Genomic DNA, 144,179 nt, shown 5'->3' with positions numbered 1-144,179 from the left:
TGACAAATGAATAAAATCTTAAAAAAAAAAAAAAACCTGCAACCAGCCCTACAGTCCTGAGAGACGATTACCTCTGGGTATCTCCCATTTATGTACATCTTACCAGCAGAGGCACTTAGTGCCCTTTGTTCCACAATAGCTTTTCAAGAATGTTCAGCCTAGGAGGATAGAGATAGTGTCTCCCTCCAAAGCAAAGGGCAGTTATGCTCGCCATCCATTATAAAATATTTGCATTCCCTAAGCTCAAGGCTCCTCTCCTCTAAGGTGGCCTACTACACATGCTTGCAGTGACCTGGGCCCGTCCATGTTGCCCCCATAGGACCTGGAGGCAGGTGGAGCTGACACAGATATGTTGCTCACGCCACTTGCCGTGCGATGCGAAATGAAGTTCTTTGTCTCTGACTCAGGAGTCTCATGACTTCTGCCAGCATCCAGGAAACCATGACGGGCTGACCTGCTGACTTGCAAGTGGGGTTAAAAACTCAAGTCCTTCTCAGTTCTTGACAGTAATAAACTAACGTTAATTTCCTGATTTAGATGGTTGTACTGTAGTTTAATAGGATCATGTGCTCGTTTGCAGAAAATATACACTAAAGTCTTTAGGAGTGATGTGGCATCATGCGAGCGAGTTACTATTACAAAACGAAACAAAGGTTCTATACTGTACTTGTGACTTTTCTGTATGTTGGAAATTGTTTCCTTTTTTTTTTTAAGATTCCTCAGTGGGTTCAGATGCGATTAGCTTGATCTGCCCAATAAAAAGTTCCGAAGCAACTTCTTTTTTTTTAAAGATATTCATCATTTTTTAAAGCCATTCCAGGTTCACAGCAAAAATTGAGCAGAAGGTATAGATTTTCCATATAGCCTCTACCCCCCTCTCAATATCAACATCCTGCTCTAGAAGGGTGCATTTGTTATAATGGGTTAATATTCACTGACACATCATAATTGCCCAAAGCCCATAGTTTACATTAGGGTTCACTCTTGATGTTATATATTCTATGGGTTTGGACATGTGTAATGTATGATGACATGTATCCACCATTACAGTATCATACAAAATAGTTTCACTGCCCTAAAAATCCTTTGCACTCAGCCTATTCATTCCCCACCCCACTCCACCTCCCAACTCCTGGCAACCACGGATCCTTTTTCTGTCTCCATGGTTTTGCCTTTTGCAGGATGTCATATATTTGGAATCATACAGTAAGTGGACTTCTTAGATTGGCTTCTTTCACTTAGTAATATGCATTTGAGATTTCCTCATGTTTTTCTGTCACTTGATAGCTCATTTCTTTTTAGTGCTAAATAATATCCTGTTATCTGGATGTACCTCGGTTTAATTTTCTATTCACCTACTGAAGGACATCTTGGTTGCTTCCAAGTTTTGGCAATTATGAATAAAGCTGCTATAAACATTCATGTGCAATTTTTTGTGTGGACATGAGTTTTCAACTAAATTGGGTAAATATCAAAAAGCACAATTGCTGGATCATATGGTAAGAATATGTTTAGTTTTGAAAGAAACTGCCACACTGTCTTCCAAAGTGGCCATACCGTTTTGCATTCCCACCAGCAGTGGATGAGAGTTCCTGCTGCTCCACACCCTCGCCAACAGTTGACGTTGTCAGTGTTCTGGATTTTAGTTATCCTGATAGATGTGGATGAAATAGTGGTATCTCATTGTTGCTTTCACTGGCATTTCCCTCATGATGTATAATGTGGGGCATCTTTTCACATGCTTCTTTGCCACCTGTATATAGTCTTTGGTGAAGTGTCTGTTCAGGTTTTTTGCCCACTTTTAAATTGGGTTGCTCTTTCTTATTGCTGAGTTTTGAGAGTTCTTTGTATATTTTGGATAACAATCCTTTATCAGATATGTGTTGTTTTGGGGGGTTTTTTGGTTTTGTTTGTTTGTTTTGCAAATATGTTCTCCCAGTCTGTGGCATATATCCTCATTCTCTTGACCACTAACTTTTTATTTAATAGTTTTGGCGTCCATTGATGATCATTGCCTAGATTCACTATTTCATTAGAGATGCCAGGAATAATGCTTTTCTAAGTCAATTATTCCTTCTGAATTTATTAACTTTAATTCTTCTATAAAAAAGAATATTTCCGGGGTGCCTGGGTGGCTCAGCCATTAAGTGTCTGTCTTTGGCTCAGGTCATGATCCCACAGTCCTGGGATCGAGCCCCACATCGGGCTCCCTGGTCAACAGAAAGCCTGCTTCTCCCTCTCACACTGCCCTTGCTTGTGTTCCCTCTCTCACTGTCTCTCTCCGTCAAATAAATAAATAAAATCTTTAAAAAAAAAAAAAGAATATTTCCCCCTCAACTACTTGGTTTTCCTGAAATAAAGTTTATACAGGAAAAGTGGGGGGGAAATGTTTGGTTCTGTCCCTTTCTTTCCAAAGTACTGATTTGTTGCTTTGGGAGTGTCCAAGGAAATTTATTTTGATTGTTTGCTTCAGACGAGCACATAATTTTTACAATTTAATGTTTTCAATCCATTGCAGTCATTATTCATTTTAATGCTCACATTGCCCATCTCAGACCATTGTAAGCACCTTTACAATTAACCAAATGTCCCTTTGTTCGTCATGATTTTATTATTCTTTGATTGCTTCCTTGCTTCGGGCACAATGAGATATTGCAGGTTCATCCTGGACAATACTTGCCCAGATCTGAAATCAGCCACTTCTCCAAGGAGTTTGATTCCTTTTAGTAGAGAGCTAGTATTTAGAGGCTGAGATCTAAGAGCTGCAGGTGTTTGTTGCTACCATTTTGTCATTAATTCCAGCCTTTTTGGTGGGCAGAGCTAGGACATACGCATGAAATCAGGAGTTCATGCTGGTATTTACAAGGTTTACATAACTTAATTGATTTTTGATTCCTAACAATCTGACTACAATTATGTATTTATCTTATACTACACTGTACTATGCTTATGTTATAGACACACTGTAATGGTTTCAGGATAACAATACTCTAATAAAACACTAAGTCTTAGCAACACTAAGTCTACTGGATGCAGTTAAATATCTCTGTGTGGTTTTTATTTGTCCTTAGAATATATCTCACTGGCGATGTACAGTCAGAAGAGTGGCTTTTACAATTACTTGCTAGGGTGTCCAGCGACCTTGCAACCCAGGCTGGGGTTTTTTCCCAGATCCATGCCAAAACCTGGACAGCCCTGGTCACCCCAGGAGGGATGGCCATCCTACTTGAAGGAAGAAATTCTCTAGTCTGTGTGGTTAACTACCAACTTGAGAGTTAAATTCATTGGTTTCAGATTGCTTTCAACTTTTGAGGAATTCCTTTTTAAGCTTATTCTCTTCTGGAAAACACTGACATTGTTCCCAAGCCAAAAGCCATGCACGTGACGAGGCACAGAGAAGCCTAGCTTCCATCTCTGTCCCCTCCACTCTCTCCCTCTCTCCTTAGAGGTACCATTTTCATTAGTTTTCTTGTTTATTCTACCACTGTTTCTTTTTTGAAAATAAAAGCAATTACATACATGTAGTGATATCTCCCTTTCTTAGACAAAAAATAACATTCTATAAACACTGTTTTTCAAGGTTTCCCAGATTGGCACTTAATCGGGAAACACAAAACCACAGACCTAAACAATCACACCTATTACCCTCAGCATGACCCTAACCCTAAAATTCCAGAACTGGGGGGAAAAATATGACAAGCCAGGGACAGATGGTCTGAAGATGCCAGATTAATTAGGATAGAACGTTCCAAATTTTCTCTCCACACCACATCCCTAGCATTACCTATTCAACCCCGAATAGCTTTTTAAAATTATTGCTGAGCTCAAGCCCAGGACATGCAGAGATTCAGGTAAGGACGAATGTCGGATGGTGAGAGGAACCGCTCTCAGCTCCCAGCTGCTGAGGACAGGAAACGGTGCTGAGGGCAGCAGGAGGGGCCCTCCTGTCTGGTTCGGTGGCACAGGGCTGGTGTGCAAAGGGAAATGCGTGCAGGCTGCTCAACCTTCTGGAGCGACGGGGCACATGGAAGGAGTCGGGAGCATGTGGGAGCTACTTGCTTGGCCGTGTGCCATGACGCACAGGCACTCTTCGTACAGCGGTGTGTGCTTGGCGGCATCACAGGAGGAAGATCTGGGGGGCTGGGAAAGGAGTCACTTGTGAGATGCAGTGATTTCCTTGAGTGTAAGAAAGGAACAGTCTCCCGTTTTTATCTGTGAGGAGCCAAGCTCACCTCTTGGCATCTTGGTCCCTGTAGCCTGTACACTGAGCACAGGCCATCTGTGGTTTCCAGAGTATTCTAGGCGGGGCTGCCATGATTTGGAGGCCAAATCAGTGGCTATCTACCTGGTGTGACTGACGGACAGCCCTATCTGGGGCATACACACTCTCCTGGGCTCTTTTTGACAATAAAAGGAAGATATCCTCTCTTAAAGGTCATCCTTTAAATGCATTTTTGCCAGTAGGAGGAGATAGGAAAGCTCTAGCCAAATTCAGGAGAGAATTGAGGTTCGTGTGCGGGGGTAGAAGAACAAAGTGGTTGGAGCAGGGCCCCTGGAGACCGACCCCAAAGCTCCGAATCCTGCTCCACTGTCCTCTCTAGGGACCTTGGCATCTTCCCCCGTCCTTCCATGCCTCAGTTTCTCACCTGCAAAACAAAAAAAAACAAGGGTTCTTCCTAACTCATAAAGTTGTTATGCATCTGTAGTGGGTTGAAATGTGACCCGCAAAAGCCGTGTTCACCCAGAAGCTCAGAATGTAGCCTGATTTGGAATAAGAGTCTTTGCAGATGTAGTGAAGTTAAGGATCTGGAGGTGAGATCATCCTGGATTTAGGGTGGGCCTTAAATACAATGACTATCGTCCTTACAAGAGGAAGGGGAGGGAGATGTGAGAAAGGGAGAACAGCCCATGGAGACGGACTTAAGATCGGAGGGTTGCACCCCCAGGCCAAGGAACGTCAAGAACAGCCAGCAACGGCCTCAAGCGCACAGTCTCCCTCCAGAAGAAAACAACCCTGCTGACACCTTGGCTTTGGTATCCTGGCCTCCAGCTCTGGGAGAAAGTGAATTTCTATTGTTTTAAACCAAGTGGATGGTAATTTGTGACGACAGCCCTAGGAAACTAACACAGAGCCTTAAGAGCAACAAAACCTGTGCTTCCGTGCACATAGTAGCAAGTCAACAAATACTCACAGGGATTCTTGAACTCAGTTAGAGAAGGAGGAAGGGCTGAGAAGAGGGTGTGTCAGCCGGACCACGACGGCGGGCAGAAAGCAAGGACCAGGTAGGAAAGACACACTTGCCCAACTCTTCCGGTTTTCCTAAGATTACCCATTCATCATCTGCTGTCGCTCAGGGATGCGAAGGAGAACACAGTCCGACTCTTGGCTTCAAGAAGCGTCTTACTTAATGCACCAAAAGCACAGAGACAGAAGATCCCACTAGGTGAGGCTGTCAGTGAGGACTCTAGTGTGGACGTGCTGGGTAAGTCCAGGATGATGGGCTCATACGCAGCTGGGTTGGAGCTCCGCATCCCTGCCTTTCTGGCTGATGACGTTGGGTAAATTGCTCAACATCTATGTGTCTCGGTCTCCTCATGTGTAAAATAAGCCGCAGCATATCTGCTTCTTGGGTTCTTAAATGAGAAAACACATGTGAGGCCCCTAGTGGGGTGCTTGGTATGCGGAGATAATAAAACACACAGCTCCTTTGACTCCCCATATCCGCATTCTTACGGGAGACCCAAGAGAAGCTTCACGCTTAATGTGCCCCAAAGTGACCTCATTTAAGCCCTTCTCCCTGCCAAACGTGTACTTTTCCTTAATTTCCCCCCCCCCCCCCCCCCGCTCGGCCTTCTGGAAGTCACCTTAGACGCCTCCCTCTCCTTGGCGCTGGTGTCTAGATGAACACAAGATCCTGCCCATTTCAGCCTCCTGAGAGCTCTCAGCTCTACCGCTTTCCGGCCAGCTCTGCTGCCAGGGCCTTCGTTGGGGCAGGCAGCACTCCTCAGGATCCTTCCCGTGGTCTCCCTGCTCTACCCAAACCACCACGCCTCGGCCCCCGCCCCTAGTCCTTCCTGTACGCCACCACCAAAGCCATATTCTTCCGGTTTGATCTTGTTCTGCTCGTTTCAGTCTTCCAATAGCTCCTGATAACCTAGCCGGAGTAGAGGTGTTCACCAGCCCTCATGCTGAGAACACAGGAACCCGGGGCTCTTAAAAGCTGGTGTGTTAAATCCCAGACACTCACGTGCTCAGAGAGGTAGGAGATGAGGGACCGAAGGTAAAACAGGGCAGCCAGACTCAGATTCCCTGTCTTCCACCTGCGGGGCTGAGTCTTGAATTCGCAGTAGAAATGGTGCTGGAGGAAAGTTCAAGCAAGATTATCCTCTACTCTCTGAATTGAGGACTGAGAGCCGCAGAGTCAGGCTTCAATGAAATGAGCAGGGGAGATTTCCAAAGTTAGAAGGCTGCCGTGATCGCCCCAATTTTCCGAAGCCTTGGGTTTCGGGAGGACAGGCATTTATGAGCTGTCAGCTGCAACAGCTATACGTGTAGTGAGAGGTGAGAAAATATTTACTTTCTTGCCATTCTTCTACCTTCCCTGAGGGGGACACTCCAGCCACAATTCGTGAAGCTTTACAAACAGACCACACTGTTTTATGCCTCAGGGCCTTTGCATGTGATATTCCATACTTATTTTTTAAATGTGGGATTGTCTTTCCCCATGAGTGTGTAAGTTCCAATGAGAGCGAACCTTGAATAGTACCTGATGCATGGTAGGTGCTTCATAAGCACGCACTGAAAGAATGCTGCTGTTCCTTATGCTTCTCCCCCTTGTCTGCCTGGGGAACTCTTACTTATTCTTCAAGACTCAGCTTCCATTTTGCCTCTGACAAATTTCCCTGTTCCCGCCTCACCCCCGCCTCTCCTAACTCACTCTGTCTTGTGGACCCTCTGAGTTCCTTCAACATTTCTCTAGGATTGATCCTATCCTGCCGTTTATAACCGTGTCTTCATAAGCCTGTCTCGACTAGGAGACCACGAGTCAGCAACCAAGTCTTGCTGACTGAGGGCCCCAGTACCTAGCACGGGGACAGCCACCGAGCCCTGTTCACAGTGAATGTTTGGGACAAGAGAAAGCGGAGCCCCCAGCTCTGCCTGGAGGGTATGGGGAGGTGGGCTCAGAGAAGGACCCCCGGGGAGAGAGAAGGTGGGCAAGAGAGAGGTCAGAGAGGAGTCTTCCAGGGAAAATAAAAGGACGTTTGAAGAAAGAAAAAGACATTTCAAGGTCTACTGGAGAATCTTCGAGAAAAGTGCTGCTGATCATGGCTGGGCTGGCCAACCTGAGTCCAAGGAAAGGGGCTTGCTGGCATGATAGTACTGCGGAGGCAGCCCTCTGAGCTCTCCACCTGGAGCCAGCAGCTGTCCCCGGCAGGCCCCTCTTCAAAGCCTGGGTCAGGAGGGTGAACCGAGAACATGCAAATTGCTATTCCAGTGGCAGTTTTGCCTGCAAGCAATTTCTGAGACCACACAATAGAAGTTTTCAAATAGATGGTTTCGAGTATCCACAGTGTAATGAGATCAAGACGCCAAGACTGCCAGCATGTAGCACAACGGGAAAAATATCATTTATGGCAGGCTCATGCATCCTATTTGCATAAAACTTATAAACCCGAGAGCACACACTCCCTGTGCAGCGGAAATCAAAAGACCTCTCCCGGTTTTTGTTTTCTCAGGGTGGTGGCGGCCGATCAGGTGAGTGAGGCTGCGGACGACAGGTGCCCTAACGCCGGGAGGCTACTGATGCTGGCTTCCGCAACAGACGAACGCGTTCATTCAGACGTTTCTTCGCTTGCTCCGTTGTGGGAAATAAAGCCTTGCCACGTAAACTGTTTTACAAGCCTTAAACCCCTGCGTCCCCGCTGTCACACACACACACACACCCCGCCTGCATACCCCCCGGGCACACGACGTCCACACTCCACTATGCGCCGGGCGCCTCAGAGTTTGCGCCCAGCGACGCGAGCCCGCTGGCGGCTGCTGGTTTTCTAGAGCCCTCCTTCTCCCCGCCCTCTCCTGAAGCTCACAGAGGGGCAAGCCTGGGGTTCGTTCAGAGGGAAAACAGCCGTAACAAGGTCAGGTGGCATTTTTCATAGATAAATAGAGAGTTGAATTATACGAAGTTTGAAGTCCTTTCGGATATTTGAGAGTTCTCAACTTTCCGCCCGCCCCCTCCTTCCGCGCTTCCCCCCCTCACCACACGGCGTACAATTGAGCCACACAGGTGTCCCGTTTGTACGTAAGGGCCTTCTTGTGCCTTGGTGGGGGGGTGGGGGGCACCAGGTTTTCTGCTAGAGCCCTTCGAGCCTTGGTTTCCATTGGGGCAGCTGCTCCTGCATTCGTAGAGCCGAATAAATATAAAACCAATGGAGACCCTATTCTGGACACTTCGGCTAATGCCTTTTAGGAGTGTTTCTAGGGGCAACATGTCTTCAAAACCCCTTGGTTGGACAGACTGATAACGGTGAGGCCTAGAGCGACCCAGCAGTTGGTAGGGGCAACGTTTCTGGCCCTCGAAGGCGGTTCGGGCCCCAGAAAACTGCATGGCTCTGGCCGGGGGCTGGGGACCATGCCCGTGGACCCGGCCGTGCAGGAGGCCAGAGGGCCCGCAGAGGGCCGAGGAAGGGGTGTGAAGCTGGCCTTAGGGCAGCAGGCACGTGAGGACCTGAGCAGAGGGTCCTTCTGTGCCCCGGATGCAAACGTCCCTGCCCCCACCCCAGCAGCGTGGTGTAATAATCCCTCGGCTGGGAGGGACCCGAACAGGGGACGTAGATTCAATGGCCTGTTGGGGGCAGTGGCAGAATTGTGTGAGACCTCGCTCTTTGGTGCTGGGAAGAGGGCAGGGAGAGGAGGGGGCAGCACCGACAGCAGGGACCCACCGACAGCAGGGACCGGGCCGCAGCCCCTTGTTGACCTTGCCGCACAGGGACTCAGCCTCGCAGGAGCTGTCATCTTCTGCGAGACGAGTACATTTCAAGGATTAGCAACGGAATCAAATGGAGAGTATCGTACATTCCAAACCAAACAGCTCGCTGGGCCCAATTCTGCCGCCAGCTGGATGTGAGCACAAGGTCAGAGTGATCAAAGACGGTTCACCAGTGGAGGGACATGAGGGCCTCAGAGAATCCGTGAAAGGAAAACTCAAAAAACCTCCACAGGAAGGAGAGTCCGAATACTTGGGATAATGGGAAAGCTTGGCTTCTTCAGAAAATGTGTATGGTCAGGGTCCAGGGACACAAGTGGCCCCAGGATATATGTCCCTGTGGTGGAGACTGGAACGCCATGAGCCGCTCAGGAGAAACAAAACAAAACAAAAAATGAAAAACCTCTCTTCTTTAGGAATACATAAAGCTTAAAAGAAATTGCTTCCAGTGTGTACCAGAAGAGGGAAATGAGGTCAGAAGAAGGTGAGAATAAATAAAAATACTAAGCTATACGAAGAGCTAGCCCATCTGTTTCCGGCGGGCAAGAAAGCGAGCAATGCTGTCCGGAGGCTGGAAGCACACACCTGTTTAGCCACGACCCGCTGACAGACGATTCACGCCCCCAGCTCCCCTCCAAGTGTAGTTAAAACTTGTGTCCTTTAGGGGCGCCTGGGTGGCACAGCGGTTAAGCGTCTGCCTTCGGCTCAGGGCGTGATCCCGGCGTTATGGGATCGAGCCCCACATCAGGCTCCTCCGCTATGAGCCTGCTTCTTCCTCTCCCACTCCCCCTGCTTGTGTTCCCTCTCTCACTGGCTGTCTCTATCTCTGTCGAATAAATAAATAAAATCTTAAAAAAAAAAAAATCTTGTGTCCTTTAAATGCCGGCCTGACGATGTGGTCTTGTCACGGATGGGGAAGGGCCATCACCCACGAGGGAAGGTTGGGGAAATCAGTCTGTTTTGAGGGCCTCCTCCATGCGGGGCCCTGTGCGCGCTTCACGGGTGACACTTGCTGTTGTTACGACTCACAGCATCTCGATAAGCTAATGCTGATCATCTCCGTTTTACAAATGAGGAAACTGAGGCACAGAGGGGGAACATGACTTACCCAATGTCAGAGAGTTAATAATAAGCGGAAGAACTGTAATTTAAGCCGATTCAGTGTAATAGTAATAGCAGCTAACACTTCCACCCTACTCCCAGGGAGCTTTGTGTGACCTCTGCACTGTGACCTTCCATTATTAACTCCAGTCTGTCTTCAGAGGGGTATAGAGATTAAATGAGATGATTCATGTTAGCACTTAACACCCTGACCTGCCCAATATATGTGATTAATAGTTGTTGTTGGGATGCCTGGGTGGCTCAGTCGGTTAAGCATTTGCCTTTGGCTCAGGTCATGATCCCAGGATCGTGGGATCGAGCCCCGCATCGGGTTCCCTGCTCAGCGGGGAGCCTGCTTCTCCCTCTCCCTCTGCCTGCTGCTGCCTCTGCTTGTGTGCTCTCTCTCTCTCTCTGTCAAATAAATAAATAAAATCTTTTAAAAAATGGTTGTTAATAGAAGTAACTGGATCTGCATTCAGAGGGTTCTCAGTGACTATAAGGGGACAGACAGGAGGAAGACAGGGACAGATGGCAGCAGCCTGGGAAATGACAGGGAGTGAGTGAGGGGAGGCAGTAGGTGTAGACAACTTTATGGGAAAGTTTGACGTTGAAGTTTGTTTTTAAGATAGCTAACTAATCGTGACTTCTATGGACTGTATGGCACCCCCCCCCCAATTCAAATGTTGAAACCCTAACCCCCAATGTGTTGGTATTTGGAGGGGGCTTTGGGGAGAGAATCAGGTCATGGGGCTAGAGCCGTCGCGATGGGAGTAGTTTCCTTCTAAAAAGAGGCATGAGAAAGAGCCCTCTCTCTTTTCATCAGCCGAGGACACAGCAAGAGCCCAGCAGTCTACAAGCCAGGAGGAGGGATCTCAGCACACACTGAACGTGCTGGCACCTTGATCTTGGACTTCCCAGCTTCCAGAACCGTGAGAAACAATTGTCTGTTGTTTCAGCCATCCAGTCTGTGCTGTTTTCTTATAACAGTCTGAGCCGGCTAAGACAAGAACCATAAGTGGAAGAGGAGAAGCTGATGGTCCAAAGAGCAAGGGAGAGCTGGTCATTGAGGACCAGCCTCCGGCTCCTGGAGGAAGGCCATCAGGAGCCCAGGTGAGAAGTTCAGCCCTGGAAAGGGGGAGAGATGCTTTCCCCTCTGAAACAGGGGAAAGAAGAGACTGGGTAGAAGATAGCAGCATATTTTCATGTGGAAGGAAGAAAACTGGGGACCTCAAGGTTGACCTCATCCCAGCACAAGTGGAGAAACTGCTGTGGGTGATGGGGAGGAGAGAAGAAAAGGGGGCTGGGGAGGGAGGGAATTGGGAAACCTTGGGCACGGCTTCCATGGAGACCTCTGACCAGGACAACCACACACCCCAGAATTCCTGGCACAGCCCCAAGTTCAGGATCCTCTCCCATAATCCCCTTCATAAGCACACTCATGGACATAAATACTGCTCAGACCTTATGCCCACTTTGGGATTCAGAAATGTAGTCCCACCATCCAGGGCTGAATAAAAAGAGTGTTGAGCAGCCTAAAGCAGAGCTGAGATTAGATTGAGCAAATTCTCTCAGTAGACCTGGGTGACTCCCTAGCTCCACAGGACCGTCCAGAGAACCAGAACAAAGGAAAGCTTGGCAACAGGGACACAGTGGAAAACCAAAGGGTTGCAGGATTCTGTGGCAAAAATGGGAAGGCAGGGGTATGGATCCTGTCCTGATCCAAAGCAAAGAAAGCTTGACTCATACCCCATATTCCTCAAAATGTATTTCCTATGGTCAAATAAACTAAGAAGCACTGCACATTATATTCTCCACAGAGGATTTATATTATAAATCAGCATATTAAAGGCTCTGAGAAGTCCTGCAGTAAAGAAATAGCATCCAATAATTTCTTAAAATGCATTTTAATGTAACTGCTCCCTGGGAAAACCCTACAGATGGTTGAAAGGAGTATTTTAATAATCTACTAAGGATCGAGGTGGCATTGAGTCTATAAGGGACTGCTTAAGAAACAACAGATGGTCTCTGAAAGCCCTTTATGAAAAGGGGACCCAGTTAACTATAGGACTTTTGTTTTATGGAAGGCAACACGTAGGTTTGGGGCCAACATTTTCAGGACAATGAAGAAACTGGATGGGAACGAGGGAAGGACAAAGAGGACTTCCATGTGGGCCAAGAAAAAGTGATCTCAGAAAAGAGGTATATCTCATGAGCATATTCAAGATAGCTTGCTATGGTTAGAAGGATAAACCTTCAATTTCCCTCAAGAAAGCCTCAGCAAAGACTGAAAAGAATAAAATCACAAATTGGCTGCACGTAATTGAAATGTCTTGTGGAAAATGGTGAAGGGGCTGAATGCCACTAGGCGTGGAGTTGACATAGTATCAGCTTATGAAGATGGGGGAGGAACTATCTGTCCAGCTGGGTTATATCCATTCAGTCGAGTATTCCCAAATTTATTTGTCCAAACCATATTTTCTTTTCTTATAATACCTATTAACATCTCAGAACTAGTATTCCTCAGATCCAAATTTGGGACACCCTGGTCTTACTCATTCCCCTTTCACATAATCTGACTAAAGCAGGGAGCTTGAGAAAGTTCTAAATTTGACTTCTGACAGAAAGAAGCAAGGATGATATTCAAAATACCTAAGAAGTCCGGCATGCTTTCCAGTAAATGAGAGTGAATAACTGTTAACCCAGGGCATTCAAGCTGAATATCTGTCCCACGAAATCCTGCTTGCTTCTCAGACTACATTTAATTCTCGCATTGGAACTGAGACTCATCTCTTAACAGAACTAGAAGGGGCCTTTGATACCTTATTCTTCAATTCCTTCTTGCACAGAAGTGGGAATTTAGGGCTAGTCGGTGACACAGTCAGGGTGAAACCCCAACCCACTAATGGTAGGGGCACACCAGCAGTTGCTCTGTGAAATGCAGGGAATTAATCGCTGCTGGATATCCAAGACAAAAGTCACAAATACTGCCCTCTTCCTTCTTGTCCCTCTTCCCACCTACCCTCTATTTTTGGTCTACAGTTGTGCATAAATACTGCTCTTAGGATGAAGAAAGACCACAGCATTTGGGCCTTGCCTGAGTATGGAAGAAGGAACTCTGTGCACCTGCATTCGTTAGGATATGCTGCTGTCATAAAAAGACCCAGACAGGTTATGGGATAATAACGGAAGTTTATTTCTTTCTCACCTGACAGTCCAGAGTGGTCTAGTCCTGGGAAGTAGAGTGTGGCGCTGGGGACTCTTCAATTATTCAGGAACCTGGACTGATGGCAGTTCGGCCACCTTTAGCAAATACATACCTTCTAAGACTGCTCAGGGGATCTCCATCTCAGGGGGTTGGAGGAGGACACACGGAAACTTATGAACTACACTGGAAAGAGCACGCATCACTTTTCCTACGCTCCCATTGGCTAGAACTCAGTTACATGGTCACTAGAGAGGATGGGAAATGAAGTTCAGCTGTGAAATGAAAGAGAAGAAAGGCATTTTGGTGAACAGAATCTCTGACCCTCATCTTCCCACGAACTTACGAAGCATGGGGATTTATGATATCAGCTTTCCCATCTGTAAGTGTGTGAATAACAGAGAAAGAAGACAACTGGTTTCATTGGTGTCTTTTTGTTTTGTTTTATTTTTCATTTCCTAATGTTTCTGGTTGGCTGGTTTATATTTAGGATCAAAATTGGTAAAAGCTGATAGTAAATGTAGAGTTCTTTTTCAAATTCTTATAGGTTCCAATAGCCCCTCTTCCTTGACTTCCAGTTTATGAATGAAAGGTAAGTGCTGGAAACTAGAAAGCCTACCACTGTAACAGATAGAAGGTTGGGTTCAGACTCTTCCACGTCCTAGCTATGTGACCTTAGGCAGGTTAGTTAACCTCCTGGGGCCCCAGTGTCCCTTAACTGTAAATTAAAAAATGCACACATCAGCTCTATCAAGACATCTGGTCCCAGAAAGTAGAAGTGTCTCCTCCATCATTTCCCATACACATACATACTAGCATCCTTCCTGGAGGATTCGTTTCAGGAACTAATTGGCATTATTCACATAGATTGACCAACGCTCTGTTTCAGGATTGGTTGGGTGGTTTGGGGGGGAAGGGGAGGAAGGCCAACTCAAACACACCATCGAAGTGTGACACTTGAATAGGGCCATTTCAGAGAGTCATCTGTCTATCTTCGGAAGTTTGTAGAAGGACCAATTTTTCTATCAATTTAATACATATATTTTTTCCCATTTCCAAGCCCCTGGTAGTCTATCTGACTTTATACTCCTTTTGAGTTTGAGTCGGTTCTTAATTTAAGGTACAATGTAGGGCATAGATTTGGGGAACAAGATTATGCACAGAAAAATTAATGCAACTGGTGAAATAGCATGAACTAGAGCTATATTCTTATTTCCCAAGATACACCAAAGTTCAGGATAATTGGGGTTTTTTTACACTTGTAGGAGCAGTGATTATTATTATTTTTTTTTTTGCACTAAGGTTATAGCGCTGATTTAACAGGAATACAAATAAATACTTTAAATATCATTTTCACATCCTCAGACATCCCAGTGGGTATTGAGAGGGAGGGATATGGTAAGGGTACTATACGACTATAGTCTTTTCCTCCCAGTGGAGTCTAAGAATTGTGCTAATAGTGCAATTGGTCCTGAGTGAGCTGATACCCAAACTGTCTCAGTTTAATAAACGAACAAATCAAAGCCAAAAGACAGATATTCACAGCTTATCAAATATTACGCCTAGGAAAGCCATCACGTAGACCTCAGATTTTCTGACTTTCATGCCGTAGTTTCTGGCTCGTTTACTCATTCACACACTCATTCATTCACTTACTTTTTCGTTCGTCCGGCACATACGATCGACACAGCAGTCCCAGGGGCTGTGAGGGACACCAGAGAAACAGAACGCCATGCTTGGAGTCAAAGAGCATTCTCCAGTTGAAGGGACAGAACCAACACCCCAAAAGCAAAAAGCAAAACCAAGCCCGAAGGACTGGGGCGCCGGGTCAGAGGAATGCTCAAAGAGTTCAGAGGGTGTCCACCTCGGGTGTGAACGGGCCTGTCTCAGGGACATAGTGGGAACTGGTTTGACTAATGAACATTTCTTTTATAAAAGAAGCAGCCAAGAGAAGGGAGAGAAGGTTAGGAGAGAGACAGCAAACCTAGAAGGGTCTGCGGCCTACACACTTGGCTGGCATTCCGAATTCGTGTTAATTGCCTCGGACTAGACATGCGTGGTGCGAAAGCTGACGGCAAGACCAACAGTCCCGCACATTCTCCACCATCGAGAAGGCGGGCTTGCGGTTCCACCAGCGGCATCAGCTTCTGGGCCCGTAACCTGTGCCTTCGCCTAGGTTAGAAGGGCTAACCTCGCTCAGAAGGGCTCCAGGTTTGGTTTCATGCTCCTCTGTCCCCCGTCTTGAGACCCTGAATAATGTTAGCTTTGACTCCGTGTTTTCTGAGTGAAGTCCCGCGGGACGACGCGGCAGGTGCCTGAGCAGACGACGCGGCAGGTGCCTGAGCAGACAAGATCCGCGCCGTGCGAGCGTCTGCGGGGCTCCTTGCCGCCCCACTCCCGTGTAGCTTTAGGGGCACCCCGCGAGCGCAGAATCTGGAAGGACTCCAGTGTGTGGGAGCGCAACAAAGCTCAAAATGAGCGCGCAGGGAGTGTGTCATCTCTGCAACGAATCCGTAGTACAGGCCTGAGAGGCCGCACTTCCACTTGACACCGACCTGGCTCAGAACGCAGGAAGGACGTCAAGGCATTTAAGAAAACATGAAACTCCAAGGTGCCTTTATCATATTTTTTCTTATTTGCATATTTTTTACTTCCCTGTAGTTAGCCCACCACTGATGCTGAAGATGAAGACGTGGAAGGAAAGGGAAGGACAGGGCAGCCCGAGGTTCCTTTCCTTTTCTCTTCCGGTCCTTTCTTGCCCAGCAGCAAGCTGAAGGCACAGGATCTTGGTGGGCTACGTGCATACCAAAAAGTGAATTAAAACCAGTTGAATTGGTTGTGTGCGGTGTTTCCATTATTCTGATAAGAACAACATACATATGCATACACAAGCTACAAAATACAAATCGTAGGGTTTCAGTGGTTCTACATGCAAATGAAGTGCTGTTCTATTTGTATTTGAAACTGGCGTTGCACAATGTAAAGATAAATGGTAAAACTCATGCTAATAATTTACATTTTTAATTTTTCCTCTCTGAGGAAGGCATAATAGCAAATAAAAAACACTGTTAAGTTGAAAGAGATGCGGGAAGAAAGGAAAAAGCTTTATATTTTAGTACCACCAACAGCACGTTTTTCCTTCTTTTTGAACAAAGGGCCCTGCATTTTCATTTTGCTCTGGGTCCCACATAGTAGGCAATAGGCCTTCTCCACCAGCTGGAGTGAGATCGGAAAGGCGACAGTGGTGTGGACATCACCTTCCTTCAAGGGACTTCACTGCCACTGTTTGAGGCCAGTTGTGGCTCCCAATTTATGCTGCTTTTATCACAAGATGAAAATAATGGGAATCCTAAAGTCGAAATTAGGTGGGGTTCCCTACCTATCTCCAAGGCACTTCAGGGTTTGGGGTTTAATAGTATTTTTAAACGAATTTTAATTCTTCCTGAGGCAATACACTTGTAAAATATAATATTTCAAATAGTATATGATTTTTTTAATATATATAATTTGTGTACCATAATATTCACCTTTTTTTTTTTTCTTCAGGGAGTGGGGAGGGGCAGAGGGAGAGAGAAAGAGAGAGAGAAAGAGTCTTAAGCAGGATCCATGCCCAGCACGAAGCCCAGGCAGGGCTCGATCTCACAACCCTGAGATCATGACCTGAGCCAAAATCAAGAGTCAGATACTTCACTGACTGAGCCACCCAGGCGCCCCAATATTTACCTTTTCAAAGTGTACAATTCAATAGTTTTTAATTTCACAAGGTTGTACAGCCATTAACCATCTGATTCCAGAATATTTTCATCACCCCAAAGAGAAACCCTGTACCTATTGGCAGGCACTCCGCATTTCTTCCCCTCAAGCGCTAATCTTTCTGTCTCTGTGGACTTGCCTATTCTGGATGTCTCATATAAATGGAATCATACAATAAACGGCCTTTTGTGTCTGGCCTCTTGCTCTTAGCATCATGTATCAAGGTGTATATTTGATACAGCAGGATGCGCTTTATTCCTTTTTATGGCTGAATAATATTTCATTATATGGGGATGCCGCATTTTGTTTATCATTCAGTCGACCCTTGAACGACATGGGTTTGAACGGCCCAGATCCACTTATGCACAGATTGATTTCAACAAATACAGTATAGCACTATATGTATGACTTTCTTGATAACTCTTTTCTCTAGCTTGCTTTATTGTAAGAATACAGTCTAGAATACACGTAATATACAAAGTTGCGCTCATCAACTGTTTATGTTATCAGTAAGGCTTCTGGTCAACCGCAGGTTCTAAGTAGTTAAGCTTTGCAGAAGTCAAAACTTGTATGCGTATTTTCCACTGTGCGGGGAGTTGGGGGGTCTAATCCCTGCATTGTTCAAAGGTCAACTGTATAGGGGCGACTGGGTGGCTCAGTCGTTGGACATCTGCCTTGGCTCGGGTCATGATCACGGGGTCCTGGGATAGAGTCCTGCGTCAAGCACCCTGCTCAGCAGGAGGCCTGCTTCTCCCTCTCCTACTCCCCCTGCTTGTGTTCCCTCTCTCATTTTCTCTCTGTCAATTAAATAAATAAAATCTTTAAAAAGAAAAAGTCAACTATATAAAGTTTAAATGAAGAATAATCTCTTGCTCCATTCTTCCCTTCCCCCCCTCGTCTTCACCCCCTCAAAGAAGCCATTTTCTACTCTTTGGTTATTTCTCGTGGTATGTTCCTTCCTGTTTCCATATATCACCTTTATACAGCTATTCATTTATAATTTTGAGCTATTTATTATATTCCTACATTGAAGGTGATCATGTGTCACTTCGATAGCTCCAGACATACCTATTCTCCTTCCTCCTTTCTCTTACAACAATTACATGGACAATTTTTGGTGAAATCAATCAGTACTGGGTCAAAAATACCGTCATCACTTTGACTCTTCTGAACCAGGAGAATCAGCTCTGATCTTTCCATACAGGAGTACCCCAGGGCCCAGGCCTTGGACCACTTCTTTTCTCTGTTTATACTCACTCCCTAGACCATCCCTACGGCTTTAAAAATGACCCACATGTTTATGACTCCCAAACTTAGCTCGCCAGCCTCGTCTTCACTTGAATTCCAGGCTCCTGTCATCCACTGCTGACTTGACATTTCTATGTGGATGTCCTGCAGGCACCATATACTTAACTTGTCCAAAACAGAAGCCCCCTTCCCCTCCTCCGGAGCCACAGCCTTCCCCGTTTCAGGAAATGGCACTTCTGTCCTTCCAGTTGGTTAAGCCCCAAACCTTAGAATTATCCCTTGTCTCCTTTTTTTTTTTTTTGCCCTTTCATGCCCTATATCCAATCCACAGAAAATTTGGTCAACCCTACCATCAAAATATATCCCAAATCCAACCACTTCTCACCAGCTCTACTCCTACCATCCCAGGTACAGGATGCCATCACGTCTCACCTATACTATTACAGTAACCTCCTGACTGGCCTTCCTGCTGCCATCTTTCCCCCACAGAGGTCACTGTCCAAACAGCAGCTGGAATGGTCCTTTTATCACATTATTTCTCTGCTCAAATGTCCCTTGTGGTTCCATATCTCACTCAGATAAAAGGTACTGTGAGATCTGGCCCTGCTATGTCTTTGACCTCATCTCCATCGTCATTGGCTTCCTTACCGTACATGGAACCCTCAGGGCTTTGTACTTGCTGTTTCCTCTCGTGGAATGCTTTGCTCTCATATAGCAGCATGGCTTACTCCTTTACTTCTCTAATGTCTTTCCTGCTCAAATGCTGCCTTCTTGGAAGGGCTATTCCTGATTAGCCTGTATAAATCAGCACCCGCTCTACCCCTTATCCCTCTATATCCTTTATCTTGCTCTATTTTTTGGACAATATTATTGTCACCTAACACATTATACATTTGTGTATTGTCAGCTGTCTCCTCCCTGAACGCAAGGATTATCTATTGTATGTACTACTCTAACCCTGTTGTGCAGAATGTGCCTGAAATACAGTCAGCACCTGGTAAATACTTGATGGCTGAAAGAATTCATTTAAAATTGTCAATCAACGCATGTATTCCATCTACAAGTTGAATTGGAAGCAGAATTTCATATTCTGAATTAAAAATTCTATGGCGCTTCCCCTCAGAACTGCCTCCTGGTTGGCATGACCCTGTTTAGGCCTTGTCCTCTTCCACTGGACCGAAGCACCTCAAGGGACTTCTCAGGGCCTGGCACAGGGGAGACCCTGAATAAAAGGTTTGTGGGACCATCACATCTTAGGGATTTAAAGAACTGATGGGCGTAGCTGCTCACTAAGGTGACACGTTGCTCCTGCCTCAAGCACGTGTAGGAATGAACACAATATGTGAAGACAGAGCATTCTACAACCTCATCCGCCCATTTATTCACCCAAGCATTTGATCTCATGCACTGAGCACCTTCTCTGTGAAAGCTTCTCGTTCCTAAACACTTTCTATTCTTGTCTCTAAATTACCTGCCCTCCCCCACACCGATCTAAAATGTTATTTTTTGTTCTGACCTCAGTGGAGCTGGGGAACAGCTGGGCACCGGCATCTGTCTAATCACCCTTCATCCCTTGGCAACTATTAAGACATGCCAGGATGCTCTTTGCTGATGCCTCTCAGATTTAAAACGGGGACACTGGGTATTCAAAACAGAGGGCCTTGACATTTAGAATACCTGCCCCTTCTTTCTCAGGCTGAAAGAAATGCCTGGAAAGTTGACTTTCAGGGCCCGGCCCAGGCCAGCCATCCTCTGGAGGGCCGGCGTTCTGGTTTGGTGGATAGATTCCATGGACAATGGGCACATTTTCATGGGTCATCACACCCGGAGGACCCCACATTGTAGGGTCGTGTGATAAAAGAGGGGTGGGTGATATTTTATGTCTGGAACTTGAATTCTACTCAGCCAGTAGGGAGCAGTTTAAAACACGTGGGCAAAGAAAGGAGGCCAAGCTGGAAACCTAGGCCCCGCATCACACGGGAAGGCTGTGTCGGAAGGGGGGGGTGTCTTCGGAAACGTCTTTGGGCGTTGAATCCCTGGGCTCAAAGTCAGTGGGCTTGCGGTACATCCTTCCATACTCCTTGCTGTAGTTGGAATGAAAACGTGGCGTTGGAGTGTTTCCTGAAACTGGGTTGTGATATGTAAATAAACCTGTTTTATGACAAAGTCTCCTGGGGGCCTTTTACTGCCAGGCCTTGTTTTTAGGTCAGAGGTCAAGAAAGAAGGCGATTAGCCATCACTATTGTTTGGCAACAATTCTTCATTGTTTTTTGTTAGCCTCATTTTCATCTCCAAGAAGTAGAGAGCTTGCGGCAGAAAGGTACGTTTTACTTCAAGAAACAAGAGGCAAAAATTCATTCTTCAAACAAACAAACGAACAAACAAAACACTGAACCTAATGCTTTCATCCCAAGGGGGGAGTCTTGGAAGCTGCCAGCTCTCCTATTGTATTTAAAACGATTTCATTTGCACAAACGGGTATGCACACACACACACACTCGCTCACATACAATTTGATTTACAACCAGGTTTTTTGCTTTTATTTTTAATTTTTATTTATTTGTTTGTTTGTTTACTTATTTATTTTTGCCACCTGGTTCCCTGCTATTGTGTAGAAGGAAACTCCAGTCACCCATTTGCACATGGGACATTAGTAGGGGAAATGGGCTCATCTGTCCGGAATCGAGAACAGGGATTTCAGGATATAAAGCTGATTTGACCTGATTCCTATCGGGTGCATTTGCCTGTGAAGTGATCCATTCAGCTGTAATGAGGTGTGGCTACCGCCCGGGGCCAGCTTGTTGGGAGCCCGCCCTGAGTCTTCCGCTCTGGCAGGTGGGGGGTGGGGGCGGGGCAGGTTTCTGGTCTGGCTCCTGGGTTAGACCCGGGCTTTTGTTTTCTGCTGGGAGGTTGGCTCCGGCCTCCAGAACCTTGCTCCTGGCTAGTTCTCCTGCCAGGTGACTCTGTCCTTGGGAAGGTGTGGACTGTGAACACAGGGACAGCTCAGTTAGGACACACTGTTGGTAATATTTAAGTGATACTGCATTTCTTCAGATATGCACACAGGCTTTCACCAAAATCATTCTTTCAAACCCTTGACCTCAACCATAGAAGTCACTTCACTCTCCTTGGCTTTCAGGTATTTGCAGAATCCTGAGTTTATTAGCCTCACTTCCCAGCTTTTACCCTGCTCCCCTTCTTACCCCTCAGCCCCAGATCAGAGTGTTCTGCCCACCTGGTGCCCTCAGGTTCCGCTTGAGCCATATTTCCGCTTAGCCAGGGTGTGAGCAGGATTGGGAATCTTGTGGATTGAGTCCCTTAAAGCCCATGTACAGTCAGGCCACCCATTGATGCCCAGCTAAACAAGCCCTGTTTGTTTGTGATGGGGATAAGTTATCAAGGACAGACAGAAAAGGGCATTTCAGGGAGATGACTGCAAATTCCTTTTGTAATTCTACCATCAACTCCTTCTGTGACCTCGCGTTTCTAAGACTTATCACAAATACAGAGAACCTCAGATAACTTCCCAGGGCTATTTTGAGTAACACACATTAACTGGTTAAGTTACAAATGATTACAAATCATTTTGTAAACGCAAAGCTTTATATAGACTAAGTAATTCTTCTGCAGGACTTACCAAATGACTGGACTAAAAACAATGGAGAGAAGTCCCTTTTGTTCTGTAATAATATATAAAATGTATTCTAGATATAATAAGATCTATAATAAATACCTTATCATAGGATAAAAGCTGACAAATATTAAGTCTTTGTGTACCGGGTGCTGAGCTTAGATTGTCTCATTTCATTTCCCCCACATCCCTTGCTGCTCAATAGTTTCATCTCCCCCATTTTAGAGATGAGGACACTGAGGCACAAAGGAGTTAAATAACTTCCCAAGTCTTACAGCAGAAAAAGCCAGAACCAAGGTACGAACCCCGACAAATCATCCTCATGGTTCCTCTTGCCTACTCTGCCATGATGCCCACCTACTTCTGGAAGTTTCTCCAACCACTGCAGGAAAGTTTGGTAATTCTGTTTCATCAAAATCTTCAGTGCGTTGGATGAAATAATAATGAATAACGAACACTTGTTGAACAATTACTTTGGACCATTACACATACTCAACCATTTAATTCTCAGTCAACCCTATGAAGCTGGTACTTAACCTTATTCCCAGTTTCTGGACGAAACACGGAGAGGTTAAGACACTTGTCCATTGTCACGCAGTGAGCAAGTGGCAGAGGCTGGCTTTGGACCCTGCACAGTCTGATTCCAGAGTTCATGCTCTTTATCAATGGGTCGCCCAATGAATGACTGAAAGTATAGTGCAGCTTGTAGAATCCTGTTACTGACCCAAGGAGTAGACTTGACCACTAAACCAACTATGTGATCTTGGGCCTCAGTTTCTTGATCTGTAAAATGGATGAAGACCCTGCCAACTCTATAATTCTTTAAGGTCTTCAAAGTCTGTAGGACTTTAACACGTCTGCACTTCTTGGTAGGAGTCTGGGGTACGATCGTCGCGCGTTTAGGAACAAGTGAATAGCGGACGTTAAGGTTTTAGGAACTGGAAAAGAGACAGGAAGTCTCTACAAGCTTGGGTTTTACTCAGGAGCCCTGGGACACTTAAAGCCCGAGGTGCTGGTGAGCCTCGCAGGAGATAAAAGCACTTGGCAAGAGAGTGGTGTTGCCACTCCAGGGAAAGTGGGAGCTGGTGCGGGTATAGAGGTAGTGCGGAGGGCCCCGGAGGAGTCCTCTGTAGAGGGCGGTGGGAATATGGTTTTTAAAATAGTTATAAATTGGCATTGTGTTTTGTGAATTTGGAGATGATACTGGAAAAGGAAGAGGAGTTACAATTTGATCATTTTTCAACTACAAGTCTGATGGTAAGGGCAGCGTGTAAAGAAAGGGCCCCAGTGCCAGTGCTTGGAATAAAACAGATGTGGGTTTGTGTCCACCTCTGCCACTTTTTAGCAGATCCTGAGTAAGTGCCTTAATTTTCTCCTTGATAAAACAGGGATAATACTAACCCTGAGCGGAGACTCAGTAATTCTCCGTTCCCTTCCAGCAGACCACAATTGCTTCTCTTCCCAGCTTCACCCCAAACCTCAGAAAGTCAATACTCAATTAACTCTTAGCTGTGATGAAAAGCTCTGATCTTAAAGAGGGATGAAGACGTCGTATCTGCCCTGTTTTTCCTTTCAAGTAGCTTTAGGCTTCTCTAAGAGCTGGACCCTGATCGCAGATGAAGGGATGGGGACGCAGTGAAAAGCAGCAAACCATGCACCCCCAGATCAGAGGAGACCGACTAGTTCCCAAGGCTAAATAGAGCAGGCCTCCACTAGAAACATCATGATAGGAGAATCCCCTCCTCAGTCCCGTGTCCTCCCCTCCACCCTGGGTAGAGCCTGGTGTATGACACCTGACGGACCTTGCTGGAGAGAGGGCTAGACATACGATGTCCGCTACTGCACCCTGCACAGTGTGAGGACACGGGTGGGGCTCATTCCCTCCCCCTTCTCAGCACACGATGAGCAGGCATTCATGGGGTAAGGGTCCGGAGAAGGGGTTGGGAGAGGGCTCTGGGACACTTGGCAGCCGTCAGGGGTTGAATTCCTGAGAAAACAGACTTTGAGATCTGTGTGCTGGAAGTGCATTGGGAAGTGATCTTAGGCCCAACAGCTGTGGGGGTATGACGCAGAGAGGGAAACTGACTAGGGAGGAGGTAGGCTGTGACTGAAGATGCGCAAAGACCTCGACCTACCCAGTGGGGAACTCAGGCTTGACTCAAGGTAGGACAAGGGGCCAAGCTTTTTTATCTCTACATCTAGTCATTGTATGTGAGTTGCCCAGGGAGGGGCACCACGTTGGCCAAGGTGACTCTCTCCCACCTGGAGAGGTATCCATAGCAGCCAACCCATCCCGCAGCTGGGAGGGTGGATCCCAGTCCTGCAGCGGGATCCGGGGAGTGTATCCAGCATCCAGCACAGCAGCCAACCCTCTTGTCTTATGCAGTGAAGACCAGAGAGAAGGCAGATGATGAGTCCTCGCAGGGCGTGTGGCTCACAGGCTAAGAGGCTAAGAGCTTGTGCTCCCAAGCAGGTCAGCCTGACTCCCAGTCTCAGTTCTGCTCCTTCCCGTGTGTGATTTGGACCTTTACTCAACCTCTCTGTGTCTTGGCTTCCTCATCTCTCCGCTGAGGAAGATAGTATTGACTCTGAGATTTGTTGCAAGGATGAGAAAGGGGAGTCAATGTAGAATTCTTAGCGCATCTGGTGGGTCCCGTAGATGTTAGATTTTGTGATTAGTACTATTCTCATGATCCCTTTCCAACTTTATCCCTTTGACTCAAACCCAAATGTGTAAGGTGTGTGCTGAAAAGGAGAGGGAAGAATCCTACGAGAATACTTACCACGAGTCAATATACCCACCGGGAAAGCCAGCAGCGGGGCAGGGCCTGGGGCTGGAGGGGGGGAGGAGGGGCCTTAAAGGCAGACACCTGCAGCCTTGCTGCTTAAGGGAGACTGCGCGCCGCTGAGCAGCCGGTTGGCTCTGCAGGGCCCTCGTGAGAACTGAAGGAGGTGGTGGGAGGAAAGCCTCAGGACGCTGCCTGACACCGTAGGGGCGTTGTGTGTGCTGTTCTCATCCTTAAGCAACGGCCTGTCCTCAGAGGCAGTACCGATGGAAGAAGCCCTGGGTTCGGACCTTGTGGGTTTCCCATAATGTTTAAAACCCCCGGGAGCAGGCAGACTGAATTCCTGAAGTTGGCTTCAAACTCCGTGTCCTCTGCTGCTAGATGAGCCCCAGGAACAGCCCTGGAGTCTCTGGATGAAGTGTTGTATCGTTTACTGTTGTAACGGATGGTCCGAGAGGCGGGCGGTGTTGTCTTTAGTTTGACATGGGATTGCCTGGAGCAAAGAGGTTTAGGACAAATAACTCCAGAGATCGGCTAATGGAAGTGGTGTTCGTTGAGAATCCCGGGCCTCCTGCAAGGTAACAGAAGGTACGTAAGGTAGGCTGTGCTCTTTATGCGCTTTGAACCTTTTCTTAATTTTTATTTCACCTGGGAAGTTAACCCTTGAGGAACTTCCAACCCAAACAAATCAGCCATGTTCTCTTGTATTAGGTAGCCCCCAATTTTCTTTCTCCCCAGTTGAAACCCACGCTGGGAAGGGTTGCAGAAAATGGAATGATCAGAATGAAGTGGGGGTGGGGTTGGAGACAGAGAGGGGGTTTCAGAGAACATTCCCCTTGCCGAGGGCGCGGGCCACAGGCTGACAGCATCTGCCGTCCTCCCCACGCTCCTCTCCTTGCCCCTTCCTTGCTTGAGTTGAAAAAACATCAGGTATTTACTTTGATTTACCTTTTCAAATGGGCTTGATTTCCAAGCCCACCTTGTTGGGAACACTGCCCCCCCCCTCCCGGGCCCACGCTGGCTTCCCTGAGTTCTTGCCGCATGGAGTAAGAAAATAAGTCATGGGAATCCCAAGTCACAGTGAGTCAGTTTGATGGACTCATTTAAACTTTCTCCAAGACTAACTCCCCATTTGTTTTATTTGGTTAAGAGTCGCAGTAAAGTTTCGGCAGCAATTATGGTGTCAGATTTTTTTTTTAACAAGTAAGCAATAAAACAAACAAAATATTTTGATAAGCGGGGCAGTCATGCTGTTCGTATCTTTCAGAATCCAAAGAACTCCTAATGACCCAAGTTTTTGGCATTAAGGGAGCTATTTAGACAGGATCATGCCCTTGATTTTTATCTTTGTGGACTTAAAGTCCGTGAATGTCAGTTCACAGAGATGTCATTACGAGGGCAGAATGGACTGTCCGTTTCCTGCACTGACTTTTCATATCAGAAAGCATAGTTGATTTTAACCTTGTGTTTTTATTTCCCAGAAAAAAATATAATAGGCAAACAGAGAGAGTCATGGGACTTCAGGGGAAACCCTAAAACAAAATGTATCTCAAATCTGTGTCCTTTCTGTCTCCAAAGCCACTATCTTAGGGTACTCAACCATTATCTCTAAATGAGATGACTACTTACGATGGCCTCCTAATTGATCTCCCTGTGTCAGAGCTTGCCTGACCCCTGTGTGTTTTTTGCACACACAATGGCCATGGTTATTTTCAAAAAGGTATAATTGGAGCATGTCACTCCCCCGACTGAAACTGTATAGTAATTTCCCTCCCACATAGAGCAAACCCCAAACTCTTACTGAAGGTACATGGCTCTGCTTCTCCTTCCAGGCTCAACCCACTGTCCTCTAGCCTCACTAGACTTCAGTTCTGTAAGTGAGCTCTTTCAAGCCTCAGGACCTTTACACATGCTCTTTCCTCTATTTAAAAATGTTCCTCCTATTCTCTTCTTTCAAATGACTTTCTCTTCCCATTCAGACCTCACCTTAAACACCACTTTCTCAGGCAGAGCTTCTCTGACTATCATCTCTAAACTAGGTTTCTCATTCTGGCCATCAATCTCTATTTTATCATAGCATTTATCATGATTTGTCACTATTTTTACTTATTATTTACTATCTATTTTTTCTGATTTATTTTCTGCTTCTGGCCCGTGAACGTAGACAGCTAAAGTCACATTCTTCGTGGTCACCACTGTACACTTTCTGCCCAGGAGGCACTTGGCCTGAGGTAGGGACCCCACAGATTCTGTTGAATGAAAAAACACTTCATTCCGAGAGGGGGCTTTGAACATGGCGGCATTTCCATGAAGTAGTTTGCTTTTAGAGGTTTAATCTGATTAAACTCTAGATGGCATGCAAAAGTTTCTGGTAAAATCACCTAGTTCTAAATTTCACTGGGATTATCTCCGTCCTCTGATTTCTCATGTTTCATTGTCTCGCCCCTTATGAATTCCACGAAGATGAATGTATGCTAGAATGTAAGCTTCATTTTGTCTGTTTTGTTCCTGCTGTATGTCTAACAGAGGTTGGTACCCAGCAGGCATTTCATATGGACTGCGGTTACAGAAGGGCCAACCGGGTTGAAATTTCTAACCTGATTTAGCACTGAGACCATAAATCCGCAGAGCCGTGGTTCTTGGAATAGAGGATTTGCAAACGGGCCAGCGGTGTCTTACAAAAGTGTACTGTTTGACTTGGAGACTATTTTAAATTGTTTTAAATCAGTCGCCTATATTTTAAAATTGGGATGACATAGAAATATCCCGACATCAACTTTTCTGGAGAAGCCAGAAGACCTAGCCACACAGGCTCCTCTTTGCCACGTGGCACAATGGGCTGAAGCTGGGTAGGAGCTGCCCCTTTGGAGGCTCTCGTCCTCTCTGTTTGCTTTTCCTAACAGTTTGTGTTGATGCGAGAATCCTGCCCCATTACCACTAACCTGAAAATAATAGTGGGGGCTTGTGAAAGTAGGTAAATATAGAGTTTCATCAGAAAACCCACCAGAAGTGAAGAACCAACTTCGGGAATATTTGTGCAAGACTGCGATGGAGTTAGGCCTGATGAGGCCTTCAGAGATGTGTTCAGAGCTCTGTGAGTGGCACGGTAGGTAGTGGCTGGAGTAGAAATTATTTACCCTTGAGATCGGCTATGTTGTTAAATTCTGGGCATGGAGTAAGAAGCTAAACTGATTTCTTTATCTTAGGACCACGCTAACTGGGCTCATAAAAATGACTCAAGGACACCGCGCCCCCAACGTATAACGAAAGGAGGAAACAAATATAGGCATTATTTAACTCTGTTACTGGGCCACAGGTACGGAAATCAGCGAAGAACTAGTGGCTGGACAAGTCCAAGTGCATATTTTATCAACTGGTGGTGAGTTATCAGCAGCAGAGCCCTGGCCCCGTATCCTCACCGGCGAAATCCGAGCTTTCGTCTGGGCATTTGAAAACACGGTAAGCCCCCATACAATATAAGCAACTGTTTGAACGTGATATAAAGAGGTTCGAGTTACATCTCCTCAGGAAACACTTTGGCTGTGTCGGCAATCAGGGTCGAAACAACACATGATTTATGAGACCTGGAAAGGAGTTATTGGCCTAAGTCAATCTGGGCTGATCTCAAAATGATAATTATGTTTATTACAAGCATTTTCCCTTGGATTTTATTTTTTGCCTCTATCTCCTTATTGTTTTGGCCACTATGGAAAAAAAAATAGGCCCGATGAGGGCAAAAACATCCAAGTACTGTGCAGTTCGATTTAGTCTAGCGATTAGATAGATTTTCCAAGTGCTACTAATTGTCCCTTAAAATAAACTGGAATGCTATGAAAATGGATGTTGCAGTCTAAAATTACTCGTCTATTTTGAAATCTAATTCACAGCTTCCACTTACATGTTTACAGATTATAGTTTAAAAAAAAAGAACTATTAAAATTGTAAAATGTTTATAATTTATGAGGAATCTATCATTCATGATTTAATTTCGTAGTTCACCACAGCTGTTCGGGTTCACGTTGGAATAAAAATATCTTGCACCCAGCAGTACTACTGAAAACCCAAAAGTTTTACCACAACAGGATTAGCTTTTCTTTTTCTTTTTTTTCCCTAAAAGTGTGAGACACAAGAATCTAGGAAATTGGAGAAAAGAATGCTAAAACGCAGAAGAAATAAACGTGTAGTCACTCGCTGGATGAGTCACACTGCGCCATGTTTAAGGACCACAGGCTTGGGTTGGGATTCATCTGGAATTCCAGGTCTGGTCCACCTTGATTCCCCACCTAGGGTGGCCAAGCTGAGAATCGTTGATGGAGCTTATTAAAAATACACATGTCCCTAGAGGTACAGACTGCTCCATTCTGGAACCTGGAAATCTACTGTTCTGAAGATTCCTTAGGTCTATCTGACGGTCAACCACATTAGGGAAAGGGCTGGTCTAGTTGCAGAGGATTTGAGAGACAATAGAGGGACCTGACATGAATCTGTCATCCTGTGGTCCTTCAAACCCAAGTGAGTTCTGAACCACGTTTTGAGCCAGGCAAGAACCCTCCAGGCTGATTCAATCCTTCCATCCCAATTGTCTCAGGTTCAAATGACTGATCAGAGGTGAGTGATCGTAAGGGAATTGGCAATCAGAGGACCGGGGTTCTAGTCATCTTTTTGCTCCCACCCAGCTGTGTGGAATTTCTCTCTCTCCTGCAGCATCACCATCAGTAAGATGAAGGAGGTGGGCTAAAAGGTCCCTAAAAGGAGGGCTGCAATCCAGGGGGCCTCAGGCCACATCGGGCCTGCAGATTGATTGATTTTATTCGGGCCTATGTGATGTTCGAAAATAAATTTCAGTTAGTTTCCCAACAGGGAGATTTCCCTCCAAATCTAGATTTTCAGCTTCTTTTGGAAATTCTGGGCATTAATAGGACCCTCATTCTTACCTAGCAAATGTCACCTGGGAAAAGTAGGGTGTGTTCCTTTTAAAAGGGCCGCAAGCTCTTATATTCTACTAGTAGCCATGCTTTCTACCTGCTCATAGGTGGCTGTTTCTGCTTGGCGCCTGGAGATGGTCCAATGGCGGCTCTTGCTTGCCCAGGGTCATTTCCAGCACTAGCGTCCTCTGATTCTCTAGATTATGTTCTAGGGGTAGATGCTTTAACCAGGCCTGTGCCTGCTCATTCTTCCTTCAGTTTTGAGTCAGGAAAGCAATTTCTTCTTGTCCATTTTCCAGGCATAGGGAGTCTTTAAGAAAGAAGCAAGGGAGTAGGAGCCTGAAGGAATGTGGTGACTGCTTCTCCAGAAAGGATCCAAAGGACTGAAATTTCTATGTTTACAAATTCCTAAGTACAATACACCCAAGTGGGCCTTAATTTAGGCCAAATGTTTGTATCCCTGGTTATGTGCAGTTCCACAAGAGTAAAGACATTGCTAAATTGCCAGGTTTTTGCAAATTATAATGAAAATTGTATGGCACGGAGTCCAAAATCCTTGTATCAATATAATAATTGGTGTATGACTGGAATTACTGAAAGGAAGTGGCTTTTCTGGGAAAACACAAGTAGGAAAAATTCTTTCAAGTTTGGAAGAAGCATCTTCAGCCTCAAGGTGGACAGTTAGGGTTGAGGGGGTCTCAGGAGAGGCCTTCGATCTGATAGAAACCTGCTTAGGAATTCCTCAGATCTCCCAGTTATTGGAGGGATTGACCTATTCGGGATATGGTTTTCCCACCACTTCCACCTAAATTCTTTCAAAAGACACCAAATGTAAAGAATGACCAGTGTAGATATTATTCTCAGCTTGCCAAGGTCAATTAGTGCTAAAAGCACACTCCCTATGGTCACTTAATTCAAATCAAATATTTCTTGCCCCCTAATTATGCGCATGATTCTAGATTACAGAAGATGAATCACATTTGACCCCAGAAGCCATTGTATGTTACAGATATCGATGCAAGTGAGAAAATTACTTATTGGCTGTTCTAAAGGATTCTATTGTTGAGAAATAAGCAACATGCTGTGGGAGAGGGAGGAGGGCATCATTTCAGTTGGGCCTAGAAGGGTTGTCTGAGTTGGGTGGTGAGATGACAAGGAGCATTTAGGTACAAAGGGCCTGCCTATAGGAACACATGTTTGAGGAACCCTGAGTGGACTGCTTTGACTGGAGGGGAAGCTTCCTGGGTGATAAGAGAAATAGAAGGAGCGAGGATTGGCCAGAAATAAGGCTGGAAAGCTATAGGACAATCGAGAAGACCGTGCTAAGGCCTTGGAACATTATTTTTGGGTAATGGTGAAAGCCGCTAAGCTTTCTGAGGTAGGCATGGGAGTGATCACATTTTCATTTTAGAAAAACAATTCTCCGTGCTGAGTGCAGCTTGGGTTGGGGGGATGTAGGGGCGGGAAGAGTCAAAGTTATTTTGAGGGTTCATCTCTATATTCTGCCTTAAATCTAAAAGATAAAATACCCATTAATTTATACTTGGTTCTGTGGTGTGGTTTAACGTTGACTTAATGTTACATTTGGGGAATAGCACTCCTAGCAAATTGCATTATTTCGTTGAAGGAGATACATATTATTTTGTTCCAATATGCTCTTTCATTAAAAAGTAGTATAAGTGAGGGGCGCCTGGGAGGCTCAGTTGGTTACATGTCTGCCTTCGGCTCAGGTCATGATCCTGGGGTCCTGGGATCGAACCCTGCATCAGGCTCCCTGCTCAGCGGGAAGCCTGCTTCTCCCTCTTCCCCTCCTCCCCACTCGTGCTCTCTCTCTCTGTCAAATAAATACATAAAATCTTAGGAAAAAAAGTAGTATAAGTGAAAAAATAACTACAGTTATTTAAAGACATCCCCCTGCTCTTCACGACTTTTCTAAGCTCTTTGCCTCCTTCCCCCCCTTTCCCCTTCACTGTGTTCTGAGCAGTGATATGGTGTCTCTGGGGCAGTAATGCCAAGTCTGGGCATCTAAGCAGGGATGGCTTCAGGTACAGTTTGGGGGTCTGAAGGACCTCAATATCCCTGTTCTCTGTTGCTACGGAGAGTTGAGAGCATTGTAAGGTGTTTGGGATGGAAACTGTCAAATCAAATGTGGTAATAAGCCAATAAACAAGAATCTGATTATGATCAGAAGTAGGAATGAAAAAGAAGCATAGGGGCGCCTGGGTAGTGCAGTCGTTAAAGCGTCTGCCTTCAGCTCAGGGCGTGATCCCGGCGTTCCGGGATCGAGTCCCACATCGGGCTCCTCCGCTGGGAGCCTGCTTCTTCCTCTCTCACTCGCCTGCTCTGTTCCCTCTCTCACTGGCTGTCTCTCTGTCACATAAATAAATAAAATCTTAAAAAAAAAAAAAAAGAAAAAAGAAAAAGAAGCATAGCCCACGGAGAAGGGGAAAACACAACACACATATGAATATTTCTAATGTTTTATATTGGTCCATTATATATAGGACTTGTTTCGGCCTCATGGAAAATGGATGATTTTCAGGGGCATCTACCAGTGACAGGCCTTTGGGGCTTTTGAAGAGAAAAGGGAGCCCTCACATATAAAATACAATTACAACCATGTGAAATATCTTATTGCCGGGTCTGGTGTTATTGCCGTGCGCTGGTAGAGACGTACTTTAATGTTCAATTTTTATAAAATATGGAAAATGACAGCTGATAAGGAATATAGGGCTGTTTCATGAATTTCACATAACTTGGGACACATTCTGCCCACGGATATGTATGGCTGAAGAGAAATTCCGTGGACTGAGGAAAGGCTGGACTTCATATTTCACTCTTTTGCTAATACTTCTACTATTTTAGAGAACTATTTGCAAAATGCTTTCTCAATATTTTTATTAAATAGCATTGTTACTAATTATAACTCTTTTTCTTAATAAAAATAATACAATCTCAGACCGTTTTAGCCGAAAGATGGCAAAGAGCAGCGAGTTCACTCACAGAGTTCACGTTGTGGGCAGAGAGAAGGAGTGGAGCCTCTACGTTTGTAAAGAGCGTCAGCGGTGGACCCTGGGGCCCCATGGCCGCAGTGCTCCGTGAGGCGGTCATACAGTCCACAGCTCCTCCAGCGTCATCCGCTGCTTTCCCACCAACACACAGTATCGAGGCGAAGTCCGCCAGGGTCAGACAGGCTGGGGCTGAGCCCTTGCTCTGCGGCCCACCAGCTGTGTGGCTGGAAAGAGCGACCTAACCCGCCCGTGCCTCAGTTTCCTTATCTGTACAACAGAGACAAGACTCTCCGAGGGCTGTTTTGAGTGTGGAATGAGATAATTCACCTGCAGCAGTTTATCAACAGTTATTAACCTTGGGCCTCTCGGTATTTTGAGCTGGATAATTCTGTCGCGGGACGGTAGTCCCACACAGTGTAAGGGGTTTAGCAGCAACCCTGACCTCCATCCACCAGATGCCAGGATCACTTCTCTGGGCTCCTCGCTCCCTCAGTTGGGACAATTACTGTCTCCAGGCATCGCCAAATGTCCCCCTTTGGGCCAAACCACTCCGCTCCCCTCGACCAATGATCTCAGTAAATTACTTGACACGTAGCAAGTGCTCAAAAGACATTCTCTATTATTATTATTATTATTATTGTCATTTTGTATTGCTTTTAAGGACCACCCATGTGGCTTACAACATCTCTTTGTTTCTTTCCTTGGCCTCCATGAGACTGTGCAGAAAAAAATGGTCAAATGCAAGGAGTAGGAAAGGATGGGCCACAAACTATATAATCAGCTCCTGACAGTTTTGTTAAATGTAGTGATTTTCTTTTTTTTCTGCCACTGAGGAGAGAAGGTGACCGAACCCTTGGATCCTCCCTGATATTTTCCAGATTTTACCAGATGCCTGAATAAAGAGAATGTTGTCACTTTCCCAAGGCCTGCTGTATGAGAAAAGGGAAAAAGATAATACGGGTAAGTCACTTGCCTGCTATTACACGGCTTGTGCTCTGCTGCTGTCCCCGAATGTAATTTCCATGTATTTCTTCACCTCTCGCCTTCCAGCATCGCTATTACTTAACCCACTGACCCAGAGAGCTGCTTATTAACATTTAATACATGTTGAAGTGTTAGTGGGCTTCGAACAAAACATGAAGAAGTTTCTGACTTGCTTTTAGCTCTTTGCCCTTGTACCATTACATGAGTAATTCTTTAAAGCTCCCTGCTCTGCCATTGCTATAACCGTGGCACGTATTTTCTCGGAGATGAAAATGAACATTTTATGAAAAGAGCGTGTCCCCCTGATGCATGCAAGCTTTCATCCATTGAACAATTTTTTTTTTTAAACATTTTATTTATTTGTTTGAGAGAGTGAGAGCACAAGCAGGTGGGAGGGGCAGAGGGAGAGGGAGAAGCAGACTCTCTGCCCAGCAGGCACAGGGGTTCGATCCCAGGGTCCTAGGATCACGACCTGAGAGGAAGGCAGCCCTTTAACTGACTGAGCCACCCAGGCGCCCCTCTTGAAGGAATGTTGACGAGCCTGGGTTGTGCTGGACACTGTATGCTGGGGAGGCTCAGGCAGATGTGGTGTTTGGGTTCTAGTTGCTGGCCGCGGGGAAGGGAGGGAGGGGCACACGGGAGACACAGGCAGGTAAAGGGGGGGAGGGAGTACAATAGAGAATGAACTAGAAATGCAGAGTCACAGATGTGCCACTAATCAAAGCACGTGGTGGGGCCCCTGACTCCATCTTCAGGGGTTAGAAATGTTGCCTCCACTTCAAAACAAAAGAAAATTATCCCTCAATAAAGTCACACCGATGAGAAAAATCCAAAATCCAGTCAAGGCAGGGACACTGGAAGTTTGTGCCCTCTGACGTGTGTGGCCCTGGTCTATGCAAAAGGCAAAAATATTTGAGAATAGAAATGTTTAATTTGACATAAATATTTATTAGTTCCTAAGTTCACTGCAGAAAATATTTGACGTAGCTAAATTTGGCCAAAGAAAGCCCAACTTATTCTTTCATTTTTAAATTATAAAAGTGGTACATGAACATCCTTGAAAAGTTCCAACAGCACAGAAAAGGGGGAAGGAGCGAACTCCCCCACTGACGCGCGCTGTTTCCCAAATCCGCCCTCCGTGCCGAAGACCGCCCCTCGAGGGCTTGGAGGGTATCCTTGCAGAGACGCGGTTAGGCATGGGGTGCAAATGGCTGGTTTTGTGGGTCAAAAACGGCCACATCTGCAGGACCGTTGTGTGTTTCCACCCAATATTTAACGTGCTTTGAGTCAACCTCCGATATTATTCTGCGACTTCCTCTTTTTCTCTAGCAATACATCCTTACACTCGACGTGGACACAGAGATCGCTTTTCTTCTTTTGGCGCATACCATTTCCAAAAGGGCGATTCAGAAAATAATCTTGAGAAGACAAATTAGGGCTACAGAGAGGCGGAGAGATTGACGAGCATAGAACTGCTGGAAAAAGGACTCACAACGTGCTACCATTTGACAAATAAACTGGACACCTCAGGTCAGGCTGCCCAGAAAGCCTGGTTCTTTCCAAGGGGCCCCGGGCGACACGCTGAAGAGGCTTCTAGGACGCAAACCCAAGCCCGCCCCCAGCGCCTGCGCCGTGCGACCCCGGCGGCCGGGTGTAATTTACCTCCCGGCCGCCCAGCTTGCAGGGCTCTGGGCCGGGCTCCAGGCTGTCTGGGAGAGAGGCTGGCTGGCTCCAAGACTCAGCGGCCGTAGTCTGCAGCTCAGACGAAGTTTTCGTGTTAACAATAAATGTTAACTTAGTTTCTGATGACTGCCGGAGTCGGAGGATAGTACCTGATCCTTCCAGATTGTTGTTTAGTATAATTTTTCATAATTGCTATTTTTCATCAGAATGCCCTCGGAGGGCAGTTTGAGGGGAAGCAGCATTGGATTTATGGTCAGAAAACTTGCCTTTAAATGTCTGCTCTATTATTTATTAAAACTGATAGACTTTGACTGAATCACTAGTCCTCAGTGGACCACAATTCATTTTAATGGCTATACAATTAAAATAGAAAAAATATCTTGTCATTTCTTGGGTGCCTGCTCTATTGCCGGGCACTGCTTTTTTAGCACTTTACATCTGTTAATTCATGTCATTGTCAGGGCAGCCCTATGAGGTGACCCTATTCTTACCCCGTTTTACAGGTAAGGAAACTGAGGTGCAGAGGTTAAATGACTTGCCCAAGGTCACACAGCTAGGGAGTAAGAGGAATGGAAGCAAGAGGTTCAACGTTCGAAGGTTAAAGAAGCATGAGTACTTTGAATCTCTGCTTGGCACCAGGGCAAGGATTTGGTGATTCCCCCCCCCCCCCCCAGACTACTGCCCCCAAATCAGAGAATCATGAAGATTTTGGAGCTGGACAGGATCTCAGAAATTGTCAAGGGCACACCTTTCCTTTCAAAAGAGAAAGACATAGGCCCAGAGCCTTTAAGGGAGTTGGGCAAAGTTCGAGCTGTTGAGCGTGGAGGGGTGGGGGGCATAGATTTCGCCTATTGCCCTCAGTCATTCGCATGGTTTTCCGATTGGGTTAAATATTGTAAGCAATTTTTAAAAAAAAACTGTCTCTTGTGGAGAAAGTTAGACTTCAACAATAGTATAGGGGAACCCCATGTCCCACCACCCAGCTTCAACAGCCATCACCCACTCGGTCAATCTAGCTTTATCTGTATTCCTGCCCACTCCCCACCCTCCAACCCCCACTGGAGAATTGTGAAGGGAATCTCAGGCATCATACATTTCAGTATAAATCTAAACAATAAGGACTCTCTTTTTAATACCAGCACAATACAATTACCATACCTCAAAAATAACAATACTGCTTCATATCATCAAATAGCTTGGTAGTGTTCAAATTGCCCCCTTTACCACATGCTTTTTTAAATAGTTGGTTTACAGAAAGCAAGTTTTGAACTTTTAACAAATGCAAGACACTGTGGAAGACACAGGGGTGGTTAAAAAAATCCCTACCCTTTGGTTCTCAACGGTCAAGAATGAATCTGAAACCCTACTATTAAAATAGATCAAATGTGCACCGTGGTGCAGGGGGAAGCAGTTGCAGGGTGGAGGCTTGCTCACAGGCTCCCTGGGCCTAAGCCAACCTCCACCACCAACTCCCTAGGTGACCTTAAGTAAGGCACAGGGCCTATCAGTGCCCTCCACTCCTTCCCTGTAAGATGGGGCTGATAATGGACAGACCTCAAAGCGTTGTTTGGAGAAGAAAGGCAATGATGCATGTAAACACTTACATCAGCACATGAAACATCATAATTATGTGCTAAACACTAGATATTGTAATATCCCTATGTAGTTATGACCCATTAATAAGTCTTAAAGTCACTTTGTAGTAGGTAGTGAAAGGTGGAGAGTTCTGGTTATTATGCCACGAATAATAATATATAATAACTTGTGGATGATGATGATGATGATGATTTTGGCCAGGATTTATTTTTTTAATGTGCAAGTCAATTAAAATAAATTGACTTTAATTGTCAATTACAAGTAATGTAGGGGTGTTTTTGCATTCATACGCTGTCTCTCTTTGTCTCTGCTCACACCCTTCTCCAAGCTGAGGCCATAAGGAGGGACTTGATCCCAGAAGCCCCATCTCCAAGGCATTTCTTCCCTAAAGGGCCTGAGGGCTACAAGAGATCTGATTCCTAACTGAAATGGGGTAGCAGCAAAGAGGTTGCTATAATCCCTATGCTCAGGATAGCCATCCATCCTGGATGGCTTAATTTGTGCCTGTTGTCGCCTTTCATTCCCCCAAACCATCCCGTTTTGGATGGTAAGGATATGGTCACCCTGCCTACACCTAAATCAGAACATTAGGCATGTTTTAAAAACCATATGGCTTGGAGTCAACCTTCCCCTATTTGCCTTGTTGCTTACCCCTTCCCCCAGTGCACCCGCCACTCCCCCCCTGCCCTGTGTATGCCCTGGTCTCCACCATCACCTTACCAACTGGGACCTATGGGGAGGCTACAACCAGAGCTACTTCTGTCTGTCACTAGCAATGGTTTATGCTGCAGTTCTGGGTGATGTAACAAGGGCCCTGCTCCTATTGCTACCCTTTCAATTATTAATCAAGAATGAGGGGTGGGTCCCTAATCTGAGATCATTCAGTTGCAAATTTTAGGAATTGCAAATAGATAATAAAATTGTTTCGTCCCTCCCTTACCCATTAAGAGACCTGATTTATATGTACTGTGTCAAATACATTTCTCACTCCTCGTATTTACTAAACCAGTTAATAGTTGTAATCTTAAAGCAAGTTTTTCTTACTCCTGCAACGTGACTTCTTTATCAGATCTTCAGGAAAATGTAAAAAGGCAAAAGGTCACGGTGCTTAGTATGAGATTAAGACAGATTTGGATTGTACAAATTTATGATAACAATAATAAGTGGTTTTTTTTTTTAGTTTGGATTTCTTGGAGCCAGAACAAATCCTGATAAAATAAAAATCATAGAAAAAGCACCCAGATGCGTAATCTGTCGGTAATTCCATTTTGTAGACAGGCAGTGCCTACTGTGTGCATCCTGTCTTTGTACTGAGCAAGTCCTTCAGTAAGATCCACAGTGGAATTATAGCACAGTTTTCTCCAAGAATGTATTATTTAGTGGAGAGGCCATGACAAGGTTACAAATAATCCTGTTATAAAGCAATGAAAGATATATGACTCAAGGGGTGTCTGAACCATGTGCTGTGGGGGTGTATAGAACCCAAACGTGACTCTGAAGTTTAGAAATACTCCTCATTCTGGGAAGTAGCATGAATTTAGATAAGAAGCCCTATCATGTTGTTTCGTATTTATTTCCGTTTGTAGAGTGGCCCAGGCATATGAAGTTCTCAGCAATGGTTGTTGATAATTCCAATAAAGCAATCTTGTGGTATCATATTGTAAGTACTATGGATATGTATACATATATCGTCATGTATATTATACACTTAATACACATACATATATATTATACATTTATGCATATACATACATATACACATATACATATATTATATATATATATATAGTACTTAATATCTTATAATATGTAGAGAGAGTATATATACTTAATATCTTAGAAAGAGAGAGGGAGTGTCATATATGATTCCAGGGTTTTCAAATCAACTCCCACCTTTCTCCCCTTTTTCACTGGGCTTGTCCCTTCTGTTTTCTCATGTTCATTCCTCCATCTTGGCTTTACATTCTGTTTCCACCTCCCTTTTCTGACCATTCTCCCCCAGCAACTGGATCTTCAAAGTCTCCCCCTTCTGGTGCTTTCACCTCAGCCCACAAACTGCTCACGGCCCTCCAGTCTCCCCTCAATCTCTCACCCCATCCTGTCCCTTCTTATACCATTACCTTTCTTTCTTTCTTTCTTTCTTTCTTTCTTTCTTTCTTTCTTTCTTTCTTTCTTTCTCTCTCTCTCTCTCTCTCTCTTTTTTGAGAAGGAGAGAGAGTGTGAGTGAGCAGAGGGCAGGGCAGAGGGAGAGAGAATCTCAAGCAGACTCCACGCTCTGCTTGGAGCTGGATGTGGGACTCGATCCCACGACCCTGAGATCATGACTTGAGCCGAAATCAAGAGTTGGCTGCTTAACCGACCGAGCCACCCGGGTGCCCCTATACCATTACATTTCTTGAAAACTTATCAAGCAATAAACCCTTGGGTCTACCTCTTCACTTCAAATGCATTGCTCTGCACTGCAGCCTGGATTCTGGCTCCACAAACTCGAAGTGCGCGCGCGCGTGTGTGTGTGTGTGCATGTGTGTGTGTGTGTGTGTGTGTGTGTGTGTCTGAGTGAGAGTACATGTTTAGTCACCAAAGACCTCTAAGCTAACGAGGAAAGTGAGTTATCATGGTAATTAAGCACAGGGCCTATGGACTCAGCCTGCCACAGGTTCAAATCCTGGTGCAAGTTATTTAACTTCCCTGTGCCTCAGTTTCCCGAACTGTAAAGTGGGAAGACAGAGAGAAGCTATCGGCAGAGTTCCCATGAATATTAAATGATTTAGCGTGTGTAAGGAATTTGGAACCGGCTAGGCGTTGTCCGTTCCTATTATGAGTACAAACTGCCCTGGATACTTCTCTGTCCTTATCTTACTCGACTTCCCTAAGAGACAGAATACAACTGAATGCTCCTACTTCCTGGAAAATCTCCTTTTGCCACTGCCTGTTTTTGCTTTTCTGCTCCTAGCTTCCCACGTTCCTTCGTGGAATCCCCTTTTTCTTCTTGTCCCTTCAATGTGGATGGTTCCCTTGGTGTGGCCTCAGCCCTCTGCTTTCTGGGTGCTGTGTGCTGTCTGGGGTGAGCTCACCTAGTCCTTGGCGGCAGCCGCCTCCCGACGACCTGGCCCTATCTGAGCTCCAGGCCTGCATCTCGAGCTTTTAAGAAGTCCACGAGCACCTCGAACTCAACACGCTCAATTACAAGCCCTTCACCGGCCACTCCAAACCCACTTCCACGTCTCACCCAAGGGAAGCGTGTTGTCGCTTAGCCCTGAAGCCGGGCCCATCCTAGAGCTCCTCCTTGCCCTCATTTTCCACAGTACTGTTGGGCATCTAGGCCTATTCAAAGTCCCCACCTTCTCTCCTCTCGGCTGCCTCTCACATTCTCACCTGCAGGAACCCGGTTCGGCTCACCATTTCTCCCAGGGGTCACAGCATCAGGCCCCCTGCCATTTTCCTCAGGCCTCAAGATCTGTCCCCTTTCAACTCATCCTCCACTGAGCTTCCCCACGCTTTCGAAAATGCAGATCTTATCACATCTGGCCCCAGCCTCAAGTCCTTTATTAACTCTCTGTAGTTCAGAGGGTGAAGTGCATGTTTCTTGGCACGTCGGGTCTTGTTTATCCCTGTGCCCTCAACTTCCCCTCCCTGCAGGCCCCCTTTCCCTAGCTGTGCTGTGCCGCGCGGACTTAGGGTTCTTGATCCACACCCCACACCCTCGTGCTGTTCCATGCCTCTGGCCCTTCACACCTGTGCTTTCTACCACTTAAACATCATCCCCTCTCTGCTGTGTCTTCCTCTCCTCCTGAGCCCCCAGAATCTAAGTGCCACCTCTTTGGGGGAGCCTCACTAGACAGCATGATTTAGGTACTCATCTGTGTTCAAACATCAGTCTGTGCACACCTCCGTTAGATGATGTGAACAGTTTCATCTTTGACCCCCTCAGGTGTCCCTGCTTTCTCTCCAAGTCCCACGAGGGCAGCACCTGGGTCTTACCTAACGTTGCCTTCCTACACCTAGGGTAATGCACCTGGCACATGGAGGCTGTTCAGGAAATACTGGAAAAAAGCTCGAACCAAGAGCGTACATGGTTTTCTTTCACCTTCATAAGCTATGAGGCGGCTAGTATTGGAATAGAGTCTACCAATAAGGATCAAACGTTTATTTCTTCCACTTTATGGACAAAAGACTTTCAGACAGTTACTGAGAAACCAAGGACTATGAAGGAGCAACCTGGAAAAGGAATATACCCTTTGGGTGGTAATCCCACCTCCAGGAATGTCTCCTAAATACTCAGAGGCAGAGAAGCTTTATTCATCAAGATGCTCATCACCGAGTAATTTGTGAGAAGGGAAAAAAAAAAGAACAACAACTGGAAAAAATAGAGAAATAATTAAACACCCAGAATTACGGTGCATGATGCAAGTAAACATTATACTGCCATTATACACTGCTTCCAACGAGTTTTTAATCATCCGGGACAATGCTTATATTATACGTAGTAAAAAAAGATGGATAGAAAACTACCAAATATTGTAAAATCTTAAATGACATAAAGGAAAAAAAAATCTTTACAGCAAGCAGAGAAACAGGACTTAACAGAAACATACCAAATGAACTCTTCAGTAATTATATATTTTGGGTGATTTTTGCTTTTTTATAATCTTTGGTATTTCCTGAATTTTCTACAATAGGCACCTTGACTTTTACCGTCAGAAACACAGAATTTTCAAGTGAGAGATTGTGACTGTGTGCCGATAATGAACATCTTCTGTTCTATTTGTGCGGTATCCTTCCTCTCTCCCTCCCTCCCTCCCTCCCTTCCTTCCTTCCTTCCTTCCTTCCTTCCTTCCTTCCTTCCTTCCTTCCTTCCTTCCTTCCTCCTTCCTCCTGTGAGAGTGCCTCAGTTTTTCCTTGGGGACACATCCTCCCTCATTTGTACACCTCATGGTGTGGATGAAATGGACCATCAACCCCCAACTGGCTCCAGACCCAGTCAATCATCATCATATCATCCCCATCTGGCTTCAGTGACTGGTCCCAGGTGGGCGTGTGACTTAAGCCGGGTCAGTACTTTCATAGGAGATGTTCATGGGGGCAGAAAAGCTCTGCTCACGTTGGTACTGCCAGGCTGTGAGCCCAGAGCTGTCTGAGCGCACATGAGGACAGGGAGATCATACAGGAGCGTGCTGCTGAAGGAGGGACACACACACACACACACACACACACACACACACACACCACACCACACCACCTTCAAGTTCTGATGACTTGGAATTCTTGAATCTAGGAAAGTCTTGAACGCTAGCCTCCCTGGACCTTCCAGTTCTAAGAACCATTACATTTTAGGTTTCTTTGTGTTGTGTGTTTGAGTCCATTTGAGCTGGGTTTGTACAAGTGGCAATCAAGAATCCTCACTCATGCAGTTACGAAAACAATAAACTATGTAAAGAATACTTTATAAGAGGCTCCAGGGCTGTCCTAAAAAAAGATTCCAGATTTGGCCCCGCACACCCTACCCGACAATGTAAAACATCCCCATCGTTGTAGTGTTTCTCTGGGACGTATTCTAAAGTATAGTTCACTCCCAAAGCAGGTCACTTAGAGTACTTTCTATATGCCTTCTTTTGCTGGCGTGAGGCGTTATTAAAAATAGCTAGTAACCCTAAAGGCACAGGGGCTGGAGGCTTTTTGCTGGGCCTGGCATTAAACCTTTAATGACTGGATCTGAGGAGCTCTGGGGTATCTCAAGAAAGGGACTGGAGTGAAGGGGCACTTCGGCGTTTAGGGCAGTGACTTTTTTCCAGTCAATACAGAAGGACTGCAATATTCTACCAACCTCTGTGGCCAGCTTGGTGTGTGTTCGTGTTCACACAAACCCTGTTAGCAGATATCAGAGTTTCTTTTTGGGCATCTGCTTACCTTCCCAGACTGTGAATCCAGCCTTAGGCAAGGACTTTGTCTTATTGATTTTTGGAGGTCTTGTGCCTACCAAGGTGCTCAGTAGATATTCGTTGGATGGTAAACATGACTGGCAGTCTAGCATTGTATAATTCCCTATTCTGGTTGTTTTTTTTTTTTTTCTGATAGAAGTTTCCTGCCTAGAATTAAATTGCAATATGGTCTCTTTTCACCCGCTCTTCTGAAGACTTGTTATCCTCTCCAATATCAGTTGATTGAAGAAGAAAATTGTAAATTTTCTCTCTCAGGCATAATGTTGATATTTTAACTCAGTGATTTTTTTTCTTACTACAAAATGGATTTTAGAAATAAATCAAGATCCCAGAAACTTATGATTGCTTTGAGTGGTAGCTTTTATCTCTGTCATCCTAAGAAAAAGATGTGGTCTGATGGCCCAGAGCACAGAGACCTTCGAATTTCAGTTTTCCCATAGCTGTATGACTTGACACATTTGCTAAGACATTGGGGTGGGGGTTCCCAGTCTTGACTATAAAGGATTGTGGCAGGGTCCACCTCTGTCTATTAACAATGGTACTCCCAGTACCCAGCTCTCCCTTGTTCAAAGTAGGCATGTACATGCTTGTTGAATGAATACATGAGTTTAGGGAGAAGCAATCATACATACTGATTGACATAGAAATGATAATTTTTAAAAAAGATTATATACTTATTTATTTGAGAGAGAGGGTGAGGGAGCATGAGTGCAGGGAGAGGCAGAGGGAGAGAGGACTGAGAGTGGAGCCCAGTAAGGGGCTTGATCCCAGGACCCTGAGATCATGACCTGACCCGAGGTCAGACACTTAACTGACTGAGCCACCCAGGTGCCCCCAGAAGTGATCATTTTTAAGTGAATAGCTTTACAATCTTTTCTTTAAAAAAACCTAACTTAGGTCCTATCAATATCAAACAGGAGAGATTTCAATATTAAATAAAGTAGGGCAGGGGAGCTGGGTAATTACACATTTTGGATGCTATTTTAGAGAAGAGTCTAGGTGTAACTATATTCTTTCATCACCTTTTCTGATGGGCACCTCCTATTTATTTTACGCTCTGAAGCTCTCCGTAAGGTGTTTCCTGGTTTATTAGAACGCAATGGGAAAGGTCATCATACCCAGAGTCAGTCTTAAAATGACTGGCTCTCCCCTCCATTTGCTGTGCGATCTTGGGCCACTTTTAAAACTCAAATAATAAACATTCCGCTCTACCTACCTCACAAAGCTGCCGTTGTGAGCACGAAATAATATTAGAGGAAGGAAGAACTATAATATACAATCCTGTACAAATACTGTTGTTACCTTGGATAAAGCAATTCCCAGGCAGTGGAACCTGGTTTAAGAGAATTATTTTACTATTATTTTGCTCCTGGTACAGGCTAGGGCAGTTAAGAGGACCGCCGGCACCCCCACCCCCAGTAACTGTCCTCTGGGACAGAGGCAGAGAAACCAATGGGGAAGGGGGCGCGAGGTAGGGGGTAAGGCTTCCAAAGAGCTTAGCACAGCGACTCTGGCGCAAATGGGTTTAAAAACTCGGGCTCCCAGAGCAAACTTCGCAAGGCCCTCTTCCCCACTCCGCCAAGTTGAGTTCTCCAGGAAAGTCTTGGCAGGGGCTTCTTTGGCGGAGGCCACGCCGACCAATAGAAATCAATTGTGTTCTTACGGTTAAAAGCAGGTGGAGAAACTGAGCATAATTACCTATGCCCCGGCTCAGCATTTTACCATGGTGTCAGGTGCCTAGCTTGCCCCCCTCCTCGATTAACAGGAATGGAAAAGAATGTCGGGGCCTAATTCCTAATCCCCCGCGCCCCAATTCCTGTTGGTTCCCGCACCACCTCCGCCCCCCGCGGCGTCTCTTCTCTTCCCTCGGGAGCGTGCTCGAGGGCCGGGCGGCGGACCTTTATTGTCTGGGGAGCACCTGCCAGGTGGCGGGCCGGTGCCCTAATGTGCGCTGGGTGCCGGGCTTCACAAAGCGCGCGGGCAGCACCCCCCTCGTCTGGGAACCGCCTCGGGCCCCCGACCACATCACAAGGGAGGAGGAGAGGTAGAGAGATGAAGGGGCTCCGGGGCCAGGAGCAGGCGGCGAGGGCCCGCACGCCCTCCTCCTCCCCGACGGCTCAGCCCCCGGGGATTAGCACGTCGAAGGAGCAGAGGCCAGACGCCACCGGGAGGGAGCGAGACCCGGGAGCGAGGGAGGGAGGGGAGGCGAGGAGGGGCTCGGAGAAGGGGCGTGGCCGGCGCGCAGGGGGAGGGCACTGGGAGGAGGGGCCGCTGCTCGGCGCTCGCGGCTCTGGGGGCTCGGCTTTGCCGCGCTCTGTGCACTTGGGCGAGAGCAGAACGTGGAACGGAGCTCCGATCCCAGCGCAGCCACCGCGATGAGAGGCGCTCACGGCGCCTGGGATTTTCTCTGCGTCCTGCTCCTCCTGTTCCGCGTCCAGCCAGGTGGGAGAGCGCCCCGGGCACCCGGGCCGCGCCCCCCGCCCCGGTGTAGCTTGTGCCCCCGAGGGCTCGAACCCGTTGGGGGGGTTCGTCAGCAGGGGTGGCTGACGGCCCTCCAGTGCCCGTGCTTTTCAGGCTCCGGGAAGGTTCGAGGCGTTGCCGGGACTCTCCTGCGCCCTGCCTCGCTCACCTGCGCGAGGAGCCCCTGCCGCTGGTGGCGAGGGCGCTGAGCTGGGGGTCGTGCGGGAAGGAGGGCAGCGAGGGGGCTCAGGAGTGGGTGAGGTGCGGCTGCAGGCTGCGTGCTAGTTCGGGGTTGCTTTTGTGCGGAGGATACGCGGGGGCCGAGGCGGGCGGGTCCGGGGTCCGCACCCAGCGCGTTATCTCCGCCGTGCGAGGCGCGGCCGCTGCTTCCTTTTGTTAAAAGTTGCGCGTGTGTGACCGGCGCACTGGACGAGCAGCCCGCAGGTTCTTAGCCGCGCCGAGGGCAAAGTTGGAGAGCCTTTTCTTTGCTCCGCGGCTGCCGCTTTCCAAACCGCGGGCGCTCTTTGTGGCTCAGATCTGGGGACAGACCCGCTGCCTCCTCTCCTCGCGGCGTCCCCGGGCCCCCTGGATAGGCATTTTGCCCGGGGAGCGCGCGGCGTGAGGCTCTGGGGCCAGACCCGCGAACCTAGAGGTGGCGGCTACGGGGACAACTTGGACAGGGCGTGCGGAAAGCAGCCGCTAGGTTGCAGACTTTTTGCTGTTGTAAATCCCCTGCCAGAGGCTCGCCCCTTTCCGCCGCGGTGCCGTTGCTTTCCTGCCACGCGCCTCCGAGCGGCTGGTGGCTGCGTTTGCCGCCTGCTCCCGGAGGAGGCAGGGACAGTGCGCTGGGACGCTCAGGTCCTCCACCCGGCCGCCTCCCGGGCTCCGCCAGTATGCCCGGACAGGCTGGCGGGGCTCTGCAAGCCGCTGGAATCGCTGTCTGCGACCAGTAATTTCGGGTGCCCGTTTTCTTTGGGAATTTTGAGATTTGCAGCACCCTTTCCCACGTGATAGCTACACTACTTAAGGGCCGCCTGGGGCGGGGGTGGGAGATGGAGTGGAACTTTCTGCAAATCTTACTTGGATCTGAAAGCTGTAATGAAAATCCGGTTCTGTCTGCGCGGGAACTTGGGGCTGAAGGTGGAGGAGGAGGATTTGCAGGCTCCTGGAAGCCCTCGGTCAGATTCCCTGCCCCTTTTTTTCTGGGTGTCGCTAGTGCGCGAGCGAGTGCAGGTCGCCCTGCTAACCCTTGAAACCCTGCTCTCTCCCAGGTCAGTTTTTAAAAACCTTTAAGGCTACCCCGATGATGCAAGGACAGAAAGTGAGTCTGAACTGGAATTTAAGGGCTTAAAAGCGAAGCGTCGCTAGGAACTATCGTGGTGCTCAATTGACCACTGGTCCGTTTTCCATAAAGTCTCAAGGTGCAGCCTCTCCACTCCCAGGCTTGAAAGGCATTGTGAGGGCTTTCCTGTGGAGGAAGGGAGGCGTTGCATCTGGACCGTGGGCGCGCGGGGGGGGGGGTCATTAGTGTGTGCCCGGATTCCGTGGCGGATTTGACCGCTTAAGCTTCAAATGACACGTTTGGTTCTTACGTCTTTGTGCCTTGGCATTTTTAATTTCAGTTACGGTATGTGTACGGACCGAATACGGCACTAGAAAGACCACACAGAATAGCTCCCTTTTTAAACATTAAATGAATTCGTTGCTTCCTTCTTCCTCATAATTATTCCTTCTCCATCCAGTAGATTTTTGGCAGAGGGAATTTTAAGGTCTGGCTCCTGGGGGGCAGTATGGTATAGTGACAGAGCCTTGAGCTGCCCTTCTGGTTCTCCTTTTCCAGCATTTATTAGCTGTGTGCCCTTGGCAGGTCGTTTAAATTCTGGAGATCCCAATTTTCTCAAGAGGACGGTGAGGCATCTGCATCATGAAGGATCCTTTGGGTCCCAAATTCTCCTTTTCCAGTGTTCTGAGTGTAGACTACAGTTTTTCTGAATTCTTTTCCTGATTCCTTTTTGTCTCCCTGAAATTCTTCTGCCTCTCCTGGTTACAGGGACCACTCCTGGTATGCTACTGGTCGACCCCTCGCTAATGCAGGGAGGTGTGGTTTATCCTGCTCTCTCCTCCATCCACACAGGTTTGCCTAGTTTCCCTTGGAATTCAATCAAGGAGGTGCCAACCCTTTAGGACCCTCCATCCCCACTGCCCTCGGTATTGACGATTCCTGAGCCCAGCAAGATGAGCCCGCAGGGAATGGTGAATCATACTTTCCCCTTGTTCCTGCAGGTGTGAGGCCAAAGTCATACCCAGCAGCTGGCCCGGGACATTTTGGTTCTTATCCTGTTGAGAATAATATGATGGTCTTGTAAAGGGATCCCAGAAGTCATTTATCCCCATTCTGGTCTTTCCTACTCATCCACACATTTTTTTTTCTTACGACTTGATAAATTATGTATGCTGTGTTATTGCAACACATTTTCTGATGTGCCTTAAATTTCACTTCGTGTGTTGTACATAGTTGTTGTTCTTTATTCAAACCTGGGCCGCGCCCATGCTGGGGAAGGGGGGCTTTACGCCGTGTTTCTAGTCCTCCCAGCAAGCCCTGGAGGTCGTACTCTTACCATCCCTTACCATTTTATAGCTGGAGAAACTGGCTGAGAATTAGTCAGTTACAAAATAATCAGTGGTGAAGCCCGGCATTAGCCCCACATATATACCCGACTGTATATCCATTCACGTGCCTTAATAGATTCAGTTGTGAGATTCATTTGAAACTATTCAGGAAGCACATGCTACAGGCCAGGGTATTGTCGGACGTTCTGGGAATACAGGATGCTCAAGGTCATTACCTTCCAAATTTTGGTAAAAAAGACCTAGGATTGCCTGTCTTAGGATGTCTTCGTGTTCTCAGTTCTAAGGGAGGTATTCACCGGGGAGGGGAGTCATTAAATGTAGCTTCCCTGGAAGTATGTAGGCAGCTGACCCTGGGCAAGAGGACTGTAGGTGTTCGCTGTCCCATTCCAAAGGCCCTCAGAAATGAAGATGAGCTGTCTCTAAAATGATGGTGGAGGTCAGTTGAGATTTTTTCCATCCCCTTCTCCAAAAAATAAAACTGCTCTTAGCATTATTCTATACTTGTGGCATACTTGTGGAAGAGCAGACTTTGAGGAATGAGTTAATACCACTGGTCATTTACCCCGAATGGGCACAGTGAGGTAGAGAAGGGCAGTTTCCCACTCCTAGCCCAAGACAAATTCTCAGAAGTGTGCCAAGTGTTTAGTGGGGCTTCCCTGGTAGCGCATTTAGGGACGGATGTGGTGGTGGTGGTGATGGATTTTGCTGCCGTTGTTGACGGCTGCTAGAAGTTGCCCTTAGGATTTGACTCATTTCCTCAAGTCTCCCCCCAGCTGATTAAAGGACACCAGGAAATGAGCCACAGTGTCCAAGCTGAATTCTTGAAGCTGGCCTTGCAGGATGGGAACCCCTCAAAGGCCGTGGTCAAGGCTGCAGAATGGATTTAGTTTAACAGCCGGTGGACAGGCTGGGACCGAGGGAAGTGCTTTATTTTGCCATATTCATGTGTGGTTAACTTTCAAAATAAGGGATTGAAAGACATGGGAAGGGATTTTAAATATGCAGCCTTTCATAGGCAGCCTCTGGAACTCGAATGGGTAGCTTCCTGACTGCAAGTCCAGGGTGAGGAGTGCCTACCAGGGAGTGAGCAAAGATACAGGTGTGAAGCTAGGGCAAAGCCGGTGTAAATCTTTGTTGCAAGGAGGGCACTTTGAGGAAGTCTGGCCTAGGATCTCTGATTTGGGGCATTTGGGACCTGAGACAGCTCATCTTTTTTTTTTTTTTTTTTTAAAGATTTATTTATTTATTTATGTGACAGAGAGAGACAGCCATCGAGAAAGGGAACACAAGCAGGGGGAGTGGGAGAGGAAGAAGCAGGCTCACAGCGGAGGAGCCTGATGTGGGGCTCAATCCCGTAAGGCCGGGATCACGCCCTGAGCCGAAGGCAGACTCTTAAGGACTGCGCCACCCAGGCGTCCCTGAGACAGCTCATCTTTTGACTTCAGACTGTAAATAGGTAGAGGTTACTGGCTAACATGTTTGTCGTCCCCCGCCCCCCCCCCCATGCTTTTTAGGAAAACACCAAGGCAGTACTTAAAATCTGGAGAATTTATGTCAGGATCTCAATTTCTCTATTCTTTTGAAGAACTGAACTCTGCCCCTCTTGATGGGACCTGTGCTGTTTAGGAGACTCCAGGAGATACCGCTCCAGGGCCAGCCCTTACACATGCAGGCATTTAGCCTTAGGCCCTGGTGAGCGTCCGTGGGACCACACAGGTACCTGGTGCACAGAGCATAGGCCTAAGGAGTGAAGACAGCCTTGTATCAGTCTGCTAGCTTCATGGCTGACACCCTTGGGGCCTGGGAGCAAGTCGCTTACCCTGCTGAAGTTACTTTTTCGTCTTAGTTTCAGCTGTGTGACTTTGGCAGATTCCTTAATCTTTCTGTGCCAGTAAATGTGTTTCTACATAGAGAGTTTTTAGAATGGTGCTGCCTGGCACGCTTCTCCTACAAGCTCAATACGTGTCAGTCATAATTATTATCTGTAAAATAGGACTTCTTGTTATTCCTAACATGGCATAGTGCCCACTCTAATATGGTTGTCCTAAAAATCAGAAAGAAACTCTTGTACAGATGCCTGGCACAGGGTCTGGGATGGGACAGGCACCTCATAAGTGAGTGAGCTCTGTATGTAGAATTTGACAGTTTCTCTTCTGTCATCTTTGCAGGCAGGTATCAGTAAGTACTAACATGATGGCTTTTAATGTGAAATCAGCTTTAATTTTTGTTTCGCATTTCATATAGCTTTTGAGTTGGGAAGCACTACTCGAGACTGAACAGATCTTGGACTTTTTTTTTTTTTTTGCCCCCCCAGAAAGAAAAACAACCCAGAAGATTTCTCCAATGAAAACATTCACATCTGCTGATTCTCCCATTCATCTTCTGCCTTAGCCTCCATGCTTACGTTTTGGTTTCGACACAGTTGGTTAGGTATCTCCCAGAACATCCTTCTATGACAGCTAGGTTTTCAACACTTGCAAACTTTAGGCTAATTTGTTATCCAGGGCAGGTGGCATCAGAGTTAAGACCTTGGGCTCTGAAACGGACAGTCTGGGTTTTTATCCAGTTTGGCCCTTTGCCAGCTCTGGGAGAAAATGCTGCTTCTCTGGAGGCTTCGGTTCTTCATGTGTGACCCAGGGGTGGTGGCATGGGCTCCCCAAAAGAGTAAGTGAGATCATCCACATAACGTGCCTAGCATGGTGTCCCTCGTGGGGACAGCATGGGGACTCCATATCAGGCTGATTTTATGTGCCTCTTTCAGCTTTGTCTCTTAGAAAAAAAAATTGGAAATGAATTAAAACCAGATTAGGCAGAGTGGTGTTTGTTTTGTTTTAGTAGTAGGATGAAATGTATACATTTAATGTCTAGTTTTTTAAAAAAAATCCACTCCTAGTGGCAATGTGTAGTTCTCACTGGTTCTTTGTTTCACCTTATTCTTAGCCCGTTTCAGTGGATACAGATTTCTGGATGAGAGTTGAGGAGGGGAAAGCTTTGTAAAAGGGCCATTTTCTCAAGGAAAATAAGTAAGCGTCCAGGAACCCTATTACCTTGTAAAGTGGCATTGAAAGCACCTTAGGAGTGAGGGGCTTTTCTGTGACTGCCTTCCCTAGGAGTGAGGGACCAGGCTGAACTCGGCCATTGCCCCAGGCTAGACACATACATGGTTATCATGTCCTGTTCTCCAGCCCTTGTACAGGACTTTGAACACAGTAAATGCTCAGTAAACATTTCAGAAAGGGCCTTAAGGAAAATCTATCAATCCCTAGGCCTCGGTGCTTGCTGGGAGGACAGATGTGGGCTAGGGGTGGGGGAGGGGTGGACTAAGAGCACAGCCTCCGATTTAAAGCGAATTTGGTGTCAAAAGAAGCGCAGAGTGCTCAGGCAGGATTTCAAAGGACAGGAGTTTATGTCTTGGTGGGCAGATGATAGAGATCAGAGATCAGTAGAAGTGTCCATGTGGGAGATAATATCTGACATTAATTTCTGTGTGTTAGGGGATAGAGTGTCTGTAGTTGAGGCTTCCGTTGGAAGAAAGCTCTGGGAACAGGGGACAAGACTTAAGATCTTATCTGAGGATTGTTCAGTCTTTCAGGTACTATGATGGTTGGGGTGGGTCCGGAAATTGGAGGGGAAGAGGCTGGAAAGGTGGGCTCTTGGATTAGCCTCGAGGAACATCCCAGGGAGGGTGTATTTAGTGTTGAGTTTGGTCCGGATTCTGAAAAGAGCTTTGAGGTCAGGGCTAAGGGGGACCTGACCCAGGAGTGGCCCTGTGGGTTGTGCTGACTAAGTCAGGGCTGCTCGCTCCACCATTCTTTGCATCCAGTCCCCAACCTGCTCCGAAAACTTGGACACCCCCTTGCGGTGGGTAACCAAGACTCAGGGAGGTGCGCGGGCGCACGCACGTAACGTGTGTGTGTGTGTGTGTGTGTGTGTGTGTGTGAGTGTGTGTGTTTACATTTTAGTAAAATACACATAACATTAACTGTCTTAATCATTTTGAGGTGTACGGTTCCATAGTGTCAGGTACATTCACGTCGTTGTGCAACCCATCTCCAGAACACTTTCCATCTTGCAAAACAAACTCTGCGCCCATTAAACACTCCCTGTCACCCCTCCCCCGGCCCCTGGCAACCATCATTCTGTTTTCTGTATTTATGAATTCGACTACTCTAGGGACCTCATATAGGTGGAATCATTCAGTATTTGTCGTTGTGTCTGGCTTGTTTCACTTAGCATAATGTCTTCAAGGTTCATCCATGTTGTAACATATGTTAGAGTTTCCTTGCTTTTTAAGGAAGGAAATGTATGGATATGTGTACGTGTGTCTGCATATGCACATGTGTCAGTTTGTACCATATTTTGTTATGCCTCCCCCTTTGGCTGTTCTGAATAATGCTGCTGTGAACGTGGGTGTACAAATATCTAAGGGAGAGTTTTTCAGGGGCCTCGTTGGGGATGGTCCGTCTCATGGCTGAGCTATGTGTTGATGGGGAGCTGGGTAGAGGGACGGTCATACTCTTTAGGTGGTCTCTGGGTGAAGGGGTGAGGGCCTGGGTGTGAGACTATGTGCTCTGGATGGAAGGGAAAACGTTTAGAAGACATGAGGAAGGTAAAGGTGGCCGACTTCATTCACTTGGCAAATTCACGGGCGTCTTGGATGTGTCAGGCATGGATGAGATTGAGGGGAAGGGGGGAGCAGGCATTCCCGTAGACATGGGTAACTGGGAGGACTGGGGGTACTATGAAATAAATGGAAAATAAAACCAGAGGAGCAGCAGCCCGTTTGAGGGGAGGAATATGATATGGGTCTCTGTTGTACTTATTTATTGACTGTTTACAGGCTGTCTTCATTTGAAACTCAATTTCACAGACACGATGGTAGATACAAATGAGATTCTTGTTAGGGTCAGGTCCACGTGAGGGCAAAACTATACCCCAAAAGTCAACAGAACATGGCTGTGTAATAGTAATGGTAGGATTTGGGGATTTTTAAAGAATTGTGTGTTGTGGATCAGTCACAATGAAAGTAAATTTTCATGAGAACAAATATATAGCAGGAAGCTCATTCTGCATTTCTTCTCCGCGTTAAGCCATTTTTAAAGGGTGTTCATTGGCTTCCTCAGAGAACAGAATGGACATTGTGGGTTTGAGGGAGGAGGACACAGTTGATTAAAGCTTTGGCAAATAGGCCCTTTGAAGGCAACTTAAAGAAATTGGATTTATTAAGCTGGAGAAGATAAGGTGAGGAAGTTTTTGGGAATGACAGTGTTCAAATATTTGTAGTGTGTGAATGAAGAATGGGACAAAATGAGAATAGTTTAAATTGCCCCAGAAGGAAATTGAGATTCTTTTTGGGGGGGGATTCTTTGATTGGAGGCTTGGAAAATACTTTGTTGCATTACCAGGGTTAGTTATAGGGTCTTTGCTGCAAGTATGAGGAAAGCCATGTAATTGTCACTTTGAAATAGTTAGGTCCTGGTTACCTCAGCTGGTTTGATGACCCTTTAAGGGCCCGCCTGAAACCTTTTCTAAATAAAATAACCAGCCGTTTTTCCTTCTTCCCTGCCTGGGCTTTGGGCAGAGTGTTTCTCTAAATTCTGGTTTGACTCTAACACATCCATGAACTCTTCACAATTTTTGGCTATATTGAAAATAGCCAATAAAGAACCCACAGCTTAAACTTGGGTTATTGATCTGTTGGGGGTTGGGGGTATCCAACCACAGAATGGATGGTGCAGTGTGATCACGTAAGCCGAGTGCCAAAGGAAGAGAAGCAAAAGGAAGTTTCGAGGTCTAGAGACATCGGTCATTGATCATAATTAACCCTAACCAAAGAACGATCGTGCTCTGTGATCCCCCAACTGACTGGTAATTTTGAGAGAAAGCCAGCCATGCTGCATGTGGGCCGAGAGATCTGTAAGGATGAAGGAAGTCCTTCTCCCTTGATTGCTCAGGGATGGATTGTTCGCTCTGTGGTTTACCCACCACCCTGACTTCCCTTCCCATCTGCTCTTTCCCTTTGGTCACTTCATGGTCATGGCTCAATGGCACATACCAGATCAGCCAGCCGTCCGGCGGGGGGAAGGTGGTGGAAATGAAATTGCAGTTCAACAGCTTCTAGTTGACTACGCCACTTCACTTGTCAGGTTGAAATGTGTGATGATGTCTGAGATGTGATCCCTGCCTTTGAGGAGGCTGGGAGCTTCGGGAAGATAAGGGCTGGGGTCGGCGCTAATGTAATAGGATTTGTAATAAGATTTAAATAACAGTCCTGGTCCAGAAGCCAAGATGCATGCATATTCATTACCCTTGGATTAGAAGGACTAGGCATCATTTCTGGAGGAGAGGGGCTGAGTCAGAGGAAGATCTGGGGCCCAAGTTAAATCTTGGTTCAGGAATTGGGTAAGGTGTGAATCTGAAAGGAAAGGGTTTCGGTTAGCCAGAAGACTCCTATTGGAAAGAATCTACTGGAAGATGAGATTGGGTAATTTCTAGGATTTTTTTTTTTTTTAAATTCGTCAGTAATTGCAGTATTTCCTACGATACCATATGTGGGGAGATTTTTGTTAAGTGTAATCTGGTCAAGTAGTTACTCAGAGAAATCAACTTTAAAAAGAATGGAAAAGTACAGACCTTACTTTTGCATGTATTACACATAATGTATGTACAATGGAAATCAAGAGTAGGTCCACGGATATGTACTTGGAGTTGCTTTTAAGTCCAGGACTAATTACCCTCCCTCACCTTCGTACCTCCTCACCGCCAGCCAAGATTACAGTTTCCGTAGGCTCCACATGCGATAGCGGTAATAGATGGGTTTTGGTTCTTATTAGCAGATTTTAAATATTTAGTAAAATGATATTCCAGGCATGTAGCAGTATGCATAAATCCATTCATTAAAAAAAAACAAAAAACAAAAAACAAACCCACTCCAAAAAGAAACAGTAACAAGCCCCAAACCTCCCAACCTTGATAATAAGGGTCCTGTATGGTTTAGGACATCTGGAGATCCTGCCCCGGGTTCTCCAGCCCTGCATTAGAGGGGAATTAGAAGGGAATTAGGGGCACTGGGTACTGGCCTCGCAAAAGCAGTGAGCCATGGGTGGGGCGGTGGCTGTTGGTGGAGGAAAAGTCAATCGCGTAAAGAAAGGGTGTGTGGTGGTACTCACCAGGGGAGTGCCTTGTTCCTGACCAAGTGGGAAAAAATAATAGGGAAAATGAAAAGAGGAGAAACCCATACTTACTCCTTTTCTTGTATCTTTAAGTTCCTGAGTGAGGCAAAATATCTAGCTTCTTTTGGATTTACCCCAGGTGACTCAGGTTATTTCAAAGGGTGTTTATAAAATTCTACAAAACAATCCCGGGCTGCCAGTGATTTACATAGAATGACCTCTGTAGGCAGTGGGCTTGCTTAGCGGAGTTAGAACAAAGGAGGTATTCTCACAAAGAACTTTGGAAATTATTTGGTGTGTCTTTTTATTGGAGAGAGGTATTTATAGAAAGGAATCTAATATAGATTTGGCTTCTGGGGAAAACACTGGCGATTTTGTAAGTGTGGTGGGGGGTGGGGGCATTGGCTCTCTCTTACTCTACTTGGCTGGTGCAGGTTTGAGAGAAAACAAGAGCGTGTTTAAAAAAATGGAGAATTATTCTACTTGGAAAGACTACAGGTACTTTTAAAGTAACTCGGTTTTTTGGTTTGTAAAATGTTTTAAATGCATTTCCATTCTAGTTTTCACAGATTTCTTTTTTAATGGGCGACATTGAGTCCGCGCACCTTGGGAAGACCTTCATTTTAAGAAATGGCCTGGTAAAAACCACACGGGCTGGTCATTAGGCTTTATGTCATTGTTAAATTGAACCCAGATTCTTCATTCAAAATACGTCATTCGAATAGCCGCTTGAAAATGCTTAATTGGGGATGTGGGAATGTTTTCTTCCTACTTATCACGGTATCGTCAGGATATTTACTGCAGGCAAATAGTAGACACGTTTCTAGCTCAACCAAAATGCACCACTTTCGTAAAAAAAAAAAAGAACCCCCCCTACCCCCCTTTTTGCTTTTTAAAATAAACTAGCATATGTAGAAGGGTTTATGAATTTTTTAGTGGATCTGAATGTGTAGCCTAATTTACATTTCTGCATTTTCAGGGGATATTATTTAAAATGATCACCTTAGCTTCAGGATGACTGCCTGCAGGAGAGAGGGTGGCCGGGGGAGTGGATGCTGGAGGGCTGAGGTGGTCCAGTGCCCGCACGTGAGGACGGTCCGTGGCCGGTGTAGCCGGCCTCTGTCTCCCCACCGGAAATCTGGAGCAGCAGCTCTGGCCATAAAACTGTAGTGCTTAAGTCTCATAGCTTCTCTCTTGGTCCCTCCTACTATCTTTCAGACTGACCTTACACAGTAGGAATTCACAGATTTGTTCATAAATAATTATTAAATCACTGGGGGAGGGGGCATAGCAGTGAACACACCAAGCAAAAAGTCTCGTCATCTTGGGGCTTCTGTTCCAGTGAATTCTTTCTGTCTCATGAGCCCAGGCTCCCCCAAAGAGCCCAGAAAGAAAAGAAAGCCTAGGGTCTCTCATAGAAAGCAGCTTAATTTAGATTTATTTCGGTTCCACATTATGGTCAATTAAGGAAGGAAGCTGAGAAAGGTAGGGTTTCTCAGAGGGTCAGCGGGGACTAGGTTCATGGGGAGGGAGGGGCTGGAGAAGGCAAACCAGAACAGGGCAAGAAGAGAAACGGGGGAGGGGGGCCAGGGGCCGACTCAGTGGGAGGTTTTGAAGATGTGGGTCCCTTGAGTCCTGTCTGCCACAGGTCCTGCCCTGGGAAGGGCTGAGCCCCTCAGTGCTGTTGCAGCTTTTCACCGCCCCAGTCTCTGTAGTCCAGAGTGGGGAGCCACTTGAGCTGGTGTTCCTGGAAGGACTCACCAAAGGGGGTTGAATCAAGTGTGTGTAACATGGGGGGAGCACAGACAGGTGTCTTCACTTTCCGGATTTCGGGGAGACTTTCCTGTGCCCCAGTGCGTTGTCAGTCTGGAGGCTTGGAATCCTTTTTCTCGGAATGTACCAGAATGCTTTTTCACAGCTGAGAGAGATGCTTCAGGGGTCCAGGCTGAGTGCTCTTCAGGATGTCTCCAAGGACTAGAGGCTCTTCGCTTCCTTTTAAAATTCATCCTTTTCTTGTTAAAATTGGACCATCATTGGATTTAATAATAACTACACTCCACTGATGGCACTTTGTGTCCCACTGGTCAGCGGCTGACAGGTATTCTGGGCATCATGCCCCACTCTCCCGTTACTGTAGGTGGCCTGGGTGAGGTGACAGCAGCTTGGCTTCAGCTGACTTTCTGCATTTTGGCCTGAGAGTGGTCTTTCGGAGATCTATGAAGTGATAAGCTCTCTGGTTTCAAATCAAGGACTCCCCCAAATGAGAATTGACCCTGTTGAACTCCTGAGGACTGGAAAGTTCTTCTCTGTCAGTTCTTGGGCATGGAGTAGGACTGTTATTGCCTTTGGTATTGTTAGTGTTGATTAGCTGGAAGGAATCCAAGATACCGACTGTCCAGCGATGGACAGTGGTACCCTTTGAGTTGTGGGCAAGAAGGTATATCCCCAGTGACACAGCTTTGGTGGAAGGCCTTCAAGATTCCTCGGGGGCCTGGTAGGAAGTCAGCTAACAATTTCGATGAAACGACCAGCTTGAGCTGCACAAGTGTGGGTACTGAAGTAATTACGGAATCCGTTGCTGTCATACCCTTGCCCCAGGTTTGACAAAAGACTTGTGTTTGTAAGTCAGAGAATTCTTTCTGTCCAGTGAGGTCATCACTGGTTAGTACCGACTGTTTTGGGTGAGAATTTCAGGGCCTAGTTTAAATAGACCCTGTTTAAATTTGCTATCAGTTAACTAGAGAAAGGTTTAAAAAAAAAAAAAGTAGGGTACCTAGAACTTTTGGACTATTCCTTGAGTGGTTTGAAAACCTAGTGGTAACCATTTTATTTTAAGATGGAACAGTTGAGGAGCGCCTGGGCAGCTCAGTTGGTTTAGCGCCCGATTCTGGGTTTCTGCTCAGGTCACAGTCTCAGAGCGTTGAGACCGGCCCTGTGTCAGGCTCCATGCTCATCCGGTAATCGGGGAATCTGCTTGAGGTTCTCTCTCCCCCTGCACACCACAGCCCCACCCCCCCACCCCCTGCTCACACACGTACACTCTCTCTCTCCAAAATAAATAAATCTTTAAAAAAAAAAAAAAAGATGGAGCAATTGAACCTCACATTAACTTTAAAATAAATAAATTACACAGGTGCCCGGCTGGCTCAGTTGGTTAAGCGCCCAGCCCTTGATTTGGGCTCAGGTCATGATCTCAGGGTCGTGAGATCGAGCCTTCAGAGCCTGCTTAAGAGTCCCTCTCTCCTCTCCCTAAAACCCCCTCCCATGCACTCGTTCGTTCTCTCTCTCTCTTAAAAAAGAATGAACTATATACATATATATATATACACACACACATATATATATATGTGTATATATATTTAGGTATATAAATCATGGGGATGTTTCAGACGTAGGTAGTAGTGTAATGAACCTTCCTATACCTGTCGTCCAGCTTCCCCAGTTGGATCAGCAACCAGCCTTTCTGCCTCATCTCTGTCCACTTCATCCTCCCATTATTTTGAAGCATATCTCATGCATCATGGGATTTCATCTATAAATGTTTTCAGCATCTAGCTCTGAAATACAATTCCCTTCCCCTAAACATAATGATAATGCCGATGTCACAGCCTTCCAAGTCAATATAATTCCACAGTGTTGTTGATAATCCAGTGTTCACATTTCCCCTACTGAAATAAAATAAATCTACAAATATATAAATATATATACACACACAAATATGTACACATTTGATAAAATCCAAATGAGATTCCCACATTGCAATTGGTTGATGTGGTCTTTAAGTCATTTCTTATTTATTTATTTATTTTTTAAAGATTTTATTTATTCATTTGAGAGAGAGATTGAGAGACAGAGAGAGTACAAGCAGGGAGAGAGGAGGCATCAGGAGAGGGAGAAGCATACTCCCCACTGAGCTGGGAGCCTGACATGGGGCTCGATCCCAGGACCTGGAGACCATGACCCGAGCCAAAGGCAGACACCCAACCACCCAAGCCACCCAGGTGCCCCCATTTCTTATTTATGATAGGTCCTATTCTCCCATTTTTGTGGAAGAAACTGAGTACTTGGCCTGTGCAGTTTTCCACAGTCTGAATTCTGCTCAGTCTGCTGATTGCATTCCTGTGGTGGTGGCTCACGTCCTCTCTGGTCCCTGTGTGTCCTGTAAATTGGTGATTTAGAGGTTTGGTCATATTCAGGTTTGATCCCCAACAAAACTACTTACTAATTGGTGTGTTCTTCTGTTATTTCACTTTCTTTTTTTGGTGTACCTTTGGGTACTGGCAAAGATTTGTATTTTTTCACTCTACTGGTTGCTTTTATGCTGATACCTTTTTATAATACCCTTGTTTTGCTCTTGGGAGAGGGTGCTGTTTTCTGTTGGTTTCCTCCTGTGAGTGACATTTAAATTAGCTAGAAGTCTGTTCTTTCTTCTCCCCCCGCCCTCCCCCCCCAGATTGGCATTTGAAGCAATATCCTTTCACCCCAGTGACTATCTGTACAATCAGGGAGCATATGCTACTTTTCAGATACTCTTCCCTCCCCTAATTTTCCTGATAGCTATACTAAAATTGCTTTATCAGAATATATCATAATCATATATTCTGCTGTCTCCTTTGTTACCACTCTTTTTTTCTACTCGTAAATACATATTTGATGCTGGCCACTGGTCCTTCTGTCCTGTCTTTCCTGGCAGGTTGGTTTTCTGCTTGATGCCTCAGGAAGCACTCACGGGATGTATTCCCTGCATTCTGTGTTCGTAACAGCTCGTCTGTCGCATTTATACTTCAAAGTCAGGTTGGCTGATATAAAATCCTTGGCTCATCTTTTCTTTGTGCAAGTATCTTTAATATTTTACGGTACTGTCTTTTGCCATAAAGTGTTGTCAAAGTCTGCTGACAATCTGATTTTCTTTGCCTCACATTTAACTTGGTATGTTTGCCTAGCTACCCAAAGGAATGTGTTTTACTTTTATTCTTTGAAGTCCAGTGGTAGTTGACAGTGCTGGCTGCTCTGTGTTGATTTTTCTAGGGACGTGATACGCCACTGAAATATGTAATTACCCAGGAAAGTTTGCTCGTGGCACAGCTTTTACTATGTGCCCTATTCTTTTGCTCCGGCTTCAGGAACTCCCATTGTGTGTGTGTTAGATCTTCTTTGCCTGTCTTCTATGTGGATCACTTCCTCCCAAATCTTTTTAGCGTCTTCGTAATTTATGTGAATTAAAACATTTTGTTCTTCTCCATCTTCCAGTTCTTTTAAGGCACTGTTCATTTTATTTGCTCTTTGCTTTTTTTAAAAAAATAACCTTTCATTTCTGAAATGATTTTTTCCCTTTTATATCTAATTCTTTCCTTAGTTCTTTACCTTCTTTAACTCAAATCTTCCATTTTCTCTGATCAACTGATATCTGGGTTTAAAAAATTCTGGTTTATGTGGTTCTTCATAGCTTCTTTGATTTAATTTCTTTTAGCTTGTTTTGAAATGCTGGGTTGGAGTTTACATCTGTTTTCTTTCTTTCTGGCATGATTTTATTGTCTATACTGGGAATGTCATTCTGCTCCTTGTTTTTTCTTTAAGTAACTATTTGGAAGTCAGCTGTGGTTCTTCTCTGTTGCTCAACATGAGTTTTCCTGTATTTTTTCGTGGGGCCAGTATAGCTTTTCTAGTTGCACAGTTCTAGAGTACCACTTACATTGTTTGCATGGAGTGGTGTGTGGACTCTACTTTTCAGCAGTCTAAGATCTTTCATTTTTGGTCCCCATACCCGCCTGCCCACCCCTAACTTTCTCCCTGTTTTGCTCTTCTTGGATTCATCCCCAGCAGTTTCCCCTTCCTATGCGGCTTTCTCCTTTCTAGTTCATTCATAAGAATCTGACCTCCCCCAACCTAGAACATTCCAGCACTTAGACATACATGGGTCATAATTCCCTCTGCACTTAACAGTGAAATTAGAACCTGCAAAGCCATCGACCAGTTTGCATGGGTATTCTCAGAATGGCTCCCCGAACTTTCCAGAGAGTATCTAATGGAAGTTCTTGAAGCTGTTGGTTGTCCTCATCTTCTCATTTATAGGGTTCATGGGAATACCTTATCCCCTGGTTCTGTTGTAGATATTGTTCCTGGGTTTTTGGTGCTGCTCTGTTTGTCTCTTTTTATGGTTGGGGTGGGTGCGGGTGGGGGAGATCAATAATTAGGTTGCTACCACTGTAGCCACCTTCCCAGAATCTACATAGACTTTTTTTTTTTTTTTTTTTTTTTTTTTGATTTTATTTATTTGAGAGAAAGCATGAGTGGGGGGTGAGTGGGGGGTGGAGGGAGAAGCAGACTCTCGGCTGAGCAGGGAGCCCGATGTGGGACTCCATCCTAGGACCCTGGGATCATGCCCTAGCTGAAGGCAGACACCTAACCGACTGAGCCACCCAGGTGCCCCTATGTAGACTTTTTAACATAAGATTTGGTAACCTTTTCGGGACCAAAGCAGCAAAGTCTTAAAACATCACTGGTAGCTGACTTTAAAAATAATGTTCTTCCAAAATAAGTTATTAAAAATGTGTTATAGAGAGAAAAGTTAGTGCTTGCAGCTTTCTGAAAACTGGAACCGAACACTTGATGGTGTACCTAGCATTAACTTCTAAGCTTACTTACGACAAAATGTAATGGTTGAAATCCTCAGGGTACCAGGAAGCTCCTGTCTGACCTGTTGTTTCTGAGGGAAATGTATAAAAAGTGACACCCTTTCGCCTTTGTTTGGCGTACTAGTCCTTGAGTTCCGAAAGAGAGAATGCTATTTTATGGTTTTAAAAGCATTAAACCACATTAATACTTTTAATACCATCTAATAAAGATGTAATCATTACCTAATTAGGTGTATTTTTCACTTTCAGCTTTTTTTCTCCCATGAAAAATTTGCATATCTTTAATTATAGTCATTTGAAAAAAAAAATGCTTCCAGGGCTTGACATAATATTAATTTAGATTTCCAAAAATACTTAATTTCTTTCCTTCAACTTGAATTTCCTTTAGTTGGCCATTGATTTAAATTACCTACTAGAAGTTTCCAGTTATAGAATTGGCCTCTTTAGCCCCCCTGCTTTTAAGGTTAGCCATTATTGTAAAGTCATATAGGAAGGAGTAAAACTTTCTCAATGGACATATTGGAAAACTTTAAAAAAAAATTCTGGAAAACAGAGTAAGATCATTTCAGACATTTCCTCTTATTTGCTATGAAGAGATAAGAAGAAATCATTCTGAAAACAGAGCTGGTCATGAAGAATTCTTTGCAAAAGGGTAGCAGGCTTAATGTGTTGCTGTGAGTGAATGTCACCCAAGAAAGATTAAGGGACAAGTGAGCACTCATTAAGCAAATTGACCAGCAAGCGTTCTGATGAATGTCGCAACAAATTTGAATAAACGAATTTTGTCCATTAGTGTGCTTTTAGCCCAGTGTGATTGTTTTGGTCTAATTATTTTTTATTATTTTTTTTCAAATGTAAAATGACTGCAGAATTAACTATTGCAGCAATTTTCTGATTAGCAATTGAGAAAATTGGTGGATGGTATCCGACTCCTCACCAAGACATGTCTGTGATGTGATAGGGCCGCGTGCAGGAACACAGACCCTCTGGGGAGGAACAGATTCTCACCCACTGCAAATGGGAGCTGGGAGGCCCCACAGGATCAGCATGGGCTGTGTGGGCTTGGGCTCGGGCCCTCAGACGGAGTGCACCAGATTGAGGTCTGATGTGCTGCAGAAGTTGTATTTGCCACCCAGTGTCACTGTTCTGGAGTCCTGTAGCTGTGACTGGTGAATTCTGCAACATTTCCCACTTCTAAAGCTTGGGGATTTGAGAAATCTGTGCCCGAGTGTCTGCCAAAGCTTGTCAGGGGGACCCAGTGCGAGGCCGATTTCTAGGTGTAAAAGCCAGGCAGATTTGCTCACTCAAGAAAATCTGTTTTTTGTAGGTTTGCTTTGACTTCCAAGATACAGATACTGGTACAATTTTTTTTTTCCTTTTCTTTTCTCTCTCTCTCTTTTTTTGTTTGTTTATTTGCTGCACTAATGCTGTGGGTTTCCTTTGGTAGCTGATGGTCTTGGGGGGTTGGGGAGTACCTGCTTCTCCATGTGTGGTCCTGGACCGCAGCAGGGGCATCACCTGGGACTTCTCAGAAATGCAGACTCCCCTTCCCCACCCAGACCTGCTGAAATGGGAAGCTCCGAGCGGGGCCCAGCGGTCCATCTTAACAGCTTTCCAGGTGACTCTGGTACAGGCTGAGGTTTGTGAACCTGTGGTCTTACAGTCCGTGGGTCTTTGTCACAGCGTCAGGGCAGTGATCATTGAAAAGTTAAAGCTCGTGTGGCCTCCCGAATGTCAGACCAGGGTGCAAGTCTCCGTTCTCTTTCTGTTGCACTAAAAAGATAGATATGAATTTCGATTAGTCCAGACAGGAAAACAGACGATCGCAGTGCTGTGGGATGGTGCCTCAGTAGAGGCGGCAGGGGGCCTTCAGAAGAAGGTGTGCATGTGGGGGAGAGGGGACAGGAAGGCCCCTCTAGAGGGGGTATTGCATTGTATTTATTTTATTTTATTTTTTAAAGATTTTATTTATATATGGGAGAGAGAGAGTGTGCATGAGCAGGGAAGGGCAGAGGGAGAGGGAGAAAGGATCTGAAGCAGACCCCCCACTGAGCAGGAGCCCCATGTGGGCTTGACCCCAGGGCCTTGAGGTCATGACCTGAGCCGAAACCAGGAGTGGGTGGTGTCACCCGCTGAGCCAGCCCGGTGCCCTGAGGTGGTGTTGTGAAAGGACAGATACGATCGTGGCTCTGTCTGATTCAGCCCAGGTAGAGCCCCCTCCAGGCGTCCCGTGTCTCCTGGGCGTCTCTGTTTTGCACACAGCACCTGCCGTCACCTCGGCTGTCCGTGCTTTCGTCACTCCTTACAGGTGTCCTGCTCCTTGGCGCTGTGGCCTCTGCAGGAGCCGTCCCTGTGCCGGCATCCCGGGGCCCACGGTGCTCCCTGTCTAGTGCACGCCAGACCCCAACCAGACCCCAACTGGCATGTTGCCTTTGCGCAGCTTTTCGGCCCCCCAGGGTGGGTCAGGTCAGTTCTCACTGTACAGCGCATTTCATCACCCTCATCACATTGTAATTATACAATTGTATCGGTACTGCTTTATTGCTTATCCGTGGAGCCAAATAGAAATTCCATGAGGGGAATAGTCCTCGCTTATTCCCTTGCTGCCCAAGGGCCCAGCAAGGAGCAAACATTCAGTAAGTATTTTTAGATGAATGAATGAATGGATTGTGGGGGGGACAGTCCCCTTCTTATCCCTGGGTCATCGGGCTGCTTAATGTATGCGGTTGGAGAGAGGTGTCACCTCCTAAGTTTTATTTATAGGATCAGTTGCCGCAGCCCCTTGCCGGGTGGCAGCGAACTCTCGTAACCTGATTCTAATTTGGGGTCTGGCTTTTGGGACACCCAAGAGAAGAAGTTCTTGAGTATTACTTCCCGGGGGGATGGGAACGGTGACAAATCCTCCTATCTTGGAGACATTCATAATACAGGTGCCAGAAGCCAGCACTGGAATGGTAAAGGTGGCATCTGAGACATTTCAGGGAAATGACCCTTGTCCCTCCCTTCTCCCCTCGGAGCCTCGAAGAAGGGCTGCCTGCTTTGCTCACAGAGCTTGATGCTGGGGCACTGTATGTATGCCCACCCACTTCCAAGTCCATTTACGAGAAGAACAGAGATGGCCTCCTTTGCCTTATTTTAGTCGGTTTGTCTTGACCTGGATAACGCCGGGTTTGTCATTTCTGTTCTAGGAGAAAGCATGGCATTTGCTTCCCTGAGGCAACAGCTTCAAGGTGGGGGCATTTGTCTCAAATAAGACAGTAAGTAAGCGGTGCTGATATTTAATAGGATTACCAATAGCCTGCATGTGTATAATTTATAAAAATACATATATTGAGAAGGAGGGCTCAATTTTTTTTTTTTTAAGATAGGGTTTTCAAGACCCAGTGGGTAAAGATGCTGACATGCTTATGGGAATCTTGCTTTTAATAGAACTGATCTGTTGCCTGTTTGTAAAGTTGTTGATTATGGTGTGTAGTTGTAGTTTTGTGTTTTTTTTTTATATTTGAGATACAACATACTCTCTCATACCTATTGTAAACTTCTTTTAGATTAAGTGAATATAATACATGCAGTATGTTTTGGAACAAAAGTCATGAACACAATTTCTTACTCCCAAGAGCTGTAATCAGAATAGCTCTAATCTGCTGAGCTGGCCAGCAGTGTGGAGAGTGCACATGGCTATAATTCTATGTTTTGGTGCATGTATCCTTGTCTATCAGATGCCATTTTCCCTCCTAACTGCAATCATGCCACCTTCCCCTTCTCTTCTGCCCGTTCTGGATCCCAGCGTGGCTCTAATGTTTTCTCGGGTACTCCCTTGCCCTCCTCCGTTGCTGTCAAGGCATCATAGCAAGTAGTAGTAATAGGACCATTTACTGCTGCAAGGTGCACGTAGGACTTGGAGAGGAGGTAGGAATCCTGAACTATCTTACCGCCAGTTAGAGCTGTGAAAACTGAGGCTCGGAAAGGTCAAGGAGTTTCCCCCAATGTCTCACATAGCTTGGATTGGAATTCATGCTTGTCTGGCTCCAAAACCATCACCTCTCATCGTCCCATTCCTGTTGCTTCCCTTGCTCCCAGAAGGTCAGAGAAGCACCATCATGGCCAGGCTCTGAGCTGGCTTCTAGACTTTAAAATACTGCTGAATAAAGTTAATAGAAGTTGCAAGATTAGTACAAAGAACTCCAGGATACCCTTCACCTAGACTCTCTAATTGTTAACATTTTGACACAGTTCCTTTGTGTATATCCATATTCTTTTTTTTCTGAACCATTTGAGAGTAAGTTGCTAACGTGCCTCCCGGAAGAGCCATCTGAAGGAGACTCTGCCTTGTAATTTACGAGAGCATTGAAGCCACCCAGAATGAATGCCTTCTGCCCTCCACCCCAGCGTGGTTCCCCCCCTTTCCTGTAGCGTGGGACCTCACTCCAGGGAGGGACACCTCTGAGGGTCTTGCTTTCACCCTCAACCTTAATCTGAGTTTTTCAAATTCAACGCAGACCCTTAAAACTCATCGGCCTTCTTGGAAGTTGACTCTGTCTAGCACCTAAAATCAGAACCTCTTCTTGGCAAGGTAACACAAAGGCAAATCAAACGGGGCTTTCTGTAGGTTTCTACCTATTCTGTGAAGAGAGGAGAGGGGATTCCTCTCCGCTTGTTATCCCCAGTTGCAGCTAAACTGTTGTCCCCGCTAAGTCAAGTCTGTTTGCAAGACGGTTACCAATGCTGGTAACTTTTTCTGTGGCCACCGCCTCAGAAAAATTCCCTTTTAAAAAAAATTAATACTTTTGTTTTTACTTCCTTTGGTATAAACCAGCCCTGTGGCTATAAAACGACATTTTGAAAGTGGAAACAGAAGGAAAAAATGTTCTGTCTGGTCTGTGTATGGGATGGAGGGGAAGGTGCAATTTCCCTTATCTGACAGGTCCATTAAAAGCAGGATTTAGAATTTATTCACCAGTAAAATTTATTGATTTACCCGTTATGGTGAAAATGAGCTTAAATACCTATTTGAGCCAAGCATAATTCCTAGCGTTTTTTAGAACTGGAAAATCAGGGAAGCCTTTCAAAAACATAGATCACGTTTGGAGACAAGGTGCCTTAGGAAATGAACCCAAATGTCAGGATGAACGGATACAGACGAATATGGGACGTACATACAGTGGAAAATGGCGAAGGGTTAGAAAGGAAGTGTTGACACCTGCTAAAACATGGAAGAACCTTGGAGACAGTAAGCTGATTTAAATAAGCAGGACACCAAAGGACAAATATTTTATGGGTCCACTTCAGTGAGGTTTCTAGACCAGTCAGTTCGTAGAGACAGAAAGTAGGAATGGTGGTTGGCAGGGGCTGGGGGCGGGTGGTGGTGGTTTGGGGAGTTTCTGTTCTGTGGGTACAAAGTTTCAATGATAAAGTTCTGGAGGTGGATAGGGGTGTTAGTTGTACAACATTGTAAATATATTTAATGCCACTCAATTGCATAATTAAAAATGGTTAAAATGATAGATTTTATGTTCTATCTATTTTGCCACAACAGAAATAAAAGTACCCCACTGGCATATATTTATGTTTTGTAAATACTGACAAGCCCGCCCCTTACTTATTGGCGTTTTATTTGACGTCATCAGGATTAGATGCTATCGAATGAGAGCTAGAGTTTATGATTGGCACGTAGTATTATTTCTTCACATTTTCATTTGCTGCGAGCACAACCTCCTTTCCCCCCCTGAACCAGGGAGCTGGCATTTTGAGGAATTCTCAGTTCCCGGTGAGTCAGCTTTGGAGCTCCCAGTGTCCACACGGGCCCACGCTGCCCCACGTGCCCAGGACAGTGCTCATGTGAAGGCAGTTTGTGCCCAGTATGTCCTTCTGCGAAATCGTGCAACGGTCAGCTGCAGCGTCGCTGTGTGGAGCGTGCAGCCTGAAGGGTCGGCTTGAGCTGAGACACGCGCACTGGCTCGTCCTTGGTGCTGGGTAGGTCTTGGGCTAAAGCTGGCCTCTCACTAGGATGGTTGACCTGCCCCCATGCTCTTTTTGCCCTGTTCCTTTTCACTTTGTTCCCCCAGTCCTTCTTTAAGTGACGGAAGTTAACATTGCAAGAGGTCAAGAGCTCCCCCACCACCCCCCCAACTTCGCAGGTGGCGAGGGCCGGGTGGTGGTTATTGTATTCAAATCCTTAATGCTTCTTATCTGGTTCTGATTTCAGTAAGTGCTTTCCAGAACTCAGAAACACGGAAATCTGCCTATTTACCATAGGAGCTGTGCTGGGCTATTGGGAAAAACCCCCTGGAAATGAGAAAGTTCCTCTTTTCTGTGGCGGGGATGGATCCTCGTATATTGTGCTTGTCAAATCCAGACCTTATCTGATTCCCCAAAGACCAACTGCATAATGGCGGATCAAGGTTTCCTCTCCCTGTGTGTCTTTGAGATCGAAAGAGGAAGTCCTGCTTCCTCCGGCATTGGCTTGTATTCTTAGGATGAGTGAGTAGGAAGTGTATTAAGTCGTCCTGTGAAAGCTGCTGCTGGCGCGCTATGCGTAGCTAGAAGAAATCGTGCAAAATAATCAGCTGAGACGGGCCCTTCTTTCGGTGTTGACTGATCGGACATCGCCGCATTTTCTGTTCACTTTGTAAGATGGAAGGACCAGGGATCGGAGTCCACGGATAGGCCCTTCTAATTCTGTGTTCACGCAGTAGTTTTATTTTTTTTTTATTTTTTTTATTTTTTTAAAGATTTTATTTACTTATTCGACAGAGATAGAGACAGCCAGCGAGAGAGGGAACACAAGCAGGGGGAGTGGGAGAGGAAGAAGCAGGCTCATAGCAGAAGAGCCTGATGTGGGGCTCCATCCCAGATCGCTGGGATCACGCCCTGAGCCGAAGGCAGACGCTTAACAGCTATGCAACCCAGGCGCCCCCACGCAATAAGAGAATCTCTGCTCCTCATTCTTGCCACAGTTAGCTGAGTCCAGCCACTGCATCGTGACCCTCATGTGGTCTAAGTATTTAATTACAGATCCTAGAATCCTGGAGTTCTTGATGGCCTCTTTATAATTTTTCAGAAGAGGAGACCAAGTCCTAGAGAACCTCAGTGACTTGCCCAAGATTTCAAATCCACAACTTGTGTGTTTTCCCACCATTACATTTTGTCCCCTTCACACCCTTCACTAACTGCTCAAGAGCAAAAGTAGGCTGTTATACATTTTATCTAAAGCATACAAATATTGCCTATCTTAGCAGAAACCAATTAATAATTTTGCTAGCCTCCTCCAACCTGAGAAAAGCTGTGACAGATGTCCTATCTTTAAAAGGCATTTACTGGAAGTTTGAATCTTCGCTGCCAGGTCCTCTTTAGTGAGTTTCTTAGAAGCAAGCAGAATATTTAACATCTCCTTGATCTTGGGGTGTGCTTTTCAAACAGCAAAAATAGCTGTGGGGGCGGGGGGGGGTCTTCTCTTGCCACCAGAGGGCATCCTTGTGAATCAGGAAATAGTGGGAGGATGGAATCGGGGGTCCCAACTCTGGTGACACTCCCGGTGGTCCAGTGCTGAGGGATCTGAGTGGGGAAGTGCAGCAGAGGACGGGCTGTGCGTGCTTGAGCCTGGGGTCCCAGTAACAGCTGGAAAAGCAAGAAATGCAAATACTCCAGGAGAGGGTCAGCAGCACAGGTGACATAGCAGTGCTGGGTTTCTCCAAGCACGCACCTTACTGGTTCTGTGGTTAAGGCAGAAAATAGAGGAGCTGACTCGGCCCCTAAGAGGAAACCACTCTCTGTAGCGGAGGCAGGAAGGGCCCAAACCACAGGTGAATCCACCCAGGCTGCAAAGCCCACAGAAAGGTGAGTGGGTGAGAAGGTAGGATGGGGGTGATGTGATGTGGCCTGCCCCTGCCTGCCCAGAGGAGAGCACCCCTGCTTATGGCGGGCCATCCCTTTGTAGCATCGGGGAGCCTGGTGAACCGGTCTTCCTTGGCCATCCATGAGGATTCAGGACGCACATGTCCTACCACTGGCCCCTTTGTGCCACAGATATATTTCTGAAAAGAGGACCCTGGAACATAGTGTTTTCACCTTGGCTTTGGTGCCTTTAAACCCCAAATGGGCTCATGCACCTTGCGGCCGCATGTGTCAACCCCTGAGGTCAGGCATCAGCAGCACAGGACCCTGGGGCAGGTTCCGCTTTTTGGGCTTCCCTTCATCACTCCTCTCTCTGTCCCTGCCTCCCATTCTTCTGTGTTCCCCATTCTCACTCAGAGCCCTCTGGGAGCCGCTGCCTCCCATGCTCTCCAGCTCCAAGAGCCCTCCCTCCCCCTGCTTCCCCTGCCCCCGGCTGGCCCCAGGGTTGCTCTCCCCCAACAGCATGTGCAGTCAAGGCTCCTATTCTCCCATATCCCAGGACTGTAGGACCACTAGGAGGTCCTGGTGTGATGGGTGCAGGGGTGGGGCTGGGGTGTTGGCGATTCCCACATAAGGCCAGGGTTCTAATGAGTGATGCAGGATATGGCCTGGCTCTCTATCCCCCTCATGTCTGTCAGTGACCAGTCCTGTGTGCTGAGGGTTGTGCGGCTGGTTCTCTGTCCACTTCTGCTCCCCTCCCTGCTGCCATGTCCTCGGAGATTCTGGCATTCATCTAGAAGTCCCTCTGCACCACCTTGACCGGAATTTCCTGGTTCTCCTTTACCAGAGGCATTGCCATCTCTACCCTACTCCAGCCACCTTGCACCTGTCATTTCCTTTCTGTGCTCTCTATTTGTACTCCCCATCCCCTCCGTGGATGATTTTATGGACACCACTGGTGACCACCCCCTCCCCTCATCACCTACTGGTGGGTATGTTTGTGTCCCTGACACAACCCCCTGATCCCCAGCCCAAACTTTCAGGATGTCCCAGTGCCACCTACTGGTCCAAATATGCTTCTAAATCTGTTCCTCCTTCTCCATTGTGTTGGCACCCCATGTCCCCATCACCTAAGCCCAAATCAGGTGTCTGTCCTTCTTCCTCTTGCTTCTTCAGTGCCCAGATCCAGCCCACCCCAGGACCCTTACCCTTCAGTACTATCCTTCACTGCTCCCTGAGGGGTCCCCCCAAGCACATATCAGAAGCTCCCCATCAGGGTGGGCTCACCCCCTTACTGTGACAAAGGGGGGCCCTGTAGTGATCCTGCCCCCCCAGAACCTTGCTGCTGTCGTGATTCTGAATGATACTGTGCCCTTAACTAGGTCTGTGATATTTGCTCTTGTGGTTCCCCTCACCTCATAGACCTTTCTCCTCCTCTCCCCCTGGGCTTGGACAGGTCACACATATTCTTTAATTTGGGCTTTGAGAATCCTTTCCCGACCCTCTTCTCCCCGCTCCCATTTCCCTGTTTGCTGTGCTGGCTTCATTCTGCGGTAATTCTCTCCTTGTGAGTCTGTTTTCCCTGCTGGGCCCTGACCCCACCCAGGACAAATAGTAGGAGCTCAGTTACCATTTCATCAATGAAGACAGTTTCAGAAGTGCTTGCTTTGTTACTGATCCCTCTCTCTGCCAGTAATGACTAATGCTCCAGCTTTTATTTCCCTGTCCTTTGGTTCCCTTCTGTCAATTAGTTCATCATCATTAGACCGACATTGAAATATACTTAAGGAGGTGCTTTTTTAAACACTGTGGTTCTGTGAAGTCTTCGTTATTTTGTGATTTTAAACAGACTTTCAAAGGCTGATCATTTTACGGTGGTATATTGCTGCAGCTTGAGACCATACACTGGCTCAAATACTGAAACAAATTTTGTATAATTACTACAAATCCTGTGCCTAACGTCGTATCACGCCCTGGCATGCAAAAAGAAAATTTCTTTCATTTTTTTAAGAACTAAGTACAAATTTGCACCATGCCAAGGAAGTGGTTTTTGAGTCCGCAGACATAGGAATATTGCAGGGAAATGCTTAAGACAGTGAGGACATCGTGTCAATTACTTACTGTTTACCTTGGGTCTAACCTGAGTAGATTTTAACAATGACTCGTTCCATGTAGGTGCTTTAATCTCTGTATTACAAGGTTAAAGATCCATCTGAACTCTCTCTTACCCAGAAAATCCTTTGGAAATAGCGGAGTTGTGAATCTGGAATCATGTGATACATTAGGGCTGTTCTCAGACTTGTCCATGGAGGTGCTCTCAAAGGTTGAGGGTAATAAGGATTTGGGTGGTATGTTTGCAAGTATGTGGCTGTAAGGTAGTTTAGTTTCTTTGAAAGCTCATGTTTTTCTTTTTTTTTTTCCCTTTTTTTCTCCTTCCAGCTCATGTTTTTCCACCTGAATTTATTTTACTATTTGATGATACGTAATATAAAAGAGTGTTTAGAAATTATTTGTCACTGACAGAAATCGACCTTCGAGAAGACTGGTTAAAAAGCATCCAAGATCAGAAATGCTGCTCTGTAGGATGATGTCTCAGATTACCTTCCCCTGTCCTGCACCTGCACGGCTAGTAGATGTAGTAATTCCTTCACCACGCGTTTATCGTCCCCTTCTGTATTCCTGGTGCTCTGTGAGGCTTTGAGAATAGAGATAGATACAGACTTTCGTTGGATTTTGAGAGCTAACCCTATTGGGGTGGGGTTGGGGTGGGGTGGTCCTTGTAGGATGAGCTTTTCCTGACTGCCACACACCTTCATACTCTAAGAACTTCACCTTCGCCTTTCCCCTCCTTGAATACACATATAAACCTGGTCGTATGCAGATGGGACAAAGGCTTGCTGGCCAGCCCTCATGGTCCCTCCCTCTGGACCTTTTCATGATGCTTCTGGGCAGAATAGTAGCTGCTCCCTTTGAGACCTGGGGCGTGTTTATCACCCTTCCATATTTTTACTTCATTTGTATTGGCTTTGTCTCTGAGACTTCAGTGGTTCTGGTAGCATGAACCCAGCGCAGTAGAGTGGCGGCCATTCTGGGATCCTCCATCCCATGGTTTCCTTTACTTGGTGTGGGTGATCCAGAGTGGATTTCCGGCACCCCCCCCCCACCCCCCCGGGCCAAGAGCATTTTTTCAGATTTGTTTGGTTTTCACTGAGCTCATACTCCCCTTCCCCCACCCCAGCTTTATTCTATTTCCAGTACCATCTACTTGTTTTTAAAGCCTCATGGGTGTTGTGGGCAATTACTAGGATCCTTCCATCTTGGTTTTTATCCAGTTTATTCCTGTGGGGATATAAAAGTATGTCAGAAACAGTAGGATATACAAATCATTAGCTTTTTTTTTTGTAATCATGAATTGTGGTTAAATAGTACGTGAACTGGGGCGCCTGGGTGGCACAGCGGTTAAGCGTCTGCCTTCGGCTCAGGGCGTGATCCCGGCGTTCTGGGATCGAGCCCCACATCAGGCTCCTCTGCTATGAGCCTGCTTCTTCCTCTCCCACTCCCCCTGCTTGTGTTCCCTCTCTCGCTGGCTGTCTCTATCTCTGTCGAATAAATAAATAAATACAATCTTTAAAAAAAAAATAGTATGTGAACTACAGAGTCGCCCGACGACCACGGAGCTTTGAGCTTTGTCTCAGCTGCGGCTCCCGCCGTGCTTCCTCAAACCAGAATAGGCCTCTCCACGTGGCTTTGCCTCCCCGCTGTTATTTTACCTGGTTCCTTATATTCGTGTCCAAAGGAGAAAAGGTTTTGAAATGACTCCCTTACTTTTAACCCCAGCGTAAATCCAGTCTTTGCAGCTTAGACGTTTGCCAAGCGCACGAAGCCCTTAGGGGAGGATCTTTGAGAAAAGACTTGCAGTAACGGTCGACGTGGTCCAGTCACTACCGAGGGGACTGAGGAGCACCCCAAAGCTCGCGCAGGGGGCTCTCACACGCACCGGTCATTGAGAACCCTGCTGTGAGCATGGGTGTGCGAATATTGGAACAAGCCCGGCCCGGACTCTCCATGAGTCTCTGAATGGACAGAGCACAAAGACTACAGGTGTACCTTGAATAGTTTATTTTCACTTAAGAAGGATGGACAGCTGCATTTTTTTTGATGGAGAAGCAGAACCTTGTCTTTGAGTTTTGGCTGACCTTGAGATTGGGATGATTGGCAGGCGCGCTCAGCACACACCACACCCGGGATGGGAGTGAGGTCTGCAGTTCCTAACTGCAGTTTCCTTCAATGACGGGCTTGTGAACCAGCGCAGGGGGTGCACCCCCACCCCCGGCGTGTGAGCTCCCCTCCCCCAGTCTTCTCATGTTTCACCCACGGTTAATTGGACACGCGTTTTAGTTGAGCCGCGCTTAGAGTGTTTCTTTGTTATCAGAGAATCAGCAGCTCATTCCCAACACGCATGCACACACACACACACACACACACACACTCCTATTTCATCAGTTTTCATAACATGCACTTAATTTGTATATAAAACAGACCACAAGTCTAACTTAGAGAAACAGGGTTGAGAATAAGACCACGTGGCTGATGGTGCAAGCAGGAGACCAGAGGTGCCGGAGGGAAGAACCTAGCAGTCGCAAGCACCCAGAGTCCCCTGGGCAGTAGTCCCTATGGTTTGAAACTTAGTCAGCCCACAAAGTGGAAAGTGCTTTTATGAGTGCCTGCTCAGGGTAGGATAGTGGAGAGATGGCAGCCAGGATGCCGTTTGTGCCCTCAAGCACAACGCTGTGGAACAAATAAAAATAATGATAACAATTTTTTTAAATGATGGGATTTAAAACAGTCCGGGGGCTCACAAAGGCTACTACCGGGGGTCAGACTGGGCAGCTAAGGAAGAGCCAGGGTGCCTGAGAAGGGTCGAGGCTTCACTGGCCAGGGCCTTGAAGAATTGTTTTGCTTTGTTTTGTTTTGATTAATGCTAGGGGTTTTTTATTGTGGTAGAAATACACACAACATAAAATGTACCATTTCTAAGTGTCCAATTCAGTGCCATTTGGTACATTCACAGTGTCGTGCAACCATCACTACTGTCCGTTTCCAAAACTTTTTTTTTAATCATCCCAAACGGAAATTCTGTACCCATTAACCTCATTAACTCCTCATTCGTCCCTCTCCCTAGCTCTTGATAATCTTACTCTACTTTCTGTCTCTCTGGATTGGCCTACTCCAGGTGCCTCATGTAAGTAGAAGCGTTCCACATTTGTCCTTTTGTTTCTGGCTTATTTCACGTAGTATCCTGTTTTTGAAGTTCATGGATGTGGTAGCCTATGTCAGAATTCCCTTCCTTTTCATGGCTCAGTAATACTCCATTGCAGGCACCTGCCACATTTTGTCTATCCGTTGATCTGTCAGGGCACTTGGGCTGTTTCCACCTTGGCTATTGGAGATGCTGCTGCTGTGAGCATGGGTGTGCGAATACTGTTTGCATCCCTGCTTTCAGTTCTTTTGGGTATGGTTGAATTTTACACGAGAGAAAGAAGTTATAGAGGGTATGTTGGCATTTATCTTGATTCTGTTAAAATCTTGCAACATTACGGACTGTTCATAAGTGTTCCTTTTCTCCCTTATTTATGCTCTTTGAGAGCAAGGACTGCCTTCTAGGTTCGGCACTTAGCCAGGTACCTGGGATGAATATATAAATATTTGACCAGTTCCTGGAGTTCCTAGTCCAGAACCATCATACACTATGGTATTGGTTCCCAGAATGGTAGGTTTTGCCATCTTTTTATTTTTTTTTTCTTTTCTGGCTCATTAATTAACATGTGTTCAGAGAATTGAAAACAACTCTTAAATTAGCCTTAGCCAAACACAATTAGGGAAGTACATTTTCTAATGCAAAGAGTCCTGATGTAGATAAAACCCAATTCAACAAACATTTCTTGAGAACTTGCTATGTACCAAATGCATTTTGAAATGTGTAATTTCAGAGCAATTTCAAAGCCCAGTTGGAATACCTTATTGGTATTGAATTTTAAATAGAATAAAGGTAGGTACATACCTTTAAACATGAACCTGTAGTCTTTTTTTATTGTGAGAGCATCATAACAACATTCAAGATAGTTTGGAAAAAAGAGAATAAATAATACCCAGAGTCCCACTCTAATATAAACTCAATTTTCATTTTATAGGGTGAGTTGGAGAGTTGAACTTATAATTTATTTTGAGAACAAAACCCTTAGTGCTTCGGGTGGCAATTATTTTAAAATTTATTTTTTAAAACCCTAGAAGTAAAGCAGAAGCCAGTGATCTCAAATTCAGAGTCTGCTTTTCTGGAGATACCCACAGCCGTTTAATGGATGAATGGAGCCACTCCCTTTTCTAAGTGGAGCAGCGGAAGTGACATCTGTCCTCTTTGGGGGATAGCGCAGTGGACTGTTGACACCTGTTACAGGGGCTGAGTCTTTCGGAGCTTGTCCCCCCTCTGATATTTTGGGTGTTCGGGTATCGAACGGAATGTTTTTATGACTGTTCCAGGGGAAAATTACAATTTAAGATCCTTGGAGTAGGTGGAGGAGGTAAGACCTAGATTTAGACCACGAGTGAGCGTCAGTACAAATGGATGGGTGATGGGGCTGGACGTGTTGGACGGAGTTAGGACAGGTGATTGTGGTTAGGGACCAACACCCGTGAAAAACGGGGCTTTCCACATGGCAAGAAGGTTAATTGGTGGAGTAGGTGTGATCTGGGGACATGAGCAGAACGATGGGGCTAGGAGGGAATGGAGCTGTTCACAGGCTCCTTAACCAGCCAGTCCAAGAATCTGTCTTACTGGAGAGGCAGGTAGGGGTCCAGAGGAAGCCGCTAGAAATGAGTCCCATGAAAGTGTTTTGTAAGCTGTACAAACCACCTCTGGTAGGGTTTTGGAGGCTGGGAGTGGGGTTGTTGAAAGATGGTGGTTTTTTAGGCTGATGGATCTCAGGGCTCTGAGGTTTGATGAGTTGGGAGTGGAGTGGCTGGAGGTGTGAGATCTTTCAGGAGAGGATGTTATCTCTCCAGGAGGTAGTAAGTGGCTAGTCTGGGGTGGGGCAGCAGGAGTGGAAAGGCAGACAAGGATGAGAGGCAGAGGCTCCAAAGGAAAGATTGCTAGGGTTTGCTGCCAAAGAGGGAGAAGTCAGGCAGGAACCTGTTTGGGAAATGATGGAACCGTTTGTATTCATAGGAAGTGAGTAAGTCAGGACTGACTGGAGGGGTGGTAAGAGGTTCTGTTTTTAGAATGATTGTGTCTAACATTTACTATGTATTTTCTGTGTGCTCCCAAACAGTTGGGAGTGTTTCGTATAACATTAGCCTTATGAAATAGGTTCTGTTACTGTCCCTACTTTGCAAATGAGGAAACCTAGACAGAGTTGATTGGTAACTTGCCTAAGGATCCCACACTTACTCTCTGGCAGAGCCAGGAGACAAATCTAGAGTCTTAACTCAAGAGCCAAGCTCTTCCTGAGTATGCTTTACACTGTAATAGCCAACATCTATTCAGCGTGCCCCGTCCTGTGTTAAGCTCCTTGCATGTGTTTGTCACATTCGATTCCCATAGGAACACTATGAGGTGAGGGTATTTTTATCATTTTCCAGATCTGGAAACTTGGGCACAGAGAAATTGAGTGGCCTGCCTTAGGTCACACTTCCATTGGCATGGTAGGTCTCCGGAAGTCAGCAATATTTTTTCAGCTGGATTGTCATATTTACATATGCTCTTAAGAGCCACTCCTGAGAAAGCTAAATTGATTGAAGTATATTGCAATATAAATTCTTTAAGAATTTTTGGATTAAATTTTCTGTCAACGTCACTGCTATTCGCTTGGAACTACTCCCTTTTTAAAAGGGGATAAATAATTGAAATAATAGTGTCTCCATTTATTGCTGTGCCCGTTTTCATTATTTAACACTCTGTAAGACTTTAAAAACAATCCCAAGCACTTTGTCTCCATATTCTGGCCCCTCCATGTAGATGCTGAGCCTGGTGGGTACAGATGGTCTCGTCTATAGCACTTCTTACGTTGGTGCTTAATAACCTTTGATGATTGTCATCGACCTTGTTGTTACCTTCTGCGAATCGAGGGTTGCTAAGGGTCTTCAGTTTGGGACGCACTTGGCATGACCTTGTGGAGCTGTGATTGAAGCCATGGTCAGAAGTGCCCGGATGCAATATTTGTCTGGATACCAGATTGGAACTGAGACCAGTCATCTCTGAGCGCCTGCAGGGGACAGTTTCCATGCTTCTTTAGAGCATCTTTGATCTGTCCTTCTCCACAGACTCTCTTGCTTCTGTCTTCACATGTCCCCAGGTCTCTTCTGTAACTTTTAATGTCGTTCGACTGCAGATCTGTCTCCCTTCTGCTGCCACAGCTCAGAGAGGGGTCTACGCGCAGAGCCTTTAACCGCGGAGCATACAGAAATTCCCACTCACCTGAAATTGTGCTCTTGGGTTTCCTGCCGTCTCTTTCTCACCAAACATAGTCGCTTCATTCCCTTGACCACTTTCGTTCATTCCCTTGATCTCGCTCAGCATCTGCCCTAGAACCCACCACCTTCTCTTTAAAACCTTCTTCCCTCTTGAGCTCCCCCCTCCCTTCCTTCCTGGCGGTGGTTTTTTGTTGGCTGTTGTTGCTCATTCATTTTTGTTTGATTTTTAAATCTCAAATCTATACTCTCTTAGCTGGAAGAGCTCTCAAGATTGGTACTCTGTGCGTTCCTCTTTTTTCCACAAGCCCTTCCCCTTGACTTTCTGATCCTGTCTTTTAACTTCACCCATTTTTGCTCTTCCTCCACCATCTGCAATGCAGGCCTTGAGGTGAGAAGTCCGTCCACTGGCCAGGTAGCCCCTGGGAGCAGGGCTCTTGCCCCGCCTGTCCCCATCCTTTTCTGATCATGTCTTCCCACCTCCAGTCCGGCCAAACCTGTGGAGAGCTTCCTGGCGTGGCTCCCTTGCTGCCTGCGCCTTTTACTCTTGCTTCAGAACTCAGGTCACTTCTTGTCTCCGACCTTCTATGCGTGTGGAGGGGATAGATGCCCCATTTCACCCGTGGCCCTGCAGAAGTGATAGAAAGCCTCTCCTGACCCGCAGAGGGGGAGTTCTGTTACCCTGTTGCTCTAGCCCACCTTACCCAGGGACCCTTTCTTCCCACTCGCTCACCCAGGTCATGTGTGAGTCCGTCTTTGTAGTTTTAATGACACTGTAACTTTTAATGTGTTTTTCCTCTGGTGCATCTTTAGTCTCAGATCCTTTACTGTAGGTCTCATTGCTTCTGCCTACCTGAGGATCAGAGCTCTTCACGAATTTCCGCAAATCTAGAAGATCTCTGGTATCTTACAGTAGCGCATGTCACTTTTCTACCGAAAAATGTAGTGTCTCCACATCGTCGTTGTGGTCTCTATGGTGTATATGTATCCATGGGTGTCTGTCTTTTCTTTTACCTTCCCTGATACGGTCAAGGTCCAGCCCACCCCTTCTTCTTCCTCTTCTTTGGCTTAAAGCTAAAACTTGTAGCTACATTTCACTTATTCTGACACAGGAGCCGTGTGTTCTTTTGAACTCTGGAGTGCGTGTAACAACCCTGTGTTGCCCTTACATGGACTTTTCCCCAGCACCTGGCTCGAAGCTTTTGATAATTAGTGAACAGGTATTTGTGTTCATGCAACAGATGGATGAATGAGTGGATGAATTGGCTGCCGTGAATTTTCTAAGGTTCAGGTTTCCTGTTCAGAGTCTGAAGTTTGCATCTTTAAACTAGGAAACCTGTCTAGGCATTAGTTTCATTAGGCGCAACCCAGCCTATGTCATGAAATACCTCACAGTCTGATCTTTAAAATGGGATTTTCATTTTCTGCCTTATTGTTTGAAATGCTTAAATAGTTCTCCTTTTGATGAACGTCACCATATAAGGAGAATTGCGTACAAATAACTGAATTCACAGCCAGGCTGTGTCATGGTCATGTACATTTTGCCAGAAGAGTAACAGGCCAGTAGTTTGCTGTTGCTGTTGTTTTTGGGTTTTTTTTGTTTTGTTTTTTGTTGTTTGTTGTTGTTTTTTTTTTATAGTGTGAGGTTTTGTTTTTGTTTTTTCTAAGCTGGGTGTCAGCATGTCAGTACCGCTGTGATGGCCCATATTCAGAGTGGAAACTTGACCCAGCTGTGTGTTTAACCCAGAGAAGGCCATGGCATCCCACAAGTATGGCTCGCATACCAGGGGTGACCCCCAGGATTAATTGGGAGTTGCAGAAAATAATTTTCTAGATGAACTTAAGAAACTTTAACCAGAACTCTTTCTAACTATAAATAGCGGGGCAGCTTTGTCCTATTTTTATTGTAGAGCGCACAGAAGATGGAAATCAATATTGGAAGAAATGCTTTATTTCGCCAAGGAAAAAGATCATACTCAACACGATTCTTATTTTTCTTGGCAGGCTCTTCTCAACCATCTGTGAGTCCAGGGGAACTGTCTCTACCATCCATCCATCCAGCAAAATCAGAGTTAATAGTCAGTGCTGGCGATGAGATTAGGCTGCTATGCACCGATCCAGGATTTGTCAAGTGGACTTTTGAGACCCCGGGTCAACTGAGTGAGAGCACACACAACGAGTGGATCACAGAGAAAGCGCAGGCCGCCAACACAGGCAATTACACGTGCACCAACAGAGAGGGCTTAAGCAGGTCCATTTATGTGTTCGTTAGAGGTAAATGTGTGGCTTTCTTTCATGCTATGCTTTAGAGAACCTAATATCCTGTTCTTAATTATGGATGACACATAGGTGGCTGAGCCATAGAGAAAATATTACTGGCTGGCTATAGGATGCCTGAAACAAATTTTTCTTTGTCAGTTCCCCCCATCTTTTGATACATCGTGGCTGTGGGTAGGACTCCAGCTGAAGGTCCGCAAGGCTGCAGTACTCTTCCTAATGAGATTACAATATGGTTAGCCCATTTGTCCTGGCACTGTGAGTAAACCCCGAGAATAAATTAGGCCCTTTGGGAAAGCTGTGTTTTAATGCCTTGAGATCCTAGATACTCCCACTTAGTAAAAACACTTCAGGGAACTAAAGGCCTCTGAAGGCCTAAACAGACCAACACTTCAAAAGAACTGACCCACTTTTAGAGAGCAAATTCCAGAAAAATAACATAGTCAGCTAATCACCCCATGTTCCTCTTAGGTTCTTAATAGTTGTCAGTTGATTCATTTTTTTTAAAAAAACTGTGACCTCTTAGAAACAGAAGAAAAATATGATTGTTGGATTTCCGTACCTCATTTCCTATGATAAACTCAGTGATTCATCTGTGTTTGTGCTTCGAACATCCTTGTCAGGAGGAGGTTTGCTGACGGTGGGAGGCAGGAAGAATCTTTCTGTTGATGTAAAAACAAGTACTTAAAGCTGTAAGAGACATACGCAGGTTATAGGGGGAGAAATAGAGTCCGGGTTCTGGTCCTGAGTTTGTGCCTGGACTGGGGCTACCATTGACACAGGCCGGCGTTGGAGGCCTCGCCCATGATATGGTGGAAGAACAATGGATCCATTTGTCCCAGATGGCAGATCAGAGCAAGCTCGAGAGTTTCAGTGTCTCACTGAAACGTTTGGATAGGGTCACCTGCACTGTTGCTCTCATGTAATTGTTGTTCAGGAGACAGAATTGTGCAAATTCAAGCTCTATCAAGGGTTAATAAAGTTGTTCACTATAAAGAAGGTTGCGGTGAAATCGACCCTGCCTCTCCTTAGTTTATCTGTTATTCTTTCCTAGGTTAGGTACCTGAAAAATAGACACTGATAAGGCACAGCTTAGCCGTGGGGTATGGTTCCATAATGGTGGAGCCAACCTGGGTGCTGTTCTTTGACATTCAAGAAGGTACTCTGGAATTTCCAGGTGGTCATGAAGTATCATTCTGCATATTAATACAGTGGGTAGATGCCTGAATAAATGGGGAAGACTGCGGAATTAGCCAAGTCAGTCTCGCAGAGTTCATGGATTTTCTTTAGAAGGGGTCTTCCTCAGTAACTTAGTGCTCCACTGAATTATTACTGATTTAAGATGTTTGGATACTTAAGTAATTTATGTTACAGCAGTGAAGGAAACCGGGGGATTGTAGGAGCTAGCCTTAAGCAGCTGAGAAAGAATAGATGGAAAAATAACCAACTATGGCTTTGGACCTTAGTCCCACCATCATGAGGGACTTTATTCATAGAACAGATTAGGCTAGGAGGTACATAATTCATTCTGGAAATTTTATTTTTTTCAAAATTGAATGGTAAGTATATGTCAATGATGTCAGATTGATTTTTGTCGGACACCTGAATTCCAGGTGGAAAGGACAATTAAACATTTTAAACACAATCTGTTGGCCCAGCTATCTATCTGTATTATCTTGACACAGCAGAGGTGGCTGTATATTGTGTATACAGAATGAGGTTTGTCTTTGCTTATAGGAGGTCCCAGTCTGCCTGAGGCCTTTCCAGTCCACACCTGGTGTCCTGGCATATATTAATGGCACTCCCCTTCACTCACAAGTGTCCTGGTTTAGATGGCATTTACCACAGGATTCCTGAAACTCGTAAGCTCCCCTTGGGAATATGGCTTCATCTGTTGTCCAGAAGTTTATATTTATACACATTTTTCAAGGAATATGAAGGGTGAGGCCCACGTGACATTTGTACAGGGTGGCCTGCTAATGGTTTTGCAGATTTTATGCAGAAGCTGAAAGATCCTGGAGACTGGGGGCTCTGGAAAGGGGTCCCCACAGTGGGGTAGAGAAAGAACACCTTTCTCTGACCTTAATAGGTACCAGTGCACTGGCTGAGTCTTGGCCCATCCCCCTCAGAGTATTCCCTGTTGTTGAAGAAGGGTAACTATCGTAATAAAATACCCTCAGCATTTCAAGACCTCAAGTTGTGGTATCAGTCGGACTGTGGTTTGAGTTCCGGTCAGCCATTTCCGGGCCGGTCACTTTTTAGGAGAGTCACTTTTTTGAGACTTCGGTGTCTTCATCTCTGAAGGGTGGTAACGATAGTGCCCATCACATGGGGGTGTTTTGAGAGTTCAATGAGATAAGGTGTAATGGTCCGAGCTTAGTGTCTGACACGTGGAAAGTGTTTAATAAATGTTCACTGTTGCTTAGTAATATTTGGATGAATTCTACTTTGCTTGCAAAGGAAAAAAAGTCGGAGTCCTCTGAGATCTTTTACAAATGTTTCCAGTGCCTGCGACTAGCCGTTCAAACTCCCGAGTTTTAATGTGCTTTAGATCCTGCAGAGCTTTTCCTCGTTGACCTTCGCTTGTATGGGAAAGAAGACAATGATACGCTGGTCCGCTGTCCTCTGACAGACCCAGAGGTGACCAATTACTCCCTCAGGGGGTGCGAGGGGAAGCCTCTTCCCAAGGACCTGACGTTTGTCGCTGATCCCAAGGCTGGCATCACGATCAGAAACGTGAAGCGCGAGTATCATCGGCTCTGCTTGCACTGCTCTGCAGACCAGAAGGGCAAGTCTGTGCTGTCCGCGAAATTCACCCTGAAAGTGAGGGCAGGTAGGGGCCCTTTCTCGCGCTCTGCTCGGGGGCGGAGCCTCCAGTCGGGGGAGGGCGGGCGACATCTGTCTCCTTGCTGGTCCATCTTAGTCTCACTCAGGCCGCAGGCTCTTCATCATTTCCCCCAGCTCCCAGCAGCTGCTTGTGACTTCTTCATTTGGTAGCCCCCAAGCCCACACCACCAGTCCACGGCCGCCTCCAGCAGGCTGTGTCTAGCAGAGACTGGCGTTCAGACCCTCCCGGGGACAGCTGTGACACCTACCGACCTCACAACACCGAGAGTCTCATAACTGCATGAGGTGTTCCTTCCAAGAGAACCTCCCTGGGAAGCTTCCCTTCCGCTGTTTGCAAAGATTAGCATATACATGATTCACTCCTTGATTGACTATTGATAGAGGAATTGACTTTCTCCTCAGTGATTGGATTTTAATGCATTCCCAAACTATTCCCAATCTGAGGAGCAGAGTACCAGCTGAGTATGGACCTTGTTATTACGGTGGCATTATGTAGATTATTTTCGTAGCTGGAAGATGTCTAGATTTTGTATCTCCGAGATCATCAAATTCAACACCAGTTGGCATTCAGCTACCGAGCAGTTTTTATTAAGCTTTTGAAAAAGTATGCTCATTGGAATTAAGGAAAGCTTGGTTATTTAAAATGGAGATTTTCAGAAATGAGCAAGGCGTTACTATGATGGCACACGGGAAAGATACCTGTTTGGTTAAAAAAATGTGATTAGTCGTATCACATCTTCGTGAAACCGTCAGGGTTGTGTGAGGCACAGATTAAAGCCGCTTCCCTGTGCCGGGGTTTCTCCCTGTTTCAAATAGCATTGTCCAGGCGCATTATCATCTCAGAGCAGACATTCTTACCATTTCCACTCGATGTTGATGAATTTGCTGGAAGAATGCAAGATTTAATTGCTGATGTCTTCAGATCTGCAAGTCATACAGGTCGGTTAGTGCCATACTTGATATTTTCTTAGAAAGAGCAGCAAGTAGGTTGTGTGCATTTGAGGAAACGTGGTAAGTGAAAGTGGCCTATGATGGTAGGAGGCATGATCTGAGGGCCAATTTCTGTTTCTTCCAGCCATCAGAGCTGTACCGGTGGTGTTGGTGTCCAAAGCAAGCTCTCTTCTAAGGGAAGGGGAAGAATTCTCTGTGACGTGCTTGGTAAAGGATGTGTCTAGTTCCGTGGACTCCATGTGGATCAAGGAAAACAGCCAGGTGAGGGGCTTCTTGCCTTTGTTTTTTTCTCAGTACGTTGTTCTGTCCGTGTGGGAGAGTTTAAGGTTCTCCCTTCAACCAGTCTATTCATTGTCCGGGGGATGGCTCAGCTGGTGTGTCTGTGGGGTGGGACTGTCTGCGCGTGTGTCAAGATGCATCTTTTCCCCTTTCGTAGCACCATATGTGGATGTGTGCGTTCATTATTCGTGACAAATGCGTGTCATTTTGTCAATTTATTTTGAGAAAATCGAAGAGAGAACTTCAGACCCTGTTATTACCGTGTGCTGTTTCTTTGACTTTCGTAGGGAAGTTTTTAAGACAACTTCTGGTTAACTGCATAAGTACTTTGATTTTTAGGACTATTAAAACTATCCAGGCCAGATTATTTAAAATATTGGGAAAAGTTGTCAATTTTTTTTCCTTTCATATTTAAAAAGAGTAAATGGTCTCAGATACCAACTAGGGAGCTCTTTCCTTTCCCATAAAGTGGCCTGTCCATTTGAGAGATGTGGTTCTTTTTTGTATTGATCTGACATCCCCCGTCTGAGGCTGGTTACCTGAGGTCAAGTTGCTAATGGTTTTCTGTTTGTTTGAGTCACTATTAATAAAATGGTTATGTTTAATCTGAAACATTGGGACATGTTTAAGATCTCATTCATTTAACAAATGCATATTGAATGTCTACGTTAGGCATATCTTAAGTAAATTTTAGCCAGTTATATGAAGTTTTTTTTTTCTTTCTCTCTCTGAATATTCATTAGTAGCAAGGTCTTTCAGATGTCTAATTTCCCAAATATTTTGCTTTAAAATTTCCATCGACTGAATATTCAATAATTTTTATTTGCATAATCGTGGCCATCTAGTTAATTAGCTGTCACGGTGGTTTTTTCATCAGTACGCATATATGCATTACATTGGAGAGAAGAAATAATATATTTTCCTCCTCCTCCTCCTCTTCCTCTTCTTCCTCCTCATGCTCTGTATTCAATATTGGCAATTTCATGCCTGTTTAAAGAATTCTTTGCTAGATAAGTAACCATGGTGATTAGCATATGCAAAGTACTATGATGGTATTCATGTAGACTTGGTGATGGATGATACCTTGTTAATGAAGCCTGCCATTGACTAGGAGAATGGATTGTACTAGAGACTTGTTCTTTCAAACCAATGGCTCAGAGTTTTAGTTTCCTTATCATACAATTTAATAAAAACAATAGTTTATGTATGCATTTTTGACTAACCTTAGAGAACACAATCCTACGATAATTGGCTTTCTATCATCCTTAATTTCAGATGAGAGAACAGTTTAGACCATGTGCATATTTGAGCCTCTGTATAACTTGAAAATAGCCTTTTTTCGATGAGAAATTAAATTGCCCTAGGCAGTTTTGTTCTGAACCATTTTTCCCAAGAGTCCCGCATGCCATTCCCAATTAATCCACTGGCGCTGGTAGATAAGCCTTCGGTGTTGGGAACTCTTTGGGGAAATCCCAATGTGCACCTCAAGGGTTAAGGAAACCCGAATCACATGCAAACAATATGTAATGTGTGACTTGCAGATGGGGCCCATGGCTCTATGCCAAGGTTCATCCATGAATCCTTTGTTGCTATCCTTTGGCTTCGTCTGGAATACTTAGCACTGTTCTCACTATCAGATTATCTTAAAAATCCATGGTATTTGATCCTGACCATTTAGAATAAGTTTAACTCACAGTGAAATTTAGGATAAAATGACTGTTCTAGAGTTTTTGCAGTTACTTGTTTTAAAATGTGAGAGAGTCTTGGAGTTTATTCAACACTTGTGAATCTTGATTAGCTTTTCTAATGCCTCTAAACCCTTATATTTTTACTTTTTAGTAGGATACTTGACAGTGTCTGAATTATGGTCTTGAGGTTTAGGTGTTGACATTGTATCCCTTGGGACCAAGCTGTTTCTTCCTGCACTGATGTGTTCATTGTTCTTGTTTAGGTCCCTATTGTAGACCCTTGGGCTCTTGCAAGAACTAGAAGGAAGATATACCGTAAATCTAGAATGTGGCCTTACCTGTCCATTGTCACTCTGCCTTTGCAGAGAAGTCTGTGACCTGATGGACTGGGAGAGGACAAAACAGTGTCACCTCCCTTTGCTATTTCATTGCTTTTCTGCAGTGAACTGGCAGATTTCTGCCAATTACTAGAAGAATCTCCTGGAAGAGAATATCTTCATCTCTGCATTGTGCTTCAAACTGAAAAGGCCTTTAAAGACCTTTGCTTTCTCATTCCCTTTTATTTATTTATTTATTTGAGAGAAAGAGAGCAAGGGGAAGAGGCAGAGGGAGCAACAGATTCCCTGCTGAGCGGGGAGCCTGATCCAGAGGCTCCCTCCCAGGACCCCCAGTTCATGACCTGAGCCGAGGCAGACACTTCACCAACTGAGCCACCCTGGCGCCCCTCTCATTCCCTTTTAGAAACAAAAGCTGAGACTGGTGGTATCCTTGACTTGCTCAAGATCTCACAGTTACTTAACAAAGCAGGTTTCTCTTCTTTTTATTTCAAAACATTCAGTTTTGGCAGTCTGCTCTCATGTATGCTCATTTTAATGTAAAAAAAATTTCCAAAAATATAATAACAGAAAAAAAGAGAAACAGATATAATTCCACCATTGCATGTAGCACTGCTATGCAATGGAAAGAAAATGTGAGCCTCCTATGTAATTTAATATTTTCTAGTAGACACATGACAGAGTAAAAGTAAAATTGATTGTAATACATTTTATTTAACCTAGTATAGCTAAAATATTATCTTATCATGTAATTAATATAAAAAGTATCTGTGGGTTATTTTACATTACTTTTTTCATATTAAGTCTTCAAAATCTGGGACATATTTTATATTTACAACACAGTTTGAACCTCAAGCATTCCAAAAGCTCAGTAGTCTTTACTTGGCTGGTCTTTATGAATGCCACATTGCCCACTTTTTTTTTTCGTATTTCTTTTCTCTCTGCTCCTATGCATGTGTATTACCACGTTTGCGGTTTCAAGGTACACTCAATTTATGCTTTTTAAGTAATATAAACATTTTTCTTATTTTCACATTTATAATTTTCATGCTTGGTGTACCTTTAGGTCATCTCCGAAATTGCACTACAGTAAATATTTTGGAGATTAAAAAAAAAAAAAATTGAGTTATTTCCTTGAGATAAATTTGCTAGAATTGATCAGGGATATGAACAATGTGCCAAATTGCTTTCCATAAGGATTGTTCTGGTTTAATGGTCTAATGCTAATAGTTCACCATAGCCTGGCCCGCGAATTACCCTTGATCTCATTCCATGTCAATATCAGGTTCTGTTTACTTTCTTTTTTCAGTTGTTACTTTTTTCAATAGGAATGTGTTCATATTACAGAAAATTTGGAAGATGCAGAAAGCTATGTGGTACTCCCTTTAATATTTTTAGAGTGGCTATAGTTTATATTATATTTTATTCCCATGATAGTTTCCATACAAGAAATCTCTCCGTGTCTTGTGTGCAGACAAATAATATGAGTAGAATGGTAATATCACGAGAGTAAATTTGCAACTTTTTCTCTTCCACTCATGCTTAAATAATTTGGGGCTTGGTCTTACATGTCTCACATACTTTGGAACCCCTTTTAGTAGTTGCCAGAATTCTTCTGGGTAAGGGGTGCTTGGGTAGCGGAGTCGTTAAGCGTCTGCCTTCGGCTCAGGGCGTGATCCCGGCATTCTGGGATCAAGCCCCACATCGGGCTCCTCTGCTGGGAGCCTGCTTCTTCCTCTCCCACTCCCCCTGCTGTGTTCCCTCTCTCGCTGGTTGTCTCTCTGTCACATAAATAAATAAAATCTTTAAAAAAAAAAATTCTGCCGGGTAAGAACTATAGGATGAATTTCCAAGTTAGTTTTAGATGTGATTCAATTTTTATTCATGAAAATAATATAAATATTGACAAAATAGAATATTATTAGTGATGTGTTTTCTTTCAATCACTGGGATCTAGAATAAAAACAGTGTAACAGGAGATACTGATATGACCTAACTATGCTGACTCAATGTAAAATATCAGTACTCTGTCATATTTCTTACAGAGAGACTTTTAAAATTTGGCACTGTTAAAAAAATACTTGGTGCTGTGGAGAATTTGGAATTATGCATGCCACGGTTGTTATGAAATGAATTTTCATGTTTTTTCCAATCATTAATAATGACTATCTTTCAATATAATCCTGTAATATGAAGTCTTCCAATGACAGACTTGTCATGATGCTTTATTATTCTTACTTAAGTAGCGTATAATGAATGTTAATATGGAGAAGTTAATTGCTGCTATTTTTAATTTATCTAGGAAAGATCCTGAATATAAATTTTATGATAATCTTTGATTTTTTTTTTTTCTCCTTCCAAAACCAGCAGACTAACGCACAGACGCAGAGTAATAGTTGGCATCAGGGTGACTTCAATTTTGTACGTCAGGAAAGGTTGACGATCAGCTCAGCAAGAGTTAATGATTCTGGAGTGTTCATGTGTTACGCCAATAATACTTTCGGATCGGCAAATGTCACAACAACCTTGGAAGTCGTAGGTAAATATCTCTATGGGAATGTATAAATTACTGGCAGTAGTGAAAGAAGAAATTGCTAGATAGTTTCCTTTTTATGTTAATAGGCTGTTGAAGAGATTACTAGAAATTTAATTGTCACCACACGAATGAATGAGTGAATGAAAGTTATCATTGTCTCCTTTTCCACCTAGAGCACGAGAGCAAATTCTACCAGTTTTAATAAAGGGGAAGTGGAAGGCTGTAACTGAAGTTGTTTAAATGGGTCATTTTCTCTCATCCACCCTGTCCTCCCTACCAAACAAATAAAAGGTTAAGTGGAACTTTTTCAGAAATTCTAGTTCTTGCTGAATGACTTGAGTTTGGAAATGGATTGTAGGCTTGCTGTATGGAGGAGTGCTGATGCTGAGAGTTTCAAGTATTTCTCGGAGTCTTTCAGGAAGCGGGGGCACCTGAGCCCTTATCTTTTTTACCACTCAAGGGTCTAGTTCATCTGTTGCTGGAAGGGCTGAATTGGGCTGCTTCTTCCTAGTACAGCCCTCACTTCACCCTGTCCTCCAGCCTTATAGGCCGTAGCGTAAACCTTCAGAGAGGACATCCACTGGGACCTGACTCTTGGTCCTACACAGCGTAAACTGAATCATGGTTCCCTAGAATCCTAACCCCATCAGAGCTGGTGTGCACAACTGGTTTAGCCTTTTCTTCCCTACTCTGGAAATCTCACTAAATATTTATTTTCCAAGGTCTCCTTAATGAGAGCAGAACGTAGTGAATGTACTGGATATCTTTGATTTACTGGAAATAATAATAATTTTTAAGTTACACGTTTTTTGCCTTATGAGTATTGTTTGAATTTAATCTACTTTCTTGCTTTTTTAATGCAATTATAGTCTTAGTGCTTGACTTTGATTAAGTACTTGTAGGGTGGCAAATTTCTTCATCATGAGCAATAATAAAATGATGTGATATTTGTTTTCATTTCTCCTCTTTCCCCCATGTTTCTTCAATAATGTATGAAGCAGTGTTAGAGGTCTGTGATTTATCCCACAATAATCTCATATAATTTTGGCATTTCTGCCCATGTTGTAATGGAAAGCATCTCACCAGACTAAACGTGGAAAACACCCTTTACTTGCAATTATAGAGTCAGCATGCAGAAAGAGTCTTACTTTTTCCCTAAACGTGATCGCGAACCATTTATTAATTTGAATAGAAAGCTATGCTTTTAAAATATTAAACTCCATAAGTGCTAATTTGCTAAGTTGATTAGGGAGCATGTTGATATATCAGCTTCAGCTCCAGAAAGCAATTAGTAAGGATGTTTTGAGCATATTATTGTATGTAATCAGATTTTTAAAATCCATTCATCAATTTCCAAGAATATAACTGTGTAACTGGAAGGACTTGTGGCTGAGAAACCCGAATCTGGTTTTGTATTGTTTCGGGATGGGTTGGGATGGGACAGGAACAGGAGGAGACAAAGAGAAAAGTAATTTCTCTTGAGGGTGGGATGGGAGGCTTTGGGATGGTCTCCGCCTGGTTTCGAGTCGGGGCTGTGCCACCTAATTTTCAAAGGCACCCTGCTTTAACTCTGCCTACATTTCCTCTTCTGAGAAACACAACTTCTGACTCCAAAGGCTGCGGAGAGGAGAAGATGCAGTAGATTTTATAGAAGTGCCTGGCCTAGTGTTTGTACTTGATTAAATGTTAATGCGTCACCATTTCTTAATGCAGAAGTACCTGATGTTAAAACAGCCCTGATGGAGTTCTTCGATTCTAATAATTCTTCATGAATTTGGAGCTCTGTTCCACTATAGGACATAAAAGTATGTTGAGCCAAAGGACTCTAGAAAACTCAGAAGGAACTTAAGTAATTTATGTATGGTGATGATCAGAGAACTCATTTCAGTGCAAATATTGTTGTCTGTAATACTGGAGTATTTTGCATTGTGTGGTATCTTGGAATTTAGGACCTTAAGAACCTGAAAATGTAGCATAGCACTCAGATGAAACATTTATTCCCTGAAAATTAACCTAAATTTGTTTTAAAAATGGCAGGGCGAGCTTCATTTATGATTCAGGTATTAGAACAGGGTGGTGGTTTCCATCTCTAACTTTCATCTGGATGATTTTTTATTCCCACCTGTGACAGATCCTTTTCCATTGGTGCAGTTGGACTCCTTTTCATTCTGAATCTATAGGCAACGAAAGGGCAGTAAATACTAGAATGACAACTCATGTGGGACCTTACTATATTCAACCAAATAGTGCCGAAAATAATGAATAACAATTTTAAATTTTATAATCCTAAAATTTTGAAAAAGAAATGGAAGAATAAAATGGAAACGCTTCCATAATCCCACTAATGTGATACAGCTGTTTATAAGATTTGGCATATTGCTTATATTTTTGTACACAGCAGGGTTTAATTATACATACATTTTTTTAAAGATTTCTATTTGTTTATTGGACAGAGAGAGCACAGGAGGGCAAGTGGCAGGGAGAGGGAGAAGCAGGGTACCCGCTGAGCAGGGAGCCCGATGCGGGACTTGATTCCAGGACCCTGGGGACATGACCTGAGCCGAAGGCAGATGCTTAACCCACTGAGCCACCCGGGTGTCCCTATACATATGATTTTATTCTCTCTCTCTAACTGAAAGTACATGGAGAATTTAGGGCTTATGCTATAGTAAGAAGAGGCCAGCCTTGGCTTCTCACAGGCTTTTATTCAGAGCTGGGCTCTGCCTTTGGGTAGCCAGCTTTTTAGCTTTCCAGGACTGGATATTTTTCATCTGTAAGTTAGGAGTTACAAGCTTTCTCTTTCAGTATTGTTATAAAATTAAATCTTTGTCATAATTATTAATTTAAGTGTATGCTAAGGTACTTAGGGCAGTTCTTGGCCCCTAGTAAACATTCCATAAATGGTGGCTATAATATAATTTTATTACATTTTTTTCAAGCTCTCTCTTCTTACTATTATATAACCATTTCTGAGGGCTGCTTTATTAATCAGTTCTTTGATTTAAAAAATTACTATGTCCAGGGTAGGTAGCCGTTCTTTTTGTATGTAGCTATCCACTGAGAAGAGTTCTCAAATGGGAATTACAGGGTTAAATGGGAGAATAGATAATTATAGAAAATCTATATCGCTAAATGCTTTCTGAAAGAGTTGTGGCAATTTACAGTGTGTAATTCAGCGTGCTACTTTTACCACACTTGGAAAAGTATTGAGTCTCTTTCAAATTCGTTTTGCTGTTTTTCCATAGGATGGATATACTTTATTTTTTAGCAGCTCTATTGAAGTTTAGCTATTTTTAATAAGTGAAAAGTGAAGCCTTATTTTAATTACCAGTTTAAATATTGTTCCATCTATATTTTCATGTTCTTTTTCCTACTGCCTTACTTTTACTGTGTAGACATTTAAAAATGTTTATGTATTCAGAGTCTTAGGAATTTTATGATTTTATGATTTCTTTTTCTTCTCTTGTTCCTAAAAAGCCTAGAGAACTGCTCCCCCCTCTATAGAGGTTTGATAAAGGAGTTAATTCTGTTGTTTAGTTAACAATACGGTGTGGTTATTAAAATGCTGTCCTTGATTTCATCTGTGATATGTGGTAAGATGTAAGCTTATTTTTCTTGAAATATTAAATGGTCTTCTTTCAACCTCTTTATTGACCGTAGGGCGTGCTTCTCCTTCTTGATTTATGACACCTTCCTATCACATACACATTTATATTGGGTCTGGGCATGGGCTGAGTATTTAGTCCAAACGCTTTTTAACCTAAGAAACATCAGGACTCGTCATTCTAGAAGACTTATGACATGGTGCTAGGTCTTTAAGAGAGTTGCTTGAGAGACAGAGATGGGAGAATAAACATTTCAGGTGTGTCCTTGTTAAAATAGTCTTATTATTGACAATTAATACCTGAAACCAGTCAGTTATCTTTGTAATCCAAAGATGAAGTTGTGTTTTCTGTTGCGTAGTCATGGTTAATAGTTTCTTCCTGTTTTGTTCTGTTACGATTAGATAAAGGATTCATTAATATCTTCCCCATGATGAATACTACGATATTTGTGAATGATGGAGAGAATGTGGATCTGGTGGTTGAATATGAGGCATACCCCAGACCTGAGCACCGGCACTGGGTCTACATGAACAGATCCTTTGCTGATAAATGGGAAGATTATCCCAAGTCTGACAATGAGAGTAATATCAGGTAAGAAAAGAGCCTTGCCCTGGGGATTCGACACCTCCCCCATTCTCTGGGCTTACCAGATTCTATTCTGTGACCCATAAATGTGGGAGAGGACACCTGATAGAAAGAAGTTTGGGGCTCCTTCCTGAGTCTTCAGACCAGTGTCTCCTTTTGCTTGTGTTTAAAGCACACACAGAAGTCTGTGCATCAGCTTTCACATTTCTGATATGGGGGGACAGTTCAGAGCAGGGACTGACATATACTAGGGACACAGTAAATAATTTTTCAGAGAAAGAGGAAAGTCAGCCCTTTGAATGCTTTTTTAAAAACCATAAGAAAAATATGCACGTGGGTGGCTCCGTCAAGGTTAAGCCTCCGACTCTTGATTTTGGCTTAGGTCGTGATCTCAGGGTCCAGGCTTGGAGCCCTGCATTTGGCTCCCCTCTCGGGGGAGTCTGCTTCTCTCCTCCCCTCCCCCCCCCCACAAAGCTCGCATGTGTGCTTTCTCTCTTAGATAAATAAATGTGTCTTAAAAAAAAAAAACAACCCTAAAAACTGAAAGAAAACAGCCTTATTCAGTAGCTTTGGACAAGGCAGTGAACCCAAGTTCTTTCTTATCACACCTCATTTTTTTTAAAGATTTATTTATTTATTAGAGAGTGAGCGAGCACAGGGAGAGGCAGAAAGACACGCTAGCAGACGCCCCACTAAGCTCAGAGCCAACGTGGGGGCTCGATCTCTCGACCCCGAGATCACAACCTGAGCCGAAACCAAGAGTCGGGCACGCTTAACCGCCTGCACCACCCAGGGGCCCCCACACCTCTCATTTGATCCTCAAGACATTTATAATGAAAATAGTAGCAATCGTAAAGTAGTAAAAAGTACAATAAAAATAGTAAATAAAAATAAAATAAATAAAAATAATAAATAAGATCGTAAAAGTAGCTTACTCTCTGTGGGCTGCAGGTGCTCTTGCCTGTGCTGCGCTGTTCTAAGTACCTTCCAGATAGTAAGTCAATAATTTCAGTTCTCACAAACCCCACGGACAGGCACTCTTGTTTCTGTCATTCTGTAGAAGAGGAAACTGAGGCACAAATGAGTTAGGTAACTTGACCAAGATCAAACGGCTAACAACGTAGATGTCTAGACAGACGACATATTTTTTTCCAGTCAGGAGCCATGGGCTGTTGGAGGGATGTGGGTGAGAGATGACGCTGTCCTGGGCCAAGGTGTGAGGGCGGGAGGGAGGAGGATGGATTTGGGAGGCGTCCAGGCTACCTCTTTAGAAGACTCAGTGATTGGCGGATGAGGGGTGGTGGGGGGGGGAGGGGAGAGGTAGGAGCTGAAGATGCCCCTTCGGATTCTGTGTCCGTCAGCCACGTTGGATGGTGATCGATGATGCCATTCAAGAAGGAGGAAGGGTTGTGGGGGCAAAGACCGTGAGTTCGGCTAACGGTTTGTTGAATTGGAGGTTGACCGTGGGCTCTCGAGTGGAGACATTCAGGTAGAAAGTGTCCTACGTCAGGTTCCCTAGAAGCAGAGCCTGAGACAGTGATTGCGGATCAAGGGCTTCATTAAGGGAGAGCGAGACCTGCCAGGGAGAGTAAAGGAGGAAAGAAAGGATGGGTGGGTGAGTGGCAGGCTGAACTCAGGGGTGCTCTGGAGCTGGGCTTTTGTCCCTCCCTGTGGGCCGTCACTCATTGGCTGTAGACCTGGGTAGGCAGTCAGCTTCCAAATGGGGTCAAGTGTCCCTGGGCAAGACTTGGGAGGACGTTGCAGGTGTGAGTCATTATTAGCTGCACCCACAAGGCGGGGATGGGGCACGAAAATCACATAGGACCGAGAAGTCTGAACTAGAGGTCAAGATTGGAAGGTTGTGAGCAAACAGCAGGTAGTTCAGTGGGAGAGTAGATTGCTCAGGGGTGGGCGCAGCGTGAGAGGAGAGGCCGAGTAGGTTGCTGTGTATGTCAGGACGGTTGGGTAGCTCAGCGGGTCAAGGGCTGTGCAGGGCATCCACCCCGTCCTATCAGTCACTCCCCTGGCAGGCCTACGTGCTCAGTCTACACGGCCGTATCCGGTATCCCTGCAGCTCGGAGAGCAAATACTGCAAAGGACACTAGGAAGAAGTCGTGGGGGTGAAGGGAGAACTAGGAGGTGATGGTCCTTGCGAGAAGGCAGCTGAGGGCCCCAGTGTTGGCCTGGCTGCGAGGGTCCTGCTCCTGCATGTGGACACCTGCTGCTCTGGCCAGGTGCCCGGTGTTAAAGCAGCAGGGCAGGGGAGTTCGGGACCCTGGTGAGGGACTGTGCACAGAGAGGGATGTGGGCGTGAGGACAGCGGGGGCGGTGGGGGGGGGGAGGCCGGAGTCTCCACGAGGTTGTCTTCATGCTGAGAAAGCCTCTCCCCGCTCAGCCACTTGTCCCAAATCAAATACATGTGCATATGTTTGGATTTGTTAATGTGGGTCTTGTTAATACTGAGTTAAGTGAGCCCTGTTCTTCCTGGAACAGCTATGTATTTCCAGAGAGAAACTGTGGAAAACCCTCTCACTCGAGGAATGCCGTTCCCGGGTGATTGATTTCTTTTCTTTTCTTTCTTTCTCTTTCTGTAGATATGTGAGTGAACTTCATCTAACCAGATTAAAAGGGAATGAAGGAGGCACTTACACGTTTCAAGTGTCCAATTCCGATGTCAATTCTTCTGTGACATTTAATGTTTATGTGAACAGTGAGTAAAACGAATGGTTTCTTATCTTTCTATTTTTTATTATTTTAAGTTGTGGCTCGTGTTGGTAACAGCTGCAGAACTGAGCTCATTGTGTACTATGTAAATAATGTCTCATGATAATTTTGACCTTCACAAAGACCCCGCGGTTTGGTGGTTGGAAGAACGTGTACGAAAACCAATTCCTTGGCCTACATTTCACTGACTGCACGACCTTGTAGAGGTCACTCAGATTCTGGGTGCTGCCTTTGAAGTAAACAGAGGAGCCATAGAAGTTAAAAATAACAGTCGTTTGAGGGAAAATGTATTATTATTGATCGTTGAAATGGGGAGCCAGAGGTTGAGTAGGACCTGGAGTGTGGTGTTAGTTGGGACAGAGATGCTGTCGAGCTCTGACATGATTGCTTTGTCACAGTGCTTTCTCTTTCGGGGTTGTGATATGGCTCGTGTTTAGCTTGTTCTCCCCCTAAAACGAACGCAGTATCAACCCAGCCCGCGGGACCCTCCGGCATAGCATGTGGGTGCTGTGGGGGAGGGAGCAGGTGCTTCGGGTGGGAGGAGAGCTTGGGGCATGGGAACCCAAACACCTGGGTCCTGCCCTGCTGTGGCCCCCACAGCATCTTAGAGAAAGGTCTTTGCACAGAGGTCGAGGCCAAGGGACTGAGCTCACCAGCTGGGGCTTCTGCCCTGTGCAAAGTGTCTTCTGGCTCTAGTCTACGGCCTGTCTGCCCATCCAGGGAAGGACAGCAGGTGTCTTCCACACCGCAGCAGCCAGGGACCAGGGGACGGGGCCTCCAAAGACAAAGAATTCCAGGGGAGTGGCCAACAAGATGACCATTGGAATTAGCCATCCTGGGTGTGTGTTGGGGGGTGGGGAATGCAGAGACAGCCTGGAACATTCCCTAGGGAACAACTTGGTAACTCTGCAGAGCGCTTCCAGTGTGTTGGGCTGCAGGAGGGCGGTGGGAACAAAGGATGGGTGCCAGTTTCTTGTCCTCAAGGAGCTTACTTGCTGTGAAGTCATTGTACAAAGTTGCTTCATTGGTGCTGCAGGTCAGTGGTGTGGGGTGGGGGGAAGTGCGATCCAACTGTGAATGAGGACAGGAAAGTGATACCAAGGCAGGTTTTCGATGGCTAATCTGGGGTCTTTTAACTATACCCTCATTTCCATCTGGGGTCTTTTAACTATACCCTCATTTCCAAGACCCAGGTGTTCTTAGGTGTTTAGATAACGAGGGTCCCATCTGTGGAGCTAAACAAGTTTCTTAATAACTGCAGGCCTTGTCAGGAACCTTAATGTGCTGGTGTGTATTATACCTCCCCAGGAAGGGGGTGTGGAATGGGGTATACAGCTCAAACTGGTTTGACCACAGACCTACCTTTTTTGAGGAAATCGTGTTAATTAACATCTCAGTTCCTCAGAACTGATTATATGGTATCTCATTGGCCTGCATTTCAAATATGTCTAGATTAATTCAGATGTTAATCAGAGGCGCTTAGCATATTACACATGGGCAAGATTATCTGCTTCTGAAAAATCTCACTATTCAAGTAACTTAAGAGACGATTACAGGTAAATCAATATCCTTACAAGCATCATATGCATACTGTCCACACTAAACTGGATTTTTGGGTTCTCTGTAGTGCAGTGCTTCTCAAACTCTCTCTGGAAAAGGACCTTTTTAAAAAAAATTTCCAGTTTATTCTGGAACCAATCACTAGGAGGGTGAAATGAGTAAGAGCAGACGTATGCAAAATGCCAGTTTAAATTCTTTTTTTATTATGAGATTCAGTAGATAGAAAATTTATACTGTCAAATTGCTTCTTGTAAATGCTCATTACCAGTTGGTTGCACTTACCCCTTGAGGACCAGTAACAGCAGATCACGGCCATGGCCTACTCCACAGACCTCATTTCTCAGGGTTGCTCAGTAGTTGGGAATTTTATAAAATTCCATTTGCATCTCTTTTTCCCTGGCTTCAAGGTCAGGGAGGCATTAAGATCTGTTTCTCTGCCCCCTTCTCATGCTTCCATTTACTAGTGTGGTCTGCCAGTTGGCTGTGAGTCACTGACCTTAGAAGGATGTCTCTGAAGTCACCATTCTTTTTCTCTGGTGACAAAATTGCTGCCATTTTCCTTGCCAGGCCAATGTGCCTGCTGGTGAACTGCCTATTTGAAACTGGATAGGAAACCGCATTAAGCTTCCAGATGATTTTTTTATTTTTTTATTTTTTGTGGATTCCCTATTGGGGCAGAAGGCCTTTTGTGTATTCTGGGCCCTGGGTTGCAGATCAGCATTTACTGAGCTCCGGCTTCACAGCACCGGGCACACAGATAAGGACGGTCTAGTGTCTCCCCACTTAGTTAAGTTTTTCAGGAAGTCTTTCGTTGATGTCAGTTTGTTACAGACACTTAACTGACAAAAGGTACTTCTTTCACTTACCCAACACATTGGACTTCTCGAGCTCCGAAGCCTTTGACAGACATGCTATTTTTGTGTGAAGCTTAAAAACAACTACCTCTTCTGAAGTGTGTTCAATTGCTCTTTACAGATAAAAGGTAGCTAATTACTTTGTTGATTTTTTTTTAATTGAAAAAGATTTGCAATGTTAAATTTTGAAATTTAAAATTGGAGGGGTGGTGTCCATCTCGACATAACATTTTAGCTGAGCCAAATACAGACGCAGATCTGCTGTGTGATTTATTCTGTAAATAAGCTTAGCCCCAAGGATGAAAGGAATTCGGCTGTGCAAAAATTAGAATTGATAGAAATCAGAATAATAAATGCATAATATTCGTGCAGAAATTCAGTGACTTTTACTCAATGACATTGATGCATAATTGCTTAATAAATTCAGCGCTGAGAAATGCTTACGAAAACCCACGATTTTGAATGGTTAAATGTTTGATGGTTGAAAAATTCATTTGTTTTAAAAACCCTGCATGTAGATTCGAGTACGTTGGGGGTGTGTGTGTTTTAATTGCTTATGTGGGAGGCTTTAAAAAATAATCATATTCTGTCAGTTTATGTTAGAGAAAAATATGTAGCATATTAAACTTGAAAATGTTTTAAGTCTGTTTTTAACTTCTCTAACCAAGCCATGATTTCCATGTCTGTTCATTTGGCTCCGTGGCATTAAATGTGGTTTATAAAGGCCAAGACCTATAACTTGTTTGCCTTTTTTCAGCAGAACTTCCAGTGCAAACTGATGGGAGGTTTTTTGGTTTTGTTTGGTTTTGTTTAGAGAGAGTGGGAGAGAGTGTGGGGTGTGAGTGGGGAGGGGCAGAGGGAGAGGGAGAGGAGGAGAATTTCAAGCAGACTCCACATCCAGCTCGGAGCCTGACGCGGGGCTGGATCTCATGACTGGAGCTGAAATCAAGAGTTCGATGCTTAACTGAGTGAGCCACCCCGGTGCCCTTTTTTTTTGGGAAGGGGAGGTCCTGGGGAGAGTTTTCATTAAAAAACAAACAACAAAAGCCAGCAATTCTTTGCATTGAACTTGCATTACTGTAATCACCCTTGCCAGGCCTGTTGAAGATATATACAGAAATCAGATGCTTAGTTCTAAAAAGAAGTTTGAGATCTTTGGTGAAAATGGCTATTTGTTTCCTTTGCAGATCAAAATTGGGAGGAAAGTAGAGTTCTAAAATCTATACAAACACCCAAAAGTGCTTTCTTTTTTTTTTTCTTCTTAAATATATTTAGCTTACAATGACATGATATAATAAAAGTGCTTTCTTAATAGGACCTACTCTTTCCAAAATTCCTGGAGGTATTAGAAGAAGTGACACCACTGAGATTCTATAGGTAGTCTGTGATACTCGGTTAGAAACCTGTGGTCTCCTTGCTTATAGTAACTGTCACACAATAAGGCTTTTGCCAGATCCAGGACAAACAAAAGGCCAAATGTACATTTAACTCTAAGTGATACACTTGTTCTTTTCCCTCTCCACCCAGTATTTTTGAATACATTTCAAGCATTATAGCGGACTTAAATGTTAATCAGTAATGTACATATTTTACGAGTTTATTTTGGCATATGATTTCAAATAATCCCATGTGAATCCTGAAGTAACATACGTAATTGTGGAAGGAAAGTATGATTACTGTGATAAAGCAGTTGTTTTTCAAACGTGTGGAATGCTTTTAAGAAGATCCAATAAACTTTTTTTCAGCTTTATTGGGGTACGCTTGACAAAATTGTGAGATATTTGAAGTGTATACATGACTTTGATGTATGTAAACATTTTGAAAGGATTCCTCCGCCCCACCTCATTGAGTTAATTAATGCATTTGTCACCTTACATGTTTACCCTTTTTGGTTTTGGTTCTCTGGGTTTCTTGGGGGGCGGGGTGTTTGTTTTGTTTTTTGGTGGAAACACTTAAGTCCTACTTTCTTAGCAAATTTCGGTTATATAATACAGGGTTATCAACTACAGTCATCATGTAATTCATTAGATCCTCTGATCTTACCCATCTTACACCTGTTTGTATCCCCTTAATGCCCCTCCCTGTTTCCCCCATCCCTTAGATCCTGGCAACCAATTTTCAGCTCTTTTTTGATGAACTTGATTTTTCCCCCAAGACTCCATTTAAGTGATACCTTGCAGTATTTGTCTTTCTGTCGGGCGTATTTCATGTCACATAACGCCTTCGAGGTTTATCCATGTTGTCACAGATGGTAGGATTTCCTTCGTTTTAAGGCTGGATAATATTCCTCTGTGTGTGTGTGTGACATTTTCTTTCTCTATTCATCCATCGAAGGAAATTGAGGTTATTTCCATGCCTTGGCTATTGTAAGTAATACCGCAGTGAACATAGGAGTGCAGATCTCTCTTCGAGGTAATAGTTTTGTTTCCTTAGGATATATACCAAGAAGTGGGATTGCTGGATCATAGGGTAGTTCTCTTTTTAATTTCTTGGGGAACCTCCATGCCCTTTTCCACAGCAGCTGTACCAGTTTGCCTTCCCACCAACAGTGCGTGAGAGTTCCTTCTCCATACCCTCGTCAACATTTGTTCTTTCTTATCTTTTTGGTAATAGACACGCTAACGGTGTGGGTGATAGCTCATTTTGGTTTTGGTTTACCAGTAACTTTAAAATGCCTCTTTAAAATGTTATCTGATAACATTTCCAGATCCGCATTATGCATCTAAAATTTGTGGTAAATGGTCTCTAGGGGCCATAAATAGGTCTCTCTCCAGTCTTAAAGGTCTACCCTTCAATGACAACCTAGCCAGTTGAGTCAGAGGACTGCGGTACTCAGGTGGTGGTAACAGGAAAGCAGGCAGGACAAGCAAGATACGGAGAAGCCGGGGGCTGGCCTTCACCGTCGGCCTTACCTGGAACACGTGTCATGTGACGTTAAGCTAGATTGCCTCTCCAGTTAACTCTCCAAGTCACCGACTCTACTTCATTTACAGCAGAGTGGTCAAAGGGGGTTGAAACGATTTGAGGAAATGCTAAATAATGCATTATTTCTAAATCACCGTATCATGTAATTAACATCCTGTCTGCTGTGAGCAATTATTTATAGATCATACAGTGTACCCATATCAGTCCAAGTCATAAATCATCCAGAATGAGGTCTCTTGATGAGAAAGCTTCTCTTTGACCACATTTGCAAAATCTGGGCTCCCTTTTATGTAGTTTTGGTCATAGTTAAATCTAGTTATGGGTGGCTAAACTCTCCTTCTAGGGAGAAGCCACTCGGAAGGGTAACACCCTGCAGACAAAGCCGCACATTTGCGGGAGGGGAGGGCAGACTGTCAAGTCAGCCACGTATACAGATGGCTTGGACGGCCTGCCAGCCAGCCCTCTAGGTTACCCACCTGGCTGGAGGTCTCAGGGACCTTCACCCAGGTTTAAATGGTAATGTGGAAATGTGCGGTAGCCTTCAAGGATTGCTTAGTTGGGGGACTTTGGGTCTGTGCTGCTTATGGTCCCCATGAGGTGAGAGCACAGTTACTAGAACTTTGCCTCTTCGGAAGGTAGAAATGTTTTCTACCTTCTGTCTCCATTTTTTTCAGGGCCGATAGGACCTTCCAAACATTTGGGTGTCCAAACCATGCTTGCATTAGAGGCTAACACACTTGATTGTTGAGTTTTGCTTGAGAGGCTTTGCTTTTCAGTGTTTTGTTTTTTTCCTACTAGATGGATTCTATTATATCTACTCTTACATTAAATTATTGGATTTTTTTTTTTTTTTGTAGAGCAAGATTGCGAGCAGTGGGGAGGGGCAGAGGGGGGGAGAGAGAGAGCCCCAAGCAAGGCTCCACGCCCAGCCCAGCGTGGAGCCCCACGCAGGGCTCGATCCCACAACCCCAAGATGATGACCAGAGCCGAAATCAAGAGTGGGATGCTCAACTGACTGAGCCACCCAGGCACCCCGAAATTATTGGAATTCTTAAACATTAAATAAAATCAGTGCTGAATGGAACTCCTTTCCGATTTATTTACTTGCTTTTGAGAATTTGCTGTAAAGGTATCACAGTAACCAGAAATGCAGTTTGGTTTGTGCAGACATTTGTATACATGTGTTTTTAAAGTAAAACAATATGCGAAGGGTGAAAAAATTAGAAAATGTAAAAAAGCAAAAATAAGCAACTTTTAATTGTACCTGTTAAAGTTTATTTACATTTTATAGATTACCACTGCTAATATATCCCTTATTGTATATGTTCTTCCTGAACATTTTTTTAAACTTTGTGGTTTTTTTTTGCAAAAATGAGCTCATACTGCTTCATAAGCTTGTGTTCTGGTGCTGAACAATGAGTGCATTGTGCATACCTTTCCAGAATGCAGTACTCTTCTTCAGCCTCGTTTTGGTGTCTCGTTGCATGGATAGTGCATAATTTTTTTAACCCATGTCTGGCACGGTTTTGAAACATTGTGGAGTATGGATTGGGTCACAAATGATGTGACTAGGGTTTTAAAGAAACCCATCAGATGCTTATTTAAGGTTTATAATTATCTTGTTTAATCTCAACTGAGTGACCTTGCCTAAGTGCCTGCCAGTAAATAAGGTTATCATCTGTCATTATCTTCCATGCTCCCGTGTCTTAAACATATGTCACAGAAGAAACACTGTGCTGGCTTTTGGGACAGTTCTAATTTAAGGAATAATTTTCAGATCTTCTTACTGGGGTTGCTAATCTATGTAAAAAGAGGCGCTTGTCTTTTTACATTAATCTTTTTATAGGTAGTGTGTGTTCATTTGCGATACCTGACAGTGTCTGAGCTCTGTTTTTATTCTCTATTACTGAATTTGAAATGAGTTTTTGTTGTTCAATTGCTTGGGAATTATGAGTGTTGTTTTGATGTGACACTTTAATACTTCCTTCTCCTAATGAAGATCTCTGTGGCTGCAAGAATTGCTGTAGACATTTAAGTTGAAAGAAAAAAGGGGTATCACGGCAACCTACTTTTAAAGTAGAATTGGATTCTCTTACATTCTGAAAAACATTTAGGAAATGTGTCGGTATTCTTTTTCCTTCATGTCTCATGAGAAAAGTTGGTCTGGTATTGCTAATTTGGGGGATGTAGTAAAACGCTGGACCTGTTTGAGAACAGGTAACCTGTCTAGATGGAGCCCTTATTGGTGTGGTCTGGCCAGTGTTTCATGTTTATGGTAGCAAAACAGGAGAAACAGGTTTAAGTTCTATCACCACGTCAACTTCTGCTAGGAATTGAACATGAACTTGGGGCATCATTTTCTAAAAACAATCTGAGTATTCTCCTTCCTATTCATGGAACTTGGACTCTATGGAGATTTCCTTTCCAGTGGAGCCATATATGTTTTGACATCAAATTAGCCCCATTCATGGATACATGTACCCAGGTTCACCTATAATTTAGTGTGAATTTAAATTAAGCCAAGAATAGGTGCATAATTTTCCCATGGGTTTCATGTCAATAACCCTTGTCCACTTTTGAATTACGTGGCAAAATGAATTCACTGCTTTTCCTGAGTAGAAAACTAGCGTTTAACCCCTGGCCGCACTCCACACGTGTGTCCCCACCCGCCCTCTGCATGTCCGGGTCACATGCATGCATTCCGTGGTGCCCTTGGAAACCAAGCACGGTGATTTTGGCTGAGGAAGGCTTTCTGCAGGTAGTTGCAGCCCGTTAACGTCGTCTCAGGACTGGGAGATCTTTAATGGCTCTATGGACAGAGTCGTGCTAGGGCTGGATTCTGCCTGCAGCCGATTCTTGAAGGGCGCATAAACTGAAACCTTTTTTTGAATGGTTGAAAAAAAATCAGAAGATTTTGTGAGACATGAAAATAAAATTCAGATGTCAGTGTCCGTAAGTAAAGTTTATTGGAACACGGCTGCACACATTGGTTTGCATGTCTGGCTACATTTGTGGTACACAGTGGCACAATCCGGTAGCCGCAAGAGAGACCCTGAGGCCCACAAAGCCTAAATTATTTACTGCCTCACCCTTTACAATAAAAGTTAGCTTACCCCTAGTTTAGAATATCACTTCATTAGGAGGGTGATTTTTTTTTTTTTTTAATGGTAAACACTCCTGTTAAAGACAGCTGGATATAGGCGACTGTAGTTGAAGTTTTGTTTCATTTGCTAAACAAACTTCTATCAAAGTGCCCATTTGCTAGTTTCTGGCAATCTTTTTTTTAATTTAATTTTTTTAGAGAGGGAGAGAGAGAATCTTAAGTAGGCTCCACACCCAGTTTGGAGCCCAGTGCGGGGCTGAATCTCACGACTCTAAGGTCATGACCTGAGCTGAAACCAAGAGTTGGACGCTTAACCAACTGAGCCACCCAGGCGCCCCTCTGGCAATATTTAAGAATGTGTAAAAACAAAATATATTTTCAAGATATCTGTTCTGGGGATTTTTTTTTAAAGTACACTTTTATATAAGTAAAAGTTAACCTGCATTTTTTTACACCCTTGTTTCAGCTGATTTAAGTTCCTTTATCACAACAGTGTGGCAGGCATGTAGATTTGATCCCGGCCCAAATAGTGCGAAATTGCTGCAAAGCATTGCTGTGTGGCCATTAAAATACACCAGCAGACCCACAATCGTAAAAACACAATGCATCCTTATGATCCCTCTTCGTTTAGTCTTTTATTGTTTGGAGACTTCAGTCTGTGTTCTTTGCTGATGATAGCGTGTGGGCAAATGGGCATTTCTAGCAGGAGCTGGTCGAGGTGGTCAGGGGTGAGAGGAGCTCAACTCAGAAATGCTCACCCATCCGTTACTCGTGGATCTTTTCCCGCCCCCACCCCCATCCCAGTCCCCGCTCTTATTATCTGTGCTGTGTTCTTAAAAATTTGTTTTGTTCTTGCCTTCCGTATGGACCTGATGGTGGCGAAAAGGGATGTTTTTCAAGATCACATATCTTTGGGGCAAATCGGCAAATGGTTAGGATTTTTAATGGCATGAGCCATGAATTCTCAGTAGAGTCCTAAGCACTCTGAAATCAGCCTACGAGTTGATCAGTGTTGTTGGAGACACTGGAATGACTCAGGTCCACAATGCTTTGAAAGGAGAAAAGGCTATTTTCTTAATCTCCGCAGGAAATACATAACTCATGCACCTCTTAGGCTTATCTAAACCTCCAACTTGGGAGGAATTAGGGAATGTGTCATTTGGTATAGTGCTGATTGCAGAATATCTCTGAAACCACAGCTCAGATTTAACCTGGAGAATTGCAGAGTTATGTGTCTTTAAAAGCAAAATGCATATTTAATGCCTTACACCGTGCATGGAGGCACTTAGGAAATGCAGATGAGCCCAGATTTTCGTTTTTAGGAATCAGATTTATACCTAGCTCATTCTTTATGCATTAAACATTTTCGTAGTGCAACTTGCCATGTAGAGCTGAAACTGTACGCGTGTAATTTAGCCTTTTCAAAATGAGGTCTGTCATCACCAGTGTTAGGGACACGGCTGGGATTAGGGTGAGGCGCCTGGGGTGTAAAATTTTAAGCAGGTGCTCACTCACGGTGCCAGCCCTGTATTTGCGAGACCTTGACGAGGGTAGGTGCCTTCTTAAATTCCACAATCTACGTGCTTCTCTTGCCTCACCCTCGTCCCGGCCCCGACCAGGGTCTTTTGGAGGTATGATAAAAAGGTACACATTGCTGGGTCAGATTCTCAGTTTACTGAATATCTGGGATGGGGAAGGGGGTGGGGGGCAGGAATGTCCGTTTTAATATTTTTTTCTTAGTGTTTCGAATGCACATTAAAGTTTAGAGACCTTCTGAGCTTGGTTGGCCAGGCTAAGGACCAACAGGACAGAAGCTGCTTCTGCTAGCCTCGGGTTACAACCGGCCTGAGACAGTAGCTTAAAAATCGGCCCAATTAACCAGCACACGGGAACAAGTAGGCCAGCTGGACGGCGCCACTCGCCGGCCCTGGCCGTTGTGTAACTGCTACCAGGTGTCACGCTGGAAGGCTTGGCTCTTGAGCACTTGTAGCCAGAGTGAAATGTAACTGATTATGTAATTTTGAGCTGTTCCAATTTTTTTAATCAAAAAATGTTTTATTGGTTCATCATTAGCTAGCTACATGTTCATTGTAAAAAAAAAATTAGAAAATAAGTCAAAAGAATAAAATAGAAACTATCCATAACCTGACTACCCAGAGATAACCATTGTTAACATCTTAAGGTACCCCCTTCAGCTTCAGCTTTTTTCTTTTTTTTTTCCTATTGAATTAGTATTTAATTCCACTCTGAAAAATCTATCGTGCGGCATTAGGAAGGATGGGTGACAAAAGGAATGTCAATGTGAGGGAATCTGTCTTAGGGCCTTGATTGCCATCTGAGTCCTCTCCAAGTTATCTTCGCCATCTCTGCGTCGACCCTTCCCTCTCCCTTTAATCTCAGCGTTAAAGCAAAAGTCACACGACCAGGTAGAGGTGTGGCTCTCTGACGGCCCACTGTTGTAAAAGAGTGGAAACAGTGTCCCTACCCAGCAGAGTCACCAGCAGGCTCTTCTCCCAGGCCCCTTCTTGTGATTCTATTCGAATTCCTTTGACCCTGAGGAGCTTGGTTCTTTGGAGGGGACTTCATCGTTCAGACCGCTCTTACCCTGCGTCTGCCGCAGGTCAGACTCCGCTCTGAGTCAGAGGTACGATCGGGAAGATGTGGTTCTGCCCTTGAGAACACAAAGTCTGATGGAGGAGGCAGACCAGGATGTTGTATGAGAGAGGCAGGTGCTCTAACATGCTGCGGGGATAGGGAGGAGAGACCGACCAACTTGGCTTTGGAGAGTTGGGGATGGCTTGGAAAAGGAGATGACACTTTGAAAAGAGTCCAGAGAGACCTGCCTTCTGGCGCCTGCCGTCTTCAGCAAATAGCATTCTCCTAAAGTTCCACTGTTTTTTTGTGTTCTGTCCTACTTTTCAGCCCAATCACACAGTTGCCCATGATAATTAAATGAGACTTGCCAGATGGATGCTTTCGCAAGACGATGGCTCGTCTTCTTGCTCTATTTGTGAAAGCTGGCATTGGATCCAAACTCTCAAGGGTGCCCCTACCTTGAGGTCGCTTTGGAGTGCCGCTCTTTTGTGCGCATGAGCCAAATGGCCTGTCTGTGCTCAGGGCCAGGCCGAGTGACAGGTGGGTGTGCCGTGCACGTGGACGCTGCTCCCGCCAAGCCATTTTGCCTGCAAGGAGATGAGGTGCTGAGAGCCTGTTCTCCGGTGTTCCCGTCCTTTGAAGAAATGAGCTCCTACGCTTCTGATCTGTCGGTTCTACCTTCTCACCACGTACATTCTTCCTATCAATTGCAACATAATCGAGGTCAGATTCCCAATGCATCGGGTTAAAACACAAACACATTATTTATCACACTATCTTCAGCAATTTTTAGATCACTGACGAGAATATTCAGAGTGGCAAATACAGTTAATTTAATTGGTAGCAGACTTGATTAACCAGGGGTAGGTACTCTGAATAGAAAGTAATAGCTAACTCATTAATGATTAATAATCTGTTTCCTATCTGTTACTCCTGCTTCCTTCTTTGTGTAGCTATCTCATTTAATTGTTGCGGCATCATTATGAGATGGGGCCTGTTGCTATTCCCATGGGACACAGGAGGGCAGAGGATTGGTGAGCGTGGGAGCCGGCCTGCAGGTCTGCCTGCCCTGCGCAAGCCTCCCCTTGTTCTGTGCCTGATGCCATACTGAGGATTCAGGGTGAACGCATCCCCACCCCTGCCATCAGATCCTTAGGGCTTAGCTTACTCATTCTCAAAGCATTAGAATCCTTCAAATATATTTCCAATAGAACAACTGAACATAATAGGGGCGCCTGGGTGGCTCAGTCGGTTAAGCGTCTACCTTGGGCTTAGGTCTTGATCTAAGGGTCCTGGGATCGAGTCCCGCATCAGGCTCCCTGCTCAGTGGGGAGCCTGCTTCTCCCTCCCTTTGCCTGCTACTCCCCCTCTTTGTGCTCTCTCTCTGTCAAATAAATAAATAAAATCTTAAAAAAAAACAAAAAAGAACAACTGAACGTAATAAGTTCATTTTCCTTTCACTTTAGGAACTAATCTCAAGAATTTTCAGTGCTTTAGGGCACTCTTGATTGAATACCAGTTGATTATTGTCGTTACCCAGAAATGTCAAATTAGAGCATTCCTGCTGATACAACTTACTTTTTCAGTGATTGTACACAGGCTTAGATATATGTATGAATAAAACTCTTGGGCTGGTTTCCTCTTAAAGTTTTCTGTCCATATTTTGCATTTGAAATACAAATTTGGAGGTAAAAGCCCATATTGTATTTTACTCTTATGTTTTGGCTTCTCTGTAAATAGGACAATTCAGTTCTTTTATTTCTGCCCACTCCCTTCTGCCCTCACCGTCCCCCCCCCACAAAGTACGTTCCTGTTGGGAGGGGTATGGGGGGGGGCCTCTCTTCTGTAAGTCCTTTTAATTTTATCCACTCCAGTCTGCGCCATAACTTGAAATTCCTATGGCAGATTTAGTAATTTGAAATTCTGATGGCAGGAATCTTAAACAGGATTTCCACCTTCACCACAGTTGAGAATCCTAAAGTTTGGATTCGAAGCCGTCTTTCAGATTCCCCCTCACTGGAAACAGAAACCCGGCCAGTGGTCCTGCGAACCCCGCTTCAGTCGTCCCTGAGCGGGGAGTTCTCAGGGACCCCCACATCTGCAGTGTGGACAGTCTACACTGTGAAAGCCTTTCCTGGCCTGACCCTCACCTCTGCCTCCCTGTGCCTTCCACTCACTGCTTCCGATTCTCCCCTTGAACACGTTCCCTCAGGGTCCTCCTCTTCAACCTCAAGGAAAGTTCTAAGGATTCGAAAACAGCGGAGGGGCAGTCCCGATGAGGTTTTCCAGCAGTCTGACGTATGGCCGTTTCTCTTTTCCTGCAGCAAAACCAGAAATCCTGACTCATGAAAGTCTCGTGAACGGTATGCTCCAGTGTGTGGTAGCAGGATTCCCAGAGCCCACGGTAGATTGGTATTTTTGTCCAGGAACCGAGCAGAGGTGAGAGGATTATTTTGGCTACTACTTGACATGCGTGAGGGAGGGACTGCAATGTAGTTGCATGTTAGATAGGTTTTCAGGGTTTTTTTTTTAAGCTTTGTTTGATTATATTTTTTTCCTATCCATGTGGCTTTTTAGGGGGCATAATTGCTGTATTTTTCGTGGTAGACATTAATTTTGTTTGCTGAAAAATGATTACTGAGTGACTTCTCTATTTTGGTGCTTATCTTCTGGATTTATCGTGCAATTTCTAGCCTGCAGGTAGATAAAGCAATTTTCCAGGACAGAGTAATTAGATTTCCATTCTATACACAGGAGGCAATGTGTGTGGGAAATGTGGCTGTAGTTATCATGAAAAAAAATTTACCCCAGAAGTTAATTGCCAAGTTACCAAAAAGTAATGATCGTGCAGTTACAACATACATACGGCATTTGTAAGCTCCGTGTTTTTAAAAGGTTTTCTCCTTGATGAGGCGCCCGGCCCCTGAGCAGAACACATCTGGCATTGTGCTGCCTCTCTCTCCCAATCTGCACTTAAGCCTTAAATTGTCCTTTCGCATTACCTGAAGATGAAAATGGGGTCACCCTGGCTGTTTTTATCCATCAAATGCTATTTTGTGCTCAGGCTTGAAAAGCCCAGTGTAACATCACAATTGAATAGTCAGGATAATAATAGAAATTTTATTTTTCACAGAATAGTCCTTTCGATCACAATAAGTTGGAAGGGGTTATGTGGGATTGTTGTTTTCAGCGGTGTTTTAGTGGAATGTTTCCTTTGGGGAACGGTATGAAGGACTCGAGACCCCTGGAAAAGCCCCCACCGTGCAAACAACCCCAGCAGTTAGACTGTTGTCCACACAGCAAATACTTAAGGAGCGCCAGCTGTATGCTAGACGCTGGTCTAGTGAGCAAAACGCAGCTGAGTCGCTGCTTTGTGAGTTTATATCTAATGGGTAGAGGCGAGCAAAAGATGAAATAAACAGTTAAGTGCTAACAAGGAAAATAAAGTGAGGTAAGGGAATAGAAAAGTGTTAGGTATATGGGGGACGTAATTTAAAATGGGGTCCTCTGGGTCCAGCCCCTGATGGGCTTTGCCACCTGGAGTACAAGCGAGCGGTCCAGCCTCTGTCTCCCTCCGTAAAACCTGGCGCAGGATCTCGGCTGCTGGCGTGTTGGGGGCCGCCCTGTCTTCATCCTTGTGGACTTGAACTCTTTCCTCCTCTAGGCTCTTTTCTTACCCTCATGTACCCTTTCACAGTTAACTCGATCAAGGTCTACTGTGTGCCGGCCATCTTTTCTTTCCTTCATTTCCAGCCCTTTCATTTACCCTTTAAAGTGGGTCTTACCATCCCCATCTTCTAGGCGTAGAAACTGAGTCCTGGAGAGTTTTACGTATCTGGTCCACAGAACAGGTGTTTGAATCAGGATTCAAACTCCTATCTCACTCCCTGTTTCTTCTTTTCCGCCATGCCCTTCTTGCTCACGGGCACCAGGGAAGTGCCCATTCGTGCTCACACTCTTGGTTTTTAAAAGGAAATTTCTGATTAGGACCCGCTAGCTTGGTTGTAGAGGTGAGCCAGATCCAGTGTGTTTGACTGATGGACTGGTTTTCTTAGAGTAAATCCGGGTGGTTCTTTTCTTCCCCCTAGATGTTCCGCTCCTGTTGGGCCAATGGACGTGCAGATGCAAAACTCATCTGTAGCACCGTCTGGAAAACTCGTGGTTCAGAGCTCCATTGATTACAGTGCATTCAAGCACAACGGCACGGTCGAGTGTAGGGCTTACAACAATGTGGGCAGGAGTTCTGCCTTTTTTAACTTTGCATTTAAAGGTAACAGCAAAGGTATATTTCTTTTTAATCCAATTTTAAGGGGATGTTTAGGCTCTGCCTACCATATCAATCATGATTTTAAGTCCATTCCATCAGTGGCCATGTCATTCTGGTAATTTCTACATTGTCCCATGCTGTCATCAAACTCACTAAGTTTCATTCTGTACTAGCTCGTTAATAACATGTATGCAGTGATTTTAACCATATATGTATATATTTACGTGTGTGTGCACGTATGTATGTATGCATGCACGCGTGTGTGTATGTATATATAGTGAATTATATATTTCCAGTCGTTTTCATTGAAAAAAAGGATAGAGAAAGTAGGGAGGTATATTTGCCTTATAGCCAAATAAAAACCAGATTTAGGGCAATTTAAAAATTTAAATTTAAAATTTTAGTTATCGAAAATCATGTATTTTGACACACTGCCGAACACTATATCAGAAAGTTAACACTGCCTTTTATGAAGTGATGTCAGTGAGCCATTTCTTTAATGTCTGTAAAATTTGATTCATGAGGGACTACCTCTCCTAACATAAGTTAAATGATCCTTGTGGATAAATTGATGAATTGGTATGAAGTTAGAAGACAAAGAAACTGGGCACCTACATATGTAGGGCTTAGTTTCTGTTTTCCCAAGTTGGCAAAGATGTGTGCCAATAAGCGGTATACTTTCAGTTTTTGAGTAATGAGGGGAAGAATCTTACATTGTTCTTCGTCACAAATTTTCTTCCTCAGATAGGCAGTGGAAAGGACACTTTAAAAATGTTTTCTTGGTTGTAAAAGAAATTCTTGCTCAGTATGCAAAATCTGGAAAATACAGGAAAGCATAACGAAGAAAATATAAGCCACCCATAAAGGAAACCTCTTAAAGTTGTCCAAGGCAGGAAGTAGGAAGTTCATTCATATGTTGCTTTGTGTTGACAAAACAGCATAAAATTAGTCTCGTGCTACAGAAATCTCCGTTTACACAGTAGTCTGGGTTAAAGTTGTTATTTCAAAAGATTCCTTTGAACAAGAGTAAAGTAGTATTAGCAAGGCAAGGAGCTGATGAGATGCCCTTGGCTTTGAATCCTGCTTGGGCTGTGAGATGGGGGGTGGGGAGTTTGGGGTTAGGTGGTTTGGTGCTAATAGGTTGTGATGCCACGTTCCCCTTTTATTTTAGAACAAATCCACCCCCACACCCTGTTCACACCTTTGCTGATTGGTTTTGTGATCGCAGCTGGTATGATGTGCATTATCGTGATGATTCTTACCTACAAATATTTGCAGGTAATCATTCATTTGTTCTCTACCCTAAGGGCTGTAATGATTGAAATATTAATCATTAAAAGATGATGTGTCTCTCCCTTTCTCCCCCAACCAGAAACCCATGTATGAAGTGCAGTGGAAGGTTGTTGAGGAGATAAATGGAAACAATTACGTTTACATAGACCCGACACAGCTTCCTTATGATCATAAATGGGAGTTCCCCAGAAACAGGCTGAGTTTTGGTCAGTATGAAAACGGGCTTTCCATGTCACCTTTTTGTGTACACGTAACAGTGACTTTAGGGAACCCCATTAGCTTCCTTTGTTCCGTTCCACCTGAGACAATAAGTATTTTCTGTGACATTTCACCACCTTTGATAGATGTTGCGTAAAGCACATTATAGAGAAATGTCTCTAGACAGTCTTGTCCTTAATTCCTTAACAAGTCCTTAATTGCTGACTTTGAAATTACCCAGGTGATCCTTTGGTCCCACCACCACCACTTACTGTCTTCTCTTCCTTTCTGCAGGGAAGACTTTGGGTGCCGGTGCCTTCGGGAAGGTGGTTGAGGCCACTGCGTACGGCCTCATTAAGTCGGATGCGGCCATGACTGTTGCCGTCAAGATGCTCAAACGTACGTTTCTGCAGGCCCTGCACACCCTCGACATTGGCTTGCCAGATAATGCTCTGTGCTAAGATGAAACCTTTTTCTAATTTTAGCAAGTGCCCATTTAACCGAACGAGAAGCCCTAATGTCTGAGCTCAAAGTCTTGAGTTACCTCGGGAATCACATGAATATTGTGAATCTTCTTGGAGCATGCACCGTTGGAGGTAAGGCCATGACCAAAATTCACTTTTATTATCTTTCAAATTATCAAAAGAGGGGAGATTTTAATACAGTTTTGACAATGGTTGATTATATCCTCTTGCCTGATTTTTACCTGGGTTGTTACCTCTTGCAGATTTCACACCCCTGCCCCGACAAGCTGTTGTTCTTAAGAATTTGTATTTTAATTTTATCATTATGGGGTGGGACAGCCCAGGACTTACTCTAGTTACTGTCGTGGACATTGCGTCGACATTGACCTCTTGAGTATCTCGAGAAGTCTCCTCTCATCCAGAAAGCTTTTCTTTTATCTTGCAAGCTTGATATTTTGCTTGCATCATATTCGGTCACGGAAGGGTTACTATTCATTTGCATACCGTAATTAAAGTTAGACTTTGAAGCCTACCCGTTCTCAAATACTCACCAAAGGAGGCAAACACTTCACTTCTGTAAAAAAGTAAATTTCCAGTTCGAAGCAGTTCTGAAGTAGAGCCTTCCATCAAGGATGTCTGTGATGTTTCCAGAAAACATTTTGGCACAAAGATGGGTAACACGAGCTCTTCCTCAAGATGTGCCGAGACTCACGGTCAAGTTGACGGCTTATAGAATTTCTTAAAACAGCCCCCATACACATGGCTTCCCCATCATGACTTGTTCATGAAAGTTTCTGCCCAAGTCCGTTCGTTGCCTGTGAACTTCAGAGCAACAGCGTGAGGCATAGTCACCACACGGAAAACCCTGGCGACCGGTCGCGCTCAGGAGGCAGGCGATGCCCTGCCACTCAGTGCTCCCCGGCTCTCCAGGCTCGTCCCAGCTGGCCGTTCCGTGCCGTCGGTTATCCGGTTACGCCGCACTTCGGGCCCTTCGTCATTTGCATAATAACATGAGGGGGCGTGAAGCCCCGCTACAGACAGAAAGGACTCAAAGGATTCATGCAGGAAATTTGTAATAGTGGAACGTGGAGAGCAATGACTCCTGTGTGTGTCACCGGCAGTCATGCTGGGCGCCGAGCGCTGCGTCGCTTAGCAGGTCAGCTACGAGGGACTGACTTGCGGAGTTGTGCTCCACGGAATGCTGGGTTTCGCTGAGCCTACTAGGGGTAGTCTTAGCAGTGAACCGGACGACCATGGTCATCATCACCCCTGCGTGTGTTTAGGGTGGCGGGATCGTTTACATAGCTCACCTCCTTTTAACCTTCTCTTACATGCCTGTAGGGCCCACCCTGGTCATTACTGAATATTGTTGCTATGGTGATCTTTTGAATTTTTTGCGAAGAAAACGTGATTCATTTATTTGCTCGAAGCAGGAAGATCACGCTGAAGTGGCACTTTATAAGAACCTTCTGCATTCAAAGGAGTCTTCCTGGTAAGACTGATTTACATAAATAGCTGTTGACGGGCGCTTCGTGGGGTCAGAAGGGTTTGCAATCAAGGCTGATTCTTCAAACAAATGAACAGAGGTACTTCGAGGCGCCAGATCAGAATTATTAAATCATTTGGATGTCATCAACAGTTTAGAAAGTTCGAGTCGTGTTTGTAAAGATTTAAGTAGTGTTAAAACTTAGATTTTTATTGATTTTTTTTAATGCATCTTTAGTTGTTGTTTTTTTTTTTTCCAAAGCATTAGTTCTGTTCAGTGGAATGAATTCTCTACCTGTTTCTCTTATCATGGCTCTATCCTTGTGTGTCATTTCATTTATTCTGTTGGGCTTGGTACTATATACGTCTCTACAGTGAGACGCTGCTTATAGAGAAAATGCTAAAGCCTGTCAAGGTGTCTCGGTAATTTCTTGAAAACCTTTAATGGAGTGGCAGAAGAGCTCTGAACATATCTCTGCACATAGGTTTCTCACCGTCTACCTCTGAATATTCACCTTATTTCTGTATACCTTGCCCTTTTTTTTTAAACTCATCATGCTATAAAAAGGCACAATGACTCTAGCACATTTTTTAAAATCCTGTACCTTATTTTCATAGCTTCCATCTTTAATATTGCTCTGAATTTGAATGATGTATAAAGAGCTTCAGATTCCTTCAAGAACAATTAGTGTGGCTTACAACCAGAATAGCGTTCTTCTTCTCTGCCATACCTTGCCTGTTCTTGCCAAAGGTTGAGATCCACCATTGAGGAAGATTTCCTAGATTCACCCAGCCCAACAGAAACCATATTCATCGTGCCCAGTTCCTTATACTTTATATTTTGGAATCATGGGGTGGATTTCTCCTGTCCTTTTTATTCATTCTGTCCCCTATATTTTGAGATGGCAAGACTTTGTTTCTTAAACTGAGCTCCAAGCCCTCAAGAAGACCTCCGCAACTATTACGGATGGGCAGTTATGTCTTAAAGCCCTGGCTAAAGTTTTAAACCCCAGGTGAAGCCTTTTTATTTTCCTTTTTTTTGGTCCCGTAGACTTGAGTCGTGTCATGTGGTTGTAAAATACAGAACAGACCACCTTTTGTTAGTTTCTCCAGAGCATATGCTCTTTGTAGGAGTAAATGAGCCACTTTGCCTTATTTCTAAAACCTTGGCCCCATATCTGTTTCTCAACTTTCTGAAATAATGGCCCAAATTGTTCAATCCTTTGTGGTGTTCTTTGTGCTTTGGGATCCCATATGGAACTGGAACCACCAGCATACTCCGAAGGAGATTGTTGTCATCGTGTTTCTATGCTAATCAGAAGCAGGAAGTACTAGAAATCTTGAAGACTTTCCAGCCAAATGTTGCAGATTCAAGAGGTCCAGATGGTTCAGAAAATCATCCAAATTATTGGTGTTTATCTGAACTAAACTTGGTTTTTTCAAACCTTCTTCCATCAGTCGCTATATGTTAACGATCCCTGCCTTCCCCCCATCACACATCTCAGAAGCTCTTGTTCTTTGTGTCTGTCTGGTCTCTTTCATCTTGTCTCTTGGGGCTAATTTAGAGAGTTTGAGGGAATGGGGGATAATGTTTTTGGCTCTTTGTTTCCCATTAAATCCCTGGTGTCAAGAGATGGGAAATTTCTAACCTAAGCCCCAACTATGATTGAACACAAAAATACGGTCTCAGTCCTGGGCATTGGACCCTAATGTTGAATATTAAAAACTCTTACGAACAAGATCTTCTTGATTCACACTTGGCAATACTTTCTTTGAGCAGAATCAGCCTCTTATATAAAAAAGGCAATGGGGAGACAGAGCCTGCCCCATGGGTACTCCCCCCTTTCCCGTTTCATTCAGTCCTGATTTGATGGATGGATATTTCATCTCTCACAGCAATGATAGTACTAATGAATACATGGACATGAAACCCGGAGTTTCTTATGTTGTGCCAACCAAGGCAGACAAAAGGAGATCGGCGAGAATAGGTGGGTACCTATCAAACAATAAAAACAACTTCATTTACACAGGATTTCTCATACCGCTGTGCAATATACTGACATGCCCTGTAGTGGACGGGTTCTGCTTTCCAGTAGGGCCCAGTGGCAGTTGAGGGTTCCAAGTGGGTATTGGGGTCAGAGCCTTTGTGACTGTATAGGAGCCTCTCGCTGCGTAGATGAAAATATATGTGTATCAGATATGTATTTTGCATATCAAAATATATCATAGATATTTTATGTATCAAAAAATTGAAGATTTTTATATTTATCCACCATCTTTGTCCCCGGAAGCCTCAGATCATGGTGATTAGCTTTGTGCCTGGGCACTTACCTTTCCTCAGTGCCGGGCAGGTGACTTGCCTGCATAGTCACATCAGTTCCTTCATTACCAGTCTTTGGTATCCTTGTCGTCACTGTCTTCTGTTTTCCGCACTCTGAGGTTTAATTGCTAAGGATGCCCTTCTCCTAACAGGCTCATACATAGAAAGAGATGTGACTCCCGCCATCATGGAAGATGATGAGTTGGCTCTAGACCTGGAGGACTTGCTGAGCTTTTCTTACCAGGTGGCCAAGGGCATGGCCTTCCTCGCCTCAAAGAATGTGAGTGGGTGTGGTTCTCGGAGGAGAGCCCCCTCCCCCCAACCCCAACCCCAACAGAGCATTTTAGAGCCCTAGTTAGAATGCACAGTGTCATTTGGAAATGTGGTAACCCAAAACAGAGGAAATTTAGTTTCTTCATGTTCCAACTGCTGTCTCTTTGGAATTCCTATTCTCATTTATAAGCTTTTAAAGTGCAAGCCTGTCTAAATGAGCTTTCTATGAATATTTTTTTTATGCAGCGAATTCATTTAAAAATTTTGGCTTTCAGGATACAGGGGCTGCTCTTAGAAAATAGAGAATGATTTCATCAGCAAAAGGAGGGGGTGTCTCGTAGTTGCGGTGCTTGGTGAAGCACGTGCTTGTGTTTTATTGGGGTTAGATCTCAGTTATTGTATGGGTTCATGAAGCATAGGGGAATAAGGAACCAGAGAATAATAAGCGTTTGGGGAAAAGATAGGGATGGTGGGAAGAGAATGATGGAACCAAAGCAAGGAACAGTCTCTGGAAGGGTGGGAGGAATTCCCTAGCAAACAGGACTAACAGACTAGCAGGAGGTAACAGATCCTACCCTTAAGTGTCATTGGTGACATTTCCAAACAATTACCAAACTGAAAGAGTATGATATAGGATGGCTGAAATAAAGAGCCTCTTCCCCGTGTCCTTGGGAGACATCAAATTGGAGTTGCAAAGACATTTTTTAAAAACTCTATAAAAGGACATTCAAAGAGAAGCATGCAAAATGAGTTTTCGGTTTAAAAAGTATGATAGGACTATTTATAATGTATTTTCCTATGAATGAAAGCAGTCCTAAGGAGAAAAAAAAATTTTTATTCGAGTTGGTTTGGAAAGCGATTATCGTAATTAAGGTCCTAACGATGTGAAACGCAAATTTTGAACATCATTCAAAGCATAATTTAGATCTTTATTTTTGCTGCACCGAGTCGTTTCGATGCAAAGCCAAGGTACTGGATCCGTGTTGCGGAGCAGCATTCTAGTGTTGAACATTGTTTTCGTTCTTGAAGAGTTTAAAATAAATGTAAGTGGTTTTCTTTTCTCTCCCACTCTCCTAATAGTGTATTCACAGAGACTTGGCTGCTAGAAATATCCTCCTTACTCATGGTCGAATCACAAAGATTTGTGATTTTGGTCTAGCCAGAGACATCAAGAATGATTCTAATTATGTGGTCAAAGGAAACGTGAGTACCCACTCTCTGCTTGACAGTCCAGCGAAGGATTTTAGTTCCAAGTTTTTCTAAGAATTGCCTTTTATGAGTTTCCTAATGCAAATCCTACCTTTGAGATATCATGCATTTTAGCAGTCAAATTAAGTGTACTTCAGCAAAATTTGCATGGTATGCTGAACATTACTACAACTAACATTCCGATAATAGAATTCCTAATTCTAATTGTGTAATTATGGGGCATGTGAAAGAAACAGAAATAGCCTTAATTTTCATTATAGCCTGAGAATAGCAATGAACTCTATTTTGTTCAAGTGAAACAAATGTGGGCCTGAAGGTCACAGCAGGGGCATTTTATTTGGAGATTGACATGCTATGTGAAAAAGATGAAAATCTAAGATAATGTTCAGAATTAGGTATGTAGAATGTTGGCTCTTATAATCAATAGAGAGCATATTAAATAGGTTCATAAGTAATAATGGGGTTAGAGAACATAGTGATTTTATTTCAAAGTGCTTTATTTCCTTGCCAGTGCTCACTGTATCATCAGAACAACCCACTGCCATGTCTTCACATTTTCAGAGTTGGAGAAACTAAAGCTTAGTATATTTTATGTATTTTAGTAATAAACATCACTCATTCGGCAATGACGCAGGTCAATAAAGGCTGAAACCAGAGCCCATGATCTCCGAAGCAGCATCCCACTAGTATGGGAAGCCATATAGTCCTGTGTAGATATTCGTCGACGTCTCTTTGCCCAGTCCCATTTCCCCAGTCCGGATTTGTTCCTGGAGGTGGCTATTTGTGTGCCTTATGATAATGTAATATTTTCTCCTCCACCACCATGGCATCTCTATGGGTAGGCTGTACTTAACTTGGTTTTGTCGAAATGTTGCTGGCTTTACTTCCTGACCAAACCATATATTTCTTTCCTTTTTTTTTAAGAGTATTTATTTATTTGAGAGAGAGAGCATGAGCAGTGGGGAGGGGCAGAGGGAGAGGGAGAAGCAGACTCCCCGCTGAACAAGGAGCCCAATGTGGGACTCAATCCCAGGACCCTGGGATCATGACCCGAGCCAAAGAGACACTTAAACAACTGAGCCACCCAGGAGTCCCCTCAAAGCATGTATTTCTAATAAATCTCTTCTAATACTAGATTTCATCATCATGAGGGTTCATAGAACCAAGTCCTCTCTCCATCCTGGTGCACACACTATTGGAGGAAAGAGGAGGTTCCTTATCCGGGCCTTTGAATATCGACAGAAGGGCATGAGGAGGACGGCAGCAGGCTCTGGGCCTAGTCTTGCTGAGTTCGAATTTGGTTCCGTTATTTAGTGGCGGTGGGGTATTTGGCAAGAAATACCCAACGCCTCTCAACCTTGCTTTGTTTCCTGCTCTTGGGAATGAGCCTGTCACCTGCTTCATAAAGTTGTGAGGACGGAATGAGTTCATCTGTGCGACGTGCTTAGGACGGTGCAGCCACACCGCAGCCAGTACAGACCTGTGCTTGGGACTGTCCTTTATCGATGTCTTGACTGGGAATATAAATAATCATGACAGTGGTTATGCCGCCGCTTCTTAATCGCCTGCTACTGGGTAGGGACCTTAGTTGGCAATGAACAAGGATGGGTTAGGGCCCACCAGGCTTCCAGATTGTGGGCTCCAACTCAGGCCCGTTGAGCTAACCAATGACAGATCTCTCTTCACCAGGCTCCCACAACATGTTACTGCCCCCACTTTGTCAGCTTCTCAGAAAGTTCTTCCACTCCACGCAGGTTCTTAGTCATTTTTCTGCCCAGGCCCCTGCCGTAGTCTTGTAAGTCCGGTCGGAGCCCTTGTCAAAACGTTGTCTTAAATGTGTAAGATAAAATCTATAGGATTACCAAGAAACGCGGTTAAATTGGAATATAGGTCTCACCCTATTAAGGAGTCAGTTTTTGACGTCGGTACCTGGGCTGCTTTGTTACACAGCATAAGCAGCCTGTTCTGGCCGTGGGTCTAAAAGCGGCTGTAACTTCCAGCGGTGGTGATGCTGTGAAATGTGAGGGGAAGGTGGCTGTCGTTACTGCCGCTGACAGAGGCACAGAAGCTGCCAAGGTTGCTGGGCTTCATTGCCTTCATTCCCACTGAGGGAAATGCTAACCTTCACGTAGAAGTTAGTGAAAACCAGAATGCCATTTTTTCCTCTTCCAAGTTGACAGGCCCCTGAATCCAGGACCCATGCGGTGGAGCTGAGGTTAAGAGCCCCTGTGGGAGCTTTAGCGTAAATTCTGGGAGGGGTACTAGCACGCTTGCTCTCTTGCTTCCTTTCTTTTTTCCTGCTGGCTAAAATAGCTTTAACACAAGGAAAAAATCGTCTACCCCATTCTCAATCCTAAATGGATTAAGGGAAGGATTGGTGTAGCTTTTTATGGTAGACTAAGATCCAGGAATCCAGAATGTCTGTAAGAGGAATAGTCACGGCAAGTTCGACTCGATTGTGGCGGAAAGGGTTCAGGATGTGAAGTTCAGCTGCTGAATTTAAAGCCCGATCTGCCGCTCGCCACCTTGGAATTGTCATGGCCGCCATAAGCCGCTACTGTTCATTGTGTGCTTGCTGATGCGAGGCAAGTGTTAGAGACGAGTGAGTCAGCAGTGCTGTGCTAAGGACTTCTGCCCACGTGATCTCATTTAACCCACAAAACAGCTCGTGAAATTTGAAGCATTATTTTTGCTTGACAGAAGAACATATTGCGGCTTAATTACAGATACTTATGTGACATTTCCAGTGTATTCGTAAAGGATAGTTTGGGTTTGATATGACAGCAAACCCCAAAGAAAAGTAAAAGAAGTGTGGTGGCAGCAGACGAGGGCTGGTGTAGAACTCCAGGACCAAATTCTTCTACTCTTGCGTTTTCCTCCCATCGCTGGTGCCGCCCTCGTTCCTGGCTCAAGACGGCCTCTAGATAGCCAGCCATCCCAGCCAGAAGGCAGGATGGAGGAGGGACAAGAAGGAAAAGAGCAAAGGGCACATGCCAGCCATGTTTTCAGAAGGCTGTTCTACAGCTGCCGTATCATACTTACCTCTTAGTGGCCAAACGTGAGTCACATGACGACGCTGAGCTGCAAGGAGCTGGGAAATGCAGTTTTTATCGTGAGAGGCCACGTTTCTCCTATTGGGGAAAATGTATTCAGTGGTAACTAACAAATCTCTGTGTTACTCAAGGCCAGTGGTGGAGCCAGATTAGAACCCAAGCGTCTGTCTCTGACATGTGTGCTCTTAACCACCATTCTGTATTGACTCAGTGTTCCCATCTTTTTTTTTTTTTTTAAGATTTTATTTATTTATGTGAGAGAGAAATTGAGAGAGCATGAGTGGAACGGGGGTGGGAGCAGAGGGAGAAGCAGACTCTCCATCAAGCAGGGAGCCCCATGTGGGGCTTGATCCCAGGACCCCAAGATCATGACCTGAGCTGAAGGCAGACGCTTAACCGCCTGAGCCACCCAGGTGCCCCTCCATGTCCCCATCTTGAATAGTACCTTGTGACCCACCTATTTGAGAGGTAGGGGAAGTCATCTGGGTCAGAGGGTAAAAGGCTTTTGTGAGGTGGCAGTTACCCTCTCACCCCCACCCCTCAGCAGGAGCCATGGCTGTAGAAATACTTTCTATCCAGTTTTTTTGAGCTGCTTAATTAACATTGCTGAACGTGTTGTGCTTGCGTTACAGGCTCGGCTACCTGTGAAGTGGATGGCACCTGAAAGCATTTTCAACTGTGTGTACACATTTGAAAGTGATGTCTGGTCCTATGGGATTTTTCTGTGGGAGCTGTTCTCTCTAGGTAAAACGCCTTGCCAAAGGCACCTTGGTTAGACAGTGAGCGTCTTCTTTAAGGTCTTACCGGCGTCCTGCTTGCTTATTATTAACACTGATTTGCCAACTGTTCGTGCCGCAGGAAGCAGCCCCTACCCCGGGATGCCAGTCGATTCTAAGTTCTACAGGATGATCAAGGAGGGGTTCCGAATGCTCAGCCCTGAGCATGCACCTGCCGAAATGTAAGGGCCGAGATGTTTTCCTGCAGATTGTGCTTCCCCTTTTATTTTCCTTTTCAAAGACAGAAACCCGGGTGTGGGGGGGTTTCACTAGTACAGTCTGAAAGATCAACATCTCCTGGTTCCTTTTTCTGACGTCCTGATCAGAGGTCATTTTTTGTAGCTTATTTCCATCATCTCTTGTCACCAAATAGGCAGAAGGTTTCCGCAGCCTTTCAGAGGTACGGTGTTTTATTTCATGCCCGTGCCGTTCAGTATGCCCAGTTGCACGGCCCTGAGATGATTTTCGAGATGGTCGCATGGCATACGCTGTGAGAAGCCAGGCCAAGGGCGTTGAGGAGTGATGGGAAGTGGCCCTTGCTTTGCAGGTATGACATCATGAAGACTTGCTGGGATGCCGATCCCCTGAAAAGGCCAACGTTCAAGCAGATCGTGCAGCTCATTGAGAAGCAGATTTCAGAGAGCACCAATCATGTGAGTACGCTCAGGCCCCCTCTCGGGTCCAGGTTTCCCTTCTGGGGCTCTGGGGGCTCTGGGACCCAGCCCTTCTCTCCCTGGCTTAGGCAGCATACTGGGCTTTGGGTAGGCAAGGAAAACAATGGAAACAGGTTCTTTCTGCCCGACCCCCGTTCCGAGTGTAAAGACATGAGATGAGGAAGAAAAAGAGGGGAGGGCTTTGCACGCCAAGTGTGCGGGCAGAAGCTTCCATGGATTTGTTGTGTTTCCTCCCCCACCCCAGATGCTGGTCATGGGGTCGGCGCATTCTCCATCTCACGTGCCTGGGCCATTCAGCCTGTGGATGGTTGGGGTAATGTGAACTAGAATAAAAGCATAGAAGAGACAGCTTGTTACGGCAGGGAAATAAGCCTTCTGCTCAAACAGGCATAGTCAGAAAATGGCAGCTAGCTGTCATGCCCACAAGCCATATAGAATGAAGAGCTTTTTGAAGTTGGGAGATCCCTGCCAGTGATTTGAGGAGGTCGGGGGAGGGGGAGGATTCAAAACTCCTACCCATTATTTCTTCTCCTTCTCTTAAGGAAGAATTAGTGATCCTTACTTTAACTCAGATTTTTTTAAGCTGCTTTTCTGATGGGTTGTGTGCTTGGACCTATCCTTTCTAGAGAGGATACCACCGATAGTTCTGGGTTAAAGCTTGGACTTCTGGGTGTCAGAGCATGTTTCAAATTAAACAGCATTTCCCACCCACGTGTTTAGTTCTCAGTGGAAGACCCCTGGGAAGGGCCACCAATTCCCAGCAAATGACATCAGCCATTGGATGGTAGTTGGCCATAGAAGTTTATAAACCCTTTTAATAGGTTAGATAGTACTTGTTCCTGGATATATCTCAGCAGAAAAGCACTTTTTTTTTTTTTTTTTTGCCATCATGTCTTATGTGTCAGACCCTGAGGGAAATGAGAGCTAAAACAAAGCTTATGTTTTCTTTTGTCAATATGATTGGGGGTTTTTTGGCCGTGAAAGTCTTGTAAATTTCCTCTCTTTCAAAGAGGCTTTGTAAGTTACTTGGGATCGCGAAGCTGCACATGGTCCCGTCTGTCGCGGTGTTCGTGGTGGGGGCTGGCGTATTCACTGTGGACGTGCCTTCCTCAGATTTACTCCAACCTGGCAAACTGCAGCCCCCGCCAGGAGCGCCCTGCCGTGGACCACTCCGTGCGGATCAACTCTGTGGGCAGCAGCGCGTCTTCCACACAGCCACTGCTGGTGCACGAAGACGTCTGAGGCAGGAGGCGTGCGGGGGGGGGGGGGTCTCCCCAGCAGGAGTGATCCCTGTTCTTTCGGTCTCTATACTGGTTGTTTTGTTCTTCTTCGGCTTGCATCCTATTCCAGAGTAGTGGACATGCCGCTGTAATCCCATCTTGACACGCACACTTTAGTGGCCCGTGACTTTGGTCACCAGCCACCATCCCGTTGTAAGAGTTCCAACTGCATCTTCTACTCCCATAGCCAGGCAGCGCCCATGAATGAAAATAATAATAATAATAATAATACAGACTTGGAGCAAGGGAGGGTGGGATGGGCTGGACACCCCGAGTCCCTTCCAAGGCTTTTCCAGTTTCTGTTTGAACAGCATGGTTGGTAGTATATTTGAATAAATGGCAGTAGTCGCCTTCGGGCCTCCTAACCATCCATCATGATACGATGATGCAGCAAGAGTAGAAGCTGAAACCTGATCTCTTGATGTGGAAAATGGAATGTTATTAGAACAAAGGGCAGAAGTCTGTGAATATCTGGGCTTAAGAAATGTGGTATTTCATGCTGGGAATGAGACATAGGCCATGGAAAAATGCTCCCCGAGCACGAAGAAGGACGTGCTGCTGTGCGTGAGCCTTTGTTCTACTGACCGGGTTTATAAATAGAGTTTGCTGTCAGGACGCCGAACTGGAGAGAAGCCTCCCCGGCCGCCTTCTGTATATACTCATCTCTACGTTGTACCTGTTCATATATTCGAGGGGGGACAGCCCACCAGAGGTGGTTTCTGGATACGACCCTGGCTCAAGTCTGCTGTGTGTAGAAATAGATGAAGAGCCAGACGGGTTTGAAGGAAACAGTGTTTTCTGTTTTGTTTTTGTTTTTAAAGGAAAAAAAAAAAACCATAATTGCCAAGCACAATCTTAACAAAAATCTCCTTTCGTAGCCTATGAACTTGCTCCACAGAGTCTCCAGAACAAGCCTGCCAGCTTCAGAATGGCATTGGGCTCAGTGGATTTGATGCCATTTGGAAAAGTGACTGATTCACTGCATGACCCCCACGGGAGGGGCAGAACAGGGCTGTTTTCGTTTGGAATTCTTCAGTAGCCAGAAATTAAATTGAGTTTCAGCTGCCTCTGCAGGCGTGTCCTAGACGCTGGGCCAGTACCTATATAAGAGAGAGAGAGAGAGAGAGAGAGTGTGTGTGTGTGTGTGTGTGTGCGTGCATGTGCTTGTAGGCAGATATTTCGGGGGTATTTTTGCCTTGAGCCCAAGAGGGTCCTTCGTACTCGAGGAGTAGCTTGGCCTTCATCATCAGAACCCTCTTGTTTCTCTTCACCTGGCTGCTGCAGGAGCCTCCCCAGAGCGCACGTAGCATCCACACAGGAAGCAGAGTGCTGAAACTCTGTTTATTTGCAGTCCACTTACACTTCAGCGCCCTGTTCCTACTCAACATACTGTACCCATTCCTTAGACCTGAGGCTACTCCCCCGCTAAAGCATATTTAAATTTTACCCCTTTGGCTGTAGCCCGGAGAGTTCACCTTTCTTTCTATTTTTTTCTTTTTTTTAAAACTCACTGCCCAACTGTCAGAGGTCTTTGTGTGTGCTGCAAGGTGTGTGTGTTGTCTCGCGAGATTCGGGTATGCTGCCTTCACGGTTCCCCCTCCTGGGTCCCTAAGACTACATTTAGAGAACTGTGGTCATTTATCTGGAAGTAACCATTTGCACTGGAGTTCTATACTCTCGCACCTTTCCAAAGGTAACAGGTTTTGGGGTTTTGTTGTTACACGAGAGATCGTCGCTGTTTGCCATCCTTTGTCGGAAAATTTCCTTTGTGTTTCTCTTGACTTTGATTATAGTCAGAAAAGTGGTTGTTAATTGTAGATGTCTAGGTACTTCAGGGGCACTTCGCTGAGAGTTTTGTCTTAGGTATTCTTGAAAGTTTATATTTTTATAATTTTTTTTTTTTACATCGGATGTTTCTTTGCAGTGGCTTAATGTTTGAAATTATTTTATGGCTTTTTTTGTAAATATTGAAATGTAGCAATAATGTCTTTTGAATATTCCCAAGCCCATGAGTCCTTGAAAATATTTTTTATATATACAGTAACTTTATGTGTAAATATGTAAGCGGTGCAAGTTTAAAGGATGTCGGTGTTCCATGTGTTTTTTCCTGTTATGTTGTCCAATTGTTGACAGTTCTGAAGAATTCTAATAAAAATGTACATATAGAAATCAAGTGGAATTTTTTTATTATTTCTTCAAGCTTTAGTGAAACTCAGCTTCAAAGTGTTAAAGTGTATTCACTCCGACGACATTAGAAAGTTTGTTCCTGGTACGCCTAGGATAGAAGCAAGACCATCAGATCACTAGGATTTATATACTTGAAGATTCAACAGATGTTTATTAAGAATTCAGTATGTGGTCTATTTTCTCATTTTATTTTTACAACCCAAGGTCTCCATTTAAACTGGAAAAGAAATAGGAAACATTTTGAGAATACTACATATTGCTATGATTATTATTAGGTTGATTTGGGTGAAATGACCGTTTTTGCAGGCAAAGTGATAGCTAAATAGCAATTTCATGTGGCTCAGTCTAATATAACTGGCACGTTTCCTCGTAAAAGAGATTGTCTAAAAATAAACTGTAAAGTAATCCACAGGGTTGACATGAGGACTCCCGGGAAAGTTGTTTGTGTTCTTGTTGGCTTGGATTTTGAAGAGAGTGTAGCCCATCATGAGATGTTCATGCTCTCCCCTTCAACCATTTATTCTCACTTTGTGATGAGAAAGTACCATCCAGACCAGCGGAACCTGCACAGGGCCTGAAAGACCTCCCCGCTTGAGACAAACAGCAACCCTGAACCACGGAATCCCGTACCAATGAGTTAGGCGCATAAAACACCATCAGTTTTGATTTTCTTTATTGACGTGGCATCTGTACCTGCCGAAAAAGTATCTCCAGAAAGGAAAGGGAAGAGGGGTGAAAGGTGTGACCTTATATAAGGAAGAGGAATCCTTTGCAATCAGGAGGGAATCGTGCGGCCGGGCAAGAGTGAGTGAAAAACACCCACATTTCGGCCAAGCATTTTCCATTATTGTATTACAGACAGGAATGAATGCTAATGGACCACAAAACAAAGAAGTCCTTTCTTTCTGAAGGTTTTCAGTGTCACTGAGACTTTTTCATGTGTGTGAAATCTTGTTAAAAGCAGTCAACGGGCTCTGTATTATTAGCCTGTAGTTAGTTCCCTCACTGGCCCAGCTTTTAATCACAAAGTAGCATCAGGTCCCTGGTGTCCTGGCTCAAACTGGGTTCAGATCTTGGTTCCAGCCTTGTTTCGACCACTTACTGCTGTGTGATACTGGGCACATTGGCCCTTGAAATCTTAGTGTCCGTAATAGCATAATCTGTCTCGATGTACTAACATGAAGCTGTCAAGACCACATTCATATGCCTAATACATAAATAGTGCTCACAAATGGTAGCTTTTTCATGGCTAGTTAGGCTTACTAGGAGCAAAGAAGATGCTCCCGTTCCAGCATGACCCAGTTGGTATCCCATGTGGAACTCTACCGTCAAAATTTGCTTCTAGTTGTCTCTCCTAAATGCAAACAGTATCACACTAGTTTGCTGTGAAACTTGAGTTTGCTATGGAGATTTCAGTATTTTATTAAAAGCCCAACTTTTTTGCCAGGAATTCAGGGCTCCCTATCAAGCCCCCCTTCCTGGCTTCTCTTCCATTACCATAGACGCATAAATATCCCCTATTCTGTCTCTCTGCACCCTTCAGGCTTCACATTGTCTGGTCCCTTCCAATCAGCTCCCACCTTTCAAGACCAGGGAAATGACCTCAATTGGAAGTTGCCTTTCGGTTCCCGTGGCTTTCTGTACCCGTACTACTTCTCCCTCCCCACCCCCACTCCATCCTGTCTTAAGATCAGGTAACATAAAATTACCTGTAAGTGCTAGGATTGCTAGTTTTATCGGTTATCATTTACTTGTTAAAATATTTATCCAAACACTCAGAGGTTAAATTGCTCAAGAGGTGGTGAGAGGTTAAGATTTGCCTAAATTCACTTAGTAAACATGGAGCCTGAATTTGGATCTGGGTCAGAGTCTGTACTTGGGTGGTGGCAAATATCCTGGGTCTGCCCACGCTGGCATCCCCCGCTCCGTGTCCGTGCGACATCACTCACCTATCACACTTTCTCATGGGGCCAAGATGATGCCTTAGAAGTCCCAGTCTTCTCCAGGAAGCCCATGCAAGTCTACTGGAGTTAGCCTAAGGAGAGACCGACCTGTTGCCCTTAGACGATCCCCACGTTTCGGCTTTCTTGAGACACAGGTGATCTCTGTCTCAGACACTCCTGAAGCTCCTGGCACAGTGCTTCATGAGTGATTAATTAATACTTCTGAATGAATAATTAAACATCCCATCAGCATGGAGTAAGGGAGAGCCATCTGGGAAGACATGGGTCCCGGAAAGACAGGAAATCGCAGAAAACACAACTTTTACCCAGAGTGGGACCCGACAAGGCGGATACCATTCTATACTCGCGGGAGGTGAGGCTTTGGGGGGAAGGGGAAAGGGGAACAAGGAAGGTTCTTTGGGGCAGGCTTGTCGAGGCGTGCACAGCTGCTTTGTGGGAACGAGGAGATGAGAAACAGACCAAAGGGGGACTTGGGGGGATGGGGAAGGGTGCGGAGGAAGGGAAAGTGGCAGAAGTTCTCTTTCCTTAGTTGGGATGGGGAAAGGTACTGAAGCTGCCAGCAAGTCCCTGGGCCGGAAGTACAGAAACTACAGATGGGGGACCTCCCCCATCCAGGCTTGATCTCGGGAGAGGGTCGGTGGGGGCAGCACCTGCATGGGGAAACACCTCCCAGGAGGGGTCTTGGGATCAGCTGGGCTGCAGCAGGAAGGACCAGCTGGTCAGCATCTGAGAGAGTTTTGTGAAGGAAGTATTGGTCTTCCGGGGCTGCTGCGAGGAAGTGCTACGTGCTGTGGGGTGTAAACGACAGAGAGGTATTGTACACAGTTCTGGAGGCTAGTTGTCCGAGAACAAGGTGTTGGCAGGGTCGGTTCCTTCGGAGTGCCGGGAGAGAATCTGTCCCATGCCCCTCTCCTAACTTCTGGGGATTTGCTGGCCATCTTAGGCATTCCTTGGCTTGCAGACCTCTGCCTTCTTCAACGGGGTGTTCCCTCTGCGTGAATGTTTGCGTCCACATTCCTCTTTGTATAAGGACAGCAGTCATGTTGGATTTAAGGGCCCGTCCATCCTACTCCCTCATCTTAACTAATTGCATCTGCAATGACTCAATTTCCAATAAGGTCACATTCTGTGGTACTGGGGGTTAGTTACCATTATGACTTCACTCAAACGCTGACCAGCTGGTACTTCCTTCTCTCCAAAGCCTCACCTTGCCCTGCATGCAAGGTGGTTTCTGTTCTTCCTGTTCTCTGATACCCCTTCAGCTCCCGTCCATGGAGAATTTCTTTAGCATTTTTATTGAGGTATAATTAACATATCATAAAACCCACTCATTGTAAGTGTATAATTCAGTGATTTTATTAAATTTATAGAGTTGTCCATCCAACCCTATGATGCAGTTTTAGAACATTGCCATCATCCCCCCATTTCTCTCATATCTGTGTGTAGTTAATAGATACTAAGATAATTTCAATGAATTTCCAATTATTCTTGCCTTGTAAGATGACCCCACACATCGGACCCTCTCACAGCAGCACACACCCATCGAGTCTTTACTACCTGTGTCTGGGATCCTCCTAGGTGTTCTGGTCATATAACCAACAGTGATAATTGATAGGTTACCTTGTTTGGAGAATTATCAGTGATGATGATGACGGTGATAATGATGATGATAACGACTGAATGTCTACCGTGGACCTGGATCTATATCGGCTGTTTTACACATATTTCTTTATTGAAGCCTCACATTACCACTAGGAGGTAGCTATTATTTATCTCCATTTGAAGATGAAAAGGCTGGGATGCCTGTGTGGCTCAGTTCGTGAAGCTTCTGCTTTGGCTCGGGTCATGCTCCTGGGGTCCTGGGATCAAGCCCCACATCAGGCTCTCTGCTCAGCGGGGAGTCTGCCTCTCTGCTTCTCCCTCTATCCCTCCTCCTCCCACTCCTGCTCTCTCTCTCAAATAAATAAGTAAATCTTTTTTTTTAAAAAGGTAAAGAAAACTTTGCCTCTCAGAAGCTCACTGTCTTGCCATAAACTTCATGTTTAAGAGAGTGGAGCTGAGAGGCAAGCACTAGTCTGTTTCACCCCCGAATCCCAGGATTTTAAACAGTAATGTCACCAATCTAGTTGGTATACGGGCAAGCCCTTTCTTATCCTCTTCTGGGCTTTGGCGGATCTTTAACCATTTCATTCACCTTCAAAGATGTAAGAAAAGATAAAGAAATCAAATCAAGCACTTTGCTACTCATTACCAACTCTTCTAAATGTTGGTGAGAATGATGGTTGAAGTAAAAAGTAATGTGGGTTCCAGAATTATCTATTGATTTCACAGGTTCATGATCGGTCCACTCCCATATGTAGCATGCGAACTTCCCCATATCCTCCAGGAACATTTTTCCCTTTATGTTTCAAAGAATAGTCTTGTTCATTTGAGCCTCATGAGAAAAACAAAATGTTGGGTTTGCAGAGGGGGTGGGGTCTGAAGTGCAGAGAAGAGCATTAAAGAGAGGTCAAATCAAGAATTTCGGTTCAGTGAGAGTGGGGAGTGAAAATACCACTCTGCCTTTGTTTCAAACAGTTGTTATTGTTGGTTGTAAATTAACAAGCTGTTACCCATATGTCTCCTTCACTGTTGATTCCGCTTTTGTTGGTTAAATGCAGCTTTTATGATGTGGGTTCTTCTGTGAGGGGTTTAACCTCACAAGGGCTGGGTCCTCGGGGTAAATGTTCCTAGTTGAAATAAATGTTCTCGAGTGGTTCGCCAGTGTGTCTCCATCCATGGTTGGCTTTGAAGTGTGCGTGCTTTTTCAAGCACATCAGCAGGACTGTGGTGTATGTTATGAGACTGACCTTTTTCTTTGTGGTCTGTGGCTTAGCAGCCGCTCTTACTCTCTAGCAAATGAAGAATGAGGACAGGCGAAAGGACGTTTTCATGGCTGCCTGTCTCAGGATGTGAGTAAGCATTCTGGGGCTGAACACACTTGTGTCCACACACCAGGCTGCCTGGCCTGAGTGCCAGATCTCCCTTGTGTGGCATCATTTGCCTCTAATAAGAATACATGTTTACTTTTGTGGCGTGTTTGGTATAGAAAACTAGGATGGCTGAACTGACTTTCTCTACTGCTTACCTCTAATATTCCAGTTGGCATTATAATATGATGTGAAAATAGTTTTCACTTGGTGAGCTAAGCAATGAACGACTGCACGAAGTGGCTTCGTTCAGAAGGATACAGGGACCGCAAAGACTCCGTGAAAAGGAATGCTGTCATGGATTTATGTCTGTGTGGACACGGGTGTGAGAAAGGTAGCATATGTGCTCACCGTTAGCGCGCACGCTTACATGGCTCTTCCTCCGTCCTGAGTGCTTTGCATACATCAATGAGTCTGACCCTCTGAACAGCCATATGCAACAGTTCTCATGTTGTGGTTGAGGAAACTAATCGCAGAGAGGTCAGGTAGCTTGACCAAGGCCGTGTAGCTAGTAAGTGGCTGGGGCAGGATTTGAATCCAGGGAGTCGAGCTTCAGAGTTTGGGCTCTGACACTATGTCCAACTACTGCTCTGTAGTTATTGTCCTGTTTTGATCAAGACAGATGACCTGGGTCAGTAAAGGACTTGCATTTTGTCCTGGCCTGTGATCCAAGAAGGGCTCTTCCCATCGTGATCACTAGACAGGAGCTTCCTGTCCTATTGGCCTTCTTTCCTCCCAGGCTGGTGAGCATTTTAGGTAGGAACCTTGCAAAATGAGACGACTTTTTCAGGCAGGGAAAGAGGAAGTCCCCAGGATGAACAGGTGCTCGGAACACATGCTGGTGACCATTTAAGCCAGGTCTCTGAAATGCATAATGTCTAAAGTTGACGGGGAGAGTTGACAATGGTAGAGTGTAAGGCGTTCCAAGCCCACCAGTTGCCCTGCCTGTGCCTCTATATACCATGTAGGTGACACTTCTTTTTCCTTTAAGTGACCATATATTAAATGCTAAGTGCCTAATGCATCATTTCAGCTTATGCTTATAACAGCCCTAGAGGTATGAACTTATCTGCATTACACAGATGAGGAAGATGAAGAGGGAGATGAAGCAAATTTTATTTGACCCCAAAGTCCCTCTCAATGGAATTAGAAATTTTCAACTTCTTTTGTTGCTGCCTCTGCTGCAGCCCAAGTTATGTGAAAATCCCCAAAACAGTGGAAGTGGGGTCCCAGAAGTCCGCCTGCCAGGCTCTTCTCCCCCGTCCTACAGCTACCCCCAGACACTCTCATCTTACACAGACCACATGTGGGAAACCACTGAAAGTCCCCCACGGCTCAGCAGCTTAAATCCCATCCCACCTGCTGTGGTTGACTGTAGCTCATGCCTCCTCTTGCTGGAAGACTTCCAGGCCTGCAGCGCTTTGGGGGCGGGCCCCAGCCACCTAACCACAGACTCCCCTTTTGACTTAACAGGGAGATGGGGAAGGAAGTACACCTTCCTTGTCTGCAATTTTTCCAGACTTCTCCAGTACTGATTTGTTTCCAAATTTCGTTTTATCTTGTATGTCATATGCTATTATTTTGAAAAGATTGAACTGTTAGTCCCCCTTAGGTAATCCATGATAACTTGGTATGGTTCCTTCCATATGTATAGATATATATTCCTGTTATTTAAAGAAATGGGAATAGAGGCACCTGGGCGGCTCTGTCGGTTGAGCATCTGATTTTTGGTTTCAGCTCAGGTCATGATCTTAGGGTCATGGGATTGAGCCCCATGTGGGGCTCCATGCTCAGTGGGGAGTCTGCTTCTCCCTCTCCTTCTGCCCTTATCCCCCCACTCTTTTTTTTAATTTTTTAAATCTTTAAAATCTAAATCTTCAAAAATTAAGAAGGAAATGGGAATATTATTAATACTACAACTTACATTATAAACTCTCAGCGTATTGTGATGATCACTCCAGATCATCACATATGAATTAAATTTACCATTTCCCATAGGATGGACATGCCAAAAACCTGATGTTTTCAGATAAGAACTTGTCACACTGGCTACTGGAAGTCGAAGACCTAGTATTTTTGGTCCACTTCTAACAGCTGTAGAGGATGCCATGCATTTGTTTGTTTGGGTTAGAAGCTAAAACAAGGGGAAGTATGTGATAGTAGATTTTAGTCCGTTTATTGAATAAAGATGATCCATACTAGAGGGAGTGGAGGGTGCTGGGCAGGTGCGTGCGTTCAGTACCGAAGTCTGAAAGTATTATATCCTCTAGTAAGTACAAAAGGACAAAGAAAATACAAGGAATATTAGTTTGCCTGGATTGGTTTTCATTCAGTGTATTTTATTTATTTATTTATTTTTAGATTTTATTTATTTATTCGACAGAGACAGAGACAGCCAGCGAGAGAGGGAACACAAGCAGGGGGAGTGGGAGAGGAAGAAGCAGGCTCATAGCAGAGGAGCCTGATGTGGGGCTCGATCCCAGAACGCCGGGATCACGCCCTGAGCCGAAGGCAGACGCTTAACCGCTGTGCCATCCAGGCGCCCCCAGTGTATTTTAAAAGTAAGATTATTAGCTTTTCTTCGATGTCTGAGGGAAATCGCAAGAAAGGAGTTATTTCTCAACCACACACATGTGTCTATAGCTCAGTTGCCTTTGAGTAAAATGAAGACAAACCACACCAGGGTTACATTAGGCATGAACTGTTCATACCACGATAGGCTATCACTTTCTCTTTGACTTGCTGTCCAATGATCGCAACTCCCCTGCCCCCAAGAATGTCAATCCTTGCCCCTCTTTGGGCTGATTAGTAAAGCATTACCCCGCTCTTACCCGACAGTGAAAAGAGCTGCACCCCAGGTATTTGTCAGGCTGTGTAACTTCCAACTCCCTGACATTCGGGATCCATTGGAAACCTCGTTGATAGAAACCATGCTTATGCACAATTGTCTAAAGAATAATTAGTTCATCTCCCCTCTCATTTGAAAGTCAAGTTCTATCCATGACTGGAAGACAGCTGTGTGCACAGACTAGGTTTATATTGTACCACAACCCCCAGAAATGCTTTTGCTGAATTAGACTTTGGGGTATTCTGTCAGCTTCCACCTTACATTAAGGATATTGTAAAAAGAACATTTGTGTGGTTAATGTTTAGAGTTGAGAAGAACTGAGGGTTGTTGTTTTTTTTTTAAAAGATTTGTTTATTTGAGAGAGAGAGATGTGGGGGTAGGAGCAGAGGGAGAGGGAGAGAGAAACTCAAGCTGACACCCCCCCCCCGAGTGCAAAGCCCATCTTGGGGCTCGATCCCACCACCCTGAGATCACGACCTGAGCCGAAACCAAGAGTTGAACGCTTAACCAACAGCACCACCCAGGTGCCCCGAGAAGACCTGAGTTTTAATTCCAGCCCCGCCATCTATTAACTATAAGACTTGAGGCCAGTCTTATCATTTCTCTGAGTCTCAGCTGACTCAACTGTTAAATTGAAATAGAAAGCTCCTAGCTCATAGGCTGTTTGTTGAATTACATAAGATCATCTGCGTTAAGTTCTGGCCATACGGTACTCAACTCATGGTCTTACTTGAGCATGATTTTCACCAGAGGCCTCTGGACCCTCTGTGAATCATAAAGACTGATGTCCAGACCCACTGGACACTTTGGACCAATAGGCTTATTCTCCAGTCTGCCCACCCATTTGTGTTCACACCAGCCAAGTTGTTTTGTTCCGAACGTTTTTATGTCAGTTGAACTTATCGTAGTAATATATTTTGATACTCCAAAAATGATGACTGCAATTTATTTCAATAAAAATCAAGGACAATATTTAGGAAAACTTCATAAAGGTGAGTGACCAATAAAATTGCTCTCAAAGTCGATATGGGTATAACAACTATTTTTAAAATGGGGGAAAGGGGTGGCTGGTGGCTCAGTTGGTTAAGCATCTGCCTTCAGCTAAGGTCATGATCTTAGGGTCCTGGGATCGAGCTCTGCACTAGGCTCCCTGCTTAGCAGGGAGTCTGCTTCTCCCTCTCCCTCTGCCCCCACCCCTGCTCATGCTCTCTCTCTCTCTCAAATAAATAAATACAATCTTTTAAAAAATGGGAGGAAAACTGTAAAAACCCTGAAGAAAGACACAGTCAAAATGCTTCACAATTTAATTTCACACTCCAATTTAACTTCAAATCATAGATGATGTATTGTGGATATGCTTTACAGAAGAAAGATGACACCATAACTCAAATCGGAAGATTCAGAATCAAAGACAGGGCATAGCTCTACCAAAAGATGGGGAAACAAACATATATTCATAGGATTAATTTAAATAAAAGGTGTAAGGTGTGCCTGTATCGTGATGTTTTAGTAAATAATTGCCCCCCCTTCACCAGTGTTGGGCTTTTTTGTTTTGTTTTTAAATCAATTAGTGAATTACTGTGCCCAGATCACTTCTACTATATTATTATCATTAACAGCATTTTTAAGACCCATGAGAGAAATCTCTTTCCGGTCCTGGAACAAAGGGTGCTTTTCCATGAAATGGAATGTTTTGGCTTAATGAATTTTGTAAATCAAATACTTCTTTTTTCTCTTAGTAGGCACTCCTAGAAAGGTTAGAACCAAAGTAGTGATCTACCACTTGCAAATGGAGACAGTTTGATGATACACACTTTGTACTAATCACATGGCTTGCTTCCCCCAGATTTCATTTTCCAGTATATTTTTCTGAGGTTTATGTTCTTTTATGGAACTGTATGTATCACTCAAGGTACTGATACAAAACCCATACCTGTTCTATTTCAAGCAGAGAGGGATTTAATACAGGGGATTCAGTGTTTATGCAGGATTTAAAGAGCTAGAAGGTGGGCTCTAGACTAGTCCTACAGGTATGCCTCCTGAAAACACTGCCAAAATGACCCACCAAAAGAGCTGCTGTCTCCGGCGCAGCCAGGAAGTGAACACCAGGAGGTTGCCACTGGAGTTGTTGACTTCCGAAGCTCCCGTCAGCTGCAGCGCAGGGATGAGGGCCTGGCTCTTGCTGAGTTGCTGCCACTGCCTTTCACACCCATGAGGTTGGGGCCAGGCAAGGACCCCAGTGCAGAAAACCATGTTCCCGTGCCCGTGTGGGCCAACAGCAGCAGCTGAGATGGGAGGGAAGAGATGGCCCTGCCTCACTGTCACCTGCACCACCTCACATAAGCACTTCAAACAGGTGGAATCTAATTCACAGCCAGAACCCGAGCTTCAAGAGAGCGTAGGAATTCCTTTTAGCCAAGTACTCTGCAGGGCCGCAAATCACAGAAGGCCGCAGAGAAGGCAGAGGGCCAGTTCCCTACACCACACAGTATTTTCATGAGTCACCATGCATCATCCTTTCTGGTACAAGCTTGGGGGAATCTAATTAGAAAAATACTCCCCTCCCTTTACTTTCTTTTCTTTCTTTCTTTTTTTAAGATTTTTTAAATTTATTTGAGAGAGAGAGAGAGAGTGAGCATGAGCAGTGGGAGGGGCAGAGGGAGAGGGAGGAGCAACTCTCTGCTGAGAAGAGAGCCCAACATGGGGCTCGATCCCAGGACCCAGAGATCATGACCTGAGCTGAAGGTAGGCGCCCAGCTGACTGAGCCACCAAGGCACTCCTCCCTTTACTTTCTGAAGAGTAGCAAGTTCTCCCATGACATCATATCCAATACACCTTCTCTTTCTGAGACAACTCTTGAAAGTGATATTTGAAGGAAAAAGGAGAAGACTCCAAGTTCCACCTCTTAGTAGCTGTGGGATACCAAGCCACTCGGAGACCCAGTGTGCTCATTGAGAAAATGGGCAGAACAATATCACCTGCCCTCACTACCTCATGTGATAGTGCAGAGAACAAAGAAGATAATGCATGAAGCGAAATTGGCTTCCTCAATCTTGGCTATGATGAGGATCTCATATTTTCGTCTCTAGAAGACAAGTCACATTTCTTTTTCCAAATCAATTTTATCTGCTCCACACCCCCATCCTACTAAGCTGGCAAGAGATTAATCTTAAGTGTTCTTACCAAAAAAAGAAGAAGAAGAAGAAGAAGAAGAAGAAGAAGAAGAAGAAGAAGAAGGAGAGGGAAAAGTAGCGATGTTCGGTGATACATGTGTGAATTAACTCAGTAGCGGGAATCCTTGCACAATATACGCATATAGCAAATCATCGCGCTGTATGCCTTAAATATATTACAGTTTTATTTGTAAATCATACCTCAGTAAAGCTGGGGAAAGAGAAAAGTCACACACGGTCCCCTGGAAGCCAGGCACACCTGCTGCTTTGGTGCCTGCTGGGGGACCTGACCTTGGCCTTGGGTCTGGCTATGTCGGTTGAGGACTTGCCTCCTGCAGGCGTGTGTGGTGTGGTGGTGTGGAGCACGTGTTCCAGCTCCTGGCCCTCCCACACAGCTCCTAGGCCCTGTGAGTCTCAGGAGCCCCCCCAGGCACCCCGCCAGCGCCCCCTACAGGTGCCTGGTTGCCGCCTTAGCCACTCTGGGCAAATCCGCATTAGGCCTTCGGGAACCCAGCCTTTAGAAAGTGAAGGCCACAGAAGGGAGAGGATGTTGTCTTCTGGCAACATCTGCCTGTCACGCAAATTAATCTTTCCACAAATTACACCACCACGTCCGAAAAAGAGTTTTTCCGCCTGTCAAGTGTTACATCAGTGCGCAGAATACAACTCGGGACTTGGCTGTTTGTCCAGTGTGGCTGTAGGCAGGTTCTAACAGGCCGCTGCATGTCAGGCCTCACTAGGCACTCTAGACACACTAGAAAGTACTGAGCACCACCGTCATCTCTGTGTTTCCTGGATTTGTATTTATTCTAAAAGAAGCAGAGGGACGTAACGGAGGAGATGTCTTCAGATCTGGTAAATCCCACCCCAATGCTACTTAGCACCTGGGTCACTTCCTACGGGGCATCTAAGCTCTGTGGGGGTTGAATTCACCACCTTTGAAGTGACACGGTCAGGATACACCGGTGGTTTTGAAAGCACTCAGCGAGCGTGAAGATGGGAGCGGGTGGGGCTTGGAGTCCTCACCCTGCTTTCACCAGAGCTGCCCGACATTGACCTGCCCCGTGTATCTGGTCAGAAGGAAGAGTCCTGCTACTCCGAGCCAGAGAAAAGTTTTACGAACCACGGAATTGGTTGATCTCTGGGGTCTGTGAGTCTGCGAATGCGGCAGAATCTGCTGAGAACTCGCGATGACCTTTCCCTCGCACGCTGTCCTACCTAAGCGTTCCCCTAGACGCGAGCCAATGACAGCCGCGCCCCCGCCCTCGGCTCGCATCCCGGAGATGCCACGTCAGTCCTGAACCCTCCTGCCATGTGACAGCTCCTTGGGGGACTTGAGCTGCGGATGCAATGCCTCCGACCCTAGCGTTGGTGATTGCTCTCCCTTGTTTCCCCGCACCCCGCCCCAATCTTGCCTTGGGCGGCCCAAGTTTGAGGCGAATGAATCAGGACACAGAGAGGCAATGGCACACTGCCTCTCGGCTGCCTTAACTGCGGCTCTGGCATTTTCCATACTAGCCAAGTGAAGCCTACGGCGCTGGAATCCAAGGCACTATCTCAAGTTCACAGCAGGTAATAGTAATAAATCAATCATTCACTCCCTATCCGCGGACTACCGTGTTCTGCGGACCTGCTGCGTGTGAGGCCCAGGCCCAGGGGCCAGGCCTACAGTGAGAAGGAAGGCCTAGCTAGTGCCTTCAAGCAGCGTAGGCTCCGGGGCCGGCCGATCGTACAGGCTCGATTTATTACGACAGGGCTACGGGGATGCACACCACCTTGGGAGCACAGAGAAGGGGGTGATCGGCTTTGCCTGGGGAGGTGGAAAAGACGGTCGGGGGCCTGGAATATAGTAGCTCCTATCTATCGAGTGAGGGGATGTTTGAGAAAGACGCACTCGAGCTAGACTGCTTGGAATCGAACCTCAGTTCGCCCCTTCATCAGACGTGTGATCTCCGACAAGTTAACTCGCCTCTTTGTGTCTCGCTTTTCCCATCTGAAAAATGGGGCCACGAGCACCGGCCTTCCATTCTAGGGTCGTTGCAAAGATGAAGGGCGAATACAGGGAAGGTCCCTGGAGCCGTGTGGGGCACTCTATAAATGCGCTCTCTGGGCTCGCTCACCACTGTGGATGTCCGACTGGAGTCTGTAGGGTAGAGAAAGGAGGGAAAGACAGTGCCTGGGATCCCGATTAACCACCCAGGAGTTCCTTCCAGGAACTCACTGAGGGAAATCGCTTTAGCTGGAATTAAAATAAATAAATAAATAAATAAATAAGTGCCATGGGATCCACAGTTTTCTGCACCTGTCCCCCCCTTGGTCTCACACTCTCTTCCTCCTCCATCCCTTTCTTCCCTTCCCTTCTGCTTCTCCTTCCCTCCCTCCATCCTCCATCTCTCTGCTGCATTCACCCCTTCCTCCAGCTCACTTCTGCCCTCTGAGCTCAGCTCTTTTCCTCCCCTGCGACTCCCCTCCTGATCTGACTGTATCTGTGTCTTCCTCCCCACGCCCATCCCAAACGGCGGGCTCTATACATATTCCTCCCAAAGCCTGAAAACCAGATCCTCTTCCTCCCTGGGCCCCCCTCCTCCAACAAGAAGCATGCTAATAGGATTAGGACAGACCAGAACAAAGAAATACATTTTTTTCTGTTACTATTGCTTCTCAGTGAAAAGTCCCAGTGGGGGCCCTTTGTTGCCAGCCCAGCCTGGGCTCTCTTGATGACATTTGTAGCTTGGGGTGGTCGGGGCTTTTGGCCTTCTAACTTCTCCCTGTCAAGCACTCCAGCAGATTGCAGAGTTTAAATGGCAGTAATCGACATGGACAGCACCACCCCTGCCGGCACCCTGAGGGGAATAAAGCCTAGATCCTCAGAAAGAACAAATTCGTGAGTTTACTACAGTCAGAAATTAATGCTCGGCCTTGAAGAGTGAGCCCTGGAGCAGGGCAGAGGGCCCCCCCGCCCCGAGAAGTCTGGCCTGGGCAAGACACCATTCGAGGTCCCAGGGATCAGCATGGACAAGGCAGAAAAGGTCTCTGCTCTCCTGGGGTCACTTCTCACAGGAGAAGAGACGGTAAACATGTAAAAACGTGAACAAGACACTTTTAGGTAGTTGTCAAGTGCTATAAAGAAAATAAAATCATTCATGAAGCTATCTTGGTGGCGAAGGGATTGCTTTAAGCACAGTCAGGGAAGTCCTCCCTGAGAGGAGCTCTTTGAGCTGAATCCTCAATGACTAGAAGGAGCCATGATGGAAAGCCCTGGAGAAAGCCGAGTGCCAAAGACCCAGGCGGCAAGCGTTTGGAGGAAAAATGTCCAGAGAGAGGAAGCGTGGGGACCCACTGGGAAAGGTGGGATGTGATGACACTGGGCAAGGAGGTAGGACTTGTAAGGCTTAGAAGCCACATTTACAAGTCCTTTCGTAAGTCACAGAGACTGACTGGATGATTCTATCAGAAAAGGAATTTATCGAAAGGCGTTTAGGTAGGATTGCCAGGGACAGATATGGAAGCGTGACAAGAGAAGGGGGGTGGCAACTGGACACGGACAATTCTACCTCCCCTGCCAGCACGGGTCACTGGACCCTTCACTGGATGGCGACCAAGCTGCTCAACCCGCCATCAGGACAATTCCCTGAGGTCGCCGGAGCTTGCACGGAGTGGGTCTGTTAGGGTCCCTCAGGGAAGCAGAACCGATAGGACGGAGGACGTGCGTGCATATGTGTGCATGGCTATATGAAGAGATTTATTATAAGGAATTGGCTTACATGATTATGGAGATTGAGAAGTGCCAAGATCTGCAGTTGGCACCCTAGAGACCCAGGAGAGCCAATGGTGTAAGTTCCAGTCCCCGAGTCCCAGTTTGAAGGCGGGAGAAAAAAAACACCCTACATCCCAGCTCAAAGATACTCAGGCAGAGAGAGCTAATTCTGCCTCACTCCGCCTTTTGTCCTCTTCAGGCCTTCAGTGATCGAATGCGGCCCACCCACTCTGGGGAGAGCTATCTGCTTTACTGAGTCTACTGAGTCAAATGCTTACCACATCCAGAAACACCCAGAATAATGTTTAACCACATGCTTGGGCAGCCCCTGACACCTAATTTAACCACCACAGCGGCCAAGTGCAGCCCATTAGCCCATGGTCACTTGCCCATGTCTTAGGGACCAAAAAAGCCTGGAAAATGAGTACCTAAAGTATTCTGGAGCGGGAAGTAGACTCTACCACCTACCAAAACCCCCAAATCAGGGAATTTCCCAAATGTTGCAAGTGGGTTAGGATCCCCTTTTTATTGGAGTGCGGGAGGAAGTCCTTGGAGGACTTAACCAGGAAGTGATGGGATCTGATTTCTATTTGCCAAAGGTCCCCCTGGCTGCTAGGTGGAGATGGATGGTAAGGGGCAAGAGGGAAAGCAGGAGGGCTACACGGGACTCCTGTTTCCCTGACCAGCGTGCTTGCCGTGAAGGCCCCAGGACATGGCTAGCTTGGGGATTCAGTTTGGTGATGAAAGGAGCAGCACTTGCTGACGGATTAGACATAAGAGATTGGGGAATGGGGATAAGCTGGGGTGACTCTAGTGTTTCAATGAAAAAATTGGGTGGATGGTGATATGAGTTATTGGGATGAGGAGTCGGGGGGGGAAGAGGGGTATCAAGAGTTCATTTCTGACGTGTGAATTTTGACGTGGAAGAGATGCCTATGTGTCATCTAGTCACGCTCTGAGGTAGACATTTTGATATTGCAGATATGATGCCGGAGAGAGGTCAAGGTGGGACAGAGAAATTGACAAGATGGGCTTTGGAGCCACTCAGCTTTGCTTTGCCTTTTGGTTCTGCTCATAACTAGCTGTGTGAACTTGAGCCAGTTGTGTAACGTCTTCAAGCTCCAGCATCGTCAATTGTAAAACGGGGCTACGTTAGTTTCCTAGGGTCGCTATCACGGAGTACCACACTGGGTGGTTGGAAACTCCTGGAGCCTAGCAGCTAAAAATCAAGATGTAGGCAATGCCGGCCGCGGCCCGCCTCCCGCTGACGGCTCTAGGGAAGAATTCTTCCTTGCCTCTTCCCAGTTTCTGGTGGTTGCAGGCAATCCTTGGCCATTCTTGGTCCTGCGGCTGCGCCACTCCAGGCTCTGCCTCTCATGTCAAGTGCATTGTCTTCCCCGCCTTCTATGTGTCTTCATGTCTCTGTGTCCATGTGTTCGATCTCCTCCTTTCTCTTTTTTTTTATTAAAGATTTTATTTATTTATTCGACAGGATAGAGACAGCCAGCGAGAGAGGGAACACAAGCAGGGGGAGTGGGAGAGGAAGAAGCAGGCTCATAGCAGAGGAGCCTGACGTGGGGCTCGATCCCATAACGCCGGGATCACGCCCTGAGCCGAAGGCAGGCGCTCAGCCGCTGTGCCACCCAGGCGCCCCTCCTTCACCTTTCTCTTATAAAGACACCAGTCACTGGGTGAGAGGCCACCCGCATTCAGTATGACTTCATCTTAATTTTGATTACATCTGCAAAGATCCTTTTTTCCAAACAAGGCCACATTCACAGGTACCGGGGGCTGGTAATTCTACATATCTTTTGGGGGGCACGACCTAACTCACAACGAAGCATACCATTTTCAGTGTCTGCTGTGCATTAATCTCTCCATAGGTGATTGCTTTTATCCTGTTTCTTCTGTTTGGTATGGACCCCGTGGGAAGTTGTGTGGTGGGCGGCTCTGAGTGTATTGGTGGAAGGCAATGAGGACACACATGCTTTCTTAGCACGGTAATTCTGGATCCTTAAGCGGTAAGTAGACAGCATTTTTATAGCTCTACTGGTTTTGTATTTAATTGGCATATGAAAACATTTGCATTGTATTGAAATCCAGTCAATAAGCATTTGTAAGATAAATATTGCTTGAATTATATATTTTTTAAGATGTTATTTATTTGAGAGAGAGAACACAAGCAGGGGGAGCGGCAGAGAGAGAGGGAGAAGCAGACTCCCCACTGAGCAGGGAGCCCGACACAGGACTGGATCCCAGGACCCTGGAATCATGACCTGAGCTAAAGGCAGTGGCTTAACCGACTGAGCCGCCCAGGCGCCTTGAATTATGTTGTTCTTATATTGCTACCTTATGTTCCCTTTTGGGGTTCAGGTAGTATACATGTTCTCTAAATTTTAGCCCTACCCTCCGTGCCTAAAACAGGGCCTGGCCCATAATAGGTGCTCAATGATTGAACTGATAAATGACAAGAAAAGTTACGCAAGTATCATAGACCTTATATTTTCCCACATTTGAGGGATATGAAAAATGACTTGTAAGTCATTGCAAATTCCTCTTAGAAGAACCGGATTGCTAATTGCACTTGTAGGGTTACTGGGGACACCCTTCTCATCAAATCCCAGCTGGGCAGCTGGGATTGGAGTACTTCTCAGGAACCATACTGAGCGGGCTGTTGCAGGCTATTCGACCATTTATTCCCGTATTTGTAACACTTATAACCTCAGAAACCATGTCAACTAGTGTCGGCAAAGTGGAGGTATCCAATAAGCCAGCGCAATTTTGAAATCTTTTTATTTTGAAATAACTGCAAACTTGGAGAAATTATCCCGGAATCAAAATAACACATAAAACACAGCGACTCTCCTTCACTCAGATTTACCTGTTGTGTGTATATATACTTATGTATATAGGTAAGATATTCTTTCTCAACCATCCAAGAGTAATTTTCACTCATCATGGCCCTCTATGCCTAAGTATTGGATTTCATAAAAAACACTACCATCGTCCAGTTAGATGTCTTGATCTATTCTACTCCTTTTGCACAGAATAGGTATTGTGTTTCACTGCTCTGTCTCCTTAGTTTCC

At 45.2% G+C, this 144,179-nt stretch overlaps 1 protein-coding gene across 4 annotated transcripts; it reads left to right on the top strand.

The window, feature by feature from the left end:
* The first annotated feature begins 45,173 nt into the window (after window positions 1–45,173).
* On the top strand, window positions 45,174–126,362 carry KIT (KIT proto-oncogene, receptor tyrosine kinase). 4 transcript variants are annotated; one of them, XM_040625310.1, is made up of 21 exons: window positions 45,174–45,285; window positions 80,042–80,311; window positions 82,866–83,147; window positions 84,237–84,373; window positions 88,785–88,953; window positions 92,957–93,146; window positions 95,735–95,850; window positions 109,226–109,340; window positions 110,990–111,171; window positions 112,340–112,446; window positions 112,541–112,667; window positions 112,954–113,058; window positions 113,145–113,255; window positions 114,465–114,615; window positions 116,505–116,596; window positions 117,081–117,208; window positions 118,282–118,404; window positions 122,096–122,207; window positions 122,322–122,421; window positions 122,787–122,892; window positions 124,027–126,362. In XM_040625310.1, the coding sequence occupies exons 1-21, from the start codon at window positions 45,219–45,221 to the stop codon at window positions 124,153–124,155; spliced, it is 2,919 nt and encodes a 972-aa protein (XP_040481244.1). In that variant the 5' UTR covers window positions 45,174–45,218; the 3' UTR covers window positions 124,156–126,362. The 4 variants fall into 4 exon arrangements, with proteins under 4 accessions (XP_040481244.1, XP_040481243.1, XP_040481242.1 ...); XM_040625309.1 differs by having other exon boundaries at window positions 88,782–88,953; XM_040625308.1 differs by lacking the exon at window positions 45,174–45,285 and having other exon boundaries at window positions 77,547–80,311.
* The last annotated feature ends 17,817 nt before the right edge of the window (window positions 126,363–144,179 follow it).

Source organism: Ursus maritimus, unplaced genomic scaffold, assembly GCF_017311325.1.
Source record: "Ursus maritimus isolate PB19 unplaced genomic scaffold, ASM1731132v1 scaffold_8, whole genome shotgun sequence".
In the NCBI taxonomy this organism is placed as follows: domain Eukaryota; kingdom Metazoa; phylum Chordata; class Mammalia; order Carnivora; family Ursidae; genus Ursus; species Ursus maritimus.
This window is presented reverse-complemented; position numbering and strand designations above follow the sequence as displayed.

What these genes read in the sequence shown, in the direction of transcription:
- KIT (XM_008701524.2), top strand. Translation starts at nt 79,960, where the DNA reads ATGGAAATCAATATTGGAAGAAATGCTTTATTTCGCCAAGGAAAAAGA. An exon ending in CATTCAAAGGAGTCTTCCTG is followed by an intron (nt 114,616 to 116,504) that starts GTAAGACTGATT and finishes CATCTCTCACAG; the next exon opens with CAATGATAGTACTAATGAAT. An exon ending in ATTATGTGGTCAAAGGAAAC is followed by an intron (nt 118,405 to 122,095) that starts GTGAGTACCCAC and finishes CTTGCGTTACAG; the next exon opens with GCTCGGCTACCTGTGAAGTG.